This window comes from Ixodes scapularis, unplaced genomic scaffold (genome assembly GCF_016920785.2).
Source record: "Ixodes scapularis isolate PalLabHiFi unplaced genomic scaffold, ASM1692078v2 ptg000712l_1__unscaffolded, whole genome shotgun sequence".
NCBI lineage: Eukaryota > Metazoa > Arthropoda > Arachnida > Ixodida > Ixodidae > Ixodes > Ixodes scapularis.
The window spans coordinates 1-143,808 of NW_024610026.1; the positions used below are offsets into that span (position 1 = coordinate 1).

Genomic DNA, 143,808 nt, shown 5'->3' on the forward strand with positions numbered 1-143,808 from the left:
CCATATTGCAATTACCAGGTCAATGTTTTCGCTACGGGCCGCTGTCGTTTGAACGAGCAGGAACGTTTGGAAGAGCAGACAACGGTTTGAACGATCAGGCAGCCGTCCGAACTTGAAGACACACTAAACATAGTCCGCGGGTGGTCTAAACGACTTGGCCGTTTTTTCACATTCATGTTGGAACAAAACAAATGAATTCGATGGCCATAAGTATCCGCGAATTCAACTCAAAGTGCTTTCTGTACAAGCAATCGGGGTCCAACGCCATCTGGTTTTCCTTTTCACTAGCCCTGTCCATGTTTTTGGATGAACCAAGCAGGCAGAAAACTCATGAATACTGATCTTCAAACCTTTCGCAACTGTTTTGGTACAGCCTCAGTTGCTGCATTTTGACGAGAAGGCAAGGTTTTGCCTGGTTTCTTCTAAAACAACACAGGCATGCACGCCCCGCATGGTGACTTCCATCCACAGCCCCAGACCGGAAGTGTGCCTGACGCACCACCACCGCACCATGACATAACAGAGCTGAATTTGTGTATATATATAGACAAAGTTTTCGGGTTCGAATTGGGTAAATACTAGATAAACCTTTGTCTTATTAATGTGGCCAGCTTACATTATGGACAATCTTAGGAAGGAACGGAGGTGTCCATATTAACGAGGCATCCCTGTATATGCAAACTACACTCTCAGTCCAAATCTAAACATTGTTTACCTTTAGATATACTACATGATCATATCAGTGACTAATGCCCCTAGGTATGTGCAAAGATTTCACAACTTGAAGCCACGAGGAAATCATACAAACACCACTTACTGCAATAGGAGAACACCCGCACAGAGTGGAGGGGCCACTCCTCTTCATTCCCAGGTGGGGCCTGAGATTGGGCCAGTTTTATGACTGATGCCGGTGGCACGTTTCCTGGCCAGGAACACATCGTCTTGTCATCATTGAGCCAGGCCGTCGGAACAGCGGCCACGCTGTCATCCCCGAGAAACTCAACCGCACAAAAAGGGCGGTTTTCCTTTCTGTAATGAATATAACATTTTCGTTACTGCAAGGCAAAACCACAGCTGATTAGCAATGGGTAGTAATTCAAGATTAGGGCCGTGCTGCTGAGAAAGGGAGGATGGGCCTAAGAGGACACGGAATAAGTTGACGAGGGCTTACTCGCGTCGAACTGAAGATGGACGGTTTCTGCGGCCCAGCAGACCCGCCAATAATGAAAGACGTCCTACTCCGTCAAAGGTTTGAGCATGACTGATCTCTGATCACGGGCAAGCGCTTGCAATGCACGGGCTCAAGTGCGAGCCCGTGTAAGTGGCACACCGAGTTCGTGGTGTGCCGCACCATTTATTTTTAAATACTGCACAATGTACCTTGGGTTTAACAAAGCGACTAAGAATGAGATAGAGTTCCTGAGGGCCGGCAATCAGAGCATTTTATTGGGGAAAAAAAATGAGAGAAAAATCAGATTTCTTTTCTTACCTATGCCTGTTAAATGAAATGTCACGAATGTTTTTGTTTTTTTCCTAAATTCACACAAAAAGGTGTGCATACTGACCCAAAAAAAGAGAAGAGTTTCATATTTTTGTTGTAACTTACGATTAAATTAAGTTTGCTGTTTGATATTAAAAAAAAAGCATTAATTTACTGATCTCTATGATAATTGTTAGATCACGCTTCTCCACTCCGCGAATGCGGCCACCAGACGGCCATCATGTACCAACGGGATGTTGACCAGTTAAAGCGTTTTAAAGGGATACTTCAACGAAATTTGAAATATACCCGTCGTGTTCACAAATAGGCTGAATATGATCCACAATATCCGTAAATTACAATAAAACGTCTGTATTTTGAGCCTGATGGCTGTGTTTTTCGTTATAAACGGCCCACTCTGGCAAGTGCTCGGAGAGCAGCCAGCGGAGAGCACATGGCCTCCGCCGCAATCGTGACGTAGTTTGTCTCGAGACGAGCAAAGCTGCGTCAAGGCTGACATCGAGAAGATGTCCTAGACGTTCCAGCCACGGAGGCGGCTGCTTTTATACGAATTTCGAGTGACGGGTTAATCTTCTATAATTTTGTAGAGGAACAATAGCGGCATTTTGGGACACACAAAATATATTCTCGGGGAGGCGTTAGCAGCAGCCACCGGGTGCTCTTTGCTAATCGTTTAACTCATTTTCAAATTCCTTTCGTGTCTTTTTCAACAAGAGATTGGTGCGTCTGATGTGATACTGCTCCCTTGAACACGAATAGACCAAGAAATAAGCGCCGAAATTTCATTGTAGTATCCCTTTAAGAGGCTGGGCGGCAGTGTGCTAAAAGACACGTTTTCGGCTTAATAGCAATCATTCGCTGAATCTTTTCTTTTCCCTTGTGTACTTGGTTATAGGTGCCTTTGAGAACACATAGAAATCTTTATGAAAACATAGCACGGCATAAAAAAGTCGCAACTCATTGAATGCATGTCTTGCGGCGGGATCAAAGAACATGCCTTGGAATGCTGAAGTGCTGCATCTCCACCCTTGCACACTTGGGCATACTGAACAAGCATTGAAATCGTGTAGATGATGCTGAAGGTCTGTCGTGTATGAAGATTTATGTGCCTCTGAAGCAGCGTTTTACTTTACTCTGAAGACTGTATTTGTAACTTGCAGCACTCGTGGGCCAGCAATTAGTTTGGTTTTGTGCCGACAGAACACAGCGGCGGAGGAGATCGTTCTTTGCCTCCGGGACATTTCTAGCAACCAAATCTGTGGAAGGGAATAGAAATTTATCTTTCTCGATTCCCCCATCTCCCACTTCCGACACCCCTGATAGCATAGCTCAAAAGCGTCAATGTGATTTGTAACCCACACATAACTGTGCTGCTCTGTTTTCAGGTGACATGAGTAATTCGGATCCATACGAATACATTTTAAACACTGCCGATAGCGCATGATAGCAACCACTCATAGTGCAACCAAACAGAACTGCTGGACTATCCAGAGATCTGCGAGTGATATGTATGCGGCAAAGACATGTAAAAAGCGACACACCTTCAAAACCTTCCCGAATGCTTAACACATTCACACGACGTCTACTTTTTATCAGTGTCCAAGCGTGCGAAGGCAAGGACGCAGCATTTCGGCGTGCCAAGGCATGTCCTCTGATCATGTCATGAGACTTGCATTTGACGAGTTCTGCCTTTTTCCTGCAATGCTGCACTTTCGTAAAACTGTCCACATGCTCTTGAAGATAACATAGTAACCACAGGGTTTTAGAAAAATATTTGTCGAATGATGGCAAACAAGAATGTGTTCTCCAGCACGGATGCCATCTAGCCTAATGCTCAAAAGGCTGACTTCCTGTGGGCACAAGATGGCAAATACAAAGCTTTCGGTGGCCGCACTCATGTTGCAGCGACCAAGCATTGTCTACTGGTGATAAGTGTACTGATCAGCACTGATCAGAGCACCAAGCACTGAACAGTGCGACCAAGTAGGGCATTACAGAGTCACATCTTCGCGCTAACTTACCACTTCGGAGCATGCAAAACTTATTCTTAATATTTATTTAGGCTGACAACTGTACGGATTACTACCCGTTCGGCCCGCTTCAGACGGGGCAACTTTTCAAGCACTTTCGGGGTTGCTGGCGGGTTGTTTCATAGCTTTCCCTAGATCGACACGAATTGCTAAAATCGGGTTCGGCCCCTGTAACGAGTGGGCTAAAGCGCACACCCAGCTCGATGCGCATGGAGCGAAAGCTTGCACTGCAGAATCCAGGGATCCTGGGTTCGAGCCCTACCCCTGCCCATTTTGATTTGGATGAGCATCGTACCAGCGTGCGGTCGTGTATGACTACTGCGTGGTGCACGTTAAAGACCCCACGCTAGCGGTGTACAGCACTGGCTAAATTGCTCATCTACAGCAAGTGACTTGTCGCAACTTTAAATTGCTGACCAACTACAGGCTGTATTCACCAATGTTTGTTTGCAAACAAGCTCGCTGCCGCCCACTATCCGCGGAACCCCTGCGCGCTTCCGGTTTTCCTCTTCTTTTCCTCTTGCCACAGATCCTTTTGTTATTTGTACTACGTTCTACAAAGCGCAGGTTCTTACAAACCTATTACAGGTACCTCTCCGAAGGAAAATCTTATTTTCTGATCGCTGTGTGTTACTGAAGAAATAAATACTACCGGAAGTCTGCTGGGGCACCAAATACTGTGGCGCCCTTGTGGTAGTAACTCCCACCGAACGCGGTGAATAAATATCCCCGTAACCCAGTTTGCTTTTTTTTTTTTATGATAACTGAAGACTTGGTTCTGGTTTGAAATGGATCGCTTTTGGAAATGAACTGTTTCAGAAAGATGAGTTTGTATTTTCAATGCAATTTAAAGATATAAAAACATGTTTTTAGCATGTAACTGTGCGTCTAAATAGTGCAAGGAAAATAAAATTTCCTGATGATGATGGCAAGTCGTAGCAATTCGGCTGCTGCGTGCGAATGCGGGAGGTCCGTGCTGCTGGTGTTGCGACGTAAAGTTGCTGGGCGAAATTGCACGCGCACTGGGCGAAATTGCACGTGCACTTGATGTCATTGAGTGCGCGTGCAATTGTACCGCATCTTTATACAACCGCGTTCGCAACCGCTTTGCGAACGCGGATCCGCTTTCAGTGTGAATGAGCGATGAAGCGGGCCAGGCCGGTTCAGACACTTGCGTTTGAGTGCGTTTGACTGCGTTGCGTTGAGAACGGAAAGCGAGTCACCGGCACATCTGTGCTTCGTATGAAGCGTGGATTCCAATTCAAGGAATCATCTTAGCACGCGATATAAGCAGCAGGGATGTCCTGGTTTGTCGCTGCCGCAACGCAGTCAAACGCAGTCAAACGCAACTGTCTGAACCAGGCTTTAGGGTGTTTTGGTAGACCGTACGCTTTCAGGTAGCGTGCCCAGAGATAGCGTGCCCAACCTATGCTTCAAAATGACGGCACGAGCTTCCCCTAGCAAAGCGGAGCTCGAGCGTACGGTACTTCACGAGTAATAGCGGGATAACTGAGCTTGCGAGCTTCTCAACGAGCGTCGCTCGAGCAGCAACATCGTTGTGCGCTCAAGAGACGAAGATGCACGGAACGCGGTGACGCACACACTGCGCCGTCTCAATCACACTTCGACAAACTCTTGTGCTCTCTGCTCTGTCAGTACGCCAAATCGCATAGTTCCGCATTAAAACTTCAGCCGTGCTCGAAAGTCAAGTAATAAAGGGGTCACTTACCCGGGCTGCCAGGACATCGTCGACGTTGAGTTTGTTGCGTCGTCGCAGCAAAAAGAGAATTACACCGCACGAAATAATCGATACGAAAAACGAAAGTAAAAAAATAAATCCCTAAATCTAAGAAATCTAAATACAAAAATAAAAACCTGCTCACTACGGAACCTCGTGCTCAGAAGACACGGGGACACAACACGAAATAATCGTTACAAAAATGATAGTCGATAGTACTAAAAAAAAAACCCCTAAATCTACGAAATCTAAATACAAAACAAAGAAAAGCTGCTCAGTGCAAAACCTCGTGCCCGAAAGGAGACACGGGGACACAATACGAAATAATCGATAAGGAAAAAAACAAACAATGAAAGTACAAAAAAAAAAAAAAACCTAGATCTACGAAACTTAAATAATACGAACCAAAGAAAAGTCGCTCAATACGGAACCTCGTACTCGGAAGGAAACACGGGGACACAGATGAAGAATACAATTACACAAAACGAAATAATCTATATAAAAACTAACGTAATCTACGAAATCTAAATAATATGAAACAAAGAAAATGCGCTGCTCGGTGCGGTACGTCGTGCTCGGAAGAAGACTCGGGAGGCACGGGGACAGACCTGTAGAATCACGGAAACCGAGGGAGAAAAGGGACCTAGGGATGTAGGGAAACAATCGTAAATTGCGTTGGGCAATAACTCGCGCCATCTGTCAAAAAAAAAAAAAAAATATTAGGTGTCGTTGATTAGTGGGCGAGCATTGTTTTCTCGCACCGCTCGCACCGTGTGAGCTGCCTAGCATCTGGTGGCCGCGTTAACCAGGGGCGGATCCAGGGGGGGGGGGGGCACCCAGGGGCGGATCCAGGGACGGGGGCGGCCACCCCCCAGACAGTCTACTCCCCCCTCCCCTTTCCCCTCATCTAGGAAGGCAATTTTACATAGTTGAACCCCCCCAGTGTGCACACGAAAGAATGGGAGAATAGTATCCTTACAAATTTTTTGCCCCCCCCCCCAAAAAGGGAGTTCTGGATCCACCCCTGTTGTTAACAAGCACAACGCAACGTTTGAATTGATAAAATTCAAACGCGAACACATCGAGGGGCTTGAAACGAAAATAATGTTTTGCACATTTCACTGTTGAATGCAGGTCTTGCTACTAGTTCAGACATTTGCGTCGGTTGCGGGCATAGCGCAGCGAACGTCGATTGAGGCAACCTGGACAACCATATGACTCGTGATTACTTCACGAAGCTACTTTCTTCTCAACGGCGAACCAACGCCTCTACCATTGCAGTCATTTCAATAGCACTGAACATGACTGTCAAAACTAGGCATAACAGGCAGGGCCTAGGACCATTCGTGAAAAGCCCATAAGAAGCAGGGTCTAGGACCATTCGTCAAAAGCCCATTCGCCGACAGACAACTGGTAGACGGACAATTCGTCGAATAAGACAATTCACACTAGGCGAATTAGTCGAACGGGAAACTTGTTGAAGCGGCCCGTTCACGTAAAAAATATTCGTCGAAAGAACTACAACAATGTTGGAGTGATGAGCCTATAGCCGGTGACAGGTCAAGAACGAAGCGGAAGCTCCTCCCACCCCTTTCCTTTTTAGGGGAGCGAATGGTGGAGGGGAGGTCGCCTCCTCTGCAGCGTTCGATCTACAAAGTAGGAAGAGGTGGGGGGAGCGTCTATCCGGTGAGCTTTTGTGCGGTGAGTTCCTGTCCGGGATTCGAGATCTTCTATGCTCAATGGCACTGCTTTGATGCCATTTTATTGAGAGAAACCGAAGATGTATCACAGCCGAAATTAGAACTGCTGAGGTACCTAGCGGATTGTATTGTCATAGGTTAGCACACTTTAGCACGTGGCAGCCATTCTGTTTAAACAAAGCCCAGGGATCCTGCGCTCAAGCCTCACCCATTTGACATACTCGGGCTTTTGTAACGAGAGACAAATAGCCTTATGTGGAGTTTGGTGGTTCACTAAGTTCACAAAGCTCGCGGTCTCGGGTTTTAAGACGGCTGGGAGCATTTTTGACTACGAACGTGCTATAGTCTATTGTTATTGTGTTTTTATTGAGGCAAAGCTCACTGTTTTGAGGTTTTGCCAGGAGTGGTCACAGGCCCCTGTTTTTGGAACTTGTAAGGGAGTACCCGAGAAACAAGAACAGTGTTTTTCGGCCTGGATAAATTAAATATTCACTGCGAGAAGCTCAAACTTCACGAGAATGTGATGCAAGCGGTTGGGATAGAACGCGGAAGTTTGAAAACGTTACAATATCTGAATAAAAAAAATGACAGAGAAAATAAATTTCTCTACGAGCCGACACGTCCACCTAAGCCTAATATCGTAAAAACAGAATTTGACATTGCGGACGATTTTGGGACTCGTATCAAAGAAAAAAAAACAAAAAACTTGTCAATGAAAGAGAATATTGTTTTCGTCCTTGGTGAGAAGTTTTTTTCCCCCCGCTGGAAATAGATGCCACAGCTGGCGCCCACATATTAGGCTTATGTGATCCGATCCAAGCAATGGTATGTTGTCAAACTTCCGCGTTATATCCCAACCGCTAGCGTACATTCTCGTGGAGTTTGAGCTTTCTGTGATTTATAGTTTATTTACCTGGGCTGAAAAACACGGTCCTTTGGCTTACGTGATAAAGCAAGCAATCATGTCATCGGTGCATCTTTTCAAGCGAAGTGCTCGCGTTCGCTTGTGCCCCACTCACTGATAGTACAGCCATAGGTACAACCTCGGTACAAGACTGATAAAGCTGGTGGCTCAAGCGTGTGGCTCCAACTTGGGGTTCATTCTCACGTCCTCTAACGAAAGTGAGACAATATAAATAAAAAAAAAGTGATTTTCACGTGCTCCCGCTAGCAACTTCTACACCGGCAGGGAGTTCTTTCACGCTCGAGGCTCGCGAAACGCCCGATTGCTATCGAAGGTAGGAAGCTCGCACTGGAGCGACCGCGTAGCCAGGACGGCCACCCACCCCAAGGCCCAAAGTCAGGGTTGAAGGACCCTGCTGCACAGCGATGGAATTACGACCGATTTAATAAACCACTTTTTTAACGTAGACGCTGTAAGCACCCGATAGTGTAGCACCGCTTGCTCGACGTTGAGTTGCTCATGCTCTTGTAAAATTATGTGCAAGACAGAAGCTTTAATTTTACTATAGGAAAGCAACGAAAAATTCTGTAGCTGTTGTGCCCAGATGTCACCGTTCAGGAGGAATCTCAAGAAGGGCATAAGCGGCACAGCTGGTACAGCGGCACAGGCTACTCGTGGCTGGTTGTGGCTCTGTCTTGGCTTTACTCGGTTGGAGGCACCTATACGTGATCAGATGCTCACTACACTGATCAGTGGCTCACTACAATGCCTCGTTGTCAGCCGCTCGCGGCCTAGCCTCTCGAGTACTCTATGTTCTGAACTCTTTCCTTCAGGTGCCTTCCCGCGCCCCCGACCCCTCGTCTTTTCCGCAGGCCCACGCAGGCCCTGCGCTCCTTTTATTTTACGGGTGACCGCTTTTCTTTTTATTTACTTGACTCGTTTGTTCCCCTCACCAAGCTGATCAGCATGAGTTCGAGGTGGAAAAAGCCACGAACACTGCGAAAGGAATTTGATGAAATCGCAAGTAGGATTGCGGCCGCAAACGCTACGGCCGCCGCCGGAAGGTCCGCCGCCGACGCCGCTTCAAGCGACTCTTCAAGGGACGCAACAAGCAGCGCTTCAAGCGATGACGAACCTTGCCCCGGCTCTTGTGGAAGCAGCACAACTGACGGAAGTGGAGCTGACCCTGCGACAGGCTGCGACCCAGCAGACGCGCTGGCATCTGAAGACGAGCCATGCAACGTAAGTTTCGAGGTCAGCCTCGGAAGACTGTCCGCACACGGCCACGGAGGAACTGGCTATCTTAGCGCGTCGTTTCAACTTCACACATGAAGCAGTGAATGAGACCGCTGCTGCGTTAAGGAGACTCGGCCACGATGTCCCTAAAGATGCCCGAACTATTCTCGGCACCGAGAGGAAGGCCCCGCTGGAGCAGGATGGAACTTTTATTCATTTTGGGCTGAAGAAAGGTATCGAGCAAGCCCTGCAAGGGAAAGCAGTGCCACAGGAGCTTCTCCTCCAAGCAAACATTGATGGGCTCCCTCTTTATAAGAGTTCAAACATTGGCTTTGGCCAATCCTTTGTCGCCTGACAAACTGTGGTGAAAGCACCCCTTTTGTTGTCAGTATGTTTTGCGACAGCGGCAAGCCTCCAGACCTCTCAAGTTTTCTTGACCCCTTCATGAAGGAAATTCAAGAGATGACAGCCAACGGCTTCGTTTACAAAGGTTCGTGCCTAACCGTCCATTTAACAGGCGTCATATGCGATGCTCCTGCAAGGAGCTTCGTTAAGAAGGTCAAGGGCCATACTGGGTATCATGGCTGTGAGAGGTACTGCCAGAAGGGTCGGCACATTGAGGGAAGGATGACATTCCCGGAACTTGAAGCACCAAAACGAACTGACAAGTCATTTCGTGACCAAGAGGATCCATTGCACCACGTGGGTGACTCGCCGTTCACTCTGCTGAAGAATGATATCATTTCACTTTTTCCCCTAGACTACATGCATCTAGTGTGTCTAGGTGTGATGCGCCGCCTGCTTCAAACGTGGGTTAGGGGGCGTGGATTGTTGAGGGCCACGCAGAAGGAAAAACTCAACAGAAGACTAAAGTCGTGTGCCAAAGTATTCCCCCGACACTTCCAACGGAAGCCCAGAGGTGTGGACGAGGTCGACCGGTGGAAGGCAACAGAATTCCGGACATTCCTCTTGTATGTTGGACCTTTTGTTCTGAGGGGCCTGTTTCCAGATCACCAGTACAAACATTTTCTCTTTTTGCATGTGGCCATAAGAATTCTTGCATCACCAGCTCACCACGTTGAGCATAACGCCTATGCCAGAGACCTGCTTCGTTTTTTTGTGCAGGAATATGGCACCGTAGGACTTTACGGAGCACGGTTTTTAACCTACAATGTACACACATTGAGCCACCTTGCCGAGGAGTGCCTTGTCCATGGACCACTTGACGCATTTAGTGCATTCCCTTTCGAGAGTTTTCTCGGAAAACTCAAGCCCCTGCTGCGAACACATAGCAACCCTTTGGCGCAAGTTAGCCGCAGGCTTTCTGAACATGCGGGAGCAACATGCTTCTCTGTTGCAAAACGAGTCCCCCACACCATCAACAAAGGAGACTGCTACCTGATCAGGAAATCCCCAGTCATCGTTTTAGAGGTGTCTCAAAGCACGTGCGAAGTCGCTTCATTAACAAATGCTAGGAACTTTTTCGATGTTCCGATGAAATCATCTGCCCTAGACATTTTTAGAACCGATGGCCAGGACACTACAGTCAAGAGATTGCAGATCTCAGATGTTCATGGGTCCCAACAGTGTCTTATTTTGCCCTCCAAGTCCGGCCATGTTGCCTTTCCACTCCTCCATATGCAGTAACTCCTTATCTTTCCCTCGTTTGTTGTTTTCGGCTGGCCAGAACTCTGCCGGACATTTGCTGAAACCTGTCATAGAGGCTGTCGCCGGCTGTCTTAGTGTCTGCTTGGAAGTTCTTTCCCGGCAACACGTGCGTGGTTGTTGATCAGTGTGTGGGGGTGCAAGCTGCTTTCCTGCGGACATGGCTGTCTCCTCTTTTCTCAAGTCCGTACTGGTACGTGGAACTGAGTGCTCGGCCTGTTCTGCTGCGACATTTGGCTGGCCGGAACCTTCTGCCGGACATTTGCTGAAACTTGTCGTAGAGGCTGTCGTCGGCTGTCTTGGTGGCTGCTTGGAAGTTCTTTCCCAGCAACGCGTGCGTGGTTGTTGATCAGTGTGTGGGGGTACAAGCTGCTTTCCTGCGGACATGGCTGTCTCCCCTTTTCTCGAGTCTGTACTGGTGCGTGGAACTGAGTGTTCGGCCTGTTCGGCTGCGACATTTGGCTGGCCAGAACTTTCTGCCGGACATTTGCTGAAACCTGTCGTAGAGGCTGTCGTCGGCTGTCTTGGTGGCTGCTTGGAAGTTCTTTCCCAGCTACGCGTGCGTTGTTGCTGATCAGCGTGTGTGAGTGCAAGCCTCCTCTTTCCTCAAGTCCGTACTGGTGCGTGGAACTGAGTGTTCGGCCTGTTCGGCTGCGACATTTGGCTGGCCGGAACTTTCTGCCGGACATTTCCTGAAACTTGTCGTAGAGGCTGTCGTCGGCTGTCTTGGTGGCTGCTTGGAAGTTCTTTCCCGGCAACGCGTGCGTGGTTGTTGATCAGTGTGTGGGGGTACAAGCTGCTTTTCTGTGGACATGGCTGTCTCCCCTTTTCTCAAGTCTGTACTGGTGCGTGGAACTGAGTGTTCGGCCTGTTCGGCTGCAACATTTCGCTGGCCAGAACTTTCTGCCGGACATTTGCTGAAACTTGTCGTAGAGGCTGTCGTCGGCTGTCTTGGTGGCTGCTTGGAAGTTCTTTCCCAGCAACGCGTGCGTGGTTGTTGATCAGTGTGTGGGGGTGCAAGCTGCTTTCCTGCTGACATGGCTGTCTCCTCTTTTCTCAAGTCCGTACTGGTGCGTGGAACTAAGTGTTCGGCCTGTTCGGCTGCGACATTTGGCTGGCCAGAACTTTCTGCCGGACATTTGCTGAAACCTGTCGTAGAGGCTGTCGTCGGCTGTCTTGGTGGCTGCTTGGAAGTTCTTTCCCAGCAACGCGTGCGTGGTTGTTGATCAGTGTGTGGGGGGTGCAAGCTGCTTTCCTGCTGACATGGCTGTCTCCTCTTTTCTGGAGTCCGTACTGGTGCGTGGAACTGAGTGTTCGGCCTGTTCTGCTGCGACATTTGGCTGGCCGGAACCTTCGTTTTTTCCACGTTTCAGATTTGAAAATGATTTGGAGGCGCTCGAATATTCTACAGAATTATTAAAATGGCACCTTTTAGGGCCCTCCAATTTCTTTTAGTTATGAGAAGTATTTCTTTTATGCGAAGATCACCTAATTTCTCCATTTTCTATTGTCTGGCAACAATGGCAGTGGCCATCCGTCACGAAACTTCTCGGCCTTGAAGCAGCGAGGTGATGACAGTAGTGGACCTTTTTCTGTACTCCTTGCTCTTCCCTTAGGCAGTGGGATTCCTTGTGGCACTTACGACATTATGCGAAAAGTGTGAATGTGATAGCGTGGCGCAGGCACAGGATATATAATTTGGTGCAACATGGCGCACCGGTTTCTTCTGGCTCTTTCATCCGTCCAGCTTTTTGGCCGTGACATAAAGCGAAACGTTGCATGCCTCATCAAATAAAGCGTTCTCCTCAAGACGGACGTGGCTGAACTCTAAAGCGATGACTTGCACTTTTTCGAACATCGTCTTAAAGTGGTGCTGTGTCGAGAGAGGCCCGAGAGACCGCTGATTTCATCGAACTGGTTGCACCATCGCTCGAGGTGTGACATGCATGTCTGATAGAAATTCCTCACAACTTCTGTTACCGACCCCGCACGGGGCACCTGTGAAAGCAGGTGTTTGGAGAGTGGCGTCTCCACGGACCCCGAGCCATGCGGGTTCGCCCGCCCACGCCTGGCTGTGCGTGGCTGTCCCGTGTCTGGGGAAAAGGGCATCCTGGTGGTTGAGCCGAGCCCGGGGTAGGTTTGGACCCTTCGGGGCCCCCCGGGCGAGGCAATACACCACTTCGTCCCCCGCTTCTCATAGACAGGAGTCCTGGTAAGGCCCGGCCAGGATGATTCAGTCTAGTCGCCACATCTTCTACTATCCCCTCCCTTCTTTCACACTTGTCTTCTTTTTCGTTTCACTCTTCTCATTTCTCTTCTTTCCTTCCTCAACTTCCTTGGCGGCAAGGGCTAACCTTGGGTGGCGACAGACCCCTTGTCCAGAACCACACTTGGTTATAGTTCCTGGGCAGTGCTAATAGCGTAACGTCTCCAGGAAAGCCCTTTTTGTTATGGTGCGTTATCTATTCCCATGTTGGGCTCCGTGGTGGGCGGCACACCACAGGTTCCGAACAAACATCGCCTCTTATGGCAACCCCCCAAACCAAAACCCCCAGTTCTGGACGTGCCGCTAAGAGGCATCGTCCTGAATGGACAGTCATAGTAAATGATAAAGATGAAACTTTTTCAAGATTCATGGTGATCCACTCCGAGGTTCCTGACAAACCTCTCTCTAAGATGTCACCGTTTCTTGTAGCAAAGGTTCTCGACAGTCAGATTGGTGCTGATTACAAGGCAAAGAAACTGCATTCTGGTGATCTGCTTGTAGAAGTTGCCAAAAAGTCTCAAAGCATTACGCTTCTAAAATTGACATCCCTAGGTGACATACAGGTAACAGTGAGCACACATCCCAAGTAGCACCCCAATATTGGTCCAATGACGGTCCTATATCGGCTCACGCTGGTACCAATATTGGTCAATATTGGCAAACGCTACCAGGCGCTATATTGGGCCAGCTAGCCTGCCAATATTGGGCCACTCTGTTTGCCAATTTCCAGCCAATATAGGACCATTCTGTATGCCAATTTTCAGCCAATATTGGACCACTCTATTTCCCCATTTTCAGCCAATATTGGACCATTCTGCCCGTTTTCAGCCAATATTGGACCACTCTGTTTGCCTATTTCCAGCCAATATTGGACCATTCTGTTTGCCCATTTTCAGCCAATATTGGACCACTCTGTTTGCCCGTTTTTAGCCAATATTGGACCACTCTATTTGCCCATTTTCAGCCAATATTGGACCATTCTGTTTGCCCATTTTCAGCCAATATTGGACCACTCCGCTTGCCCATTTTCAGCCAATATTGGGCATAACGGCACTGCCCTTTTAGCCTAGATAGGTTTTGCCAACCACATTAAAATTGGCTGCCAATCTCTGTCGGAACGGCAGCCAAATGTCCGAAGGCCTTTTTCGCCAAGCTACTACAAATATTGGGCGTGCCTTTCTCCTGGCACCATGGTTGAGCAGTTTACCACACTTGCACTGGTAACCCTTTGCCGCCAGGCTCTTCCCGATATTTGGCAATATAATGTACAACTGCAACAACAGATAATAGTTTTATCTCTCTTGTATTGATAACACTGAAGATTTTCTTTGCAACATGCAGGCTAAAAATATATAATTTTACCATCAGAAAATATTGCGTGCATTTTAGTTTGCCATGCAAATGAACAAAATAATTTCTTTGCTAATAATTTATTTTGAAAACAACTTTCTGTGCTATTTTTTTTGCACTTCACAGATCGCCAGTTGGCAGTTGAATGGCCTCTGTTTGGCGGCAAAACCTCTGGCGCCTGCCCCCCTCCCGGTCCACAGCACCGGCCAGGTACCTGCCAATGGCCTTTTCAACATCTGGCACATTGGCAGCCTTCGCACTCTTGATGGTCTCTGAAAGTGGAAATTTTAAACGTTCTGCATTAAACATCAAGGCATAACGGTTGCCGCTAATACTTAGAATAGTCTTAGGATCAGGAAATTGGATCCAACCAGGGTTAAATCTCTATCCAGAGCAGTAGTAATTAAAATACAGATGTCAGGTCAAGAGCTAGGTACAGAGAAGCAACATGCTCCTCTCTTTTACTGATTACTATACTAATGACCACACTTCCATTCTAAGAAGAGGTTCCCATCAGCACTGCACAGCCATACTCTGTCTCAGTAGTTGTGTGCAGTGTGGAGCTGCAAGGTGCGACGAGGTGGAGGAGTACCCAATGCGGTTACAAGTTCCGGTACGGCTCAGATTGCACAGAGTCAAATGTCGATGATACAATAACGATTGACCGGAATTTCAGGGTCACGTGAATTTAAAGATGGTCCGGGCAATATTGAATATATTGCCATTCAGGATGATACAAACAGTACTCAAGTCGTCCCGGGTGATATGAGCACGTGAACCATCGGTGCATGCGAAACGAGTGGGTGGGCGCAGCTGGTCTTAGAGGGGAAGAGAGTACGCACAGTTGCCGCTGGCCCCCTCTCCACCTCCAGTCTATGCTGGCCAAGCGGCAGCATGCCTGGCTCACAGCCCAACGAGCCAAGGTTAACTCACATACCCAACAAAGCTGTGTCGTCGATGGTAGAAACACTTAACGCTCTTGATGTTCCATGCTGCACCATAAGTGCAAGCAATATGAGCCGAGAAAGCGCTGCGCGCAGCTTTATGCATTTCGGATGGGGCTTATGAGCAAATACAAGGGCAGAAGAGTGCAAACAAACATCACAGACAAAGTATACACACAAGTTAGCTTGTCTTGGATTAAACAAATTCAGGATTATATGAATATTTTTTCGTGTTCTCAGGTAATCCCTATCATCGAGATTATGCTGTATTTATAGAGTATGAACTATTCAGGCATATGGAATGACTCGGCAGACTGTAAGGAATAACTTAATTGCCTGTAATGGCTTCTACAGAGACCAGACAATGCAGGCGAAGACTGATACGCTGTGCAAGAACACATGTACACTGGTGCATTTATGTTCTTGATTGGCTGACAAGGGCTACAGTTGCAGTACACTGCATGCAACTTGTGAGATAGAGTATATGCTGCATTCAGGCATAGCTAGAATTTTCAGGCACTATAATAGGCCTTTTGAACTAAATATGTTACGCTATAACAGATTAGAAGCATTGTTGAAAACGAACTTACTTTAGAAAAAGGCTGTGTGTATTATTGTAAATGTAAAATATAACACTCAAGACTAAAAATCTTTTTCATACAATGAACCTTCCAAATACTAGCCAATGTGAATATTCTCTAGCACCATATGGTACATAATTAAAGTATAATAAATTTAACACTGAGATTACCCTCCATACCTCACCTGACTGAGATCACTACTGCCTGTAACCTACGTGATGGTAGCCTATTGACTGTTCCTCATAATTTAACTAACCACTGCACACAAATGTTAAAGCATCATCTCCCATCATCACCAAACCAATTATTATGACAAAATGTACAAATAGAACCTGTGACCACCCTTCGATGAGACAAATCATGTTTCAAGCTCTGTAAACTAACCCCCAAATAGTTTATAGTGTTTACTAACATTTATTGGTGCAATTCTTTTTCTCTTATATTTTTCTTTGTATCACATTTGTCACCTTGCTGCTTGCTGAGTGAACAAGTGTGCAAACCTTGTCAAGCCAACAACTGCTGGGTTTTTGTGTGCCTCCCAGTGCCTGTACTATATGCTACATCACAGGCACAAATAAAGGATTTGATTTGAAAGTGACATGCTATAAGAGTCAAGCAGTTGCATGCACTTCAGCAAACTCGAATAACAAGGATCTATCAATGTGTTGATCAATTAAGCAAATATAATCATACCTGTCACAATGCGGCAGAGGAGGGTCCCCCGGAAAGGTAGCTTGCCTTTCCGGCCCAGGAGGCTAAATTTTATTTGGACCTCCTTCTTGAGGGCCCTTTCCAGAAGGCTTCGGCAGGCCTCGGCAACCGTGTCAGTTGCCCTGACCCACGTAGCCACCTCCAGCTGCTGTGAAAAACAAGGGACAACGGAAATATAGAAGCATGACCAAATACCAAATCAAACACAGAAACACGGCTATGACGACACAACCAGTTTTCATTTTTCTTCATACTGAAAAGCTATCATTTATTAACATTGAGTAAAGCAAATGCAGTGTCCACCCGTTTAGTGGCCGAGTATGATAGTTGACATTATGAGCCAGCGACAAGCACTGCAGTGCATGTTGGAAAAATCATCATATGAAAGGAGGAAAGTGCAACATACCAGGGCTGTGGCTCTAGCTTTATCCTTCAGGGCATTTTCCAATTCCCTGAATTCTTCCATAGTCGCCGCGGGCAGCTTTGGAAGGGGCGCCCGCGACGGCTCTGGAGCCATTTCCGGCGAAGGCGGTGCAGCAGACATTGAGGCCTTCATTTGCGATAAATTAAAACTTAAGTTTCTAATGTCCTGCTGCATCGCCCCCAACTGCCGCAAAATCTCCCCATTCTGTAGCCGAAGCTCAAGCACCAGCTTAACTATTGGAGACTGCTCTGGACCTGAAATGGAAGATTAATTAGGGTGATTAATGTATTATCAAGCTCTGGCCCTGGGTCCTATGGAGAAGTAAGCTGTGCAGCACTAGCGGACACCAGTCGTTCCCTTCTTTAAAAGCAAAAGATTAAAATGGCTTGACTGATAAAAGAAATCATCAGGAGCCGTGAACCTAAAAAGATATATGTTTATGACTGCACTCGCTAAGAGACAAGCACTGTTATGTGTGTGCTAAATTTGAGGCTGCCAGCAGATGGAAGTTTTGGAGTACACAACTCACACACCGTGGTTGCACACACTTTGCCCATTGTATAAATGGTGTGAAAAAATTCATAAATAAAATATATATTTTGCAGTGTGCATAGCAGCAGCCTGCAAATACAAAAAAAAAACAATTATATTTAACCTTGATCTTTATTATCTCATATTTGAACCATAAAAGAAAGCACATGGCTGTATGAAAAAGGGCTGCATTAAGCCCTGTCATAAACCAGCCAGGTTGTATCAGCTGTGCATCAATCATGTCAATGCAACAAATGGTAGACAAAAAATTACATCAGTTTTCCACCAATGCAAGGAATATGTTGAGAAATCCCCAGAGTGAAGGAGATAGCATTGGGTAGAGCTGGTCTCATAAGCTGATCAGCAACCTTGTTGCACCATAACTAACATAGGAGGTGCAATCATAGTCAGCAAAGTTATTTCAGCTATTTTGACAGTACAACTCAACGGCTGCTATACTAGGAAATACTATACAAATTAGCTGTAAAAGAAAAGGTAGCTGTGTCGCTGCCAGAGGGAAACACATTACAGCAATTACCTCTTATTCATGCACTATTCAGCTGAAGCATTAAAAAAAGATAAATGATGGTTACGCTATAAGGTCCAAAGCTGACAAGCTAATTACTAGCTAGTAATTCCCACATTTGGCTCCTAGTAGAATCATGCTGAATAAAAGATATGAATGTTCCAACATTCTTAAACTCCTAAGCTTAATTTGGAAACCATATCCCAGCACTGCAGCCGACAGGTTCAAAATGCCAGCCCGGCACACTTAAACTAGGACAGCCAGTGCAAACAAGTCTACTATAACAGTGGTTAAACAGGCCGGCAGGCCCTTGCTTTCGCAAGTTAGATTACAGGTTTCTGAGTATAAAATACCCGGAGAAAAGCTGGAGTGCCCACCACCTTGTGGCCAGTTACTCACCAAATATTCAGACCTTGAGCATAAATACTTCACACTTTCATTTTGCCACTATCAAGATGGCTGACGTCAAAGGATATATATATATATATAAAAAAGACAAAAAACCACATGTCAAAGCTCCTTCGGTTAGGTCGGTGTTAGCAAATAAAACATTAAAAAGGCTAACACAAGGACCACTGACTGGTGTTGTGCTTGGTTGCATTCAGTAAAAATTGGAGGACTTACAATTTGAGGCCCCCAACGTCATCCCAGCTCCTGCCGGGAGTTCCTCAATGGAACCTGAAGGCGCCTCCAGGGCACCGTCCAGTCTGGTCAGGCTTTGCCCAGATGATGTCGATGAGGCTGAACCACAATGTAATGACAAAAATTATTTCGGCCCAGAACAGTTGGCTAACATAGTAGACACATGGTGCAAATTTTGTTAGCCTCTCTCTGACAATTAAAATTAGAAGCAAAGGGAGCATGTTGGTGAAAGGCGCTGCGGTTCGTAGAAAGAATAACACACAGAAGGACAAGACACAAACACTCACATACACAGGGACAGGACACAAACACAGACACACAAACAGACACAGATAAAATCAGAAAGATTGTATGCGTGCCTGTGTTCGTGTCCTGTCCCTGTGTATGTGAGTGTTTGTGTTTGTGTCTCGTCCTTCTGTGTGTTATTCTTTCTACGAACTGGAGTGCAATTAAAATTAGTTTTGAAGTCTCTCTCCCGTCCTGTGTGACCTAACAATCTGATAACTTGCAGTCATGAGCAAAGCAGTTCCACACTTTGAAGTAATATCAGGAAAAAAGGAATTTGCCAACCAAATGTGCAAAAGATCTGGAAAAAGATTGTCCCAACATTTCGAAATTTGTTTCTTCTTCAGGGGATGAATAAAGGATGTCAGTCTCTTCATCTTTTAGGTGTTACATCACTTTGTCTTTGTCGGTGTTGTTGGGTGAGCTTCGTCGTGCCCTATCCGTTATCCCATTGTGGAGGCCGTTCACATATAACGTAAGAAGTGTCCCTAGTGACCTATTGATGATGTTTGAAGTGTGTTGAAAATGCCATGATTCAATGAGCCGCCTCCTACGTAGATTTGGTGCCGTGTCCAGGATGCTTGCGTTCTCAAATGCAATACGGTGGTCGAGGTTATCAGTGTTCAGCGAAAGCACTGCACTCTTTGTCAAAGTTTCTCACATCGTTCTTATGTTGGCGAAGCTGGTCGTGAAAGTTCTTTGTTTCGCCGATGTAAGAGGCAGGGCACTGGGAGCATGGGATCTTATAAATGACACCTTAATTGGGCCTTCGCCTTCGGTGGTCTGTTCTTAGGGCGAGGTAGAAAGCATCCGACAGCCGACACTGGTTTGTGAGCAACCAGGACGTGTTCTTTTGCAAACAGTTGGGATAGCATCTCGCTTATCCCTTTCATGTAAGGGATGCTAATCCGTGCTATCGGTTTGGAAACTGTCGAAGGTTGTTTCATCCAATTACGGTTCTGACGACGGATGACGTGGTGAATGAAGTTACCGGGGGAGCCATTCTTTCTTAGGTCGTCCATGATAATCCGTTCCTCCTTTCTTTTGTGGTCCTCAGATGAGCACAAGGTGTTGGTTCTGTTAAAAAGAGTAGAAATGACAGATACCTTATGGCCGACAGGGTGGTTCGAGTCCTCCAACCATTACCTCCAGTTCGACTCCAACCACCGTCGGCCATAAGGTATCTGTCGTTTCTACTCTTTTTAACAGAACCAACACCTTGTGCTCATCTGAGGACGACAAAAGAAAGGAGGAACGGATTATCATGGACGACCTAAGGAAGAACGGCTCCCCCGGTAACTTCATTCACCACGTCATCCGTCGTCAGAACCGTAATCGGATGAAACAACCTTCGACAGTTTCCAAACCGATAACACGAATTAGCATCCCTTACAAGAAAGGGATAAGCGAAATGCTATCCCGACTGTTTGCAAAAGAACACGTCCTGGTTGCTCACAAACCAGTGTCGGCTGTCGGATGCTTTCTACCTCGCCCTAAGAACAGACCACCGAAGGCGAAGGCCCCATTAAGGTGTCATTTATAAGATCCCATGCTCCCAGTGCCCTGCCTCTTACATCGGCGAAACAAAGGACTTTCACGACCAGCTTCGCGTAGATAAGAACGATGTGAGAAACTTTGACAAAGAGCGCAGTGCTTTCGCTGAACACTGTGATAACCTCGACCACCGTATTGCATTTGAGAACGCAAGCATCCTGGACACGGCACCAAATCTACGTAGGAGGCGGCTCATTGAATCATGGCATATTCAACACACTTCAAACATCATCAATAGGTCACTAGGGACACTTCCTACGTTATATGTGAACGGCCTCCACAATGGGATAACGGATAGGGCACGACAAAGCTAACCCAACAACACCGACAAAGACAAAGTGATGTAACACCTAAAAGATGAAGAGACTGACATCCTTTATTCATCCCCTGAAGAAGAAACAAATAGTTTCGAAATGTTGGGACTATCTTTTTCCAGATCTTTTCCACATTTGGTTGGCAAATTCCTTTTTTCCTGATTTTCTACCCAACCAGACAGAATTCTGTCAAATATGTTCACCTTTGGAGTAATATGCTTACTGTTTTCTTCATTCTACCACTGCAACAGACTTCTTCCAGGCTGACTTTTCAGCTCTTCTACTCCAAGTACAATGCAAGCTGGCAACAATTTTACCTAAAGTTGTTGCCACTTAAAGATCGGGGAAAAGAGGAGGGGGATATTTTGGCAAGTTGCTAGTAACCCCCAGACCAGAGGCTCTCACAATTTGTCATCTCACAAGCCCTAGCAACCAGCAACAAAGTTTGTTGCTAGGGTTTGCGAACTCCCCTGTCTCCGTGAACCATAATGCTGACCACCAGGCATTATACCTGTAAGAATAGAAGAGTTTAAAAACCAACCTGCGTGAGCTCTATTGCAATGATAGCAGAACTGAAAAAGTACAGATATTTGAATGAGCTGCGAAATTGGTCTTTCTCAATCTTAAAACGTTAGGGTGAGAGGGTGATCGATGTGGGTGCTGATGGAACCAAAGAATGATCTGCTCGACCAAGGAGTTTCGAAGTAATCACTTTGAGAGCTGCTGCCCAGCCCGAAGACCTCTCAACTGAAACATTGCGACTTTTATCATTTGCTGATTTGGACTTCAATGCAACCAAGCAATAAGCAAAGTATGACTTCTACAAGAATACGAAAATGTGGCTTACCTTGCTCCGAGGAGCTGGTCCCAGTGAGATCACTCGCTAAAAAGGAAAAGTTTACAATTGGTCACCCCCCTCCAGTTTTGATTAGATCATTCTAGTAAATATTTATTTACTGGAGTAAGACTAAAAGCAGTCGGTGTACATTCTAAATTGGAACAAACTGCTTAGAAGAGAAGAAAGCACATGTGAAGGCAACTACAGTGGAACACTCTGGACACATTGAAGAGGAAAACGTGAAATAAAACGGTACTGTCAAGGAAGACATGTAACCTGACTTAAAACGCAAAGGCATTAAAGAAGACAAACCCCATGGTCACGAGCATATGAGCTCGTCCACCATTTACGTGGTAGAGCCATATCATATCGATATGGCTCTACCACAAATGCTCCCTGATTTCCACTCACAGCTGCCCAAAGCACGCTGCTGGTTTTAAAACATGTGGCGCCGCGATGGAACCACCAACAGCGAGCACATTTGTATTACCGGGATAAACAGAAACGCAAACAACAGAATATGACCTCTTGCACTTGGGAGTTCATGCTGCTTATGTCAGGTGACACAACTTGTAATAAAAACTACCAGTTCCACTGGTCACATCGCAATTCATCCAGGTACTAGTCTGCTGTCGTGTAGGTTCAAGGGTGAACCAAACAGTCATTGTTTTCTGATTGCGTAATACCACAGTACACAAATATAGAAGGATCAAAAGGGGATAAATGCCACGCAAATAATGAGGAGTAGAGTACTCTGTTGGCCTAGTTGGTTATACATGTTTAACCCTTTCAGTACGGAAGACGAGCTGAGCTCGTCCACCATTTACGCACAAATAATCCTGAAGACGAGTACAGCTCGTCCAGAGTCCGCATTATCAATACAACGATCCTGAGGACGAATTCAGCTTGTCTGTATCACGGAGCTTCTTAGAACGACCGACAGATGGCAGGAGAAGTCAAAACCGGTGAAATTAGCTGAATTTAGACGTTTTTTCATGAGGCTGCTGGCTACACTGAACTTTAAAAATGGCGTCGTCCGGGCGGCCGCACGATGTGTGTCCACGCGTTGCGAAACAAGGAAAAAAAAGGAAACAGCGCGCAGTTTCTGAAACTTCTTCGAGTGAAAGCGACTACGAATTGGAAAGTGATTCTGGTGAGTCGTTGATTGATTATTTGACTTCAGATGAGAGCCACACAGAGATTGATGATGATTTCGACACCGCACGTGTGTGGACGAAGATCGACGTGGGCGATATTCCTCGTGCGCCACCTCGTTTCCCTTTTGTGGGATCACCGGGATTCAAGGGCCACCTGGAAGAAGGTGACGGCGTTGTCGAATATTTTGAACAGTTCTTCGATGAAGAGCTGGTCGACCTGATTGTCGCAGAGACCAACCGCTACGCAACCCAGTTTCTTCGGTCGCACCACGCTTCCCACCTCAAAACATGGAGACAGATCGACAAAAAAGAACTGATGACCTTCTTCGCGCTCATCATTCTGCAAGGGGTCATTGAGAAACCAAACGTGAAATCTTACTGGTCAACAAGAGAGGTTCTCCGCACGCCTGCATTGGGAGACGTAATGAGCCGCGACCGCTTCATGCTGATAATGAAATTTCTACACTTCACTGACAACGAGGCGCCAGTCGACGGGCACCCGAACCCGAAGCTTAGAAAACTGTGGCCCGTGCTCACCAGAATGACCGAGATGTTTCAAACTCTCTACACACCAGAGCGAGATGTGTCAGTTGATGAGAGCCTTTTTCGTTTCAAAGGCAGGCTGTCTTGGAAACAGTACATGCCACTGAAACGTGCCCGTTTTGGCGTCAAGTTTTTCGTACTGTGCGAGTCCTCCAGTGGTTACATCTGGAACATGCTTATGTACATGGGAAAGGTGCTGTTGTTGGTGACGCAGATGTGGCCATGGGTACACGTGTGGTATTGTCCCTGATGAGTCCCCTTCTCGATAAGGGCTACTGTGTAACCGTGGATAACTATTACAACTCACCCGAACTAGTTGAAGCACTTCTGGAGCGCAAGACAGATGTCTACGGAACAGCACGATTTGGACGCAAGGGAATGCCGAGCTTCGATACAAGACAACTTGAGAAAGGTCAAACTGAAGCTTACCAAAAAGGCAAGTGCCTCTCACTTCAGTGGAAGGACAAGAAGGTGGTAACCTTCCTCAGCACGGTGCACTCTGTGGCAATGGTGGATGTAACAAACCAGAGAGGTGAAGTTGCGTCCAAGCCACTGATAGTGATGAATTAAAACAACACCATGGGTGGTGTTGACAAGAGTGACCAAAATCTTTCATATTACCCCTGTGCAAGAAATGGACAGAAAATATACTACAAAAAGGTGTTCCGTCATCTGCTAGACATGGCCATCTACAATGCGTTCATTATCTACCAGAAGAGTGGCAACACCACCACACATCTTGAGTTCAGGCTCAAGTTAGTGGAGGGACTCATTCAACTGAACTGTGACCCTCAGAGTCGACCCAAGAAAGGGAGGCTCTCTGACAACACTTTCTCGCGACTGACTGAGCGACACTTCCCAGACTACCTACCTCCAACTGAGAAGAAAGAGAGCCCAACAAGAAGATGCGTTGTCTGCACAAGACAAAAAAAGCTTGCAAGGAAACAAGGACGTGGTGCCCAGACTGTGGTGTCGCCCTGTGTGCGATACAGTGTTTTCGCACATATCACACAAAGGCAAACTTTTGAACGGGATGTCCTGGGACTGACTAAGCCCGTAGTCTCGTGAACAGAGACACTAGGTGCTGATGTTGACAGAATTGCTTTGTAAATTCATGAATAAAATAAAGTGAGTATGTGCAGTGAAGCCCACTTTTTCCACATTACGTGCAGTAAAGCCCCCTTTTTAACATTTATAAAAATATTGTTTGTCCATTTATGCTCTGCTTTTGATAAAATTTTTTATATGATTGTGCTCTACGGACTAGGCTGAACAGGTTGCATGAATAAAATAATTCAGAATTTTGAGGATGTTACATGAAAAATTATTACGGTACTGAAAGGGTTAAGATGGAAAACCGCAAAAAAGACGGGACACAATTGAAAGGAGCGAGCAACACAACACAGGCGCAGACTTACAACTGAATTTTTAATCTTTCACTTCCTTTAACGAAGGAATGCAATGTACATGTGGGCCGCTGAGATGCACTATCACTGGCTCGAATGGGCACGCTGAGGGCAGAAAACCTAAGGACGGTGGTGAACGCGAGCGGGATAGCGAGGAAACTGAGGACGATGGTGAGCGCGAGCGAGAGAAGAGCGATGGAACTGGGAAGTAAACAAAAAACCTAATTCTCTGTCTAATAATGAAATAGATGGTGCGCTAACACACTTGTCACTTCCACTGTAGGAAATCTGGGCCGCCTCAGAAATTTCCCTAGTGAGTTTGTCTTTGTTGCAACCTTTTATCTCAGTGGCACCAAAATTTGGTTTACACCCACAGTCTTTACAGTGTAGGGCAAGGTGCGCTGCGCTTGCTGAATTCAAAAAGGCTCCGTGTTCCCTCAGTCTATCATTTAGACATCTACCCGTCTGTCCGATATATACTTTCCCGCAAGATAACGGGATGTGGTAAACCACTCCCGTTGAGCAAGGTACGAACTGGTTGTAATGCTTGGTGTTGCGACCATCCTTGTGAGCGATCCGCTCTGAGGTTAAGGCGCATACCCGGGAGAGCTTACACGGGGCTGAAAAAACCACATCTACTTGGAACTTAGTAGTGACTCTTTTTAAATTGTGAGAAACCCCGTGTATATATGGGATGACCTCAAATTTTTTTGGTCCCTCCAAGTGACCCATTGTTTCCTTAGCCCGCATACGCAAGGCCTTCAACATAGACTCTGCTACCGCCCTTATGATGGAAGGTGGAAATCCTGCTCTCAACAAACGTTGGGCCTGTGAATCAAAGCTACTCTGAACTGTGTGAGCACAAGATTTCTCAAGTGATGATCTCAGGCATGTCCTCACTATGCCTCTCTTAAGGCGAGACGCGGGTCTTAAAGTGGTAAAAAATCGCGAAATTTGGGGTTTTTCAAAAATCACATGTTTGGATAGAATATAGTCTGAAGTACCTGCCTGCGAAGTTTCAATGTCCTATTCGACGTCTAAGTATAAAAAAAACGATAAATACGATGCCTCCGCGACGCTCAAATCGCGAATCAAACGCAAAAAATAGTCAAACTGCGCGCCCGCGTCGCTTCACGACCGATCGTCGGATCGCGGCCATCTTGGTCTTGTTGGAGAGCTGGTTCTCTTCCCTACGTCCTCATCCCACTCACTATCGCGACAACTTTGGAGAGCGTCCGCATTCCACGTGTTTTCACGACCGGAATAACGATTGCTCATTGGCCCGCGCGCGTACGTCACGGGTACGTCGTGCCGCGCGCGCCTGTCATAGGCTAAGACGCGCCCCTTTCCACTTTTGCTCCTTTCCTCCTCTTGGCGCGCGCGCCTCCAGCAGCGCAAGGGGATCGTGGAGAAGCGTCGTCTGCTTCGTTTTGGCCCGTCGCTTTGTTCGTTCCGCGGCTGAGTGCACGTTGTTTCGAAATCGTTTACTTTCGCGCGTTCGCGTCGGACATCGTTGGTTTCTCGCTACGAAGTTGCGGGAGTTTTATTTCGAGCGATCGAGATGCCGGGGGACTCTCGATTGAAAGAGAGTACGCGGCGGACGTTCGGGAGGAAGACGCGACGTGCGTGGAACAAGCGGAAGACAACACCTGCAAGTGCGCCGCTACGATCTGCGCCACTGCCGAACGCATTGGATCTGCCGGGACCATCGGCTAGCCTTCCCGTTGACGATGCTGCGGCCTCAAGCTCTGGTCCGGATGGCTCAAGTTTTGCCGGCACCACTCGCGTCGACTCTACCTACTACTCCACGGCCGAGCAAGCGCAGCGCGCCGAGCGATCGGAGCAAAGCAAGCGCAGTTTATCGGAGAAGTCGGCGACCCAGCGGAAGTTCGATCTGCTTGAAGTCAACGGATCATGCCAAACAAGCGATGCCGGGACCCAGTTTGTCATCGTCGACATGAAAGTCCTCAACGACCTCTTCGCGCACGCGAGGTGTGGAAGCTGCGGTGTGGGATCTCTCACGCTCAGCAAGGCCGCGGACAAGGAGTACGGCTTGGCCGTCAAGCTTGTGCTCGTCTGCAGCACTTGCGACTTCCAGAAGAAGCAGTTCTCCTCTCCCAGGGTTGCTGGAACAGCGAAGATCACTCCCTTTGAAGTGAACATGAGGGCCATGAAGGGGATCCAATCCATTGGCAAAGGAGTGACAGCCTTGGCAGACTTCTGTGCCTCCATGAACATTTCTCATCGGGGCCTGCACCACAAGACGTACCAGGGACACCTGAAAACGCTTGTGCGGGCATGTGAGAATGCAGCAACCGACAGTGAAGCTGCCAGTGTTGCTGTCGTCAAGGGGCTCTACACAGGCTTTATGAACCCCATTGGCAACATCAATGTCATCTTCGACGGATCATGGATGACCCGAGGACGCAGCTCCCACATTGGTGTAGGCTGCATTGTGGAGTTGTACTCTGGCCTCGTCATCGACCATGTTGTGTACTCCAACTTCTGCCTTGGATGTGCCTTGGGACCGGAGCCTGAGGACGATGGCTACAGCGACTGGTACGCAACCCACGACTACCAGAGGAACATTGACTGCAATGCTGGCCGTATGGAGGTGGAGGCTGCGCTCACAATGTTCCAGAGGTCTCTGACCAAGCATGGTCTCCGCTACACCACCGTCCTTTCGGATGGGGACAGCCGGACATTCCATGCCTTGTCTGAAGCGAAGGTTTACGGCTTCATCAAGATAGAGAAGAAGGATTGCATGAACCACGTCCACAAGCGGATAGGAGCTGCCTTGCGCAACGTTGTTGAGAAGAAGAAGGCACAAGGCGAGTCACTTGGTGGGAGAGGAAAGCTGACACAGGAAAAGATCAAGAAGATCACCAACTATTACGGCTATGCTCTCAGGAGCAACAGCCATGACGTTCCAGGGATGAAGAGGGCGGTGGAGGCCACACTCCTGCACATGACCTCAACAGACAGCGCCCCAGACCACAGCAAGTGCCCCGAGGGAGCGGAGTCCTGGTGCAAGTACAACAGGGCCTTGGCAAACAGTGAGCCTCCGCCGCCGCACAAAAATCCTCTTCCGGATTGCGTTCGGGCTGCACTTGAGCCAGTGTTTGAAAGGTTCAGCAATGAAGACCTGTTGGCACGGTGTAGTGAGGGAAAGACGCAGAATGCCAGTGAGAGCCTGCATTCAGTGATCTGGACGCAGACTTCAAAGAATGCGAATGCCTCCCTGGACAGCGTGAAGAGGGCTGCGGCTGAAGCTGTTGCTGTCTACAACCAGGGAAGGAGAGCGACCAACGAGTCCATTGCTGCAGGCCTGGGCTACGCCACCGGTGACTGCCTTGTCCGCCGAAGCATCGAAAAGGACAGTCTCCGTTTACGTAAAGCAAACGCGGTGCACCAGAGCAGCAGTAGCGTGAAGGAGAGGTTTTCCAAGCGACACCAGGCAGGAGCATCACGAGATTACAGCCCAGGACAGCTGTAATGGCTTTCTCCAGTGCCATGTGGAACAAAGGCCCTTTTCAGGGCCAAACAAAATTACGTTTGGAGCTTGAAACTCTTGCTCGCCTCTCCCGTTGTCCAAAGTTGTCGGCTCATCACTTTAGAAGCAATTTTTAGCCTATATCAGTAATTCTTCACCATTTTTGCAATCTTCTCAAAAACAAATTATTGCAATTTTTAAAATGATTTGTTCAGAATGCACTACACTACATCTTGATAACTATTATTGCATAAGGGTTTTCACATAATTTATTGTAGTCAGCGTCGAAACAGGAAAATGTGATTTTATCAACATTTCACTCGTTCCTTACTTCTTTCATATTTTTTTCCTAATGTTCCCATAAATGGATTACATCATCTTTTATGTCAAGTTGTTCATGAAGACTTACATACACCTTGGTGGCAATTATTATTTATCATTGTTCACACAATTTTCTATGTTCAATGTCAAAACTTTAACTTTGATTTTCTCATCTTCATGTTTTTTGTCAACGTGCTTAGCCTTACGGGGGTTTTCATTAGGTTTTTATCGTAGCATTTTGAAACTTTTTATACCGTTTTATTCAGAAAGGACTGGACTATGGAGTAAAGCTATTTTTTTGCAGTTTATAATGACGAAAATTTTATGATAAATAATGCGACCTCATTAGTGTCATAATTGGTATAATTAGTACATTTTTATATTATAATGTAATTTTGTGAAAATATAAATAGCTTTATAATGCATGGCAGACCTTTAGCTATGCATCTACATCAATAAAAAAATTATTTTGTGTTCGAAATGGCCTTAACGACCCGTAAGAAATTAACCAAATTAGGCAACACTATTTTTTATAACTTGAAAACTAATTGAGATATTTTGAAACTTGTTTCATATTTGAATTGAGGAAGAAGGAACACATATGCACAGTGATTTTCATTAGTATAGCTGCAAAAATAAAATAGTCCATTTTAGAACCAGTGTCTCGCCTTAACTATTTTGGAATGGCTTGAATCAAAAGGCAGGAGGGCTTTTTTTGAGCGGGGTGCGTACTCCCAGCAGAGGTGGTCTAGCTGGAATGACAATGTTATGTCAAGGAATTGCAAAGATTCCCGCAGTGGAAGCTCGGTTGTAAATGTTAAGGTTGTGGAGGTGGCACGAAGTTTCTAAAATCCCGTTGGTGGCATCTTCAAGAACGCCAGTAGTTAACTTTTAATTAAAAGGACTAAAAAGTCATCCACATATCTGAAAACTCGGACCCGTTTGTCGTCAGCGAGTGCTTGCACTAACAAACGGTCAAAAGCAGCCAAAAAGATTTCACATAACACTGGTGCCACATTCGAACCTATGCAGATGCCTTGCCTCTGAACTACAAACTTTACTTCGAAGCCCACAATGGTGGATGTTAGATAAATGGACAAAAGTTCTAAGAATCCATCTACTGACACACCACAGGCATTCTGGAACTGAACCGTTCCGGAGGTTTCGATGCAGTTCCTCACCGCGACAAAGAGTTCATCATGGGGTATCAAATAAAACAGCTCCTCAATATCTACGGCGAATCCACCATTCACACCACACAGGCCTTCTTGTAGGGCTTCGACGAGTCGCTCGCTCGCCATCGTCCTCAGTTTCCTCGCTATCCCTATCCCGCTTGCGCTTGCCACCGTCCTTAGGTTTTCTGCCCTCAGCGTGCCCATTCGAGCCAGTGATAGCGCATCTCAGCGGCCCACGTGCACATTGCATTCCTTCGTTAAAGGAAGTGAAAGATTAATAATTCAGTTGTAAGTCTGCACCTGTGTTGTGTTGCTCGTTCCTTTCTTGTGTCCCGTCTTTTTTGCGCAGTTTTCGATCTTAAACAAATAATGAGGACCGGCATAAGCACAGCAAATATGCAACAAGAAAAATACATACCTGTATGTTTGAGTGCCAACACTGTAAACAAAAGAATCAAAGAAGGCTACCTCATTTTGATACGAGACAATGGAATAGCCACTAGCACATGCAGTATCTTTACTTTTTATATAATGTGCTTCCAAAAGTTTGTGTCATGGTACCTTTGCTTGTGCCAAAGATTCTGAGCTTGTGTAGGAGCGGCTCACATGCACAAGTGAGAAAGTAAAAAGATATGTGCGTGCTTCCTTTATTTTTAATAGACAGCTTAGGTTTCCTCGCACATTGACACAATGGCATCTCTAAAAATTAAAAAAATCTAAGGGCACTTCAAGAGGTTGAATTAACACTGAACATAAGAGACAGATGCCCGAAGCTGTGCCGTGCTTTCACGAGGGTGTGCACAACGTTAAGAAGGTATCGGGTGCTCAAGGAGCTTTCTGTGCTACGAAAACTTGCGGGCATCTGTTCCTCTACACATCGTGCCTCTGACAGGAGCTCTGGCTGCCAGAAAAAATATGCCAGGCCCTCTTGGGGGGGAGGCCTGTAAGGGTCATAGAGGCCATCATGTCAATGAGCGTGGAGACCTAGCTAAGCCATCTATTACAAATAAAAGCATGCACCTGCCTTTTTACTGTCTCACTTGCACACATGAGCCACTCCAACAGAAGGTTAGGATCCTTGGAACAAGCAAAGGTTCCACGACACAAACTTTTGGAAGCAGTTTATATAAAAAGTAAATGTATGCCACATGGTGGAGCCTTTTTCATTGACTCATGTCAAATTGGGATGGCCTCCTTCTATTCTTTTGTCTATGTTGTTGGCACTCTGACGTATGATTCTGTATTTCTCTTGTTGCATGTTGCACTTACACTGCCTACACTGTTTGCCGAATTCTCATGGCAAATAAACCAGATGACTGTGTAGCACTCATCCTGTTGTGGTGTGTCTCTGTATCTGTCCTTTCTAGTGCTGTGATCTGTTCAGGTGACTCTAACCAGCTAGTCCAACAGCAGGTCTCGTTAGTCTTTGTTTCAGACTTGGCTGAAAGAAGTGGCTCGGGGTGAGGCCTGAAGGCAAAGTCACCAAACCGTTGCAACTAAACCCGGTGACTGCCTCATTTGTAACCGAAAGACGAGATCCACAGAGAAGCATGAGAATGTGGAGCAATAGATAAAAACATATGCACATGAAATGAAACTAATATTTCTATGGTGACATGTAATCTACCAAATATATCACACACCTGTGCATATGCCCACATTTCAAATGGTTTTAAATTTTACTATTTCCTGAAGCATATATACATATGCAGAAATTCACCCTAAGCAAGTTTTCAACTGCAAATTGCTTTCAGTTATATCATAGCGTTTAATAAGTAATTCCTCAGCACCTGCATGGCACATATAAGAATTATGTCTTGCACATAAGAGCCTTAGATGTTGGTGAGCCATGAAATTTGCTGCACTTTAACATTGGCTTGCAGTTTGCAACAAGTCACCCACGTCAACCACAGCTCAAGTGTTTAACTGCATCTGAAGTCAATGCGTTAAGACCCTCACTGGCTGGCTTGCTTTATTCCAGCAATTCCTAGCCATATGGCTGGCTGTCTACAAGGCTAGCTCAGAAATGCAATGATGTTTAGATAAGTTTAGATACCTTAAAGGAGACCGAAGTTGGTGTATGCCTACATTACCAATATTTATTGAACTTACGTGGAGAGGGCAAGGCCAGACGGTGCGATGGCGCATCGTCATAGGTTGTGAAGACATCCTCAGGAGTTTCGGCCTCCAGGGCTGGAATTTCAATAAGCAAAGATGCCCTTGCATTAAATATATGTTTCTCTGCTTCAAAACAATTTTCCAAGACATTTTCAAATTAATACACACCTGAAAACTCCGACGTTTCAAGTGTTGATGTTTCTTCGGCTAGCCGAGATTTCTTGAGGGCCTTCTTGTAGGTTTCTAGTAAATGAATTCAAAGAACCTCACCAGAAATACTTTTAGAACACAATAAAGGCATGCCCTACAGAAAAGGCCTGTATTGTTAGCGATTAAGCAAAATAGCACATGTTTTCCCCAAGCTCATTCATAGAAATATTTGATTGTGAGAACTCTTGTTCCGCAGAACTAAAATGAAGCTTTTACAAATTTTCAGCTTATTCACAACAATGCAATGGAAGCTCATGCACTCATTTTGTAAATTTATATCTAGCTTTCTTGTTATAGTTATTCCACAAAAATTTAAGGCAAAGAATTACATTTTTGGAGGGGAAGAAAAAACTATGTACTATCTTGATCCGAGTTAGCGGGAACACGGGAGCGCATGGCATCGTACCCTATCAGAGCGCTCTACCGGTCAAGCGCGCAACTGCTGGGCATGCGTGTTACGCGGGCGGTGAGGAGGAGGAGGAGGAGGAATAAACTTTATTATGCCTGTATATTGGTCTCTGGGTGGTTCCCTTAGTCCAGGGCCCCAACGCTGTCGGCTGTCAGCCTCGCCCGCTCGATCAACTTTAGTTGGTCAGCAGCAGACGAGCTGAGCAGTGCGGCTTCCCAGTTTTCAGGAGTGGGATCATGTCATCGCGGCGCATCATGTCATCGCGGCGCTCGTCTGTCGTCTGCTACGCGCGTAGTCTGCTATGTGTGTCGTCTGACACACGTGTCGCCCGCTACGCGCACGCTACTGGTGATAGCAAGAAATTCAGTCTATCCAACAGGTGGCGAACCCTACATTACAAGCTCCGCCAATGTGCTCATCTGTTCCTAAATATTTGTTAAAACAAATAAAAATTGTGGGTTTTTCTTATATCAATCACGCCAGACTTGCTGAACCCGCTTCCTGTGAAATCTCTGTGACGAGGGCCGGGATCGTAGACTAATTGTCGGCTAGTGTGTCTGCCTATTAATGTAACCCTGACTTTGGTAACAACGCTCATAGCTCCGCGTTGTTGTTTTCCTTACCGTTATTGCCTTTTTGGTCCATTATAGTTCGATCTGCGCCGCTGACTGTTGAGTTCAGACGCCTTAGTTATTTGCCCATAAGACGACAGAAGTGCTTGCTGCAGCCGATTGCAGTAAGGACGAGGTTCCGTCAGGAGTGTGCCTGTCAGAGGTCAGCAGCGGCAAGCTTTATTGCTCAATCAAAACTTAATCTTAACATTTATAAGCTGCTACCTGCCGTTGAAAAAGCTCACATCAATTGAAGCAGCCTCATGAACTGCTTCTATTTCCATTTGGTGGACAACAGCTGCCATCTTTGATGGCAGGCAGTCTTAGAGACTAGACCCAAAAACGCGTCTACTCTCAAGCGTTCCCATTCTGCTAGGAATGTGTTCCATAGCTAGTCTTCCGTGGCCGAATAAATAGAAACCCGTGGCCTAGGCCGCCCTCATTCGGCCCACATGTTCTCAATAATGTTGAGAAAACTAAAAAGGGTGTGACACTGTATTACGCATCAAAATATTTGCAAGCTTATCGCATGGTTATGGGCTGTACGCGTAGTTATGCGCGTATACCCACCTCGGTGAGGTGGGTATACGCGCAGCAGACTGAATGCTGCTGCAGTCAGTTCAGCCTATGCTGGCATCGGGGCCCCAAGCTTGACCTGCGATAGCGAGAGGGCGACCACTGTATGCCCATCACACTACCGCGGCATTCGGGGTTCAGCGCGATTACCTACTTGTCCGAGCCACCGCTTTTGTTTCACCGTAGGCAAGTTCTGAGCGTATAACCGTGCTGTAAGCAATTGCAGTGTTGACGGTCGGCGGGCAACTATGGACGCCGAATATTGCAATCCCACGGCAGTTCAGTTCCGAAAGCCTCGCCAGACGCCGTGGCGAACACTGCTGATTCAAATTCGAAACTATGCGGAAGACGGCGCGGCCATCGCGCCGGACGTATATAAGCACTTCCTGTACCAAATTTGTAAATGGAAGCTTGCAATCGGCTGTAGTCTTTCAATTAAGGGCTAGGCCAACGAGGTAGAGGGGCTTAGAGAGCTCAACAGGCATTGCATTGCGCACCCAGAAATGACCCCCCCTCGGGCGCTGCCATCTTGGCCATTTCCATCGTCAGTCAAGTGACTTTTTCTGCTAAAAAGACGAAGACGCACGAGACTGCTGCGCTTTGAACTATTCAAAGCGTCTTTTTTAGCAAGGAGAACTTCAGCTGAAAGAGATTGAGGCGAAAGTGCCCAAGTCGATTCGCCGAAAGTTAAATAACGATGTACTGCCTTCAAAGTAGAGGGTGCTATAGTCACTTTTGATTAAGTGATTTAGGCGTCTGTTCCTCAGTAGCCCCCTAGTAAACCTTTCTTTGCCTAAAACCGACGCTTTGGGTAACTCGGACAGCAGATATTCTTTCTGTATCGTCACTTTTGCTAAAAAGTCACGTGACTGGCGGCGGACATGGTCAAGATGGTAGCGCCTACGGGGGGGTCATTTTTGGACTTCCGGTTAAGCACTTTAAGCCCCTCACCTCGTTGGGCTAGGCAAGGAAGCGCTATTTATGAGTAAAAACCGATCAGTGGAACGAAACAACCTCCGGAGTTAACAACGATTTGTGCTCGCATGGACTACGCGAATAGTTCGCGTCAAAACGCCTCGTACCACACTTGGTATTCCTTCGTCGGGCGTACCGATATTCGCAGGGGGATGGCACCACGTGATTTTTTTGAAGCCTAGTCATAAAAAGGTCGGCCCGGAAGTGGCGCGGTTGGCGGTATACTATAAAATTATACCTCGTTCGGTAGAATTTACGAACTGATTGGCGGAATTTAGACGGCGAGTTAGGCTAGTTGGTTGTTCGTGCCAAAACAACAGGGGTACAAGGATAGATGCAGACAGGACGAGGCGCCTCGTCCCGTTTGCATCTATCCTCATGTCCCTGTTGTTTTGGCGTTTAACTTTAAGCTGCTTTAAGCATGACGGACGAAACCGACGGAGGAGACGCGCGGCGATGCCCGAGATCGTCGACATGCAGAGTCTGCGAACCAGCAAAGCGTGAAATCCGCGTGATAACGCAGAACACCGCTTGAGCAACAGTTTTGACGACGGAGAACGACATTAAAGGTGTAGTCTCTATCGAAGAATAACCTGGCAGAGTGTTCGCGATCGCGGCGGTCGCGCTTGATTTTGTGGACGCATTGTCTCTGGAATTTCCTAACCACGACCGGAGTGTGTAGTGTAGGAAATTGCAATAATCGGTCCCAGCAGACATTCGCCCACTGGTGTTTCGTTTCCTCGGTGAGTGCGTACACCCTTTGCTGATGAAACTTCAAAGTTGATATATGTCGCTTCCGAATATGCTCCCATTTCCCGATAGACGTCGTGTGTCGCAACCGATGGGTCGAGGCACTGTTGTGTTGCATATATTGTTTTATTTTTCGGAGCGTTTGTCATGTAAATAAAACACGTGAATTAAAGCACTTCGAGACAAGTGGAACTAGGCTTTACTCGTGGTGACAAAATGAAGCCGCCTCCGCAAGGTAAGTTGATTGATACCCCACGAGTGCGTTTTCATTCCTGTTGGATCTTCCGAATTTTCGGCCGGACGCCTCACATCGCTTAAGTCAGTTCTCGTTGTCGAAGGCATCATAATGACAATGTCTGCTGCTCCAGTGTGCTTTCGCAGAATAAAGGTCCTCCTTTGTTTTGGAAACAGCTCGATAGAGTAAACTAAAGCGCGCGGAAAGACCGCTGCCCAGGGCCGACTTGATCGAATACAGTCTCAGCTGAGACAGACTTTAAAAAAGCACTGTCAAGGTTGGAGCGCGTGATGCGCGATTTATTTTTTGAGCGCTACCTTTGACAGCGCTTTCTTAACAGTATTTGATGAGACGCTGCTTCGAGTGAGCCGGCCCGTGTTTTAGCTTAGCCTCCTGGAGATTTACCAACAATGTATGTGCACCGCAAAGAATTGCTTTAGTTCTGAAATTCCACATTTCAAGCTGTATCCGTAGCGGCTGAGGCAATACAAGGCAAAAGAATGATAAGCAGACGCTACAAATCCGACATCCACCGCCTCCGCGCTGGTTGCCAGGCCGCCCCGGAGATTACTGGAGATGCCGCGGGGCTAGGGGCTAGGGGGCGGGGGGGGGGGGGGGGTTTCTCCGATATGAACTAACCGGAGCCCGTCAAGGTTCCTAAAGGAAGCTCGTTTTGTACCTGCTAGAATTAGTTGAACCAAATCGAACAAAACCGGTCCTCTAACCCCGTCCATTGCTCGGACCGACGATTCGAGGTCAATACTACTTGTTCCTCGAAACATGTCTCGGCCGCAGTCCATCTCACCCGGGACAGCACTGATGAAAACAGAAGTGTGTTGTAATGCAAACGCGAAGATTAGAGATTGGTAATCGGTGATGATCCATTAAAAGCAAAAGTCCTATCGGACGAGCCCCGTCGTGTCCGGAACAGCATCTCCGATATCAACGTTGTACACCGCTATTAGGACATTAGAGGACATTATACTTACGCAAACAAGCCGTCTCTTCGCAACCAAATGTTCCAGAAGACTTCGACACAGGTCACAGGTCGAGAGGAAACGCACACCGATGATCGGCCGAGTAGCTTCCAGCACAACACGACACAATGAAACGAGCCACGAGGCCGAGACCGGATGCGCTGTGACCGGATATACTGGGAAGGTGGCTGGGAGAAGCAAAGAACAAGGCATGAATAGACGTAGTTCTATGAAGTCATCAAGCCTAACGTAATCTAAAAGTTTTAGCGCGCCCTCTATGAACTGTTTATACAGTATTTTGCACTCTTTAGTTAGTATTCTAAAACAACGAAGAAAGGGTTAACGCACAGGCGAGCTGGTGAAGTACTTCCATCTTAAACCGGAGACACGGCAAAATAAAAAAAAAAAAAACGGACAACACAACAACTGTTGTTGTGTTGTCCGTTTTTTTATTTTGCCGTGTCTCCGGTTTAAGATGGAAGTTCTAAAACAAGCAGTGCGCTAGTTGTTGTACGAGTAACCAAAATTTTTAACATGTATTTCTTGTGAAGCGAGACCGCTAAATCACGCAAAATTACGTGCTTCCAAATGTACTTTTTTTACATATTTATTTATTTATTTATTTATTTATTATACCCTCAGGGCCGAAGCATTACAGAGGGGGTGGGCAACGGAAGTACAAAAAACGCTGAAAATGGTTAGTCCGGCACAGATCATGAATAGTAACTTGTTAAAGCTTCTTTAAAGAGAACAAAATCGCCAATGGACGCAATGGGTGAGGGAAGGCCGTTCCAATCACGAGATGTTTTTGGGATGAAAGATTTGAAAAAAGAATTTGAAATGGAAGTGGGTATACCAACTTTGCAGCAGTGATCGAGGCGAGAGGATACATAGATGGGAGCACTGATTAGTTGTTCTTTCAAGAGTGAATTGGCATAGTAAATTTTATGGAATAAACAGAGACGGGAGATAGTGCGACGAGTGGAAAGAGGGGGCAGTGAGAGACTAGCTTTCATGGATGTGACGCTTGATGTACGATGGTAGTTTGATAATATAAAACGTGCTGACCGGTTTTGGATGGCTTCAAGCGCTGATATGAGGCTTTCTGTACCGGGATCCCAGACCGAGCATGCATATTCAAGTTTTGGTCGCACCAGTGTTTTATAAAGTAGTAATTTTAATGATGATGGAGCTAGAGAAAAGTTACGTCTTAAATATCCAAGCATGCGGTTACTGTTATTAACGATATATTCGGTGTGAGTTTTCCATGATAGGTCAGGAGAGATATGAACACCTAGATATTTGTAAGTTAAGTTAGGATGTTATTTGATAGGAAGTAGTTAGGACAGAGTGCTGCTTTGCGAGAAATCCTCATTGTCTTACACTTCATAGTGTTTAGTTTCATGTGCCAAGCATCACACCAGGAAGAAATTGCATTTAAATCAGATTGAATTATGTGTACGTCAGAGTCATTAGTAATTTCACGGTAAACAACGCAATCATCCGCAAATACGCTTATGGAGGAGGAAATGCTAGTAGGTAGGTCATTTATATATACTAAGAATAAGAGGGGGCCTAGGACAGAACCCTGTTGTACACCGGACTTAACAAGGGACGATGACGAGTTTTTGTTATTGACAGTTACAAATTGCGATCTGTTAGTGAGGAAACACTCTAACCAAGATAAGATATATGGATCAATACTGAGTAGGCTAAGCTTGTATAGTAGTAGTTTATGTGTTACCTTATCGAAAGCCTTTGCAAAGTCCAGAAAGATGCAGTCAGTCTGAGATCCACGGTCCAGAGCCGAGTGGAGGTTGTGGGTGAAAACTAAAAGCTGAGTATCGCACGAGAAAGATTTGCGGAATCCATGTTGAAAAGGGCTAAAGAAGGAGTTGCACTCCAGGAAACGCGAGAGCTGTGAAGAAATTATGTGCTCCATGATTTTGCAGGGTACGCTAGTAAGAGATATTGGCCTGTAATTGAAAGGGGAGAAACGGTCACCAGCTTTGTGAATTGGAACAACCTTCCCTACCTTCCAGTCCTTGGGTAAGACGCCATGATCAAGTGATTGTTAAAACAAAGATGACAAGATGATTGAGGAGTACATTTTGGTATTTTTTAGAAATTTCGCGTTTATCTCGTCGACACCTGATGCCGACGACAGCTTGAGGTTTTCAATAATTTTAACAATACCGGGTGGATCAAACACAATTGGTAACACGGGCAAAAGATCAGAAGATGGTAGTACGGGATGGTTGGCACCTAAGAAATCACTAAAGACACTGATGAAACTTTCGTTGAAAGTCATAGCGCAATCTTCACCAGAAATCACCTCTCCGCCTGAATTTTTAAGTTCTATTAAATGTTTGTCGGCAGGGTTGACTAAGTTCCAAAACTGTTTTGGATTGTTAGTGAGCATTGAGGGTAATTTTATGCTGAAGAAGTTATATTTAGTTTCATCGACGGCCAATTTGTATACTTCAGCTGCCGAATGGTACGCGGCCCAGCGATCGGGAGACATTGATGATTTAGCTGCTCGAAACAAGCGCTTTTTCTTATTAGACAGCCTTTTTAAAGCCGTATTATACCAAGGTGATTTCGAGTTTGATTTGACAACGCGACAGGGAATGTAGTTGGTGATCAATGAAGTAATTTTATCTTTGAACAGACACCAATTTCCTTCAACCGATCGTTCTGAAAAATTCTGCATATAAGAGCCCATGAATGTACATAGCTCGCGGTTTATGGATTCAAAGTCGGCTCTGGCGTAATCACGGATGTGTTTGACACAATCAGCAGGATTGTTCTTAGGACTTTTCAGGAAAAAATGCAAGGCTAAATGGTCGCTAAGACCTGGAAGATAAGAGATCGGCTCTACGAGGTCCTTAGACATAGTTAAAATAAGATCAAGAACGTTGGATGCTGAGGACGTAATTCTCGTGGGCTCGGTTACTAATTGCGAAAGATTAAAATCTGCACAGAGATTTAGGAAATCGTTGCTTTCAGAAGAATAAGGCACGCAAATAGGAATATCTTGTGACCAGTTAATATTTGGGTAGTTAAAATCGCCAAAAATAAATAGCTGCGAGTTAGGAAACCTTGAAACAATCCCGCTAAGTGTGTCATGTAATAACTCCACAAAATTCTTAGCAAAGGTAGGTGGGCGGTAACATGCACAGACAACAATGTTTCTGTGACTTAGTTGGAAACGTACACACACAATTTCTAAGCTAGATGCTAAGTTAATATGGGATGACTCAATGTAATCAGCAACTGCAACCAGCACGCCTCCGCCCGTCCGCGAATCCCTATCATGCCGATAAACTTTGTACTGCTTATCACAAAAAAAAAGTTCATCGTTACGTATTTTGCTAGAGAGCCATGTCTCGGTCAACACAATGATGTTGGCAGAAGCAGAATCAAGAGCGGAGCACAATTCATCGCGTTTCTTTATTACGCTTCGGATATTTGTAAAGAAAACAGAAACATTTTCCACCGTCGAATCTTTGACTGGAAGAGTGCACGATTGTTATGACGTTGCTGATTGCACGTGTTGCGGTTGGAGTGACTCGGCACCTCTATCAGTAGCACTGGTAGCACTAGAAATTTCATAAACTTCGTCACTCGTACTGCAGTAGGCGTAACACTTCTTGTTTAGGTAAAGCCTGTTGTACCTTATCTTAAATATACTATTGGGACTCTGAGATTTTGCGAAGTCAAACAACTTCTTGCGTGCATAACGTGTGGCTGGTGCGAAGTCTTCATTGACTGAGACGTTCCATGTTTTTAGTTTAGCTTTTGCTGAAAGGATGCTCTCTTTAGTTTTGGTTGACACAAGTTTTACCATTACTGGTCGACACTTGTTTCGAGAAAACGTACCAAGCCGGTGCGCACGAGTGATTCCCTCTTCAGAAATGCTCAGCTCAGGGACGTTAGAAAGCAGCGAGTGTACTTTTTGCTCAGATTGGGCCCAGGTCTCTGAGGGCGAGTCATCTATACCATGAAAGATTAGATTGTCTCGCCGAGACCGATCTTCGAGGTCGTCAAGTCTAGCACGCAAGAATGCATTTTCCTTTTTAACTTCTTCTAGAACCTGATGTGTAGTGCGTACTTCACAATCCAGTCTATCAAGAACATTAGTCTTAGTTTCCACATTCTGGAGCCGGTTAGAGATGTCAGTGATTTTGTCTTCCAACTGCTGTTGATTTGTTTTGATTTCATTTACAACCATTAGTAGTTTAGACTGACCATCTTGAAGCAGTTTGCACATGTTGTCAAGCTGTTTGTTACGCGTTTCAGGACCGGGGTTTACCTCAACGTCGCCGCATAGCATCAGCAATTTTACAACATCTATACTCTGACCGACGATCGAGAACAACTCCCGTGGGCATGGGAACACCAAAAGAAAAACGTCGCTTGATTTTTTAGTGTACAAAGAATCGATATTACTAACCTGGGTACAGAAGCGAAAAACGTTAGCCGTCCGCATCGTATGGCTGTTCCCATGCCCAGTGAAAGCATAGGCGATCAGCCGGTCCCTCTTATCGTGTGGCGCCGCTGATGTCGCTGATGATGAGGCTGGCCTCTCGAACGTTTTTGGCAGGATGGTGGGCGTGTCCGGTGGAAGACGAAGTGGCGTGTTCTTGTTGATGACTGGCAGTTTACCCGCCGCTGTGACAGGTTTTGCGAGTAGAACTGTAGAACTTGAATCCACTGTTGGTAGGAAGCATGTGCTGAACATCAACTGCGTACAGAAGAAGCGAAAAACGTTAGCCGTCCGCATCGTATGGCTGTTCCCATGCCCAGTGAAAGCATAGGCGATCGGCCGGTCCCTCTTATCGTGTGGCGCCGCTGATGTCGCTGATGATGAGGCTGACCTCTCGAACGTTTTTGGCAGGATGGTGGGCGTGTCCGGTGGGAGACGAAGTGGCGTGTTCTTGTTTATGACTGGCAGTTTACCCGCCGCTGTGACAGGTTTTGCGAGTAGAACTGTAGAACTTGAATCCACTGTTGGTAGGAAGCATGTGCTGAACATCAACTGCGTACAGAAGAAGCGAAAAACGTTAGCCGTCCGCATCGTATGGCTGTTCCCATGGGCCAACGAGGTAGAGGGGCTCGTTGACTTCACCGTTATTAGATCTAATAACGGTGGTTGACATGGGACCCGCTTACAATGCCGCATGGACTACATTTAGGCATATGTCTAACAGAGTGAACGCCAATCAGTTTTTGGGCCTTTTGGGATCCGCGTTATGGGGAACAAATTTTGGAAGGGCCGGCTGGGTGTCGAAATCCGGCTTGGCTACGGTACTTACAATTCCTTCTTCAGGAAGAAGCGGTCTTTTTCTGGAAGGGCGAGGGCATGCGTTACGACATTTTCAGTAACTTGTTGCATTCAAAAATATCAGCTCCCTTCCGTACCGCTCCTCGTGACCTCTGATGGCGCGAGTAATTCTTCGAACATAGGGGCAGCAATGAGCATAAATGGGCCCACCTCGGTCACATGGACATTGGCCGCATCCTGCATGTCTTTTCGTTGGGCTGCAACTTGCCTCAATGCGTCACGTCGTTCGCCTTCGGGTAGTTCGTGGGATTACCTTGCTCTTTCTGCCCCATGCGCGGTAATCCCGCATATGAAAAGAGCGCTCTCCTGTGTGTGCTTTTCTGCCCACAGATGCTTCCTGTTCTTTTTACTCAAAATAAACTTGTGGCCATGGCACTGTGGGGCTCTGTCGCCTGGTCCTTCTACGGCATGGTGCACGAAATACGTTATTATGTTCGCAGCACACCTTTCTTGTAGACTCAAATTTGATGGCCTGATCCTCTGCGTACTTAAATGAAAGTCTCCTGGAATCCTCACAATGTGGCTGACGTTCCGCTAAGAGACCTCTTCTTCAGACTTACGATTAAATTGCTATTAAATGCAAAGGTGCAAGCGAGCTGGACAAGAATGACGAAAATAATCCCTGGAGAAGGGGAACAAGAGGGACAAAGGACAAACACATCTCCAAGCACAGCTAGGTGACCGGTGCACGACCGAAAAAATCTGCCTGGTCCGGGTATCGAACCCGGGACCTCTCCATTTCTAGTGGAGCGCTCTACCAACTGAGCTAACCAGGAGTTAGATGTCAGCAGAGCTGACAGGTTTTATCAGCTGCCACCGGTCTAACACCAACAAGGGTGAAAGCTTGCATATTTAAGGTTATGATTAAATTGCTATTAAATGCAAAGGTGCAAGCGAGCTGGACAAGAATGACGAAAATAATCCCTAAAGAAGGGGAACAAGAGGGACAAAGGACAATACCTTTGCGTGGTGGGAACTGTGATGCCTGGAACGCGTCTTCTACTGGCGCGTTTACTGTCCTATAGTTTCCATGTATCAAGTTGCTCGCGATGCGGAAACCCGACCACGTCACGTTTGTCATGCTGTCGGAAAGCCCGATCCTGGCGGTTGGTTAAAAAGTATCGGCAAAACATACTAACAGATGCAAGTGACGCTATCATCGAGATGTCACAATGGACCGATCCCACGACGGCCGCGGTGCATCCTGGAAGTTGTAGTCCTTTGTGGGTGCACCACGCCAGCACACGCCACACAAAGATGGCCGACCAATGTAGCGCTATATCCAGTGTGTGCGTGGCTGCGGCGGCTGCGGGGACTGTTCTGAGCCGACTGAGCGACTGAGCCGAGCATAGAGCGGAACTAGCAGAACCAGCAGAACCGTAGACAGTGGCTGGACTACAACTAAGATGACAGCGACACCCCCATGTCCGCCGCCATGTTAGTTGTAGTTTTCCCGGGAAACCGGAAAACTACAACTAACATGGCGGCGGACATGGGGGCGGCGTTGTAGTCATGCCGTGGTCTATGGTACTGCTAGTTCCGCTGGTTCCGCTCTATGCTCGGCTCGGAGCAGCCCGAGCAGCCGGAGCAGCCCCACAGACACTGGATATAGCGCTACATTGGTCGGCCATCTTTGTGTGGCGTGTGCTGGCGCGGTGCACCCACAAAGGACTACAACTTCCAGGATGCACCGCGGCCGTGGTGGGATCGGTCCATTGCCGGTGACTGATCAACTATACTCTGTCTCACTAATTCCGTGCACTGCAGTCAAAGGTACGGGCGCGAGCGCGGTATTCCCGGCGACGCCTTTTCTGTACGAGCGCTCGCGCAAACGAAGCCTTCTTCGGAGCTACGCTCTCGCGCCTGTACCTTTTCTTGCAGTGCACGAAACTAATGAGACAGAGTATACATCGCAAGATGCAGCAGGACAGCCTCGCTGCTATTTTACCGCCAAGGTAAACCCACCCGGTGGACATCAGACAATCAATAATAACCTCTCGTTAAACATGATGAAAAACCGCGCACAAATAGAAAGAACATACGAGGTAAGAAGAGAACGGAAGAGAAGCGCGTTCTCTTCCGTTCTCTTCTTACCTCGTATGTTCTTTCTATTTGTGCGCGGTTTTTCATCATGTTCAATGCATACCAACTAGCCCAGCTTACAACCTTACCCTCGTTAAACATACCAGTCGAAGACACATTCCAGGCACCCTGGTGAGAATCATAGGAATTATGTTCAAAGAACAGACGCCGGCGCACACAGACCCTTCAAATACCCTATGTTATACTTCACTTCGTAGCAGATGACAGAGCTAGCTGCACTCATCATGGTACCCAGTGTTATGTTGCACCAGTGTGCTCTCGGTGCACGCCTTGTAAAGAGTTTGATATTCAATGTTTTCGCTAGGGCTGTACGCTTTGTATACTTGCATCAAGACATTACTCGGGAATGTATTAAACATTCAGTTCGAGTAAGCGCTATGTCCTGTCCCCTCTTCTTTTCCTTGGTCTTTGCGCTTTTGATTTTTATACAGTGCTAACGCTCGGGACGCGCCTTCGAGCCGTATCCGGGATGTTTTGAGGCTTTGCGATCATTCTTGGTCCTCGGGTTTTCTGCACAACCTGCAACCAACAACGACCGCCAGGCGGATACTTTAAAAGGAGGTACGAAATTGAGGGCAAAAATTTACCACGGAGCGACGTAGGTAGCGCAAGCTGCCGCCCGATACAATGCATGCGTATACGGCGAGCAAGTTCGTCTACTAGGCGCGCATATTCTCAAAGTAGCGCTGAAGCGCATTCCATTGCGTCCGCTGTCCGGAAGCTTTAAAGCGAAACCAGCGGAATAGAGTGAACAAAAACAATAGTAGAAAATTGGTTGGCCAGGTCCAGAGAAAATTGAAAGAATATCACAACGAAAGGAGAAGACAAATTGAATGGTGGAAAAAAAAGTAAGTTTAAAGAAAATAGCCAGGCTAGGTGGCGCAAACCACCGCCAGTTATAAAGGGTACAGCCACTATCCATTTATCCACTCATCCAACCATTCGTTCATGTGTGCCTCTGTGTTCTTTGTGTTGCGTCCAGTGTTGCCAGATTGGGCTATATATAGCCAAATTGGGCTACATTTTTTTTCTAGTTGGCGTCGAAATGTTGTAGTTGGCTATATGGCTATTTTTGGGCTACTTCTAAGGATGCGGCGAACTTTTGTCGAAACCTCAGTTTCGACGTGGAACTTTGAGGTTTGACTAGTTAATTTTTGAACTTCTTATCAGCTTCGAAAAAAATTGTATCTCTTTTGGCCATTCGATAGAAGAGAGAGGAAAGAGAACGGCTTTTAACTTCTACAAACTTCGTCGTTTTGGCAATGCGCACAGAAGCAATGCTTGCACAGTTCAAGCGGTCTCCACAGTGCGCGGTGAAGCAAACCAAACAGTGGTAGGGCGTCCTCTACCCGGACCTAGACTAAACTCTGCAAAGTTCAAGCGTGCTTTGGTGCCCATTGAGAGAATCCTTAGGCACCCAAGTTCGTAAATATAAAGTCCGCAGTTTCACCGCTAAACAATTGACTACCTTCCAGTCTTCGCCCACCCCAAGGAAGGACAACACAATCAGAAATAGCGTGAACCGAAATGGGGAACACTCATATTCTACACAAAGAAAAAGAGACGGGTAGGATATTGGTAAGGACCTTAGATATTGTGATCCCTGTTTGAAACACCAAGTGTTACCGTTCTGCTTCTGTATTCTGTTCGTTTACTGTAATGATCATATCCCGGGCTTCACGATAAAACTGTCTTTGTGTGTTTTGTACTTCTGAAGACCTGCGAAGGAGGTGACAGTTTTGTTTTCTTCCTTCCGAAGTGTTTTTTTTTTAAATTCGCAAGTGACATAATGTACACAAAATGTGGCGCATCTGGGGCTTGAAAAAGATAATGTAACGTGTCTTGTATGTGTGTGAAAAATTGTCAAAAAAGGCTTAAAAACCATTGTTTTTAGTTTTGGCTATATTTGGGCTATACCACCCAGGCGTTTGGCGGTTTTTTGTTGGGACCATCTGGCAACAACTTGCGTCTGCACCACAGTGGTCTGCGCCTCTGCTCTGTTGTGGCTCGTATTTCGCCGTGTTAAACACTGCATTTGGTGCGCTACTTCCTGATAATGAACAAGTATAAGTACCGGAAGCTCAAGAAGGACCATGAGCAGCTTATGGCGGATCTTCAAGCTGCAAGCTGCAAGAAGCCGAGAACGGAAGGCGGTTTGACGGGCAATGCCGTTTCCAGCGATGTTGCCCACTCTGATAAACCTGCAGCCGGAGGCGTTTTCCAGTCCAGTGAAGCTGGCTGTTCGGGTGACTTGGAAGTCCAGGTGCAGTCGGCGAGCTTTGAAGTCTCGAGATCTGACGTGCTGGCGAGTTCTTCAGAAAATGATTCGTCGTAAGACGATACGAGCGATGAGTACCAGTCAGAGGAAAGCGCTGACCATAACTCGGAGCCACCAAACGGCAGCGCGAATCCGAACGCTGCCACTACGTCGTCATCCCAGCCGCATGAACTCTCGGCATGCGACGAGCTCGCAAGTATTGCTGGGAAGCACAACATGAGCCACGTATGTCTGAACGATGTTCTTGCCTTTTGTCGGCGTCGAGGCATTGCCGGACTACCCAAAGACGCGCGGACTGTGTTGTGCACAGAACGGAAGTCCCGACTAGAGCAATGTGACAAGTTTGTGCATTTCGGCTTAGAAGAAGGCATCCGTCAGTCATTGCAAGGCTGCCCCATTCCTAAGGAGATTAAGCTCCAAGGGAACATTGACGGTCTGCCCCTGTTCAAAAGCTCACAGGTGAGCTTCTGGCCCTTATTATGCCGGATAACGAATTTGACTCCTCTGCCGTCATCTTTTATGGTCAGTTTATACTGCGGCACAGGAAAGCCCCCAAATCTGGAGCAGTACCTGTACGCATTCCTTGAAGAAGCCCGCAAGCTCACAGTGCATGGCATGGTCTTCAAGGGGAGCCACATCACTGTCAGCATCACGGCCATGGTGTGCGACGCACCCGCAAGAAGCTTTATCAAGCAAATAGTTGGGCACACTGGCTATCACGCCTGCGAACGGTGCAGTCAGAGGGGCCTGCATCTCGAGGGTCGAATGACATTTCCTGATTTACACTCACCACAACGCACCAACGAGTCGTTCCGGTCTCAGGAAGACGAGCACCATCACACGGGAACGTCGCCATTTGAATCTTTAGATGTCGACATGGTGTCATGGTTTCCTACGGAGTACATGCATCTCGTCTGTCTTGGCGTTATGCGGCGCCTTCTGAGAAACTGGGTTAGCCAAGGGTTCGGGAGACGCCTCAGTCGACAGCAGCGTGAAAATTTGAATGATTTACTTCGAAGTTGCAGTAAGCGTTTCCCCAGCAACTTTCAAAGGAAGCCAAGAGGCACTGAGGAACTTGACCGGTGAAAGGCCACAGAGTTTCGAAGCTTCCTCTTGTATGTGGGACCTGTGGTTTTGAAGCATGTGTTGCCAAACGATCAGTACCGTCACTTTTTAATGCTGCATGTGGCAGTGAGAATTCTTGTATCTCCTGCACATTACGAGGTTTATAACGGATTTGCCAGGGACCTTCTTAGGTACTTTGTGCAGGAGTTTGGCACCTTGTATGGGGCCAAGCAGCTCGTTTACAACGTGCACACGCTCAGCCATCTGGCTGAGCAGTGTTTGGACCATGGCCCTCTTGACAGTTTTAGTGCGTTTCCTTTTGAAAGTTTCCTGGGTAAGGTTAAGAAAATGCTACGTTCAACAAGCAAGCCTTTAGCACAGATCAGCAGACGAATGTCTGAAGTCAGACATTTGTATCAACCTGAGATTTCGGAACCGAAACGCATTGTCAAAGCAGGTCAGTGCTTCATGCTGAACGAGTCTGCAGTTGTCGTCTTGAAGCTCCTTGAAGACAGGTTCAAGGCAAGCATTCTGCCAAACATGAGAGATTTTTTTGAACTGCCGATCAAGTCGTCCGCCATCGGCATCTGGCAGTGCGATTCCCTCGCGCACGTGACTAAAATGTACAACCTTTCCGAACTTGACACTGCTCTTCAATACCTCAGACTGGACTACAAAAGCAGACATGTCATCCTTCCACTTCTACATCTGCTGTAGGCCTTTAACATAGCTTTTGTAGCTTCTTTGAGGCCCTCGTATGATTTCCAACCTCTGCAGGCTGCATTCTGAAAGGCCTCTGGCAATTGAACTGTGCGCTAGTGTCAGCAGTTAAGCTGACAGTTATGTTTTGTGGGCAACAAAATTGCCGGATGTTGATCAGGACTCTTTTGAGCTGACTGAGAGCTTTCCCAAATGCTGTGTGGAAGGCCTCAAGCAGATGAGCTGTGCATTGCTGCTGGCATTCGAGCTGACAGTGCGGTGTTGTGTGCAACAATGCTGCCAGGCGTCCGTCAGAGCTCTTCTGAACTGTGCAAGGAATCTTCCAAGTGCAGCATGCAAGGTGCCAACCCTTCAAACTGTGCGTTTCTGCGAGCATTTGAACTGACAGTGGAGTGTTGTGTGCAGCAGTGCTACCAATCGTCACTCAAGGTCCTTTCAAGCTGTTCATGAAGCCTGCCAAGCCCATTGTACAGGGCCTCAAGCAGGCGACCTGCGAGTGGTTGCCAGTGTTTGAGCTGACGGTGAAGTGTCATGTGCAGCGGCACTGTCAGGCATCAGTCGACTCTTGGAGCATCTCCAGGTGTATTTTGTGCCCTCTGTGAACTTCTATACTCCGTCTCGCCCTAAGCTGGACTAAGCGGTGAAGCTACAGGCCAAGGGGGCCAATCACAAGCCCGTTGGATGGTGCTAATCCTGCATGTGCTGTTAGGCTAGTTTGTTCCTTAGTTTAAGTCCAACTTAAGTCTTGTACTGTGGCTTGGAATTCGATTAGATTTGACATGACACATAGAAAAAGGCACAAAAGCGACCTATTCATATTATTTATGATGAGTACTTTGGAAGCCTATGTACTTACGAGTATAAATACATCCTTAAAATACTTTCCCTGCAGAACCTATAAAAAAGAATTGCTTACAATGCATTATTTTTATGTAGAACCATTCATGGCCTTCTGGATGGTGATTTTGCATAATTTCTTAATTTTCATGCATTGCCTTCTGATTTTAGAGGCCGTTATGTGTTTTACTTTCTACTCATGTGAAATTCTCTCCGGTTGTTCGAATGCAAATTTGTGTTAACAGATTATCCCCTGCTACTGATGTGCTTTCTGATCTCGTTATATTCATGCAAAGTGGTGCGCTATGCTAGTTCGTACAAGTGAAGCATGATTAAACAGGTGTGACGGACAAGGGCAAGGCATGTTTGTGTTCTGTCCTTCGTCATTGTCCGTCACGCCTGTTTGATCACGTTTCATTGTATTCAAACGTGGAATGGACCTGGATCTTTTCATTAATTTATTAATCCTTAAGGGCCCTCTGTTGAGGGCATGGCTGACCAACAGCGTTATGTTGGTCAGCCATCTTAATACATGTCTCATGCTGTAGATGGGCAATTTGGCCAGTGCGGTACAATTGCGATCCTGGGGTCTTTAACGTGCATCACCAGTATGTGATTACACGAGCGCAGCCGGTACGATGCTCAGGTGTGGACATACTCTGTGCAAGTGGACAGGTAGTTTTGATTGTGTTTTTCAATTTTTTCTTTGTGCCTCTACACCAAGACCTATTGGTTGTGTGGGGCATTAGATAATAAAACTAAAATAATAATAATGAGAGAACATGCGTGGAGGAGAAAGATGAGCTTCATGGCACCTATATCGTCTCTGGCCTACCACAGGGTCCGTCGTCTCTGGCCATGGATCATGGTGGCCGAGGCTTGGATGTGTTATCTCAAGGTGAATACCTTCCCATTAAGTGAAAGAATGTACCCTTCTGGGTATTCCCGCTTCTCTTTTCTGTATGCCGCATCCTCACCCAACATCACCTCGCCCCTGAGGTAGCAGTAAACTTCCAACAACCGCAGAAAAGGCAAAGAAGCTGTAATAAAAGACCTGCTGGAGAGCGGACATTGTTTGCCCTATCCTCCCAGGAGCTTGGCCTGACGTCACACGACTGTCTGCTCTGCATAACTAGCAGACAAGCTCACTTCCCGCATATGCTCTTCGAAACTAGCCTTTATTTGGGACAACAGTAGCTTACGTCCAGAGATCTCATGAGAAAATGTGTCGGAGTGTACTGCAGGTGGGTGACTGGTGGATAGATATCTCGGGGATGGATATCACAATCGTTTAGCATTGGAAAAATGTGGACCTTACATGGATCTCTAACAAGTATGAATTCTTTTACATTCTTTGAACTTCTGTGTAAAATGGTTAAATAGCCTAAAACTGCATTTATATAAAGCATGTGGAGTTTTGTATAGCCACTTGCACAGTTCCACTGGTCATGCTATTTTGTGAGACCTGTTACCGTAAAGTAACCCTGCCAGCGCTTCTGTGCAGCAAAACTCCTTCTGAAGACTGAACTTTGATAGTGCTGCCTCAGAGCTTTTATTTTTCTCTCTCTCTCTCTCTTCTGAGCCACACTCACTTGGTTAAACTGAAATTGCGACAGAACTCAGCCTGGTATATTGAGGCCAAAATGCATAATGCCTACACGTGCAGCAAGTGGGCCCATTTTGGTCTGCTGCAGTTGAGCGAGGAAATGTGGAGGCGAGACAGGAGCTTCATAGTGTCTTCGGGTTCCGCGTCTCTCGGCGAAACTCATGGCGGCCGAGACTTGTGCATGTCCTCTCACAGTTAACGGCTTCACGTCAGGGTAAATAACCTACTTTTCGACGTATTTCTGCTCTTTTTGATACACTTTGTCCTCATCCCTAAAACGGCAGTAAATTGCCGACAGGCGCCGAAAAGGGCTGGCCATTGCTACGACCTGCCACAGACCAGACGACAGAAAATCAAGCATACGACATTGGCGTGACGCCACGGCGGCTGTCGCTTGCTGTGCGCGCCTAGCAGACAAGCTTGCTCGCCACGTAAGCAAGGAGTTGTGGACAACGCAATAGTAGTTTCGTTAGATTGAAAATTTTGTAGCATTGAACTTGCTATGTCCACGTTTGACTGTATTCTCATACTCTACACTTCGTCAGGCAACAGGAGCTAGGCTGATTTTCTTCAGTAGCTTGTACTGTCATGTAAAGAGACTGCCCGAGCAACAAAAACAATTGTGGCACAGATTAGCAAGCAAAGGACAGCCCGCTAGGGACGATGTTCCCATGGTCGTGTTTAGCACGTGTGCCAGCTGCTTTTGTCGAATCAGATCAAAAGGAAGCGGCAAGTATACGTGGCAGTCGCGACAGCACCCCGAGGATTAGGCCCAAGCAGATGACACGCTGTGGCGCCACCTACAATGCTGTGCGCTCCGAATTTCGGCAGGTGCCGAAAATTGACGCTGCGTGAAGTGCGAATTAAGGGCGTACCACGCGTACCACTTGTACGAACCATGCACAGAATTAATTTTTTGAATGGTTGTCGTTAACCTTTTTAATGGTCCTATCCCACCAGTGGTTGAACTGTGTCCACGAAGGAGTTGCGATTATCGGTAATACCAGATTTTTGGACAGTTTACTCTGGCAACGGTTGTGTCACGTTCCAGTACCCACTTTAGTCAACAATCCAAATCTAAGACATAGCAGCATAATTACCGCGTACCCTGTGGCAGGTGTTGGCCATGGCCGCCGTGCTCGGCGGTGGCCACAGTGACGGCAGTGGCCGTGGTACCATGGTGCGTTGATGTTTTGTTAGTGGAATCTGGCGATTGGAGCAAGTCAATCGGCATTTTGCATGCAGTTTGTGCACGTCCCGACTAAGTAGTGAAAGAAGAAAACAACTGCACCGGCGGCTACAGCGAGCTTTCCTACAAGAGGGAACTATTTGTGGAATAGAGATAGGGAACCTTGCAACTTCGTCGTTTTGTCGGCATACTTTAACGGAGTGACGGTGTTGTGTGAAATGTGCTCGGCGCGGGCTGACTGTTCTTGGTTGTGGACGCGGACTCGTCGTGGGAGATCTTATCCATTGGATATCGTCTGGTCTGACATAGAGCTCAAATAAACGCTATGCGGATTACCTATGCACCGGCGGTACGTATACATTTCGTTTCTTGATTACGATGTTTTCGTTCATAAGATTCCTGGTCAGCTTTTGTAAAGACGGCTGTGACGCCAAATTCAGTCTCGACGTATCGGGTATGCTCAGTACGAATAGCTTTGATCAGTACGTCTAACGCGACTGCCCATTACTGCAAAACGGCCAGTTCGAGCAGTCGTCTGGGAGTTCCACGACTTCGCGGCGTCCAGCAGCTAGCTAGCCCTCATGAAATCGTCTCGCGAGTTGAGGCGTTCCGACTTCACATATCATTGGTGCAGCGTTCGTGATATAGGGAGAAGCGCGCACATGGGTGGTCTTCGTTGTCCCGGCTTGAAGCCGTAAGGTGAGCGGACGTTCTGCACTTGCCAAGCTGATTTAACATAATCCAGACACCATGTTTCGGCTGTTTTTCTTAGGCTACAAAATATTGGGGTGCTACGTATAGGCGTTATTGTTAAGCACATTTTCTTCCTTATTTGGTCTTCCTTCTTTTTTTTTTTGCTGAATCAAGTTTTTGTAAGTTTAAGTTTTATCTAGATTTTTGGGAGGTTTCGCGAGTGATTTTTTGTAATTCGCGGATATTTGGCGTCCACAAAAATTAAGTCGATGCCAAACTTTTGGGTGCCCATACACAATAGCGACCCAAGTTAGTGGAAGTGAACCTAAAAACTAACCCACATTGGCGTAATGATGGTCAACGTTGGTAATAGCGGCCCAATTTTGCCAAGGTTAACCGATTTTGAGCCAATGTCAGCAGAATATTGGCAATAACGGCCCGATTGAGCCAAGATGACTTGATATTGAGCCAATATTGGAAGAATAATGGTGAAAATTGGCAATAACGGCTCGATTTAGCTGATAGGACCCGATATTGAGCCAATATTGGCAGATTAATGGTTAAAATTGGCTGCGTTACAGACAAACGCTACACGGTTGATGGACTGGTTTAATTCTAACTTTATCAAAGTAAACACACAAAAAACAAAACTTGTGTGTTTCTGTAGTCCCCTTAAACGCAAAGTTCTTGATACACCTTTTCTTCTACACTCATCGAGCTGTGTAGATGTCTACCCATTAACCATGTTAATACAGTCAAGTATTTGGGAGTACTGTTTGATAGTGATCTCTCCTGGTATTCCCATCTTTGTCATATTGCTAAAAAACTACGTAGTGTTTCATGTTTGCTTTATTCAACAAAAGTGTTTTTGCCTTTCACAGTCCGAAAAATGATAGCAAATGCGCTGGCTTATGGTGTGCTGCGCTACGGTATTACTCTGCATGCTAACTGTTCCTTGGGTTGGCAAAACAAAATTGACAGTATTCTAAAAGGAATTTTGAAAGCTGTAGCATACGGTACCAACATCCTATCTGACAATCTCTTCTCTTTTTTACATCTCCCTCGTTTTGCAGCACTCTTTGAGAGATGTGTCATAGAAAAACATTACTGGAATAGTCCTTTTAAAGTTTCACGTACAACTCAGCGTTCACTAAGGGACAGCGAACACTTCGCGATCCCCAGAGTATACACTAAATATGGAAAAAGAAAGCGGTCATTTTATGTTCCTCATATATTTAACAAATTGACAGCACCACTCCGTGATATAAACTCAAAACGACAGTTAAAAAAATTTCTGAGTACAAAGTGTTAGACATCGTTACTGTGCTACCTCATTTTTAATGTATTGGCTCTTTTCTGCTACGTTGTCAGTATTAGAAATGTTGACGTGTTTTTTTTTTCGTGCATTCGATGTGAGTTGTAGTTTTTGTTGTTGTAGTGATGTATGTTTCTATTCCGATTTCCTTTGTTGTTTTTCCTTTACGCCGTTGCCGGGTCACGTCCCACAAGCCATTACAGGCTTTGACGGACCCGCTACCACTGATTGTATCTCAAGACTGTCAATAAAATTATTATTATTATTATTATTTAGCCGATATAACCCGATATTGAGCCAATATTGGAGGAATAATGGTTAAAATTGGCAATAACGGCCCGATTTAGCCGATATGACACAATATTGAGCCAATATTGGCAGAATAATGGTTAAACTGGCAATAACGGCCCTATTTAGACGATATAACCCGAAATTGAGCCATTATTGGCAGAATAATGGCTAAAATTGGAAATAACGGTCCGATTTAGCCGATATAACCCCGTATTGAGTCAACATTGGCAGAATAATGGTTAAAATTGGCAATAATGGCCCGATCTAGCCGATATTGGGCCAATGTAGGAAGAATAATGACGCAAATTGACAATAACGGCTCGATTTATCCGATTTGACCCGCTATTGAGCCAATATTGGCGTAATAATGGTTAAAAGTGGCAATAACGGCCCGATTTAGCCGATATAACTCGATGTTGAGCCAATATTGGAAGAATAATGGTGAAAATGGGCAATAACGGCCCGATTTAGCCGATACGACCCGATATTGAGCCAATATGGGCAGAATAATGGTTAAAATTGTCAATAACGGCCCGATTTAGCCGATATAACCCGACATTGCGCCAATATTGGCAGAATAGTGGTCAAACTTGGCAATAATGGCCGAGCAAACCAAGTTTCACCTAACATTTGCCAATATTGGCCATGAAATGGCAAACCTGGTCCAACATTGGACCAAGCATACCTGGCTTGGCCCAATATTGGACCAGTGTGGTGTGCTACCTGGGATAGAACCCTCAACACCATTCGAGGGGTGATTTCAGGAGATGATCTTCTTTCCAGTAGTGACGATGAAATCTTGGAAGGCCTGCGGGCATCTGGAGTAGTGGCAAACGCATTATGACGAGGCGTGACGGTGCAGAGGTGAAAACTAAACACCTTATCCTGACGTTTGAACGTCACACGCTTCGTGCACTCGTCAAAGCTGGCTACTTGAATTGTCGTGTCAGACGGTACGTCCCGAACCCACAGCGATGCTTCCGTTGCCAACGTTTTGGTCACGGGTCGCACAGCTATCGGGGGAGGGGGACGTGTGCAAGGTGTGGAAGCCACGACCATGTGGCCGATTTCTGTGAAGATTCAGTTGTCTGCGCGAACTGCAAGGGTCCTCACCCTGCTTACTCTCGGTCCTGCCCGCTGTGGCGACAAGAAAAGGAGATCCTTACCTTACGAGCCAAAGAGAACTTATCGTATCCTGAAGCAAAACAAGGGTTTTCCTTCATTTCGAAAGGTACCTACTCCGACGCGGTGCGCGGGGGCCCTGCACCACGTATGGAGTCCAGGGCCACTCAGTTCTCTCTTGAGGACTTGGCAGGCCCCTCTCAGGCCCCGAAACAACTTGCGGGGAAGCAGAGTGCCCCAGGTAACGCTGCGAGCACACCGACTTCCCAGTCGATTCAGGCACGACCTCCGGCTGACCAGCAGCCTCGTGCCAGTAGCTCTTCTCAAGGTGGAGAGCGAGGCCGTCGTTGCAATCCCTCAAAGGCGGCCCGCCTTGTTACGGAGCAACAGAGCCCACCTGCTGCTCCATCAATGTCAAAAGACGTTGAAAGCGCGAATGTGGGAGGGTCCCGGCCTGGTACGTTGAAGACTTCTTCAGCGGGGTCTGGCCGTGGCCGGAAACTCGTCGTCCAGGTCTCCGACCACGTCGGAACTGGAAAACCTGCATCCAACGTTCAGGATGCAATGGGAGCTGTTGACAATGCCGACTCTTCGGCTCCTTCCTCGGATCAGGAGGACATGGAATGGCAAACTGCTAAATCAAAACAGAAAGGAAAAAAAGCCGGTGGTTCCTCCTGAGTGTGTAGCACATGCAGAATTGCTTTAATTCATTTATGAAATATTTTATTCTTTAAAATGGGCTCTGTAATTCTTCAGTGGAACTGCCGTGGCTTATTCACTTGCAGATGTTGAGTTCCTTTTAGAAGAGTATAAGCCTTATGCTTGCAGGAAACACACTTGAGTACATCTCACACCAACTTTCTGAGACGCTACAGTGTGTTTCGCAAAGACCGCCCTAGCACGTCCATTTCTTGTGGCGGCATTGCGGTGGCGCTTCCAAAACATATTCCGTGTGCAGAGGTTCCGCTTCAGACGCCACTCGAAGCTATCGCTGTTCGTCTCTTGTTGCATAAAGCCATAACTGTATGTTCAGTGTATTTTCCACCCTCTCTTTCTCTGAAGCGACAAGATCTCGACTCTCTTTTAAGCCAGCTTCCAGAGCCCTTTCTTTTACTCGGTGATTTTAACGCACATAGTACCCTCTGGGGAAGTGATCATACAGATACACGTGGAAAGATAATCAAATCCATATTATTTTCACAGTCATGCATTTTTAATACTGGCCATCCTACATTTTAGTCCTTCATCCTTGTCATCTACATGCATCGATCTTTCTATTGACAGTGCAAATCTGCTACCCGATTTTTCATGGACTGTTGATCAGAATCCCCATGGAAGTGACCACTTCCCAGTTAAAAATACCCATGGGTTCCAATTGGAAAGTCAGTTGGTGCCAATTGGAATCTGAGAAATCCCAGTTGGAATCACAGAATCCAATTGGTTTTGGCATTACCAATTGGTGACTCCAATTGGAATTGAGATTTCCAATTGGAACCTAATCCACCAACTGGCCATTCCAACTGGGATGCATTTTTTAACTGGTCATCCCAGTTGGGATAGTTGTTTCCAATTGGTATCCAGTGATACCAATTGGGTTACATTTTTCTAATTGGTTATCCCAAATGGAATGTTTCCCTTTAGCATCTCTTTCGTGATCCCAATTGGAATGGCAGTGCCCAATTGGTATGTGATGCACCAATTGGCCATTTCATTGAGTATTCAATTATTCCAATATTAATTGAAATAAACAACTTCTAAATGGTAAATAGTCTTATTGGGATTTAAACCAATCATCAGACATTCCAATTAAGGGAAGACACTATTCAAAAGGGTCAGCCTTGAAAATTTTTATCTGTGTATACATAAATTGTACAAAAGATTAGTCGTATTTATCAGGAACGCACTGGCATTGTTAGGAAAACTATAACTGGGAATTAAACTAATGTAGTACGCAACATTTCTTTTTCAGTGCAACTGAGAAAACAAATTTTTTTTAAAAGTAATTTATTTTATACTAACACCACATTGACAAATCAAATAGATTTTTGTATTTGTAAAAAAAAACGCACCGTTGCGTTGCCCATTAAATTCCAGTTAACAAAAACAATGAGTGAGCCTTTCTTTTTGTGCCATTGCAAAACAGTAGTTTTCCGAAAGTGAAATTTATGCCAAGAAGTGGACTGGAGAAAAATGTGTTCAAAGTGCTTGAACCTCTAGCTTTTCTTTAGCATTGGTGGACCCAAAATAATTTTTAACAAAATAGCTATGCAGTCAAAACAAATTAAACTTTCTGGGGATATTCTCTAGATGTTGGTGAATGTAAAAATGGCCTTTTCTAAAAATATATATATTTTTTTTGTATCGAAGGCATTGAAACAATCTTCTAAAATCTCTATTGAAGAGTTTTAGTTGATCATTTCGATGCCTCCGACTACGATACCCGATACTCTCCACCTCCGTTGCGCATGCATTATATTGGGTATCGCTATCGGGTCTGATCGGATCACCTGCCCATACTTTTTTAAATCTCAATATGAGGACAATTTGTACATGAAAATTGAAAGCGGAGGGATTTTTTTATTTGTTTTGCATTGTGTTGTAATCGGTTTCTTAAATATCGCGGGTAAACTTTTTTTTTCCCCCTAAAATCGGCGGGAACCGTTGGAAGCATCTGTGCACACTGGGCAAACAAAGATGGCGTCCGCGTGTGATCTCTATGCGCACATGGCTCCAATCTTACCGATGGCACGCACAACATCTGTTGCATGGTTACAGTAGAGATTCAACAAGTCATGTTTTATTGCTGCGAGTGCTGAGTAGTGTGGTTATAATTACTTTATTTGGCCTGCCGCCTCGTTGGAGCGCGAAGGATGGATAACAAAGTTTAAGGGCGCAAGGTAAGGAAACTTCTTTGTTTCTTTTCTTGATGCTTGCTGCATTGCAAATAGGCGATTTCTGATTAATAAATATCCTGAGACACTCCTAGCTATATGGTCAGTGCAGGCTAGGAGCCTGAATGAATGAAGCTCTACAAAACAGACTCTTTTGAGCTGTCCACTTGAAAGTCTCTGTTACCCAGTGTAATGAAATGTCAGTGAAAAGAAAAAAGTGTTTTAAGCGCTTCTAAAAAAGAAACTGCATTCCTCCTGAAAGCACTGACTTGCCACAGTTTACCTTAATATCCATAATTTGCTTTTGAGATTATGTCTTAATTTACTTTTTGTATTAGAGTGAACACATTAAGTGTCATGCTTTCAGAAGTTGTAATTGTGGTGTGAGCAGCTACTAGCTAATAATCTCGAATGCATTGTTAATTAATTACAGGTTTCAGTTTTCAGTGGAAAATGGAGTAGGTGTCACTTTTAGTGGGAAAATGGTGGCTAACAGCTCTCGAATTCATGGAGCTGAATGGTGCCAGTTACCAAAAATGGGCCCCGTTTTCGTAATATTTTTTGAAAATCAGTTATAACTTTTAATTGAGATAAATTAGTTCTGAAACTTTGGCATTTGGTTTCAAACCGCTGACGCTACATTTGGGGGGAACGCTGTACTTGAAGGAGCCGTGTAACAATATTATGTCGAATGTTTCTCACTCTACACAAGCTTACTGGCACCAGTGGGACCCGAAATACTCGCACGCAATGCCACTGACCAGGGAGCTTCTTTTTTGGCGCAGAATTTAAAGAGTAAAAGCGAATACCTCTTTTCATTCTCTCCTTTGGTTGCGGGGATAGTGTTGTCGTCATAGTCAACAACATCAATCCTCAGGAGTTTGCCATAAAGCTCTGTGATACCCACGGTGACAATATTCAAGTGTGGCTCTTACAGTGGACATGAGCACAGCGTCAGCATTCTATTTGAGCTTAAGACAATACCTCGACACGCACTCAAGTAGTGGCTGGTGCTCAGTTACTGCGACGACAGGAGTAGCCGAACCTTAGCAATCTGTGGAATTCATTGTGTGCCCTGTGCTTCGCCAACTACAGGGTGTGGATATGATAAACATAGGTGGCATGTAATCAGCTTCAGATCATGTGGTCACTTGCTCTGTCTGCGAGTTTAGGAGGTAAACGCTGGTAGTTTTTTTTTTCTTCTGAAACTGCCATGCGTGGATAGAAAATCTATGTGTTTTATAGGTTGTGAATGTCAATGAATAATCAAAAGTTGTATTTACTGAAAGTACAAGGTTTGTTGTACTGCCCCTTTAATGACGCGTCGAGCATCATACAACTTTGACCTCATGTGAGCCAAGTGTTTACCCATTTGTTGTAGGTCTAGACTTTGCTACATTCTTTCACAATGCATCTTAGATATGCAACTTAACTGGTACACATGTTCGACATGCAGGAGGCAGAGCTGAGCATGAATGAGATGGCTATACTGTCATCAACTGCATCCAAGTTCCGCTGAACATCGGTCTCAACGTTCAATCTGTAATATTTAGGTGTCCTGCTAGTCAAAATAAAGCTTTCATTTGACATATACTCTTCACTGTTGTGCATCCTGTGCATATAATGAATGTCCAGTTAAGCTAAGCTAATTGCTTGTTCTTGCTTCAAGATTTGTGCCAATGAATGGTAGCTAAAAAACAAGCAAGTGGGCCCTTTTTGTAGTTCCGAGTTTGAAAGTCCCAAAACACAACTTGATACACTTCCAATGGGGAAAATACTAATTGGTATTTTTATAACTGGGAGTCAGAAAACATATGGTTATGGTTCCAATTGGAATACAACCAATTGGTTACGGTTCCAAGTGAAAAAAATGCCAATGGGTATTTCTCCAGTTGGGAGTCCGAAAACACAGATGGTTACGATTCCAACTGGAATAGTACCAACTGGTAATGGTTCCAGTTGGTTAAATTCCAATGGGTTTATTTCCAATTGGACAAATACCAATTGGTATTTTTCCAGTTGGGAGTCCGAAAACACAGATGGTTACGCCAGCTGGTACCAATTGGAAAAACCAATTGGACCCAATGGGTATTTTTAACTGGGTTCCCCATTATTTTAAAATGTAACGACACTTCGCAGTCTTCACCTACACGCCATCCACGCTGGAAGTTTGAAAAAGCAGACTGGAGCCTTTTTAAGCAGTCGTCACTCCTGGCCTGTTCTCGCCTCGATCAGCTTTCGATTGATGAGCTCAGCCATCTTTTAACATCTCACATTCTCACTGCAGCGTCACTCTCAATCCCGTGGTCATCTGGACAGCTCCCTAGACGAGCGAAGCCGTGGTGGAATGAAGACTGTAAAGAGAGTCGCATATTTTTGCCAGCTCTCGCGTTTCGCTTTCCAGCGAATGTACCATTCGCTAGAAAGCGAAACGCGAGAGCTGGCAAAAATATGCTACTTCTATCAATAGTAGTACTTCTTCCAAAGAAGTATGGGACAGGATTCATAAAGTAAATGGCTCATATCATGCTTTCACTATTCCACTTCTTTCCAGAAATGGAAAATGCCCAAGCAATCTTGAAGAGCAGGGCAACATCCTTGGCGAGCATTTTGAATTCATTTCCAGCTCGCAGCATTACTCGCCTGCTTTTCTGCAACAAAAGGAAAGCTGAAAGTATGGTACTGAAAACATCCGGTGGTGAATGCGAAGCTTATAATGCCCCCTTTACCTTACACGAACTGAGCATGGTGCTCCAAAACTCCAAGTCATTGGCTCCTGGTCCAGATGGTATTCATTATTATATGCTTCAACATCTCCATCCTTCCACACTTGATATTGTTTTATACCTTTTTAAGGTTCGAGGGCTACTTTCCATTGGGCTGGAGAATGGAAACAATCATACCCATATTCAAGCCCGGTAAGGATCCATCCTGTGCGGGTAGTTATAGGCCTATCGCTTTGACTAGCTGCTTTGGAAAGACTCTTGAACGAATGATTAATCGAAGATTGATGTATTTCCTTGAACTAAATAAACATCTAGATGTGCACCAATGCGGCTATCGTTCGTCTCGGTCCACTCTTGATCATTTAGTACGGTTGGAGAAAGTCGTGCGTGAGGCCTTCGTTCATCGACAACATTGCATATCTGTATTTTTCGACCTCGAAAAAGCCTACGATACAGCCTGGCGTTTTGGTACACTGAGGGAATTGTATGATATGGGTATCCGTGGTCGAATGCTTCGTACCATTGAGAGCTACCTGAGCAGGCGCACCTTTCGTGTTCAGATAGGAAGAGCTCTTTTTAAAGTGTTTGTGCAGGAAAATGGCGTTCCTCAGGGAGGCGTTCTTAGTGTCACTTTGTTTATTGTCAAAATGAACTGCCTTGCATTGGCTATTCCCCCATTGGTGCAATATTCACTCTATGTAGACGACCTTCAGATCTCTATGTCGTCTTGCAATCTGTCACTGTGTGAGCGACGTATTCAGCTAACTATCAATAAGCTATCAACCTGGGTTAATCAAAACGGGTTTAAGTTTTCCTCAGACAAAACAGTTTGTGTGTGCTTTTTTCGGAAACGTGGACTACTTCCAGAACCTGTTCTTGCACTAAACAATTCCACAGTTTCTGTGAAGCCTGAGCAGAAGTTTCTGGGTCTTACATTTGACTGCAAACTAACCTTTGGTGCCCATATTAAGAATATAAGATTAAAAGCTCACAAATCATTTAATATTTATAAAGTCCTGTCCCACCGATCCTGGGGTTCTGACCGGACGTGCCTTTTGAGGATATATCGCTCAATAGTGCGATCACGACTGGACTATGGCAGTATTGTTTACGGTTCAGCTAGGCCTTCCATTCTAAAAATGCTCGATCCTATCCATCATCTTGGGTTGCGACTTGCGACAGGTGCCTTTCGCACGTCTCCTGTGCCAAGTCTGTATGCAGAGGCCAACGAGCTGTCTCTTGAGAAGAGAAGATTTTCACTGGGATTTATGTATTCCCTGAGAGTCAGGTCCATCTCTGATCACCCTGCGCGAATGGCTGTGGAAGACATGCACTCTGAAAGGGTGTTTCAAAACAAAGCCACCATTGGACCTCCCTTCTTTTTGAGATTGAAAAGTGCCAGTGAGAACATGGGACTCGATTGGAGGCCCCCTGTAGTGCAGTCTACTGATGCGGGAGCACCTTGGGAGCACCCTGTCATTAAGTGCGACCTTTCACTCGCGCGATACAAGAAAGCTGATACTCCTAATACTGTGTTTCTTAAGGAATTGTTAGCACTGCAAAATCTATATTCCGAGTATGTAAGCTTCTACACAGATGGTACAAAGACGGAATCTGCTGCTGGGTGTTCTATGATTGGCCCAACAGTTCAACTTGTTAGGCGAATCAACCCCTCTGCTTCTAATTTTACAGCAGAGCTCTATGGTCGGTCTGCTTCTTAACATAGGCTTCATACTTGCTAAAAAGCTTTCTCGCTCCATCATATACACCGACTCCCTCAGTGCATTGCATGCACTGTTTTCACTAACACCCCTCAAGCACTTCCTGCTTCTTGAACTCCGAAATAAGGTTGTTGCTGCCTCAAGACTGGGATACGAAATTATATTTTGCTGGATTCCCAGCCACGTGGGCATTCCGGGCAATGAGGCAGCAGATCGCACAGCAAGTACTTGTGTAAAGCGAACAGTTGACCTCCACAGCATTTCTTATGCAGATTACAAAGGCCTCCTCAGGCGTCACGTTAAGTGCAAATGGCAGGCTGAATGGGACCAAGAAATCGGCAACAAGTTACACATGATCAAACCTCTTTTGAGCAAATGGCAGAGTGCACGCCACCAGGAACGCTTTTTTGAGGTTGTCCTTTGCCGGCTCAGGATTAGTCACACTCATCTGACTCATGGCTACCTCCTTCGTGGAGAAGGTGCCCCCACTTGTGAGCAGTGTGACAATGCCTTAAGCATTCTTCATATTCTAGTTGAATGTCCTGCTTATCATGAAGAACGGCTCTTGTATTTTTCGCAACTCTATCAAGAACAAGTCCCACTACACCCAGCTCTGCTCTTAAATGATGATTCTCTCGTGACACATACTAGTATTTTCAAATTTTTAGATAGTATCGGCCTTCTACACCTATTGTAGCTTTCTTAACCTACAGATAATGCCCATCACCCTTTTACCTTTTGGTACCCCATTACCATCTTTTATCTAATCACTGGCTACTAAAGCCTCTTTTTTCTCCAAACCTTTTCCAGCAATAGTCTCGTTTTTGGCGCTCTATGGCCTTAGTAGCTTTTGCGCCATAAACACCAAATCAACCAACCAACCAACCTTCTGTTACCGATGCTCTTCGAACTTCTCCTTGTTCCTCAAGCGTAGTAATCATGAAGCGCACGCTTGACGGCAGAAATCCCTGCTGAAGTCTGTCCTGGACGTTCGTCTGCAGCTGGTTTAGAACTTTGTGAACTTCGATGGCAGTCTTCGAGTCTCCTTCGATCTGCAGCACAGTCGCTTGAAACATGGCAGCTTGGCTGTGCAGGAAGTAGAGCCCGAGCTCTCCGCATGCATCTTCAAAAAATGTCTTGATCAAAGAGAGGCACTTGTCTGCCGACAAAAAGAATGACTTCAAAGCAGGAAAGAGTTTCAGCACCCTCTCAACAGCTGGCATCAATGCCAACCACCTGGTCTTACTGTAGCCTAGGAGCCGCTGGTACTCCACTGATGCGAAGTCGCAAAACTCCTTGAACGACTCTACCCTGATTGTATAGACGTAAAAGTATGAATATATCTTGACGACTACAGCTTCAATGTAAGCTGGGAGGCAGTCAGCTGCAGTCTGAATGGTGTTGTGGACTATGTACGCTTCACAGCCAATCCCAATGAGCTTGTGAGTTGTAGTGTCTTGCATTCTTGCGGAGACGTTGTTCTTTCCGTTCCGTGCGGCACCACCAAAGTTGCAGTTGGTGTTGACGGCGATGAAAGCATCCAGCTTCGATGTGATGTCGTTGACTTCCAGTGGGGGGGGGGGGGGGGGGGGTGCTCATGATGTACTGGCTCACCATAATCGAAGTCTCACCTGGCAATGTTTCGATCTCAAGCAGCTTCCTTTGCACTCCAACAGCAGAGCTGAAGTCGGGAACCATTATTGGAAGCACTTTCAGATCCTTGTGGTTCGACGCATCACAGAAGACAGAGATGAACTGAGCGTCCTGGAGGTCGGCCTTCAACTCTTCTGATGCAGAAGGAGCGAACACGTTCAAGGCGACCGCTTCGGTTTTCAAGCGCGCACAGGCAAACTTCTTGTCGAAAAGTTTCTGCAGGAGTTTTGAGGTGCAGTCCATTGATCGAAAGCTTTGGTTGTGGGCAATCGTGTGGAATGCGAACACACCCTCAGAAGCGGCGAGTTTTAACTCCTTGTCCCCGGCGTGTTCTGGCCTGAAGAACTTCGTCAGTGCACTGGAAGAGGCAGCAGCTGACAGGTTCCGCTTGTGCCTCTTGGTACTGATATGCTTCACGATGTCAGAGCGTCCACTGTGGGCGATAGAAGAGTCTCCTCCACATTTATCGCAGCAAACATCGCACTCCGACCTTGTCTTTTTTTATGAACGGGAACTCCTTCCCCAGCGCCTCGTTGAACTTGCACTTCCGCTTGAGCATTGTCGTCTATAGCGCGATAACGGGCGTTAAAAAGCAAGACAGTGTGCTGCCATCGAACAACCGTAATCAAACTCGTTGAGCGTGATGAAGTGACGACGTCTGCGCATGGCGTATGCAGCCGTGGGGATGGTGCGGGGTCGAACGGGATTGTGGGGAAAAAGCGATCTGACAAACGTGCTACAAGACTCAAATGTTTTTTTTTTCCTAGTTCAGCGCAGCAGTTATCGCAGCAGTTTGGTTCTTCACTCTGAAAGTGAGACACAGCTGTCGAAATTATCTTCATTCCCCATCGCAAAAACACTCGAAGGTGTTGTCGGAAAAGGATTTAAAGCCAAGAAAATGCCATGGGGGACCTGCTCGTCGAAATCGAATCAAGTGAGCAGAGTGCTGCTCTCCTTGCCTTGAGGGCTGTAGCTGACCACGAAGTAACGGTCACACCTCGCCGCACCCTAAACTCCATCCAAAGAATTATCTCCGAGAATGATCTGCTTGAGACCACTGACACCGAAATAGTTGAGGGCCTTTCTGATGAAGGAGTTATTGCTGCAAGGCGCATCTCTTTGCGTCGTGATGGCCAAGAACGTAAAACCAAGCACATAGTTTTAACTTTCCAATCTACCACACCTCCCGGCGCGGTGAAGGCTGGGTACCTGCACTGGAGGGTTCGGCCCTATGTTCCAATCCCTCGGAGATGTTTCAACTGCCAGAGGTTTGGCCCCGGCTCTCAGAACTGCCGTGGTAAGGCCACTTGTGCCAAGTGTGGGAAAAATGACCACGCTGCAGATACTTGCTATAATGAAGCCCACTGTGTAGACTGTAGCGATCCACACCCCGCATATTCGAGATCTTGCAAGACATGGAAAGAGGAAAAAGAAGTACTTACCTTGAAGGTCAAAGAAAACCTCTCCTACCCGAAAGCGCGCCGTCGCTTTGCGTTCTTGCGCAAGGGTGGCTATGCACAGGTGGTGCAGTGGGGACCTGCACAGTTGGTGCAGCGGAGACCTGCACCACTGAAGGTCGCGGTGGCAACCCAGATGTCCTTTCTGGACTATGGGATGCCACGACAGTCCCTCACGCCCAAGCTGGAGATTCAACTTCCAGGGTGTGCAATTTCGGCTGGTGGGTCTGGTGACCCTCCCAGCCAAAGCGCAAACACTCGTGCTCCTGCGGTAAAATGGCCTCAGCCCTCTCACGTAGAGGGTACGCAGGCTGCTTCCCAAGCTCAGGATGGGCCGGTGGCTGCGGCAACCGTCCCTCCTCCGCGATCTCCTTCCAGGGAGAAGGGTGGACACTCGCCCACACTCCCTGGAGAGAGCATCATCGAGGGAGCGGCATGGCTCTCGTGCCGCTCCTGCAGCACCTAAGGGGCAGGGACGGGTGCACTTGGGTGATTCCCCGCCCAGCACCTACTCCGCCCATTTGACTGGGGCTGGTCGTGGACGAGGCATAGCGCCCCATCCTCCGAGCCTGCCCAAACCAGCAGCAAAGGCCTCGCCTCAAGAAGTAGAGGCAATGGACGGGGGCACGGAAGTCTCCATTCATGCGTCTGACCAAGACGACATGGACTGGCAGACTCCTAAAAGTAAACAGAAGAACAAAGAACCTGTCATCCCCCCAAAGTGATGTGTTGATCTATTGTTGCCATGAGCGGCAGATTTGTAAGTTTTTATGTATTCCCTTCTAGTGTTACAAGTCAACAACGTTTTACCGTTTTAATTTAATTTTGTTTTTATTATTTTGTTTTTAGAGGCATGACTAAATTTCATTTTATGTAGTGGAACTGCCGCGGTCATTTACGTAATATTGACGGTGTTAATTTTTTTATGGACAATTTACGTCCTATTGTTCTCTCTTTACAAGAGACACACCTCAATGATCATGATAAGTCAATATTGCGCCACCATCAAGTTTTTAGAAAAGATTACCCTGCATCTAATTCATCTGGTGGAGTAGCTGTGGTTGTCCAGAATGGAGTCTCGTGCTCTCACGTTCCTCTGGCTACGCCTCTTGAAGCTGTTGCTGTACGACTTCTCTTGGACTGCCTTATTACTGTCGTTTCTATTTATATTCCACCTAACACTTCACTGCATCTTCATGATCTTCAACGGCATGTTATGCAGCTTCCTCATTCATTTTTACTGTTAAGAGGGCGCGGTACCTCTATTTATTCGTCCGTTTCAGCCACCAGATGGCGCGCGGCTCGAAACGTGGTTGAACGCGCAACTTCTAGATGGCGCCAGTATCGAGGTGTGAAAAGGCCCGCGTTATCCGCTGCGTGAAATAGATCCCGAAATCTGCCGTGTTCTCCCGGCGGAGGAAGTTTCTGCATCCCTCGCGCGCGCTTGGTATGTACGCGCGGTGACCGAGTCCGGCCTCTGCGCTGTGTGATGCAGTGGGTGGCGCTCGTTTCTGTTCGGAGGTAGGAATAAAAATGCCGGTCCCCTTTTTTACGACGCTCGTTTCCATAGGCTTGTTTTTCTTTTTCTTTTTTTATCTCAAGTGACCTACAGTACCGCCTGTTCGAAATCGTCCTTTGCGATGAGCGATTGAGAGTCAGGTTAGCATTTTATTTGGGTCAGCACTACACGTTTAATGGAGACTTCGGGCGGCGATGTAAATATGCATTGCTTCCCAAAGTGTGTCCAAGGTGCGCAATGACAATTTGAAAGGGTATTGAAGGCGCGCGACCGTCGGTTGGTAAAATACGTGCGTTAGATTCACTTACTCAGTCTAATCATTTTTGCCAACGTCTTTTATCTGTTTCGACAAATGACATGGTCGAGTCTATTGATAACCTTAGCTAGATTGGACGTACGGAGTGTCCGGGCTTTAAATAAATTTGCTTCGTTTATGTGAATGAATAACTGTTTTCTCTTTTCCGTGCTCGGTGCTATGCAAAAATCGCTGAGATGTTATGGTAGCTCAGTGTGGCGGCGTTTTGCACGCTGACTCGCTATTGCATTCGCTGTGCACAATATGTGTTCAGATGGAATGTGCCAAATCGTATTTCCGATCGATATGATAGATTTACTTTGCTACAGTGTTAATTATATTTTCCTGATTTAAACTGGTTCGTCCCTGATCTGAGCCTAAGTTTAAATTCGAAGGGCAGACAGACTTAGCGTCGTAACAGCCGTAATGCGCAGAAAGAAATTAGTACCATGAAAGAAAAACAAAAGGATACGAGGTGGCTCAGTGTTATAGAAGTAATGAGTGTGCAAAGGATGGGATACGGTCCATTCGTCACATGCACACTCGTCACAGGACGATTGGTCACAGGACGATTCGTCACACAGGAACATTCGTCATAGGATGACTCGTCACGCGGCCAACCGGTCTCACAATAGTTCGTCCCCCCAAAAATGTATTGTTCAATTTGGTTCGGGCGGACAAAGGCGAAGAATTTGTAAGGAACGTTTTAGCTTCTGATTCGGTCCCGAACATTGAATGTTGGTTGGGCCTCAGAAAGTCGGTCACCTCTTATCTTAGCATGTCTTTCGCTTCTCGAGGTCAAAGAATTTGTAAAAGAACTATCTGGGTCCGTCCTGAACGGTGAATGCGGAGGCCATAGAAGAGCGACTATTTTTGAACTACATTCAAAAGGATGGAGGTGATCGCAACAGAGAGAGCCATGATGCTGCACGAGGGGTACTCGTACACATTCGGCAGAAGGAATTCCGATACTTGTTGGTTTTGTCGAATAGGTGTATGCAAGGCAAAACTAAAAACTAATTTGGCTGCCAGTCAGATTATTGCTCGTTCAAGCCTGCAACTGAGATCAACCTGCTGAAGACCCGTAATATAATGAAAGGAAAAGCGGATGAGTATTGTAATATTAGTTTATATAACCATTGGTTTACGTGACAGTGGAAAATTGTGAAACTCCTCATCAGGGTATGTGGGCAGATGTTGAAATTTACAATTTACTATCGTCCCCTGCTCGATCAATGAGACCATTTGCCCGCATGACGAGTCATCCTGTGACAAATGTTCCTATGTGACGAATCATCCTGTGACCAATCGTCCTGTGACGAATGCGCATGTGACGAATCGTCCTCATCCCGCAAAGGATGCCATCGTACGTGTTTTTTTTTTATTTTTTGTTTTTTTAACTCTCCGCATTGCTGGGAAACGCTCAAGGTACCAGCAAAGACAGCGAGCTGGCGTGAAATTTCCATCGAGCGGAAAACGAGTGTGACTTTTATTTCATCATGCGCTTTCATTTTGATATGGCTCAAAATGGGCGCGAAATAGTAACAGGTAAGGCAACAAAATTTAGATGTTAGGTCTGGAGCACCGCCATACTCAGCCGTGTTGGGGGCATCTCTCGCGAGTCAATACGGCAAAGGTACTGCGCGTCGAACTGTACGTGAGAGTTATCCATTTCAGCGAAACCTTGATTTCGCAAAACTATTGTGTCTCGAGTCGTGGCTTCCAGTACTTGAAAGCCACGAGCGAGAAATAAATGACAGTTGATTTTGAAGGACAATCGTGACGTGGAAACCCATAAAAGAGAGTTCCAATAAGACGAGAGCTTCCCCTTCTCTTCAAGTGCGTGGGTTACGCTCTCAATCCTGCACCTGTGGTAACACCGCAGGCTCCTAAAATGGCTTTGAAAACGTTCCTGATCGCAACAACTTTTTTTTTTTTTGTCGAGGCGCTATTTCATTTTTTTTTACTTTTTGTCTACCTTGATACCCCATCAGGGCAAAAACTACCATAAACTAAAAAAAAAAATAGTGGGCATACAACGACAACGCACCCACTGGGACCCGAGTCAAGGCAAGAACAACTAACTACTAAAAGGGGAAAAAAATCATGTTCGCATACACAGACAGAACGCCTCCATCGATAGAAATGAATCATGCGCTTGTTCTGCCAGTCTCGTTGTGCGTCTGTCAAAAGCCACAAAGGAGGAAGACAATCAGCGCCTACACCACTCCCCTCCACTCCCTCCCCCCCCCCCCCCCCACCACCCCTAAAAAGAAGAAAAGAAAGGTTTCTTGGGCGCGCGCGGGGTCGCCCAAGCGATGACCTTGGAAGGGTATGCGATTGTAGCACGTTTGTCCCCCGGTTGTGCCCCTGTCTCAAATGCCACGGTCCGTTTCTCCCAAGTGCCCATCTTATCTTCCCGAGTATCAACTCCGCAGTGATTCTGAATCATTCCGATGCTTTCCAACGTTGCAAAACTGTTAGACGAATATTTGCACAGAAGTATACTCTGTTCGCAGAACTATCTACGGCGCTAAAATTCAAAAGCGCCGAGTTGGATTGGGGAACTCGTGTAGGTTTAGCTCATCGTTGGAACATTCTTATTCGCTCGATGAACTCCACAAAACGTGTAAATATTAGAATGAACTTTCCAGAGAACGAGAGTTGTTGTCGGGGTTCCAGGCGACCGGACAGGTCGCAATTATTGGCTGATTAAAAATTTTATTTCATAATCACAATCGTATCATCAAGGGCACGCCATTTCCTCATCACTTCTTCTACGAAAAGAGTTGCTGTATTCGTAGCACACACAGACGGAAACGGTTGAGACTGCCCAAATAATATCTTCTTTTGGCAGGTACTGCGCAGCGATTACACACAATGCCTCTAACATAAACATGCTGCTCCACATGTCTATTCACAAGATGCAATACATCGTTCTCCCAACTTTGTTGAAATGGGCATGAAAGCGCGTAACCGTCACTTTTTTAAAGTTCTACTTAGAGGTGAAGTACCGTAAAAAGTCGTTAATTATTTATTTTTTTCCGTTTACTACAAAGCTCGATTCCCTTAAATTTTTGTTTTTATATCGTCTCTACAGCGCTTTTACGTCGGTACTTTCGTGTTAGAGGACATCACATAATGTGCGAAAAAAACAACAAACAAACGGTAGGATCGATGCTGCATAGCCTTTTTTTTTTTGTGGACATCAAGAAAAAAAAAAAGATAGTAGTTGTCTTCACTTCGCACTGCATGTTTTGGCACGGAAGTTCCTATTTGGTTATGATGTCTTTACTTTCTTAAAAATTATATACAGTAATTTAAATTACCGAATTACAAAAACGTCGAAATTGTATAATTGCTTTTCGTTGGGACGCCATGACGACAGCGACACTCGTGTTCCCTCGTGGTTTTCGCCAGCATTTCTACGATGAATTGCCAGGATCGCGAGATGCAACAGCGTGACACTCCGTCTTCTGTGACGTCATTTGTTGCACTTCGGGACAACTTTTGATGTATGGCCAGCATAAGACGCTAACCACACCAGTCGGAGACGCGCTGCAGGTGCCATAGTACTGCTCGTAAAAGTAGCTGTCACGTGCTTTGCTCCGCGACTGAGGGTTGCCAAATTACGGTGAAACGGAGTATAGACAAAACAGACTGGACGACATTTACCGGGCATCTTTAGAGCTGCGAAGCTCAAAATCACGCGTACTCATAAGATTTTTTTTTTCTCGCGTGTTTGTGATTTTTATGATGTCCTGCAAGCAAGAAAAAAATATATATGGTGAAGTCACTCCGAGGGGGTAGCGATAACTGCGAGCCACGAACATGAAGGACTCGCTAACATCCGTCAGGAGTGTGAACGGTAAATCGTCACGCAAACATATTCTCACAAGCTGCAAATATTTATTTGGCTTAGCAAGTAGAATACTAGTATACTAACGACATGTGATTATTGTACACAAGATACCATTTCTCGGTTCTTCAAAACCATTTCCCAAGTCTGAACGGTCGCGCTACGGGCCGCGGCTAGCCGTGCCCTCGATAGACTACGGAGCTGCGTTGTGTCGTCTGCTACTGTACCGCCAACAGGAGAGCGATAGCTCTGTGTTCCACAGATGCGTGTTGCGGTATAACTCTGTACGTCTGTCCTAGAGGAAGACAAAGAGATAGGCTCTGTGACCCCCTCCTAAGCTAACAAAAACAAACAGAAGTATACTCGTTTGGACTGAAAGGTTTACAAAATAGTGACCAGACATTGGAAAAGCATATGTCACAGAACTTGGTTTATGAAATGGCATCATTGTTTCGAGCAAGAAATCACCTGCTCACCACTGGGACGATGAAATCGTCACTATTTATTGCATCAGGTATATTTGCGCTCATGAAGAAAAATCTGAACACATCCTTCTCCCAAAGTCCTATGTCGAATAATAAACACTTTTTTAAACATCTATGCACAAATAACTCATTTTTTTCTACACTTGTATATGCACGTTAATTGACGTCAAACCGTATTTTTGATTAGATCTTGATGTCTACACCAACTACATTCATATTTTTTAGGGCTTTATTGAACGATAACTTCAACTATAGTTAATGGAACACGATGGCTCGATCTCGACAAAAACCTCAACGTGCGAAGCTTCCACAGACGGTCGCTAGCGAGTATTCTCAATGTGAGACTTCAGAAGCTTTCGCTTGCCATAGGGAGCTTGCTTTCGACTACAGCACTGCACGGGCCCGGAAAGCGCTGCTGTGTGGAGAGGTTGACTTACAAGATGACGTGTTACGTGGTCACGTAAGATGGCGTCATTTCGTGCAGCGTGATCACGTAAGATGACGTCATTTCGTGTAACGAGATCATGTAAGATGACGTGTTTGTGTCACGTCATCACGTAAGATGACGTCAGTTCGTATGAACTGACGTCATCTTACGACAACGCCAACAACATTAGTGCCGTCCGGAACCATTGACCTTAGAAACGCGCTTCTTCGCTTGAAGAGCTGATATGCGTTGATTGTTATTTGTTTCTTTTGCCTACTACAGACCATTCAAGAACTCGCCTTCTGGGTGCCACCAACTTCGTCTACTGGGCTGTGAAGCGCGTTCGAGCGTGCGCAATACCTCTCTAGGCCGAAAGATTGTACATTGAGTATGCGTTCACAGCTCAATGACTTTGGCATTTTTCGTCAGGATAGATGCTCCCACGAGAAGAGCGTAATGGATATGTGAATAGAATTGGAAATTTGAAATGTTCTTGTCCAATCGCATTTTTCTTTGGTTATCAACGCTTTTTAGCGTCATCACAAGACGTTCAACCCATAATACACTGGTGATTAAAAAATAAGCACCGAAAAACATGCACCGATTTTCGCTCAAAAATAAACAGCGGAAAAAAACATACCGTAATCATTACCCATGTCACCTTTTTGGGTGATATGTGAATTTCCAGAAGAACAGCGAGTTATCACCCTCCCCTAGGAATACCCTGACTACAGAGCAGGCGACCCGTTTTTCCCCGCGTTATATTGTGGTGACCACGAACCGTACGGAGGTCACAGGACGTCCGTGAAAAATAAAAAGGAGGAAAACAACGATCTACTCTGTGCACGCTTCATCCCCAATTTCCACGACCCCAAGGCAGAAGGACGTTTGTGTGAAGGATAACGATAAAATAAAAATATAATAAAACGTCAAAAAAAAAGCCCGTTTTTAAAAGAAAAAAAAAGTAGAAACAAGCACAACGCGTTGACGGACCGCGAGGTTGTGGAACACCTCGCGGCCCGCTTGCCACAGGACGGTTGTCTTCGACCCATACCTCCAAGGTGAATTTACCACTTGCGAAAACACGGAGACCTACCCAGCGAGAACCAGGAAAGCAAGACACGCACACTGACGCCTCGGCGTGCAGAATGAAACATGATACGGGCGCGGAATACGGCCGCGGAAGAACACCTCGCACAGTGCCGATCCGGCCGATCTCCGAACGGACGATTTCGCATTTCGTGGACAGCGAGCGCCACCGCACGGGAGAGAGAGGTACCTTAAAAACGACGAAAACAAGCACCGACACCTTGGTTCTTTATATTTGCTGTAGTTACGGAACAAATCGACTTACATGAATAATTTGAATATTATTCGATTCCGTAATAAATTTAGAAGACATTAAGCGCAATTCTTCTTATGTTTAAATTTAGATAATTTTGTAAATTCGCTCCGAACGCAAGAGTGCCGAATTAGCCGATTTTGACCATTTTCATGATTTTTTAAAGAATATAATTAAATTTATGACGAAACATCTGTTGCGTTTAGTGTCTCGATAATGACTCAATGTCGTTAAAGCCGAAATTTTCAAGAAGATCCGCGCAGCCGTTATTATGTGAGAATTTTTTTAATTTGGTGAAAAACCTCATGTATTCTCTATGGGGCTCTGAGGTGCGCCCCCTCTTAAGAGATTTTAATGCTCACCCCCCCCCCCCCCCCCCTGTGGGGTAGCGTCCGTCAGGACTCGCATGGTGGGGTAATTGAGCGATTTTTATTATCTTCTGGGCTGTGCCTTATGAATACGAGAGAGCCAACCTTTTCTAGTGCTGCTCACAACTGATTTACATCTATTGACCTTTAAATTTCATCCCCTCACTGTTTTTTATGTTTACTTCGAAAGGTTTAAATAACCCCTTTGGGAGCGACCACTTTCCAGTTGTTTTGGAGAGTCAGGTTTCTATTCCAAGCCTCCTGAAACGCAGTCCACGTTGGAAACTGGAAAAGGCAGACTGGGGTCTTTTTAGCCTAAACTCGGAGCTCAAACCTTGCATGTTCTTGCCATTAACACATCATGAAGCCACCACATACATTACAGATCAGATCATAAATGCTGCCTTTCGCTCCATCCCTCAGACTTCATGTAACATTGCAAAAAGATGTAAGCCATGGTGGAATAAAGAATGTTCTGCCACTAAGAAAAAACAGGATAAGGCTTGGGGTATATTTGGGAGATATCCAACATCTGTGAATTCGTTGGAGTTTCAGAGAAATAGAGCTCAAGCTTGTTCAACCGGGAAGCAGGCAAAGAGGAAGTCTTAGAAAGGTTATCTGACCTCTATCAGCAGCTACGTCCCAGCGAAAGAAGCGTAGGAACGACTTCACGAGGTCGAAGGCAAATACCAATGCTTTACAGTTCCCCTTTTTCCTTCAGTGGATTTGTTGCGCGACCGGGCTAATGTGTTGAGCGAACATTTTGCAGCCATTTCCAACTCCTACCATTACCCTTCAGCGTTTTTTAAGTTTAAGACAGATGCAGAAAGAACGAAAGTCAGCTTGGCAGGAGGAGCCTCTACACCCTACAATCAACCGTTTACGATGGTCGAGCTCCAAATGGCACTTAAAGTCCGGAAAAACTCGTCTCCTGGTCCTGACCGAATACATTATGAGATGATCCGGCACTTGTCGAAGGAATCACTCGCTGCCCTTCTCCTTTACTTTAATGGTCTGTGGAAAGACTCACAGTTCCCTTCCGAATGGAAGCGGGCAGAGGTTATCCCACTGTTGAAGCCTGGAAAAGACCCTTTCTTTCCTGCCAGTTACAGGCCAATAGCGCTGACGAGTTGCTTGGGGAAAACGTTTGAAAGGTTAGTTAATAAACGGCTTGTTTATTTCCTCGAACAACACAATATTTTGGACATAAATCAGTGCGGCTGTCGACCTGGACGCTATACGACCGATCATTTAGCTCGGCTGGAGACAATTGTACGCGAGACATTCGTGATTAAGCAGCATTGTGTTTCTGTCTTTTTTGACTTAGAAAATGCTTATGATACCACTTGGAAGCATGAAATCTTGCGTGACCTATTTAACTATGGAGTACGTGGCCGATTGATTCATTGCATAAAGAGCTTCCTGTGTGGACGCACTTTCCGTGTCCGGCTAGGCACTACATTATCTGATTTGTATGTTCAATAAAACGGTGTTCCTCAGGGCGGAGTTCAGAGTGTCACTTTCTTCGCCGTAAAAATTATCTCTGTCAGGTCATACCTTCTTCCGTGTCGTACTCCCTCTATGTGGATGATATTCGGATTTCTGTGGCATCTTGTAATATGTCTAGCTGTGAAAGGCAGCTGCAGCTAACCATAAATAAAATGACTAAATGGGCAAATGAAAATGGTTTTAAGTTCTCTTCAGAAAAAACAATATGTGTCCCCTTTTCTCAGCGGCGTGGGCTTCGGTTAGATCCGATTCTCAGTTTAAATGGAAATAGCATTGCAGTAAGACCAGAGCATAAGTTCCCCGGAGTGATTTTCGACCGTAATCTTAGCTTTGTACCTCACCTCAAGTGGCTGAAGCAAAAGTGTATGCAGACTATGAATATCCTAAAAGTTCTTTCTCACAAGTCTTGGGGCTCCGCTTTATCTTTATTCCTCTCTCGTACGATCACGTCTTGATTATGGCGCTATTGTGTATGTATCTGCTCGGCCATCTGCATTGAAGATGCTTGATCCAGTGCACCATCTTGGGTTGCGTATAGCAAGTGGTGCTTTTCAAACATCCCCTATCCCAAGCTTGTATGTTGACTCTAATGAAATGTCACTTGAGAAAAGGCGGCAGCTCTTTAGTCTAGTCTATGTTTACAAAGTTTTATTTGATTCTAGTCATCCAGCTCACACTTAAATCCGAGAGTCGTACCTTTGCCCACAAGCCAACTGTTGTCGGACCCCTGAGTCTTCATTTTAAGAACCTTCGTCTCTCTCTTGGCCTGCCTCGTGAAAAGGTCTATTTCAGAGAAAGTGCATGTCATATTGCCCCATGGGATATCAAGCCTGTAGCTTGTGATTGGTACTTCACACAATTTAATAAACATAATGTCTCCCCACTCATTATCCCCGCAGGGGGCACCTGTGAAAGCAGGTGTTTGGAGAGTGGCGTCTCCACGGACCCCGAGCCGTGCGGGTTCGCCCGCCCACGTCTGGCTGTGCGTGGCTTTCCCCGGGGAAAAGGGCATCCTGGTGGTTGAGCCGAGTCCGGGGTAGGTTTGGACCCTTCGGGGCCCCCCGGACGAGGCCATACACCACTTCGGCCCCCGCTTCCCGTAGACGGGAGTCCTGGCTTGGCCCGACCAGGATGATTCAGTCAGTCGCCACTTCTACTATCCCCTCCCTTCTTTTGCCCTTATCTTCTCATACTTTTCATTCTCCTCATTTCTCTTCTTTCCTTTTTCAACTCCTTTGGCGGCACGGGCTAACCTTGGGTGGCGACAGACCCCTTGTCCAAAACCACACTTGGTTATAGTACCTGGGCAGTGCTAATAGTCTAATGGTTCCAGCAAAGCCCTTTTTGTTATGGTCCGTTAACTATTCCCTTGTTGGGCTCCGTGGTGGGCGGCACACCACAGGTTTCGAACACTCTCCGCCTCTTATGGCTGCCCCTCCTCCTAAACCCAGCTCACGACAGCCCTGGAAAAGGCGCTGACTTGAGCACAAAACCATCGAAAAAGACCCTCCTGTGGAAAAATTTACCAAGTTCTTTGTTCATTCTTTAGATGAACAAAAACCTGTTGCAAAGATATCTCCTTTTATTGTGTCGAAGGTTCTGGAACACCTTATCGGGTTCTCGTATAAGGCCAAGAAACTACACTCTGGAGACCTCCTTGTTGAGGTGGATACAAAACTTCATAGCGAAGCATTATGTAAGCTCACAAACATTGTAGATGTGAAAGTGTCGGTGAGTCCTCACCGCACACTCAACACCATCCGTGGAGTTCTTTCCGAGGACGACCTTCTGGAAACAAGTGAAGAAGTCCTTGACGGACTTAAAGGCGCCGGTGTTGTCGCTGTAAAACGCATAATGTTCCGAAAAGATGGCAGAGAAACCCCATCAAGACACGTCATCCTGACCTTCGAGAAACATGCTCTTCCCGCAACAATCAAAGCAGGCTACATGAACTGCCGCATTCGTCCCTACATCCCCAACCCGCAACGATGTTTCCGCTGCCAACGATTTGGCCACAGTTCACGGAGTTGCAGAGGAAAAGAGACAAGTGCGGAGGGCAGGACCACGTCGCTGACATCTGCGACGCAGTGGCCCGCTGCAGTAACTGCAGTGGACCCCACCCAGCCTACTCCCGCACCTGTCCTCTGTGGAAACAAGAAAAAGAAATTCTTTCACTGAAAGCCAAGGAAAATATCACATATCCAGAGGCTAAGAAAAGGTTGTCGTTCCTCTCAAAGGGAGGCTATGCCGAGGTGGTGCGCAGGGGCCCTGCACCACGCTCGGAGTCGAGGGCCACCCAGGTCTCGCCAGAGATGCTGGCTGTGGCCCTCAAGGCCCCAACTCCTGAACGCAGGCAGCTGCCCCCTCAGACACCTCGAGGGAGCACGCAAGCTGCCCTCTCACAGAGTGGGACGGCGGCAGCCGTGCCCACTGTCCCTCCTGGACCCTCCCTGAGGGAGCAGGAGCGAAGCCCTCGCTCCAACTCGCTTGGGAGGGGCTTTTCTTCTAGGGAACGGCGCGACTCTCGCACCGCCCCTGGCTCTAATGGAGTGGAACCGATGGAGCAGGACAATTTGCCCAGCTTCTCCTCCACTCCTCCCTGTGGATCGGGCCGAGGGCGGCAACCGCCCTCTCGAACACCCGATCAACCGAAGCCTGCAGGCAAACCTGCCTGCGAAACTAGGGAGATGGAAGTGGCAGCTGAGGCTGCTGATCCATCCACAAACCTGTCTGACTTAAAAGACACGGATTGGCAGACCCCAAAACCCAAGAACAAAGCAAAAACGCCTGTTAAGCCTCCGAAATGAACCCTCTACCCAAGGTGTTTAATTTTGCCCCATGCATTTTTCTTCATGTATATACCCCATATATTTTAATTCTGGAGCTCTCCAATTTCACATTGTCTACTTTTTTATGTGTATTGCATTGTGATAAATATTTTGAGATCAGAATAACCTTGCTTTTTAATATTAATTTTATTATTCATTTTTACCGATTTTAAATTTTGGTCCACATTCCTAACGCCCCTTTTAACTGAACACATTTTTATGGCAGGAGGCTTTTTACAGTGGAATTGCAGAGGACGTTTTCACAACCTGGATGATGTTTACTCCTTGCTTCAGGAGTACACACCCTCTGCAGTATGTCTCTAGGAGACATATTTGGGACCGTCGAATAGTAATTCCCTGTGATCATTTCAAGTCTTTCGCAAAGATCGCATAACAAACGTCTGGCAGTTCCGGAGGAGTTGCCATTGTTGTGGATGGAACGGTACCAGCTGTTGAAATTTCTTTGAACACTTCTCTGGAGGCTGTCGCAGTACGGCTGATGTTAGATCGCCTTATTAGCATATGCTCCCTCTACATACCCCCTTCATCTTCCCTGACGCTGACCGATCTTGAACGCCTTGCAGACCAGCTTCCAGAACCGTATGTTCTCCTAGGAGATTTTAATGCCCACAATCCGCTCTGGGGAAGTCAACGGGTCGACAGCCGAGGATCTGTTATAGAAAGGTTTCTCTCCCAAAGAGCTGCCAGTCTCCTAAATACTGGTGAGGCCACATATTTCAGCTCGACTCACCACTCCTTTTCCTGCATTGACCTATTCATTGTTTCTTCATCCGTGTTCACAAATTTTACCTGGACTGTCCTGAACAACCCACGTGGCAGTGACCACTTCCCTATCCGTCTCATCCCCACAGAGCCCCCACCTATTCTCCCCTGTTGCCCTCCTCGATGGAAACTCTCTATAGCAAACTGGGAACTTTTCCAGGAATATGTAACGTCTTCTGTCCTGCCTGTAGCACACTCTATTGAAGAAGAAAACGAAATCATCACAACTGCCATTGTTGATGCAGCTCTTGCGGCTATTCCACAAACCTCGGGTAAACTACTCAAGCGCCCAAAGCCTTGGTGGGATAGGGAGTGCCGAAAGTCCAGAAATCGCCAGAATTGCGCTTGGGCAAAGTTTCGGCGGTATCCCACCCCCACCAACCTTCTCGCATTCAAACGCCTGCGAGCAGAAGCCCGACGCGTCAGGAGACAAGCGAAACGCCGTTCCTTTCACTCGTATACTTCCTCCATTAATAGTTTTGCTCCAGCCAAAATTGTATGGGACAGGGTAAGGCGAATGGATGGTGACTACACCCACTTTTCAATCCCCCTGCTATCAGCCGACAATGGAGAGGCGTTTTCATCTTTGCAGGAACAGGCTGATGCACTGGGTAGACATTTTGCGGAGGTCTCCAACTCTAAGAATTATACGGAATAGTTTTTACGCTTTAAAACCAAAGCTGAGAAGGTCCCGATCCGCCGATCTGATAGCTGTGCCGAAGAATATGACCGGCCTTTTACTCTTACTGAGCTGCGTCGAGTCATTGCCACAGCAAAAGCAACATCTCCCGGGGTTGATGACATTCATTACACTATGATTTCCCATCTGCCTGAAGCATTCCTCATCATTCTCCTCCAGTTTTTCAATAGAGTGTGGGCAGAGGGGAAGCTGCCGAGCTTGTGGAAAAAGGCTATTGTCATCCCTATCTTCAAACCGGGAAAAGACAGAAGTAAAGCCCCCAGCTATAGGCCTATAGCCCTGACTAGCTGCCTGGGAAAGACATTCGAGCGGCTGGTTAACAATAGGCTTATCTTCATTCTTGAACGGAACTCGCTTTTAAGCAATTTACAGTGTGGCTTTCGTGCCGCCAGGTCCACTGCTGACCACCTCGTACGATTGGAAACGGCCATCCGAGAGGCCTTTATAAACAAGCAGTTTTGCCTTTCAGTATGTTTTGACCTTGAAAAGGCTTACGATACCACTTGGCGGTACGGTATCCTTCAAGGCCTTATCAAGATGAATATTGGCGGGAATATGTTTAATTGCATCGCAGACTTTTTGCAGGATCGCACCTTTCAGGTGCGATTGGGAACAACCCTTTTGTCATGTTTCATCCAGGAGAATGGAGTCCCACAAGGATGTGTCCTGAGCGTTACCCTCTTTCTTATTAAAATCAACTCTCTGTCCCGAGCAATACCACCTTCGGTCTCCTACTCGCTTTATGTTGATGACGTCCAGGTCTGCTTTTCGTCATGTAATTTAGCTATCTGTGAGCGCCAAATCCAAATAACCATTAATAACATGAGTAAATGGGCTGATGAGAATGGTTTCAAGTTTTCTGCTGAGAAGACCGAGGCTGTTTGCTTCTCCCGGAGGAAGGGAATGTTTCCTGAACCATCGCTTCAAATAAATGGCACACCCCTTCCCATCCGGCCGGAACACAGGTTCCTCGGTGTGACGTTTGACAGCAAGCTTACTTTCGGCCCCCATATCAAGGCACTGAAACTGAAATGCCAGCAGAAACTAAACATTTTAAAAGTTCTTTCACATCGCACCTGGGGCGCAGACAGGGTATGTCTTTTACGAATTTACAGGGCTGTGGTGCGCTCTACCCTGGATTATGGAAGCCTTGTTTACGGATCTGCGAAACCATCCACCCTCAAGATGCTTGATCCTATTCACCACCAGGGGATCCGTTTGGCAACGGGGGCATTCCGTACGTCGCCGGTACTTAGCCTGTACGCTGAATCGCATGAGTGCTCGCTCGAGAGACGTAGACTTTTTCTCGCTGTTCAGTACTTTCTAAGACTCCGTTCTTTTCCGCGAAATCCTGCTTATGAAATAATTAGAAACATAAACTATGAGCGCTTATTTCAGCACAAACCATCTGTAACCCCTCCCTTTGCACTACGTGTAAGAATTGCTACAGAACAATACAATTTCGATGCTCTCCCTCCTGTCCTTGAAATTCAACAAAGAACTGCACCCTGGAAAGTTGCCAATACTTGTTGTAATCTTTCTTTGACCAAGCACAAAAAAGATACAGTTGACCCTAGTGTTCTCAGGCAAGAATTCCTAGAGCTGTGTACCTCGTACAATGGCTACAAGCACTTCTTTACTGATGGATCCAAAACCACAGACTACGTTGGCTGTGCTGCTATCGGCGAGGGCTACAGATCTGTAAAAAGGTTAAACGAAAATGCCTCAATTTTTACTGCCGAGCTTTATGGTCTGATAACTGCAGTTGACCACATTGTCAGACATCGATATAGAAAGTCTGTCATTTTCTCCGACTCTCTGAGCTCACTGAAAGCACTCAACTCTCCAACATCTTGGAAGCACCCTCTGCTTGTGCAACTTTGTAATACACTAACACAAGCACTGGCAAAGAAAATACAGATAGAATTCTGCTGGGTCCCTGGCCATATTGGCATTGAAGGCAACGAGCTAGCTGACCGTGCAGCTTCTGCGTGTGTAGATAGGAGAGTTGACCATAACAGCATCCCTGCTACTGATTACCGAGTACCACTAAAAAGGCAAATAAAATATGCCTGGCAGAGGGAATGGGATTCCCAGCTGCAAAACAAACTCCATATGATTAAGCCCATCCTGAGTGAGTGGCGCAGTGCCAGACACCGAGAGCGTTTTTATGAGATAGTTTTATGCCGATTGAGAATAGGACATACCGACCTTACCCATAGCTACCTCTTGCGTAGAGAGAGTGTACCGACCTGTGACTTCTGTTCTGAACCATTAAGTATACTTCACATTTTGATAGTTTTTCCACACTTTGAAGAGAACCGTCGAACCTGTTTTTCTATATTCTATCGGGAGCATGTACCATTTCACTTGGCTCTTTTACTGGGCGACGAGCCTCTTGTCCCAGTCTCACAAGTTTTCAATTTTTTGGAAGAAACTAATATTTTGCGGAAATTATAAGTCTAGTTCCTAGTAAGGTCCGCTTTGAGGCTTTAGTCAGTCCTTAAAGAATGTAGGCTTCCTTTACACAATGTTTCTGGCGCACTATGGCCCCGATGCTGCTGCGCCAAAAAAACCCAAAACCAACCCCACTCATTTTACAACAGGAATTTCTTGCACTGCAAGAAAAGTACAAGAATTATCATCAATTTTACACTGACGGAGCTAAGTCCTCAACGTATGTAGGCTCTGCTGTTCATTCTAATTCGTTTACACATGTGACACGGCTAAGTAATGTTGCTAGCATTTTTACTACTGAGCTATATGGCATGCTGTCAGCACTTGACTATGTTATCCGGAGCAAACTGATGAAAGCAGTTCTTTTTGTGGACGCTCGGAGCGTTGTTACTGCAGCGTGTTCACTTAATCCAACCAAGAGGGGAAGCATATTAGGTTTTGTTGGATCCCGAGCCGTGTGGGCATTGCAGGCAACGAGGCTGCAGATAGGCTAGCCGCCTCGTCGCCGAACCTCTTACCATCACACGCACGCATACCATACCAAGACCTAACAAGGCCCATACGGCTTTCACGTCTAAAACTGTGGCAGTCCGAGTGGGATTTGGCCGATAACAACAAACTTCATATCATCAAGCCATGCATCGGTACCTGGGAAAGCTCCTATAACCAGAGCCGTTTCCGTGAGGTTCTTCTGTGCCGGTTGAGGATCGGCCACACCTTCCTTACCCATGGATACCTACTTGTTGGTGAGGAACCACCAGTGTGCGGCCACTGTGGAGACACCTTGTCCGTTCTACATATTTTTCTTTGCCCTGGTCTTCTACAACACAAGTTCTTTTTTCCTAAGCTTTCCAAGTACCGTATCCCTTTTCATCCTACCCTGTTCCTAGGGGAGCAGCCTCTAATATCAATTGACCGTCTCTTAACTTTTCTAGAAAATATAGCGATTTTACACAAACTATAGCCGAAATACTTTCTTGGTATACATTGTTTCTAGTTAATTTTAGTTTACCTAGTTTGGCGCAGTATGGCCATTGTAGCTCTTGTGCCATAAAACTCACAAACAACAACAACAAAAAACAGCTTGTTTCCCTTAAATGGCTGCTTTCCCTGCCGCCTCACGAACGTGAAATGTGCCTGCACATCTTTTTTGAGGGTTTGTTCTATAATGCAGCGAACTGCGTCCTTCACTTCGGTTCCTCCCATTAGGAGAAACCGAGCTCTCTGCCAATAAGAACAAAGCACATAATTAAAGTCGTGAGTCCTATTTTTTCTATATCAGTTTAGAGAGCTTTACGTGCACAGTATAGCAGTAGCATAATGTAGAATCTGACTAACAGAGTCCTAGACAAATATATAGATAGATTATGTTTTGTTGTTCACACTGACTTCGAGCACATTAATTATCCTGAGCCAGTATACTAAAAGTGTTTTATGAACACTTACATTATATGTGCGTTTTTATGGTCCACAACACCCATGTCTCTACATTACCGTCGAGTTTAAGAATAGACGGTCACTGATGTTTGTGAAGAGAGGCCCACGAATAGCGAGGCACCGGTCGCATATGATATTTCGAAGCTTGAGTGCCATCAGCGCTTCGTCATTTGCTGGTGTCCTTTTATAAACAATAATTATTTTTCTCTGTATTAGCCGGGGCAGTGGTCCTCGAATTTCGGCTATCATGGACCCTAGGACCCTCTCGAATACTATTTGGGGACCTTCAATGCATTCTACATCAGAGGTCTTGTGCACTGCCGTAAGACTTTGTTATATCATTTTTTTTTTATTCGGCACGGACCTTTATGAAAATTTTTGAGGACCCCTGGGGGTCTGCGGACCACAGCTTGAGAACTGCTACCCTGGCTGAAAGTAGACAGACAAGATACCTCATACTATCTGTGGGACTTTGTGTCAATAAAACCGAGAGCATGGCATTACACCAATCCGAGTGGAAACACTCTTACACATCACCGTCTTTTGAAGGCAACTGTGGGCCAAACAATAAATTTTCAGAGGTCAGTCATAGCTAAATTACCCCGCAGGGGGCGCCTGCACCTTAGGTGCTAGGTGCTTGGTGAGTAGCGTCACCACGGACCCCAGCCACATTGCCAACATCACAGACCTTGAGATTTTCATGCCAAGAAAATGTCATCTGGCGACCTCCTCATCCAGATTAACACCAAACGACAAAGTGACGCCCTTTTAGCGCTAAACTCTATCTCAGACTATAGGGTCACTGTCACAGCACACCGCACCCTTAACACCGTTCAAGGCGTCATCTCTGAGGATGACCTCCTTGATACGCCGGAGAAAGAAGTCGTTGAGGGGCTGGCCACGCAGGGAGTGACGGCTGCACGGCGGATCACCCTGCATCGGGACGGTGTAGAATTGAAAACAAAACACATTGTTTTAACTTTCGAATCAACCTCTCTCCCCGAAGTTGTTAGAGCCGGCTACCTCCAGTGCCGCGTCCGCCCATATGTGCCAAATCCGCTGCGCTGCTTTAAGTGCCAGCGGTTCGGGCATGGGTCGCGGAGCTGCCGGGGGACCAACAAGTGTGCCAAGTGCTCTAGTAAAGAGCACGTTGCTGAAGCATGTGAGAGTGAACCTCTGTGTTCAAACTGTGAAGGCCACCACCCTGCCTATTCCAGATCCTGCCCTGTCTGGAAACAAGAAAAAGAAATTCTCTCACTAAAAAATAAAGAAAATATATTCTACATTGATGCAAGAAGCGCTTTGCATTTATCTCTAAAGGGTCTTATGCCCAGGCCGTGCGCAGGGGTCCGGCACGGTCAATGGTGTCGACGGGAACGCAGACGTCTTCGGACGACCTGCGTCTCCCGTTAGGTCCCCTTTCCTCGGGAGCAGTGCCAGTTGCACTGCCTCCAAACCGCAAGGTGGATGCTCCCTCATCAGCGTCCACCTCGGGAGCGGTGCCCATGGCACCGCCTCCAAACCGCAAGGTGGATGCTGCTGCGTCAGCATCCACCTCAGGGCAGGGTATGACCTCCCCTGCCCCACCTGCTGCTTCGGTCCCTCGGGGCCGGGGCCTCCAATCCCGGAACTCTGGTCCTCAGTTGAAGCCTGGGGAGCCCCCCAAGCAGTCGACCTCTGCAGGTCAACCTGAGGCCATTGCCTCCCCAACAGAGGAGCCAATGGATGAGAGCGGACCCAGATCTGACGAGGACGCCCTCCTCTCGGGATCTGAGTCTTCCTCTTGCGCTCCCAGTGGTCCCACTGGGAAACGGAAGGAAGCTACGAAGAAGAAAAATGCCCCGCGTATTAAGATAGATTTTAAGACCTAAAGATCCCTTTTGATCGGTATATTCTCATTTTTTTTCTCTTTCGAGTTTTTTTAACTTTTTAATACTTGCTCTACTGTATTTTAAATAATGAGTTTTATGCAGTGGAACTGCAGAGGTCTTTTTAGTAATTGAGATGATGTGAAGCTCTTGTTGCAGAGGCATGAACCCTCTGCATTTTGCCTGCAAGAGACTTACCTCAAACCACCCAACAACTTTCTTAGATCATATCAAGTCTACAGGAAGGACCGCGTGACTACCTCTAGTGCTGCCGGTGGGGTTGCTATTGTCGTAGACAATGGCACTCCTGCCTATGAGGTCCCCCTAGACTGGCCTCTGGACGCCGTTGCGGTGAGGTTGCTACAGCAACGCCTTATTACAATTTGCTCCATTTACATCCCCCCTTCATTTGCCCTGGAACTCGCCCAACTTGAAACTTTAATCGATCAGCTCCCTGAACCTTTTATTTTAATGGGCGACTTTAATGCACACAACCCCCTCTGGGGCAGTGTCCGAACTGACACTCGAGGTGCCGTTGTGGCGCGGTTTTTATCTCTCAGAGAAGTATGTGTATTAAATACAGGCGAGCCAACATATTTCAGTTCTGCTAATCACTCCTTTTCTTGCATTGACCTCACTATTTGTTCCGCTGCACTTTTTACAGATTTTATTTGGAATATATTGGATAACCCTTATGGAAGCGACCATTTTCCGGTGTATCTTACTCCCTTACAAGTCCTGCCCAGGCTGCCTTGTCGTTCCCCTGTTGGAAGATCTCTTTAGCAGATTGGAACCTTTTTCAGTCAAATATCCCTTCTTTCCTGGATCTTTCGCAAGCGGCCTCCGTGGACGAAAAAAATGCTCTCATAACAACAGCAATTGTTGAGGCAGCCCGTCTGTCCATCCCACAGACATCCGGCAAGCTCCCGAGACGTCCTAAACCGTGGTGGGATAATGAGTGTAAAGAATCTCGAAACCGCCAAAACTGTTCTTGGGCAAAATTTAGGAGGTATCCCACTTCCATAAACCTCCTGGCATTTAAGCAATTACGTGCAAAAGCCCGCTATATTAGGAAACGGGCGAAAAGGAGATCCTTTTGCTCATATGCATCTTCCATTAATAGTTTCACACCAGCGAAGATTGTCTGGGACAGAGTAGGTAGAATGGATGGTGACTACCATTCTTTCTCAATCCCCTTGCTGTTAGACGAGAAGGGAGAAGCATTTTCATCATTATATGAACAAGCCAATGCACTGGGTAGACACTTTGCACAAGTCTCTAGTTCTGAAAACTACACAGCAGAGTTTCTGCAGTTTAAGTCCAAGCGCGAGAGAATTCCAATTCGTAGGTCAGAAGATTGCACTGAAAAATATAATTGTCCTTTCTCCCTCGTCGAGCTTCGTCGAGCCCTTGCTGCTGCAAAGCCTACATCCCCTGGGCTTGATGCAATTCACCCTAGCATGCTTTCTCATCTACCAGAAACATTTCTAGTCATTCTCCTCCAGTTTTTTAACATCATCTGGGCGAAAGGAAAGTTTCCTAGCACCTGGAAACAGGCTATTGTCATCCCCATCTTAAAACAAGGAAAGGACAGAAGTAAAGCCACGAGCTACAGGCCAATTGCCCTTACTAGCTGTTTGGGGAAAACTTTTGAGCGGCTGGTTAACAACAGGCTAATCTACATACTGGAAGAAAAGAACCTACTAAGCAATTTCCAGTGTGGTTTCCGCACTTCCAGGTCTACTGTTGACCACCTTGTACGTCTTGAGACGACGGTCCGCGAGGCTTTCATAAATAGGCAATTTTGTCTGTCTGTATTTTTCGACCTTGAAAAAGCTTACGACACCGCCTGGCGATACGGCATACTCCAGGACCTTATGTCGATGAACATAAAAGGGAGAATGTTCAACTGCATTGCTGACTTTTTGCAGGATCGTAGCTTTCAGGTACGCCTGGGAGCTGCAATCTCCGACCCTTTCCCCCAGGAGAATGGCGTGCCGCAGGGCTGTGTCTTAAGCGTCACTTTGTTTATTATAAAGATAAATTCTCTATCTCAAGTAATTCCGCCCACAATCGCTCATTCTCTTTACGTCGACGATGTCCAGATTTGTTTTTCTTCATGTAACTTAGCCATCTGTGAGCGACAAGTTCAACTTACGGTAAACAGGATGAGTAAGTGGGCTGACCAGAATGGCTTCCGGTTTTCTGCCGAGAAGACTGTGGCTGTTTGCTTTTCTTGAAAACGAGGAATGTCTCCGGAGGCATCATTGTATATTAAAGGTACACCCATTCCGGTTAAATCGGAGCATAAGTTTTTAGGCCTAATATTCGATAGTAAATTAACTTTTGGCTCACATATAAAGGAACTAAGATTAAAATGTCAGCGAAAGTCGAATCTTCTTAAGGTCCTTGCACACCGTTCTTGGGGTTCTGACCGTGTCTGCCTTTTGCGAATCTACAGGGCCTGTGTTCGCTCAGTTTTGGATTATGGAAGTATTGTTTATGGTTCTGCCAAACCCTCTACACTTAAAATGTTAGACCCAATTCATCACCAGGGAATCAGACTGGCAACCGGAGCCTTTCGAACATCCCCCGTGCCCAGCTTGTATGCCGAGTCAAATGAGTGGTCGCTTGACAAACGTAGATTTTATCTTAGCATGCAGTACTATTTAAGACTCCGTACTCTTCCACAGCACCCAAATTTTTCTTTGATTGAAAGCATAAAATATGAGCAGGCCTTTCAAAACAAACCATCCGTAACGCGTCCCTTTGCACTTCGTGTGAAGGATGCTGCAGCGACTTATAGTTTTGACATATCTTGTTCTGTCATGGAAACTGAACAGAGACTTGCTCCTTGGGATGACCTAACTATAACATGCGACCTCTCTTTGACAAAATACAACAAGAAAGTGTCCGCCGCTAGTGTTATAAAACAAGAATTTTTTGAGATTGCTAGTCGTTACGAGACGGACAAAAGTTTTTTTACTGATGGGACGAAAGGTGCCGGGTATGCTGGCTGCGCTGCGGTTGGGCAGTCCTACCAACGTGTTATTCGAATTAATGAAAATGCATCTGTGTTTACAGCTGAGCTTCATGGACTCTTAGTGATTGTAGATGAAATAATCACACAAAAATACAGATTATCTGTGATATTTACAGACTCGCTCAGTTCCCTTCTTGCCTTAACTCTGCAAGATCCTGGAAGCATCCCCTGGTTTGTCTGCTTCGTGTTAAATTAATGAATGCTATAAAGCAAAACATCACTATTCACTTTTGCTGGGTTCCTAGCCATATACGAATACACGGCAATGAGGAAGCCGACCGAGCTGCGGGTGCATGTGTAAACAGGTCCATTGAAATTGGCACCCTCCCTGTGACGGACTATAGAACCACACTACGAAATACAATCAAAAATTTTTGGCAAGTAGAGTGGGACTCTGACCCTCACAATAAGCTATATAACGTTAAACCTTTTTTGAGTGAATGGCGCAGCGCCAGACATCGAGAAAGGTTCTATGAGGTCATCTTATGTCGACTGAGGATAGGCCACACACACCTGACTCACAGCTACCTTCTAAGAAACAACGACCCACCGATGTGTGACTACTGCTCAGAAACTTTAAGTGTACTTCACATCCTTTTAGTATGCCCACAATTTAATAACGAACGCCGCTCTTGCTTTTCGAGCTTTTTCAGAAAACAAATCCCTTTCCACTTGGCACTTTTGCTTGGAGACGAGCCTGTTACTCCGTACAGTCAAGTTTTAACTTTTTAGAAAAGTTTAATATTTTACATCGACTTTAAACTACAGTTTTCTTTAAGTGATATTTATATTTTGATCCGCTGCAATAATAAACATTTAGCCTTGTGATATTTCCTTACCTTGTGTTTGGCGCACTATGGCCTATGTTGCTGCTGCGCCAGAAAACTCCAAATTCATTCATTCATTCATAGCTAAATTACGCATGGCATACAAGAGTTAGGCCTCAGCTGAATGTAATGCACATAGTTGTGTTAACGTAAAAGAAGTTTGGATATAAACTTCATAGTCATAGTCATAGCTCATAGTCTGACATCTCCCAACATTATATGTAAAATTGTGGTGTTAATTTCCGTGCAAAAATGCCACTCATCTCCATGCACAGATAAACTCCAGCGGCCTACACCTCACTTTGAAATATTATATGTTATACTGTTGAAACTGCTAACATACAATCTTCCAAGCTAAATTCATCTTATTCCAACTGCCAGCATTATGCTGGGTAGTCTGGACACTCCAGAATGTAGTTCATTTACGCAGTGCAGAAACTGTTTGGCTCTTCTCAGAAATACCCTGTGGAAATTGGGCAGACATGGCTGTTGCTCTCCTTTTGCCAGATCATTTGCCATGATTTGACAAACTCCCGTAATCTGGGAAAGGGTGGAAGTAGAGGAGTTTTATATCCTAATCAACATTTCACATGTTTTGTGTGGTGTAGGAATGCTCAGGCATTCCTACACCACACCCAATACCACAACCAATATAAAGAATACAATATTTCCGCTAAAAGAATACATTGAATAGGAATTGTCACACTGGTGCACACCGTCAAAATTTCATGTCTTTACTGCACAATACAACACATCCCATGCACCATCCATACCAAAGCTTTCCTTGAGACAGCATCTTGGAGGACCTTCGCCGCAGCCTGGAATTCCTTCAGGGAGAAGAGAGGCAGCTGAATCGGCTCTCCAGCTGGCTCAGCCCTTCTCGCATGTTGGCCCTGCAGCTGGGCCGGTTGCAGACACAGCTCCTCCTGGCCCTCCTTGAGGGCTGCATTCTGTTGTGTCAGCTCACGGAGCTGCTGGCGCTGCTCCAACAGGAGTTTTATTACCCGTGACTCAAAGCCCGATAGAAAAAAGAGAAATATTTAAAAATGTACAAGGAAGGAATGACACTGCATTGCACTTCCCGAGTGTCAGGTTAAACAAGACAGGAACTGGATAATTCAGGTTGCATACAACCAAAGCCATACTGGAACTAGGTATCAATGGCTCAGACACAAAGTATATCCATGCTGAAAAACTTGGTAGAAGTGCAACAATTTTCTTGTGCAAAAGGCCATCCACGACATTAATATGCACATCCATTTATTGCCGAGGACATTACTTGGCGGGAGGTAAAGGGCAACAGAAACTTCATGATACCACTACGTAATATAAGCCTAACTATTCTTACTAGGGCTCTTGGGTGAAAATGAATAAAGTGCTTATTAATGATGCCCAGCAATTTTTAAATTGAAATCATGCCTGTATTTCTTATTGTTATAAAGAAGATTCCATGTTTTCAGTGTATATTTTTTTTAAATCAGTCAGCTTTTTTAATTTTTTTCTTGGTTGGGGTGGGGGGGGGGGGGGGTTACACAGATGCAGTGTTTCTGTGTATATTGGTAACAAATCTACACAAAAATTGAATCTGTGGAAAGAATTTAATTCCCCCAAAAAGAACACCACTGGAATTTGGAAAAAAAAATAAACGTGGAAAGCACCAAACCCTAGTTCTACAGGTTACTAAAAATACGCTCATATAAGCACCATTTGTATCTTTAAAATATATATAGTTATCTACTCAAAACAAATTAATTGCTTAATTATCTTAAACATGACTCACCTTTCTAAAACTTTCAGGCAGTGGTCACCAATATCAGTGTTGGGTAAAGTACATCTAAAGGTACTTCAAGTAAAGTACAAAGTGAATGAGACGTGATGTACTTTAAGTAAAGTATTAAGTACACTTGGTGCAACGTACTTGAAGTCAAGTACTATAAATACAATGCACTTTCGAAGTAAAGTACACATTTTAACACAATCTTTCATGATGCCCTTTCATTCTCCTATATAGTGATTTTTTCACTTGTATGCATTGCCCAGGGCCCACAGGTAATCAGGGGTATATGGCCAATTTTCAAAAAGAGTGGCAAACATTTGATGAAGTCAAGTGGTCACAGAGTAGTTATTTTCAGGAATAGACCCAAATTCGGAAGTTCCTTTTTTCTGAATTTGGTGCCCCCTTGCACTGGATTGTTGCACTCAAGGGGGCTAAATCACTTCAATCGTGAAATATTGTCCTAGCGAGCCACGCGCGCTGTCCCTCGCAAGAAACTCGCCCAAAACAGCATCCAGAATGAACAAGCTCTCTCATTGACCGAGAGGCCTCGGGGAGAAGTATCGCCGCTCGCGCTTCAATTGCAGATTGGCAGTTGGTCGTCAGGAGTCGAGGTGTGTTGCTGTTTGCTAGCTCTCTCGTTTTATTGTCCCAAAGTTTCGGAATGGCCCGTACGAAGCAGACCGCCCGCAAGAGCACGTGAGGAAAAGCACCGCGCAAGCAGCTTGCTACCAAGGCTGCCCGGAAGAGTGCTCCTGCAACCGGTGGAGTCAAGAAGCCGCATCGCTACAGGCCAGGCACGGTCGCGCTGCTTGAGATTTGTCGTTACCAGAAGTTGACTGAGCTGCTCATCCGCAAGCTGCCCTTCCCGAGGCTAGTGCTTGAGATCGTGCAAGATTTCAAGACGGACCTCCGTTTCCAGAGCTCGGCTGTAATGGCCCTGCAGGAGGCCAGCGAGGCCTACTTGGTCAGTCTCTTCAAAGACACCAACCTTTGTGCCATCCACGCCAAGCGAGTAACCATCATGCCTAAGGACATCCAGCTGGCTCGTATTGGGAGAGAGCACAGCGTCAGCCCGTAGCTTCCGCAAGCAATCCTTTCATAGGGGAACCTCTCCTTAATGCAAAAAAAACAGTGAGTGTGCAAGTGCGCTGGTGATAATTCATCATATTGTGACACCTGAGATCGGAGTGCGAAAAAATTAAGGAACTTTCAAGTAGAAGGAAAAAAACAAAAGATAATGTCTCAAAACATTATGACGTTCTCCTCTTTTGCCTTTTACTTCGACTTGAAAATTTAATTGTTCCGCATCACAGACTCAAGTGCTACATTATGGTTAATTTCACTCCTAATATTTTAAACCTCCTCGCTTGTGTTGACCAACCGAGAAGTAGCGAGAGTTCAAAAAGCTATGGGAAAGCCGCTACCAGAACAATAGAAGCGATGCGTCGTCTGCTCAGGTTTCTGACAAGAGCCCAGGTAGCACACAAACGTTGGACCTACATTGGGCCAACAATGACAAACACTGGCTCCAGACGTTGGTCCAACATAGGCATTCTGGCCAAGTGCAACTTCCAATGTTGGCCCAGCCATTTGGCACTTACGTTGGGCCATCGTTCAACCAGTATTTCAACCATCATTGGCACCAACGTTGGGCCATCGTTCAACCAATGTTCCAGCCATCATTGGCACCAACGTTGGGCCATCGTTCATCAAATGTTCCAGCCATCATTGGCACCAACGTTGGGCCATTGTTCAGCCCTCATTCCAGCAACCATTGGCACCAATGTTGGGCCATCGTTCATCCACCATTCCAGCCATCATTGGCACCAATGTTGGGCCATCGTTCAACCAGTATTCCAGCCATTACTGGTTATCTGCACTAATTCAATGGCTATGCCATCATATGTAAACAATTGCTCATTAATTGGCTATGCCATTATTGGCAGCCAAGCAAATTCATTGGCTGTCCCAATATAGGTGCCACATGCTTACTATGCAATGGCAATGTATTTAAATTTTGGCTATTCCTACGTTGGGTTCTAAGAACCCTTGTCCTGTTTAACATTAGCAGCCCACTGCATCGAAAACACTCCGGGCACCAATGACAAGATCCGCCTATGCTTTGTCCATGCACTATTTTATCTGGCGTGCAAATGACTAATTCAGGATCAATTAATATTTTTTTCTGAACGTTTAATTTAAAGGGAGGAGGGGCTTATGCCCAGTCTTGAAGAGGGCCTTAGAGAGGGTGCTGGGGGAGCCTTGGGCCTGGGGAGCCATTGTCGCCTCAAAGCGTCGCTTACGGCCGCCTCCCCGGTCACAAGAGCCGGGCAGCCGCTTGACAACCATTTTCTTTGCAGTTCACTCTTCAATTTTGAGTTTTTCACTGATGGCACCCACAAAAAGATCTAAAGTTCAAAGATCAATGCTTTCAAACCTACATTGGTCTTAGTAAAGCACATTGGTTGCAAGTACCGCATAGTTCTGAAAGATTATGTCCATCTAAATTAGAGGCATAAACTTTTGAGCTTATCGAGCAACCCGAAGTGTTTGAACTGAGAAAAACAGCAAACTCACGAATCTACATGATCCAAATGGTGTCCAATGGAATTGAGTTCGACTGCTCATTGCAACTATGCAGGTAAGCTCATGTAGCCAGCATAAGACCGAAAAACTGCAGGACCATATACTCCGTTCACCCTTAAGCTGACAGGGGACAATGAGCTAGCTCGAGCTCCTTGCTTTGCAGAATGTCTTTCTAGTGCGAGCGCTCGTGCCACAAAAGCCCGTTTCAGAGCTGCGGTCTCGTGCCGTAGCCTTCGCTTCAATGTCAGCTTCAGCGTGAATGGAGTATAGAGAGTGATATTTCAAAATTGCTGCTTTGGTGCCTATTTTGCAGCAAATTTAAGGCACAAAATTTAAAAAAAGGAACTCCAGCAGTCTATCTCGTATCCGAAAGTAAGTGTAAGCATAAAAGAATTTGGAAGGCGGCTGACACTAGTGTAATCTGTGTATTAGCGAGCGTATCCCTCGCTTTGTCAGGAACTAGTTCTCAAAATCCCAGGCGAGCGACTATGGAATATTGGCCATTGAATAGGAATGTATTTCGCCCCGTTCCTCGTCTTTTTTCTCAGGTCCCTCGTCTTGCGATGTTCATATCATCCTAGAACACGCGTTATCCTAACGAGAACAGCATACCACCCTCATAGCGCTATGGCGTCTAAAATCGCATCGGCAAGGAGCCCTGCACACCGGAAAACTCGCGGGTCATAGTCGTGGGCAGGTTCCCCAAATTTAAAAACCTCCGTGAACCATTTGTGGCTCTGCCCACCTCCCACCCTACTGACACGGATTTAGTACCTGTGGTAATAATTTATTGTTACTTTAAAGGCAGTGAACCCAGGATTTCTGAGCAGATTTTGAGATGGCTTCGTATATATTTCAGAAAGGTTTCGGAATAAATTTTGAGATTTCATAGTAGACATCGAGAACAGTTTCCGGTAACATTTGGCGATAACGAGTGCTATAAGCATTTCATGCTTAAAATCTTGCAGTAAAATCTAGCAAATGAGATAGTTCGGTTAGTTCTCGTACACATAAGAACTATTTGGCCCAAACAGCAGCCAAAATTTGGGGGAGGGGGGTTGTGGAAGAGGGTGATGTTTGTTACATTGCGTTAAAATTGGATACAACGCCCAAAAATATGTTTAGGCATCTATTGGGAGTCGAAATACATTCAAAGCTTCACAGTAGCAGCAAATATCAGTTACGCTGGGAATTTCAGTATTACCTAGAGCCAGAGTGCAAAAACCCATCTGAACAAATGGCCTCTTCCCCTTCTTGCCATACAGGCTGTATTGTACTTGGACTGGGAGGGTCATGATGGCCTTCATGATGTTCGCTACCACTTCTGTCGGCTTGTCGCCGCCCATGTTGATGAGCCGCTTCTTTTGCAGAAAAAAAACAAAAATAACCATGAAAAAACTGAAAAAGGACGCAGCATTGCCAAGGCAAATTAAAAATCTCTTCCTATGAGTAAAACTGCACGAAAGCTCAAAGCTTTCGAAATCAGAGGCAATGGTGCCATTCAAGCAATTTGAGCATAGTAATAAGTGCTGTGCTAACTCAAGCATCAAGATTCATTCATGAATTGTAGGTGCAATGAGGACCAAAGTTAAACAAACACAAGGACACATGGCCGGCACTCCCTACAGCATTGGCTGCTGGAGCCCACGTAGGCTGCTCGGCGCAGATGCAGTTAAGTGCAAGAGACGGTGCATGGTTGAGCGTCGTCTGCTACTGCTCTCACTGCGTCTGTTTAGCTGTCTCTGCACAGATGCAGTGAGCACCAGAGGCACTGAATGTGGAGTGTCATCTGCTACTGAAGCGTACTTCGCCTGCATTGGGCAACCCCTTGCCCCAGCAACTCTCATGGCGCGGTGCGCCAGCCATGCGTCTGCCTGGCACATAAAATTTTTGAACGCAAAAACCCAAACCAAGTACTGTATTTATTTGAATATAAGTCAACCCTTTTTCGGAAATGTTGTCAAAAATTAGGGGTTGACTTATAAACATGACCAAAGAATTTCGACCTACATTTGTGACCACCAAACTTTGCGACGAGGGCATGGAGCTATCGAATCACCGAGCCCGCGTCGCCCTAGAGCTGCGGCGCTTCTTGTTTCAAAAAGCTCTTAGTGCACGAAAACAACCAAAACAACAGCCCCAACTGCCACCCCAAACCCCCGGCCGCGGTGGCCGCCACTCTGGCACACATCCCTTGGGCGTCAAGTTTTGCATTCACCTGTAGCGTTACCCTGGCTGGGCTAGGGGGAAGGGGAGGGAGAGGAACGCGATGCACCTTGCTCTTCATTCCTCTCCTTCGCAAATGCGCTCAAAAAAACTTGAGGTTACTTTAGCTCGTTGCTTGCAGCGTCTCGCGTCTTTGAATTTGGTCTTTCCTCGCTTCGCCCGTCTCCACCTTCTCGTCATTTTACAACGGTGTCAGTGAGGTATTGTTGTGAATTTGTGAGGATGTCTACCAAGCTGATGAAGCTTCGGACGACGATGACGTGTTCGGAAGTTCTGACGATGATTAAGTTTTTGGCAACGCCCTGCGATGTAGCCGAGAGTGCTGTAAATAAAGGTTTGCTTCTTTTTTCCCCCTAATTTCCCCTGTCCCTAAAAGAAAATAAAAAAGGTTGACCTATATTCGCGGAAAACAAACAGCGCAAGGACAAGGACAGAGTAGAAGGTGGTAGACACACACAGCGCTGACTTACAACTGAGCTTTATTGGCACTGACAACATGTATAAATACACAATTTGCCCGGCCCAAAAGCTTTTGGGCCGGGCAAATTGTGTATTTATACATGTTGTCAGTGCCAATAAAGCTCAGTTGTAAGTCAGCGCTGTGTGTGTCTACCACCTTCTACTCTGTCCTTGTCCTTGCGCTGTTTGTTTTCCGCTAATATGAATGACCAACTAGCCCAATCGTCAACACTACTGACCTATGTTCGAATTATTTATTGTTCTCGGTGGGTTCAATAAATAGTGGTCGACCTATTTTCGAGTAACTACGGTAGTGTTTCGCCAGCATTTGCCGTGATTTTACCTCCTGCCATTTACCTTGACTACAATTGGTATACATGAGGAGAGCGCATGCAACATTCACTCATTGCATGCTTCTTGGTGCTTGGGAATTTAACAAGGTAGGCGAGGGTGAAACAAGCGTCTGACTTAGTTCCGCACTTCGGCCGCAGGAGGGCAGTACAGCTGCCGCCAAGATCCACTTGGATAACAAAACGAAACTAGAGAGTGCGTCAAAATTAAAGGGTTTTTCCAAATAGAAAAACTTGGGGGACACTATATTAGCCTTATGAGTAAGACTCAATAGCGGTAATGGGTCCCTTCAGCAGCCCTCTTGCGCATTCAGACACTGACACTGTTCCTCTTTCACAATCACAAACGCGTTATTGCACAAGGCCTTCCTTTAACCACCTAATTGCTGATGATGGTATACCTCGTCACGCCAACTTCTGACCGCAACTGGTGATGACAAGACATACCGTCATAACACATTTGTCGAAAAGAAAGTACATTCCGTAATTTTATTTACGGGGTAAAACGACAGTTTTCTCGTTTCTCAATGTCTCAAATATGTTCTAGGGCATTTCTACTTTGTTTTAGTTTGAATCCACCGTGAATTATCGCAATCTTAGCAGACAGAGAGCAATGCTGTGTACTTAAAAAAATGGTGACCGTGGTACAGTCTGCTACAGTTAGAATGAACAAGCTATTGCCAGTTTCTTTTTTTTTTCTCGAATAATTTAAAGGCTGCCACTAAAACTTCTAGTATAATGAATAGCACTCATTTGGAGCTTCAACTAAAGCGGTAAAATTTTGTGCTCCTCAATATTACGTTTGAGTAAAATACCAAAAGGCGCAAATGTTGTTTCTGATAACAGTGTCGCCCTCTGTACCTCATCTACATGTTGCTGCATGCATGGCAATTAAGTGATACACTGCTCCTCCACCCGATTCGGAGTCTAGAGGCGATGAATGGCCTGTCAAATTAGGGGAAGAATATCTGCACTTAACTGTGAGATCCATAGATGAAAACGTAACTAACTATCAGAGCTTCTCCCTTGCATGAGATTGAATTTGCGTCGGCATTGACAACGCACCCCCCGCTCCACCGAGATTGCCGTTTTAAAGCGAGCCCTGGAATACCTACAGATTCGGCTGCCTATAATTAACACCTCATATAATTAACAAACAAATATTTTGTGTAAAAATTAGGCGCTCGTAGGCGAGGTAACCGAACCTTTTAAAATATGGCTCATCAGTACAGTTTCGATCAGAAAAGAATGCCCTGAAACAGTATGTGCTCGAAAAAATTCCACAGTTTTTGGGCATTTTTTGGAAGGCTAATCGGCAGCTAAAGGGTTAACCGAGTAGCAAGAATGTGCCTGAGTGACCTAGAGGTAGCGTGTCTGACTTGTGATCCCCCCGCAGGGGACACTTGTGAAAGCAGGTGTTTGGAGAGTGGCGTCTCCACGGACCCTGAGCCATGCGGGTTCGCCCGCCCACATATGGCTGTGCGTGGCTTTCCCGTGTCTGGGGAAAAGGGCATCCTAGTGGCTGAGCCAAGCCCGGGGTAGGTTTGGACCCTTCGGGGCCCCCCGGGCGAGGCAGTACAGCACTTCGGCACCCGCTTCCCGTCGACTGGAGTCCTGGCTTGGCCCGACCAGGATGATTCAGCCTCGTCGCCACTTCTACTATCCCCTCCTTTCTTTCATCCTTGTCTTCTTTTCACTCTTCTCATTTCCCTTCTTTCCTTTTTCAACTTCTTTGGCGGCAAGGGCTAACCCTGGGTGGTGACAGATACTCTCGTCCAGATCCACACTTGGTTATAGTTTCTGGGTAGCGCTAATAGAGTAATGCTTCCAGCAAAGCCATATTTGTTATGGGGTGTTACCTATTTCCTCGTTGGGCTCCGTGGTAGGTGGCGCGCCACGGATTCCGAACACTCCTTGCCCTCTTATGGCGCCCCTCTCTTCCAAACTCCGTTCGGGGCAAGCCGTTAAAAGGCGCTGCCCTGAACACAAGACTTGAAAAAGAACCAGAGGTAGTAAACTTCACGAAGTTTTTCGTTGTTCATTCCCTCGATGAACAGAAACCTGGGTCAAAGCTTTCACCGTTTGTTTTAGCCAAAGTACTTGAACTCCTTGTAGGGTTTTCCTACAACCCTAAAAAACTCCACTCAGGAGACCTCCTAGTTGAGATGAATAACAAAAAGCAAAGTGAAGCGCTTCTCAAGCTGAACACCATACTTGATTGAAAGTGTCGGTGAGTCCTCACCGCACACTGAAGACCATCCGTGGAGTCCTCTCTGAGGACGACTTCCTTCACACTGGTGAGGAAGAGCTTGAGGGACTCCAAGGTGCCGGTGTTGTCGCCGTAAAATGGATTATGTTCAAAAAAGATGGTGAAGAAATCCCTTCAAAACACGTCATCGTTACATTTGAGAGGCATACGCTACCACAAACAATCAAGGCTGGATACCTGAACTGCCACATCCGCCCTTTTGTCCCCAACCCCCAGCGGTGTTTCCGTTGCCAGCGTTTTGGTCACGGAACCCGCAGCTGTCGAGGGAAGGAGACTTGTGCAAAGTGTGGCAGTCCGGGTCACATCTCTGACAATTGTGAGAATGTGGCCCACTGCATTAATTGCGATGGACCACACTCCACCTACTATCGTGGCTGTCCCATATGAAAGCAAGAGAAGGAAATCATTGCCATTAAAGCCAAAGAGAATATCAGCTATAAGGAAGCAAAGAAAAGGTGTTCCTTCATGTCGAAGGGATCATACGCCGACGTGGCACGGAGGGGCCTTGTGCCACGCTCGGAGTCGAGGGCTATCCAGGTCTCACCTGAGGTTCTGGAGGCAGCCCTCAGAGCCCCAACCCCCCAGCTAGGGCAGCAGTGCCCCCCTCTTCATAAAGGGAATGCACATGCTGCTTCGCTGGTTCTAGACAGGCCGGCCAATTCCGCATCTGTGCGCACATCGCGGTCCTCTCCCGGGGAGAGGGGCCTAAACTCCCGCCCGACCTCCTCAGAGAGGACCTCCTCTTCGAAAGAGCGGCACAACCCTCGTGCCGCTCCCCCAGTACCCAAGGGGCCGGAGGAGGCAGAGTTGAAAGACACTCTGCCCAGCACCTCCGGTGCCTCTTCGGCTGGTCGTGGTCGGGGCAAGCCACCCCGTGCAACGAGCCAGCCAAAACCTTCAGGTAAAGGCTCGCCTCCAGAAATAGAGGCGATGGATGATACCGCTGAGTCACCCACTCTTGCATCCGACGAGGGTGACATGGAGTGGCAGACTTTGAAGTCTAAAGGGAAAAAACCAGTGGTCCCTCCCAAATAACCATTAATTTCATACTCTCAATTTTTTCATTTCCTCTCTCTTTTTAATTTTACACTTCACCTTTTTAGATAAATGAAGAATTTGCATTTTATGCAGTGGAACTGTCGTGGTCTTTTACCCATTATTGATAACGTTAACTATTTTATGAATGATCTTCGGCCTATTGCCCTCGCGTTACAAGAAACTCGTCTCCAAGCTCGTCATACACAGATTTTAAGGCGTCATCAAGTTTTTCGTAAAGATCGTGTTAATTCCACTTCTGGGGGCGTGGCAGTGATTGTGCAGAGCGGGGTTGCCTGCTCCGAGGTCCCACTGTGCACCCCACTGGAAGCCGTAGCGGTACGTCTTCTTTCAGACCGCCTTATAACGGTTGTCTCTATTTATTTGCCTCAGAATGTTCCCCTGCATCTCTCTGAGCTCCAGGGACTCGTGGGACAACTTCCTCAACCCTTTTTAATTTTAGGTGATTTTAATGCCCATCATCCTATGTGGGGCAGTACTCGTCTCTACTCTCGAGGCAGATTAATTGAGCGGTTTTTACTATCATCTAAAATATGTCTTTTTAATAGGAGGGAGCCTACATTCTTTAGTTCAGCTCACAATTCATTTACATCTATTGATTTATCTATTGCATCACCTTCATTACTGCCTTCTTTTTCTTGGCAGGTTCTTAATAACCCTTTTGGGTGTGACCACTTTCCTATTACTTTAAACAGCGACATTTGTCTTCCCACTCTGTTAAAACGAATGCCTCGGTGGAAGTTAGACAAAGCCGATTGGTCTCTTTTTAAGTTAAACTCCACGCTGGATGCATCCTTGTTTTCCTCCATGACTGCGGATGAAGCAACGTTGTATGTGACAGAGCAGATAATTAACGCCGCTTAGCAGTCAATCCTCCAGACTACCGGTAATCTGCCTCGTAAGTGCAAACCTTGGTGGAATAAGGAATGTGCCATGACGTGCACGGAGCAAAATAAGGCATGGGGCAAGTTCAGGCGGTATCCCACCTCAAGAAACCTGGTGTAGTTTAGAAAACGAAAAGCTAAAGCGCAGTGGACCCGTAAGCGATCGAAACGGAAAACCTGGATTAAATATGTGTCATCTCTGAGCAGTTTTGTAACTGCTAAGGAGGTCTGGGATAGATTCAAGAGAATCCAAGGGGACTACAGGGGGTTTACGATTCCCGTTTTCAATCCTCCATCTGCTTCACTGAAAGATACGGCTAACGTCCTTGGGAGTACTTTTATTCTGTGTCCAGCTCCTTTAATTATTCTGATTCCTTCAAGTTGGTTAAATGACGTGCAGAGCAGCATAATATAGTTCCAACGGGATCAAACGCTGCATCTTATAATCAGCCCTTCACACAGTACGAGCTAAAGAGTGCCCTTGATATAAAAAAACTCTCTGCTTCTGGACCCGATGGACTACATTACGAGATGCTGCGTAATCTCTCTCCAGAATCTCTCGAATCCCCTTCTTAATTTCTTCAATTCATTGCGGAAAAGGGCTAGCTTTCCAGCAGCTTGGAAACGGGCACACATTATCCCTCTCCTGAAGCCGGGTAAGGATCCATCTTTGCCCTCTAGTTACCGTCCGATCGCTTTAACCAGCTGCCTGGTGAAAACATATGAAAGATTGATTAACAGGCGGCTGGTGTACATTCTAGAAAATGAAAGCATTTTGGATAACAATCAGTGCGGGTTCCTCCGAGGACGATCCACCTTGGATCATTTGGTGTGCCTAGAAACGGCCATACGTGAAGCATTCGTGAATAGGCAGAACTGTGTGTCAGTCTTTTTTGACTTAGAAAAGGCCTATGATACAGCATGGCGATATGGCATTTTCCAAGACCTTTATGGCTACGGAATTCGTGGGGTATGTTGCAGTGCATAAAAGATTTTTTGACTGACAGGTTATTTCAGGTCAGATTAGGAACTGTTTTGTCAGATCCTTTCGTTCAAGAAAATGGGGTTCCCCAGGGAGGTATCCTGAGTGTTACACTTTTTGTAATCAAAATGAATTCTCTCGCTCAGGTTTTGCCACCGTCCATTACATACTCACTTTATGTTGACGATATCCAAATCTCAGCATCGTCGTGCAATCTATGGAGCTGGGAGCGCCAGCTACAGCTTGCCATAAATAAGCTTGCTAAGTGGGCGGACGAAAATGGTTTCAAGTTTTCTCCCGGGAAAAGTGTTTGTGTCCCATTTTCTTTACGCCATGGTCTATCACTGGATCCATCCCTAAAACTGCAAAGAACCTGCATCCCTGCCAGGAAAGAGCACAAGTTTTTAGGTGTTACCTTTGACAAATAGCTCAATTATATTGCTCACCTCAAGTCACTCAAAGAAAAATGTCTCAAAACTGTGAATATTCTGAATGTCTTATCCCACAAAACTTGAGGATCTGAAAGAAAATGCCTTATACGGCTGTACAACGCTCTTCGATCCCGTCTCGACTATGGGGCTCCAGTTTACGGTTCTGCACGACCGTTCGCGCTCAAGATGTTGGATCCAGTCCGTCACCTTGGACTGCGACTCGCAACAGGTGCTTTTCGGACGTCGCCCGTCCTCAGCCTGTATGCTGAATCGAATGAGATGTCACTCGAGAAAAGACGCCATCATCTAAGCTTATCTTATTACTACAAGGTGCTTGCTAACCGTAATCATCCAACCTACCACTCCCTACAAAAATCTAGATTTTGCCGCCTTTTTGAGAATAGGCCAAGCATTGTGAGGCCCTTGAGTTTCCGAGTAGAGCAGTTATGTTCCTCACTTGATCTGTGTTTGAACGAAGTTTATCTTTTGCAGAATGTAGACTGTGTTGCCCCCTGGGACATAGTGCCAGTTGCTTGTGACTGGGCTCTCGCAAGGTTTAATAAACATAGCGTCTCCGCCCTTATCATGCAACAGGAATTTTCTGAGCTTGAGAAGAAGTATGAAGGTTACACTCATTTTTACACCGATGGCGCCAAGACGTCGTCATTTGTTGGCAGCGCCGTGCATTCTGATTGTTTTATTAAAGTGAAATGCCTAAATGCTTTCTCTACCATTTTTACAGCTGAAGTTTATGCAATATCTATGGCCTTAGATTATATTCTCCGGGCTAAAATAAACAGGCTGTCCTATTTGTAGACTCTCGGAGTGCGGTTACCGCAATATGCTCCTTTAGAGTTACTAAGAATGCGCTGGTGCAGCAACTTCAAAATAAGCTTAGTAAAGCGGTACATGCAGGCCTTCATATAAAATTGTGTCGGGTGCCGAGTCATATGGGAATAAAAGGTAATGAAGAAGCAGACAGACTCGCTACATCCTCAGGTAATCTTCCCCCGTCTCACGCCTGTTTGGCACACCAAGACATTAAACCTATAACAAAGTCACCCCGCAGGGGGCACCTGTGAAAGCAGGTGTTTGGAGAGTGGCGTCTCCACGGACCCCGAGCCCCGCAGGGGGCGCCTGCATTTTAGGTACTAGGTGCTTGGTGAGTTGCGTCACCACGGACCCCAGCTACGTGGGCCACCATACCCGCACGCAGGGGGCACCTACTTTGGTAGGTGCTTGGTGAGTGGCGTCCCTACGAACCCCAAGCCATGTGGGTTCGCCCACCCACGTCTGGCTGTGCGTGGCGTACCCGTGTCCGGGGAAAAGGGGACCCTGGTGGTTGAGCTGAGCCCGGGGTATGTTTGGACCCTTTGGGGCCCCCCGGGCGAGGCAATACACCGTTTCGACCTCTGCTTCTCGTAGACGGGTGTCCTGGCTTGGCCCGACCAGGATGATTCAGTCAGTCGCCTCTTCTACCCTCTTCTTCCTTCTTTCACTTTTCCTCCCACCTCTTTCTCTTTTCTTCTACACTCTCTTCCTTCCTTTTTCACCTTAGGTGGCAAGGGCCAACCTTGAGTGGAAACAGGTCCTCTCCCTGCAACCGCACTAGGGTATACTGCCCGGGCAGCACTGGTGGAGTAATTGTGTCAGCCGAGCCTTTCATGCGATGGCACATTACCTACCCCCTTGTTGGGCTCCGTGGTGGGCGGTGCACCCGGGCACTGAACTTTCCTCCCATCTCATATGGGTCTGCGCAACAAAAACCTTGATCGGCCTCTGAAAAGAGGTCGCACCAAAGCTGAAGTCACTCTTGAAACATCCATTGTACCTGGAAAATTTCCAAAATTTCTTGTCTTGCATTCTGAAGAGGAAAAACCACTTTCTGAACTGTCCCCTTTCCTGGTCGCCAAGGTACTGGAAGGAATCGTTGGAAAGGATTACTTTGCAAAAAAGATGTCGTCCGGTGACCTTCTAGTTGAGATCAACACCAAAAAGCAAAGCGAGGCCCTTCTTTCTCTCAATGCTGTGTTTGACTATAAAGTATGTTACTCCACACCATAAACTTAATACTGTTCAAGGAGTTATTTCAGAAGACGACCTAATGGACTCATCTGACGAGGAACTTGTCGAAGGCCTTTCAGACCAAGGAGTAGTAGCTGCTCGACGCATCACCCTTCTTCGTGAGGGCGTGGAGCAGAAAACAAGACTTGTTATACTGACTTTTGACGCCACTACACTTCCAGAGACCATAAAAGCAGGCTACATCCAGTGCCGTGCTCGCCCCTATGTGCCGAACCCTCGCGGTGCTTTAAGTGCCAAAGGTTCGGCCATGGGTCACGGAGCTGCCGAGGAAGTGATACCTGCGCGAAGTGCTCCAGTAAAGAGCATGTCGCTGACTGTTGCGAGAACGATCCAAGATGTGTCCACTGTGAAGGTCGTCATCCAGCTTACTCACGCTCTTCTCGGAAATGGAAAGAAGAAAAAGAAATATTGACTCTGAAGACCAGAGGAAACATCTCCTACCATGAGGCAAAAAAACTGTTTTTCCTTCTTATCAAAAGCAGGATATGCCGAGGTCGTGTGCAGGGGACCCGCACGGCCTATGATGGCGTCGGCGGGAACACAGACTCCTCCAGAAGGAGTGTGTGTCACGTCAGTGTCCCATCTAAAACCCACGGGAGCGGTGCCAGCTGCACTGCGCCCCAACCGCACGGTGGACGCTGTTCCTTCAATGTCCACCCTGAAGCGGGGGATGGCACCCCCCGCCGCCCCTGCCTCCCTTCCTCCGAAAGCCGGGGGCAACCCCGTGTCTTGAGCCAGCCGGGAGCTAGGGAGCCGTTAAGGCTGCCGACCCCAGCGGGTCTCCCCCCGGCTCTAACTGAGGAGCCTATGAACGAGGGAGGACCCAAGCCCGGCAAGGGAAGTCTCCTCGCGGGGTCTGACTCCTCCCTTTCTGCCACCAGTGACTCCACTGGCCAGCAGAAAGAGGCTGTAAAAAAGAAAAATGCACCGCGCAAAAAGATAGATTTTAACCCATAGTCATCTCATTTAACTTTTTACCGGTTTTTATATTCACTTCGCACTGGGCTAAGCATATAGGTATTATGCAGTGGAACTGTCGCGGCCTTCTACGTTACATAGATGACATCAATTAATTTTTTGATGAGCTCCACCCTGTTGCTATTTGCCTACAGGAGACTTACCTAACTGACTTGCACACGCAGGTTTTGCGTCATCAAGTTTTTAGAAAGGACCGCCATTCCTCAAGCCCTTCGGGTGGTGTAGCAGTGGTGGTTCAGAGTGGAGTGGCATGTGCCAAAGTTCCTTTAGAAACTTGAGGCAGTTGCAGTTCGCATCCTTCTTGACTGCCTCATCACTCTAGTGTCACTCTACTTGCCACCTAATGTTCCGCTTAATCTTCATGAACTCCAAGCACTCATCAACCAACTCCCCAAATCTTTTTTTAATCCTTGGTGAGTTTGACGCCCACCATCGTTTGTGGGGAAGCTCTCGTCAGGACTCCCGAGGTGGAGTTGTTGAATGACTTTTATTATCAACTGGAATCTGCTTACTGAATAAGAAAAAACTTACATTTTTTAGTGCTGCCCACAACACTTTTACATTAATCGACCTATCACTATCATCACCATCTCTACTTCCATGCTTTTCATGGAACGTTTTAGACAACCCTTTTGGCAGCGACCATCTACCCATAATTTTAGAGAGCGTTTTACCAGTTTTATCGATACCAACTCGACTCCCGCGATGGAAGTTGGAAAAGGCCGACTGGTCTATTTTTGGTTTAGAAGCAGCACTTGATCCCTCCTTGTTTCTTCATATGACTCCTGAGGATGCGACGTTTTACGTTACAGAATGTATTATAAATGCTGCTTCCGCTTCACTTCCACAGTCTTCAGGAAATCTTCCCCGGAGGTGCAAGCCCTGGTGGAATGAGGAATGTACGTCCACTCGGAAAAGCCAGAACAAGGCGTGGAGAACTTTTCGGCGGTATCCAACTTTCTGAACTTGATCGAGCTTAGGAAAAAAAGAGCACAAGCTCGGTGGACGCGAAAACGGGCAAAGTGAGCTTTTTGGACAAAGTATGTTTCATCCTTAAATAGTTTTGTCACGACTAAAGAAGTATGGGATCGTCTCAAAAAAGTTCGCGGGCAGTACCATGCTTTCAGGATTCCACTTTTTCCTTCGATCTCAGCATCTCTAACAGGGCAAGCAGACTTCCTCGCAGAACATTTTCAGCGCGTTTGTAGCTCTTCCAATTACACTACGGAGTTTGTAAAGTTCCGGTCTACCGCTGAAAGACAGAAATTCACTATGTCAGGCTTTAACTCTGTTGCATACAACAAACCATTCACAATGTGTGAACTCGAAGTTGCTCTCAGCTTAAAAAAGCAGTCTCCACCTGGGCCAGACAGAGTTCACTACGAGATGCTCAAACACCTCTCTTATGAATCCTTGTGCCACCTGCTATCCTTTTTCAATTACCTTTGGGAAGCTGCTGCTTTTCCGCATACTTGGAGGTGTGCCCACGTTATACCTTTGCTGAAGCCTGGAAAAGATCCCTCTCTGGCTACAAGCTACCGCCCCATAGCACTTACAAGCTGCTTGGGGAAAACTTATGAAAGGCTTATAAATCGCCGCCTTATGTTTTTTTTTTTGGAGGAGAAAAACTTTTTCGATACTAACCAGTGTGGCTTTCGGGCTGGACGGTCGACTATGGACCATCTGGTCCGACTTGAGACCGTCATACGCGAGGCCTTTGTTCACCGGTAGCATTGTGTGTCCGTGTTTTTTATTTAAAGAAGGCATACAATGAGGTATGGTATCCTTCGAGATCTGTACAACTGTGGAGTGCGTGGCCGCATGCTCCGTTGCTTACAGTACTATTTAAGTGAACATACATTTCAAGTTCGATTAGGCTCGACTTTATCCAGTGTCTTCTTTCAAGAAAATGGTGTCCCCCAGGGCGGAGTCTTAAGTGCCACTTTATTTGCAGTTAAGATAAACAGTCTGGCCCAAGTTATACCGTCATCCGTTTCTTACTCTCTTTACGTGGACGATGTGCAAATATCTTTTTCGTCTTGCAACCTCTCTAGTTGTGAACGGCAATTGCAGCTCACGATAAATAGGATGAGCAAGTGGGCAAATGAAAATGGTTTTAAATTTTCCCCAGAGAAAACTGTGTGTGTGCCCTTCTCCCTGCGACGAGGTCTATCTTGGGATCCAATCTTACAATTGAATAACACAGAAATATCAGTGAAGCGCGAATATAAATTTTTAGGCATGATCTTTGATAGAAAGCTTACGTTTATCATTTAAAGGAAATAAAGCAGAAGTGCTTGCAATCCTCTAACATCCTTAAAGGGGTCATGAAACGCTTTTGCAACTTTTTCCTGTTTCGCTTTCCTCCTCAACTCATAAATCGCGCATTCCGCCAAACAGTTCAAGAAGACGAAAAGAAGGGAGGCCCCTCTCGTTCGGAACCTGGTTTGTGTACCCGGAGAGAGCCATTGTCCACCTAGAAGATTAGCCCGTCGCTCAAAATTCAGACAAAAGTTTCTTTCCCTACCCCGTTCACCCCTAAGCTGACAGTGCTTTGGAAGCTACGTGCTCCTTGGGCTAGCCACACTTTTGCCTCGTGAGCGTGGCAAATGTGGCTGCAGAGAAGGAGGTCAGGTGATGAAACGGAGGCGGCTGATTAGTCCGGCAAGCGCGTAGCTTCTACCACAATGTCAGCTTAGGGGTGAAGGGACTAAATGAGGTCCGGTTGCGTGTGACGTCAGTTTGGACCCGATGACGCGCTTTTGGGACCGCGGATGTATCACAGTGAAAAGGCAGAGAGGTTACGAAGGGGAGGAGGTACAAAATAGTCCGCTCTGTTTTCAGATTTTTGCACTGAAGGTTACTCTTTTGACTTTCTATTTTTTTTCTTTTGGCCCACTGAACGATTTGCTATTAGTAAAATCCCAATCTAAAATGATTTATCCCAACCCAAAAATCGTTTCATGGGCCCTTTAAGGTGCTGTCACATGTATCTTGGGGGTCTGACAGGCGATGCCTCCTACGGTTGTACAATGCTTTAGTTCGGTCACGCCTGGATTATGGAGCGATCGTTTATGGTTCAGCACGACTTTCTACACTAAGGATGTTGGATCCGGTTCATCACCTTGGGCTCCGGCTTGCCACTGGGGCATTTCGCACATCACCCGTATTAAGCTTGTATGTGGACACACATCAAATGTCTCTTGGAAAACGGCGACAGTACTTGAGCCTGTGTTATTATTACAAAGTCCTCTCGGATCCCAAAAATCCTGCTTATAGTATTTTACACACCCCTCAGTTCTGTAAATTGTTTGAAAACAAGCCAACAATTGTGCGCCCCCTAGGCTTTCGAGTTCAAAGTATCTGTAACTCTCTCAACCCCCCTGTCCCTTCCACAAGTGGTGTTAACTTGCTAAAATCTATAGAGAGAATTGCCCCTTGGAACGAGCTACCCGTATGTTGTGACTGGTCTCTCACCAAATACAGTAAGAAACCGTTGCTCCACAGTTTCTTCAGAAAGAGTTTATATCTTTACAAGAAAGGATATCTAGAGGTTGCAACGAGTACTATACCGACGGGTTGAAATCTTTAAGTCACGTTGGTTGTGCAGTTTATTCTAGTAACTTTGAAAGAGCTGTAGAGCTTGATTCAGTGGCAAGCATCTTCACCGCAGAGCTCTATGGTATTTTATTAGCCATTGAGCATATTCTGGACAACAATGTATTGAACACAGTCATTTTTGTCGATTCGCAAAGTGTCTTATCTGCAATTTCTTCCAGAGTTTCTACAAAGAATATACTTACACAACATGTTCGTATTAAAGTAAACAGAGCTCTTCGCCTTGGATGCACTATCAAATTTTGCTGGGTACCGAGTCACGTAGGAATTGCAGGAAATGAGAATGCAGATCGCCTGGCTGTATCCGCCACAGACTCAATAGTATATTTTGGCCTGCCCTACCAGGATTTTAAACCACTTCTAAAGAAATCTCTTTTAAACACTTGGCAGCTGGAATGGGACACTGAAACCAACAACAAGCTCCACGTGATTAAACCAATGATAGGCATCTGGGAAAGTTCACTCCACAAGAACCGCCACCTTGAGGTTCTGCTTTGCCGCTTGAGAATTGGCCATTCACGTTTGACACATACATACCTTCTGAGTGGTGAAGATGTTGCAGTTTGTGCCCATTGTAGGGAATTACTTACAGTTTTACACATTCTATGGGAATGTAGGTTTTATCATCAACTGTGCGTATCATGTTTTCCTGAATTCTTTTAGAGACCATCTTCCCTTTCATCCTATGTTTTTACTTGGAGACAATGCCTTAGTACCACTCAGACGAGTTTTTGATTTTATTAACAAAACTGGATATCTACACCAGTTATAAAAAGTTTCTCTAGCCTAGCATCTGTTTCCTTCGATCTTTAAAACACATTTTGTTTGGCGCATTATGGCCACCGTTGCCGCTGCGCCATTAAAATCTTAATCCTACCTATAACAAAGTCATCCCTTCTTCGTTATTGGCAGTCTGAATGGAACATGGAGTGCAATAACAAACTTCATATTGCCGCGCGCAGGGTCACGGACTTGTAGAAAGTTCTCGTTCGGTGCCTTGTACTTGAACTAGTACCGCGCCAAGTCCTGCGTTACTTGCGTCAGTGTGAATCTCGGTGTCCGCATCCTGATCGAAATGTCCAAGAACCGGAGGCGTCTGGAGTCGTCGCTTCAGCTCGTCGAATGCCTGCTGCTGTTCCTCGGCCCATTCGAACCTCTCGGCGTCCTTGGTGAGGTTTGTGAGCGGTGCGGAAATCCGTGCGAAATCCCGAACGAAGCGACGATAGTAGGCGCAAAGTCCAAGGAATCTTCGCACGGCCTTTTTGTCTGTCGGCACTGGAAATGACGCGACGGCGCGAGTCTTCTCAGGGTCTGGGCGCACGCCTTCGTTGCTAACCACGTGACCTAGAAACTTCAGTTCGTCATAGGCGAACCGACACTTTGACGGCTTGAGGGTGAGTCCAGCGGTCCGTATGGCTTGAAGAACAGCTCGGAGTCGTCGCAAGTGCTCGTCGAAGTCGCTGGAAAACACCACGACGTCATCGAGGTAGACCAGACAGCTCTGCCACTTCAGTCCTGCCAGTACGGTGTCCATAACACGCTGGAAAGTTGCTGGCGCCGTACATAGTCCGAAGGGCATTACCTTGAACTCGTACAGCCCATCCGGCGTGACGAAAGCTGTCTTCTTTCGGTCCCGTTCGTCGACTTCGATCTGCCAGTAGCCGCTCTTCAGGTCCATCGATGAGAAGTATCGAGAGTGGCGCAGCCGGTCTAACGTGTCGTCGATTCGGGGGAGTGGGTAGACGTTTTTCTTCGTCACCGCGTTCAGCTGCCGGTAGTCCACGCAGAACCGAAGTGTTCCGTCCTTCTTCTTAACCAGTACGACTGGAGAGGCCCACGGACTGCTTGATGGCTGGATTATGTCGTCGTTCAGCATCTCTTGAACTTGCTCCTGGATCACCTCCCTTTCTTTAACGGAGACTCTGTACGGTGATCGATGCACAGGGCGCGCGTCGTCCTCGGTAATGATGCGGTGCTTCGCAACGGCTGTTTGGCGAACCTTCGACGACGTCGCAAAGCAGTCACGGTATTCGGCGAGGAGGTTCATCAGCTGCCGTCGTTTTGGGTCCGGAAGCTTAGGGTCGATGTCGAGTTGCGCTGGCGACGTACCGTCTTGCTGAGGTGGCGAGGATTCATCAGTAATGGCGGCGATTTCGGCGGAGTTTCGGAGATCCTCGACGTGGCCAACGGCTGCACCTTTCGTGAGGTGTTGCGTTTCATTCCGGAAGTTCGTCACGAGGACCACAGTGCGGCCATCCTGAAGTTCAGCTACTCCTCGTGCGACGCCTATTCCTCTTCCCAGGAGCAAATGGAGGTTACCTTCCAGAAGAACTTCGCTACGGGTAGCTGCATCGGTCACGACAGGTACGACAACACTTGATCGCGGCGGCAGATTCACGTGGTCGGCAGCGACTCGGACGGCGGCTGACGCAGTTTGGAGTTTTTCTGAAGGCGGAACAGGTGTCCGCAGCGTCAATCTGTTTTCTCCAAGGTCGATGACGGCGCCGTATTCACACAAAAAGTCCATGCCGAGAATGACGTCTCTGGAACAGTCTTGTAGAATGACGAATTTCACAGGACACGTCTCGCCGTGAATTTCGACGCGAGCGGTGCACCTTCCGACAGGCGTGACGAGGTGTCCTCCGGCGGTTCGTATCCGCGGTCCATCCCACGGCGTCGTGACTTTTCGAAGGTGGCGAGAGAGCCTCCCACTCAATACTGAGTAGTCTGCCCCGGTGTCAACGAGTGCCGATGCGTTTTGGCCATCGATAACAACGTTTAGGTTGTTGGACACCGTTGCAGGCGCGTCGGTGCAATGCGGGGCGTCGAGAGAGTGGGAGCGCTCCGGCGTTCTTGGAGGCTGTTTGCTTCCGTCGTTTTCGGCAACGTCACCTCCAGGCGTTGCCGCACTCAGTTTTCCCGACGACGCAGGGGAGACAGGCTCTCTCGGCGGGATCGTGGCGCTGGGGAGGCTGAACGTCGTGGCGATGGGGAGCGGGCTTCACGGCGGAGAGACGACACTGGGGAGGGGGAACGTCGGAGGTACTCCTCGATGTCGTGAGGGCGTTCGCCGTACCTCGGGCGTGGGTCGTTCGGGTGGAACCTACGCAGGCCCATTTGCCGGTAGGGACAACGACGGTAGATATGGTCGGCCTCCCCGCAGTGGTAGCACAACGGGCGTCGATCGGCCGTCCTCCACACGTCGGTCTTTCGTGGAGCAGCTTGTTCTGGGCGGACGTACGCCCGATCTTCATGGCGTCGTGAATACTGCGGCGCTAGAGGTTCACGTCGAGGTGGCGCCGTATACGGGTGAGCAGGGGGCGGCGGTCGTCGGGTAGCTGCGGCGTAGCTCAGCTTCGGTGGTTCAGCAGCGGCGCTGGCGAGAACTTCTGGCTGCAGCGCCTGCTGAAGTTCTTCCCGGACAATCTCGGCGACTGAGGGCGTATCCAGGCTTGTGGCAGCAGGTAGCAACTTCTTCAACTCCTCCCGGACGGCTTCACGGATAAGGTCACGGATGTTGGGGAGGGTGGTGCCCAGGTCGGATCCAGATGTCGCTAGAGTAGTTACGCCAGGGTGTCGTTGGTAGTGTCTGGCGCGGGCTAGCAAGGCCCGTTCCATATTTGTCGCCTCCGTGATGAACTCGTCGACTGTTGTTGGGGGATTCCGGATGAGACCGCCGAAAATCTCGCTTTTCACACCCCTCATCAGGTGGTGCAGCTTCTTCTCCTCGGTAGCCTGAGGATCGGCGCGGGCGCTTAGGCGGAGAACATCCTCCACGAAGCCGGTGATGCTCTCGTTGGGGCCTTGAGTCCTGGTACGCAGTAAGTCTTCGGCTCTCTCTCGGCGGTGCTGGTTGACAAATGTCGCCTTCAGCTGGCTCTTGAAAATGTCCCAGGATGTCAATGAAGACTCGTGATTTTCGTACCAGCTTCTGGCAGTCCCCTCGAGCGAGAAATACACGTTTTGCAGCCGTTGCTCGTTGGTCCAGCTATTGTGGCGGGCGACGCGTTCGAATTGGTCGATCCAATCTTCAACGTCTTCGTGGAGTTCGCCGTGGAACGGAGCCGGTGTCCGAGGAGCGACGGGTAGGTAGACGACGGCAGGAGCGGCGGGGGCCTGCGACTGGTTGTCCATCGTCGTCTTCTTCGGCTTGGGTTTATCCAGGAGCAAACCGTACTCCGGATCCTCTCCCCTGGTGCGGCGGCTGGTCCGAGTTTCAGGTTCCGCGCTGAGTGGTCTTCTCAGCGAGCTTGGAGTCGGGCTTGCACTGCGGGTCCTGGGAGGGGAACGCTGCACGGGCATGCGGTACCCCGCACCTCCACCAGAATGTCACGGGTGGTGAGTCGTGACCAATAAACAAGAAATAAACAGAAATAAATAAACGTTTAATGTGGCGAACTCGTGCCAAAAATAAAGAAGGAAACAGAAGAAAGCAGAGCGTCGCGGGCGTCGAAGTCGGCGTGTCAGCAGAATCGAGCGCTGGGGCGAGACTGACTCGACAAGGTCGCGGGCGGCCTCTTATCTAGAGTGAGTCAGTATCTCGAAGATTCGGCGGAGAAGGTTCGAGCGTAGCGCGCTCGGGGCGAGAATGAACAAGCACTTTCTAGAACAACAAAAACAGGGATGAACGATAGTCATGTCCGCAGCAAGAGTGAACGAGAACTTTCTACAAGTCCGTGACCCTGCGCGCGGCAATATTCCAAAGCCGGTTCTTGGGCTCTGGGAGAGCTCTTCTCAGAGGAACCGATTCCATGAAGTACTATTGTGCCGTCTTCGAATCGGTCATTCTTACGTAACGCACAAATATCTTCTTAGTGGAGAGGACCCACCGGTGTGTGAACATTGTGGGGATACGCTTACCATCATGCATATCTTGTGGCTGTGTTCAGCTTTGGACAAGGAACGTCGTATTCACTTTCCTTGTTTCACTTCCAAATCCCATTCCATCCTGCTCTTTTGCTGAAGGCCTTAATAGGCCTGTATCTTCTAAGGTTTTAATCATTCATTTTCCATAGTTTTAATATGGTGCTACCTACTATAGGTCTTTGCAGTATTGCCTTTAACTTACCTTGTGTTTGGCACACTATGGCCTTAGTTGCCGCTGTGCCATTAAACACCTAAGTTTCTTCTTTTTACTGGGAGAATACCCCCTCATCCCATTCGACCGTGTGTTGTCTTTTATCACATGCGCGGGTTTTATTAATAAGATCTAACCCTACATCAGTAATTATTATTCTGTAGCTTGTTAACAACAACGGCTGGTTTGTTAAATTTTGTTTGGTGCAGTAGGGCCTCCGTAACTGTTGCGCCATAAAACCCCCAAGCATCATCATCATCATCATCATCATGACTTGTGATCCTGGGTTTCATTCCCACTTGACCCCACTTTCCTTTTTAATTCCACAACTCTATGTGCGACGTCACGACCTTCGGGTACGCAAGATATCATGTGACTTTCTCTACAAAATAAAACTATAGCTTAAATTAAACAAATAAAAAATTGGTTTCTCAGTAATAATGAAAAACTTATTTTTCCAAAACATTTTTTTATTAAATAGGCCCTTAGGCACACACCAACATGGCATAAACCTTTTTTTCAGCGCAATGCATAGTCTTCACAGGAGCGATTTGGCCCGCATTTGCGAAAACAACCTATATATGCAAAGAACTTATATATGCAAAATGACAGGATAGGCATATGGAGTAATAAAAGAAAGTAAATACCAAGGCTGTGGCCACACGCTCATCCCGAATGGCCTCGTTTGCTGCTTCCAACTCGGCCACAGTCATGGCTGGCAGCCTCGGTATAGGACGTCACAGCAATGGCTGTAGGGGTGGCGCCGCCTCTGCTGCAGAGGCCTCCAGCCGTGCCATCCTGCCGTCAAGCTGCGAAAGCAGCTAGTGAGTGTCTCGGTTCTGGAGGCGTACCTCCAGCAGGAGGCGCAGGATGCTCAGCTCAGACAAAAGCCAGCACTTCCAGCAGACGCGGCCACTTCGTTGTTTTAACTTTTGCTGCACTAAACACTGATGAACAGTTGGGGAAGATATGAAAAAGGCCAAGCGAGTGCGTGGCTTCTAAAGCACCCAACGCTGTATAAGTTAAAAGTGGAATTCTGACAAGATGCTGGCTTCGAAAGCAACTAGCGCTGCCTAAATCAAAAATGGAACTATGGCGAGGCTATGATGCGTGCAAGTGACGTCTCAGCAGCTGTTCGATTTTGCTCTCACCCCCGCCGAGATGCCTTTTTTTGGTGATTGCTGTATCTATAGGTTAGGGGATTGGGTGGTTTTATTTCTTAACATGTAAAACAGTGCTTTCTGGCTTTCCAAAAAGCAAATGCAAAGCCTAAGTTAGCTGAAAAAGCAGCGTAGCCACATTTCATACGACTGAGTGACGGAACAATAAAAATATTAATACTGGAGGAAACACGAAGACAGGATCAGGCTGTCATTTCATTATCTGACACGACCTTAATAACAAATTTCAAAACACAATCCCTTCTGGCATGACTGAATGAGGTGTGCTCTTTCCCTCGCCTGTTGTAGCGTAATGCTGTATGCTTGATCTAAGATCAAAGCAGATATCAGCGTTAGCTCAAGAGTAGTGGGTCGGTCAAGCGGCGAGTATAATGACGAAAATCTAACAGCCGCTGAGATGGCGCTCATGCGCCTTATAATCTTGTCATAGTTCAGCTAGAGTCACTGTATTAAGAGTCGACGGAACTGCTAAATTGTGCCGTCCCAAGGTCACGTGGTATGTGGGCGCCATGTCACGACAGATATTTGGTGTTAATTTATGGGCCGGAAGAGCGTCGTTTTTCCCACGTTTCAGGTTTGAAAATGATTTGGAGGAGCTTGAATATTCTACAGAATAATTAAAATGGCACCTTTCAGGGCCCACCATTTTTGTTTAGTTATGAGAAGTATTTGTTTATGCGAAGATCACCTAATTTCTTCATTTTCTACTGTCTCGCAACGATAGAAAATGACACCTACCGTTTCAAAAGTGCCGTTTGCAACCATTTTTTGTAATCCCTCTGCTGTGTTTATGTTCATGTTTTTTTTTTTTTTTTTGCTTCACCACTCCTCTGTGTGATGCTTCGGCCTTGAGAGTAAATAAATGAAATGAAATGAAATGGCAGTGGCCATCCATCACAAAACTTCTCGGCCTTGAAGCAACGAGGCGATGACAGCATGGGACCTTTGTCTGTACTCCTTGCTCTTCCTTTAGGCTTTGTGAGACTTTGTGGCAGTTACGACATTATGCTAAAAGTGTGAATGCGATAGCGTTGCGCAGGCACAGGATATCATTTGGTGCAACATGGTGCATTTGGCGCAGGAGTGGAAGCACTCCAGTGGTCTTTTACGCCTGTTATTTAAAAAACACATTCATTTATTTATTACATTTATTACATGCACCCTCAGTGCCTTTGGCATTGAAGAGGGGAGTGGTTACAAAAATAAATGATGATGAAGTAAAATAACGAAATTACTAGAAGTACGAAAAATGGCGTCTATTCATACAATATTGGCTAAGGCGTTCTTGAACAGGTGTAGGTCTTCGATTGAAGCTGTTGGTATGGGAAAACGATTCCACTCTTCTGATGTGCGTGGGAGAAATGACTGAAAAAAGCATTAGTCCTGGACGATGGGACACCGACCTTATGGGCGTGATCTAATCGAGATGAAACGTATTGGCGAGGTAAAATGAGTTTGGCGTGGAGATGGGGGTGATAAAACAACTTGTGAAAGAGGCAAAGACGAAAGTTTTTACGGCGAGATGACAAAGACGATAAGTCGAGGCTGGATTTCATGTGGTTATGCTCGCAGTTCTGTTATAGTTGGACCAGATAAAGTGAACAGAGTTATTCTGGACCATTTCAATTGAGTGAATTAGATTTTCATGACAAGGATCCCAGACTGAAACGGCATATTCGAGTTTTGGATGATTGTGCGTTTTGTAAAGTAAAAGTTTTAGAGATGAGGGAACTTTTGCAAAATTACGTCGAAGATATCCCAAGGTACGCCCCGCAGGGGGCACCTGTGAAAGCAGGTGTTTGGAGAGTGGCGTCTCCACGGACCCCGAGCCATGCGGGTTCGCCCGCCCACGTCTGACTGTGCGTGGCTTTCCCGTGTCTGGGGAAAAGGGCATCCTGGTGGTTGAGCCGAGCCCGGGCAGGGTTGGACCCTTCGGGGCCCCCCGGGTGAGGCAATACACCACTTCGGCCCCCGCTTCTCATAGACGGGAGTCCTGGTAAGGCCCGGCCAGGATGATTCAGTCTAGTCGCCTTTTCTTCTACTATCCCCTCCGATCTTTCGCTTTTACCTTTCCTGTTTCTTTCACTTCCTTCGCATTTCTTTTGCTCCTTTTTCACCCCTCTTTGGCGGCAAGGGCTAACCATGGGTGGCAATGGACCTCTGTCTTGACCCACACTTGGGTATAGTTTCCCGGCAGCACTGTTAGTGTAACGTCTCCAGCCAAGCCCTTCTTGTTATGGTGCGTTACCTAACCCCTTGTTGGGCTCGGTGGTGGGCGGTGCACCGCGGATTCCGAACACTCTTTGCCCTTTTATGGCGCCCCACCCCTCCAAACCCCGTTCAGGGCACGCCCTTAAAAGGCGCTGCCCCGAACAAAAAACCATCGATAAAGAATGTGAAGTAGAAACATTTACTAAGTTTTTCATCGTTCATTCGCTGGATGAACAGAAACCTGTTTCAAAGCTCTCACCTTTTATTGTAGCAAAGGTGCTAGAAAACCTTGTAGGGTTTTCCTACAAGGCTAAAAAACAGCACACTGGAGACCTTCTTGTGGAAGTGAACACAAAAAAACAAAGTGACGCACTCCTTAAACTGACTACCATCGTTGACGTGAAGGTGTCGGTGAGCCCTCATCGCACACTAAATACTGTCCATGGAGTCCTCTCCGAGGACGACTTCCTCCACACTAGTGAGGAAGAACTCCTCGAGGGACTCCAAGGTGCCGGTGTCGTTGCCGTAAAACGCATTATGTTTAGGAAAGACGGCGAACAAATCCCTTCGAGACATGTTAATCTGACTTTTGAAAGGCATACTCTTCCTGAGACAATCAAGGCAGGCTATTTGAACTGCCGCATTCGCCCGTACGTCCCCAACCCCCAGCGGTGCTTCCGATGCCAGCGTTATGGTCATGGAACACGCAGTTGTCGAGGGAAGGAGACGTGTGCGAAGTGCGGTAGTCAAGGTCACGTTTCCGATACCTGCGAGGCGGCTCTGGCCCACTGCGCTAATTGCGGTGGACCACATCCTGCTTATTATCGTGCATGTCCCTGTTGGAAGCTAGAAAAGGACATCCTTTCCATCAAAGTAAAAGAAAATATATCGTACCCAGAAGCTAAGAAGCGGTTCTCCTTTTTATCAAAGGGGAGTTTTGCCGAGGTGGTGCGCAGGGGCCCTGCACCACGCTCGGAGTCGAGGGCCACCCAGGTCTCTCCCGAGATCTTGGCGGCTGACTTCAGGGCCCCAGCTGCCCGACAGGGGCAGCAGCTGCTTCCTCCAGTCCCTGGTGGTGGCACGCGTGCTGCCCCTCTTTCCAAGGACAGGTCGGCAGCAGCCGCGCCTGCCCCCTCTCCTAGGTCCACCTCTGGGGAGACGGAGCGAACTTCTCGCTCTTGCTCGCTAGAGAGGACCCCCCTACCAAAGGAGCAGCATGGTGCCCATGCAGCTCCTGTGAAGGGAGGGGACCGGACGAACTCGGACGAGCCGTCGCCCAGTTCGTCTGCAACCCCTCCAGCCGGTCGTGGTCGGGGTTTGCCCCCCCGCACACCTGGCCGGAGAAGTACTGCGCTAAAATCAACGGATACCTCTCAGGAGGTGGAGATGTCGACAGATGCTGACGATCTGTCCACTCCTGGGTCCGACCAGGACAATATGGAGTGGGAAACGCCCTCCAGTAAACATAAAAAGAATAAGAAGCCTGTAGTCCCACCCAAGTGATGATCCCAATGACTTCCATCTAGTTCCTGTCGACTCTACAGTCTTACTTATTTTATTAGGTTTATTTTTCAGTTGCATATTTACATACCTTTTATAGATGACTAAGTTACATTTTATGCAATGGAACTGTCGCGGTATTTTAAGAAATATTGATGATGTCAACTATTTTATGGATCAGCTTCGACCCATCGCTCTCGCCTTGCAAGAAACCCATCTTAACACTAATTCTTTTAACATTTTAAAACGTCATCAGGTTTTTAGAAAAGATCGCCCCTCATCCACCCCTTCTGGTGGTGTTGCAGTGGTCGTACAGAGGGAAGTTGCTTGCTCTCAAGTTCCCCTCTGCACGCAACTAGAAGCTGTTGCAGTACGTCTCCTTCTAGACCGCCTTGTAACAATTGTTTCTTTATACTTACCACCTAACATTCCTTTAAACCTTCAAGAGCTGCAGGGACTTATAGGACAGCTCCCGCAACCTTTTTTAATTTTGGGAGATTTTAACGCTCATCATCCTATGTGGGGTAGTACCCGTCAAGACTCCCGTGGTGGTGTGATTGAACGTCTTTTATTGTCTTCGGGGATATATGCCTTCTTAATGGGAGAGAGCCAACGTTTTTTAGTGCAGCACACAACTCATTTACATTCATCGATCTTTCTATTGCTTCACCTTCATTGCTTCCTTGCTTTTCCTGGAAGGTTCTTCATAACCCTTTTGGAAGTGATCACTATCCAGTTGTTTTAGAGAGTACCGTTCCATTGCCTAATCTTTTAAAGAGGGTCCCTAGGTGGAAATTAGACAAGGCAGACTGGGCGCTTTTTAATCTTCACTCCACTTTGGATCCTTCGCTTCTTTCGTCTATGTCCCCTGAGAACGCTACACTTTATGTTACTGAGCAGATACTAAAGGCTGCTCAGCAGTCCATTCCACAAACATCTGGTAATATACCCAAGAAATGTAAACCTTGGTGGAATAAGGAATGTGCGACAACCCGGGCGGACCAAAATAGGGCGTGGGGCCGATTTCGCAGATACCCCACTCCAAGCAACCTTGTTGAGTTCAAGCGACGAAAAGCCAAGGCTCGTTGGACTAGGAAGCAAGCAAAGCGGAAGTCATGGATGAAGTATCTCTCTTCTTTAAGCAGCTTTGTCCCAGCTAAAGAGGCCTGGGACCGATACCGGAAAGTAAATGGGGATTACAGGTGCTTTGCCATTCCAACATTTAATGCTCCTTCTTCATCACTAAAAGATATTGGTAACATACTCGGGGAACATTTTTATAATTCGTCTAGTTCGGCCAACTACAGTGTCACCTTCGGACAGTTAAAAGCTCGTGCGGAACTGCAAAAGGTTCTCATGTCAGGAGAAAATTCAGCATCCTATAACCAACCATTTACGCGATGCGAGCTTGAGATGGCTCTTAATGTGACAAAGCTCTCGGCCCCTGGTCCCAATGGAATTCATTATGAAATGCTGCGCCGCCTTTCTCCGGAGTCCCTTGAAAATCTTCTCCTGTTTTTTAATCTTTTGTGGGAAAAGGCATGTTTCCCTCAGGCTTGGAAACATGCACACATCATCCCTCTCCTAAAGCCTAACAAAGACCCCTCACAACCATCAAGCTACCGCCCAATTACACTGACAAGCTGCCTTGGGAAAACATATGAAAGGCTTATAAACAGGCGACTGGTCTACATGTTAGAAAGCTAGAGGGTCTTTGATAAAAATCAATGTAGATTCCGCCAAGGTCGATCTACCCTTGACCACTTAGTTCGCTTAGAAACTGTGATACGTGAAGCATTTGTAAACAGGCAGCACTGTGTTGCAGTTTTTTTCGACTTAGAAAGGGCATATGACACAGCATAAAGGTATGGGATTCTCCGAAACCTGTATGCCTGTAATATTCGTGGCCGTATGCTGCGAAGCATAAAGGAATACCTGACAGACAGGACTTTCCAAGTTCGTCTCGGCTCAGCCCTATCTGATTCCTTTGTTCAAGAAAATGGAGTCCCCCAAGGGGGTGTTTTAAGTGTGACTTTGTTTTTGCTAACAATGAATTCACTCGCACAACTGCTGCCACCCTCTATTTCATATTCTCTTTATGCTGATGATATACAGATTTCATCATCGTCCTGTAACCTTTCTAGTTGTGAGCGCCAGTTGCAGTTAGCCATAAACAAATTGTCCAAGTGGGCCGACGAAAATGGGTTCAAGTTCTCTGCTTCAAAAACAGTCTGTGTCCCTTTTTCTCTGCGACGCGGGCTGTCTTTGGATCCATCCCTGGAATTGAATGGAACTCCTATACCTGTTAGACGGGAGCACAAATTTCTTGGTGTAATATTTGATAGAAAGCTTAATTTTATTTCCCACCTTAAAGCGCTGAAGCAAAAATGCCTTCAGTCAATAAACCTTCTGAAAGTTTTATCTCACAAGTCTTTAGGGTCTGATAGAAAATGTATCCTGCAGCTATACAATGCCCTTGTACGATCCCGTCTTGACTATGGTGCAGTAGTGTATGGATCGGCTCGGCCCTCTGCCCTTAAGATGTTGGACTCGGTTCGTCATCTCGGCTTGCGACTGGCAACAGGAGCTTTCCGGACATCCCCCGTCCTTAGTTTGTATGCAGAATCCAGTGAGCTGTCCCTGAACAAACGACGTACATATCTTAGTCTAACATATGCTTACAAGATTCTCTCCGATCCTCAGCATCCGACTTACTCTTCACTCACAAGGTCAAGGTTCTTTCGACTTTTTGAAAATAAATCAAGCATTGTAACACCGTTGAGCTTCCGCATTGAACATCTTCGCTCCTCGCTGCATCTTTCTCTGGACCAGGTCAGCCTCGTTCGGAAAGTGAACGGTATTCCACCTTGGAAAACACAGCGAGTTGAATCCGACTGGTCTCTCGCAAAGTTCAACAAGCACGGCATTTCCCATGCTGTAATTAAGCAAGAGTTTAGAGAACTGCAAAATAAGTACGATGGTTATCTTCATGTTTATACAAATGGTGCCAAGACTTCATCTTTCGTCGGTTGCGCCGTATACTCTGAAAGCTTCTCCAGGGTTCAACGACTTGATTGTATCGCCAGCATTTTTACTGCGGAGCTCTACGCGGTATCAATGGCGATTGAATTTATTATCAATAGTAAAATACTGAGGGCAGTCCTGTTTGTTGACTCTCAAAGTGTGATTCTTGCAGTTTGCTCTCTTAAAGATACTAAACATATGCTTGTACAACAAATTCGATATAAACTTAACTCTGCTTTGCATGGGGGTCAAAATATAAAATTTTGTTGGGTGCCCAGTCACATTGGCATTCATGGCAATGAAGAAGCCGACAAACTTGCAGGGTCTGCCGGGAACCTTCCACAATCGCTCTCCTGCCTACCCGATCAAGATATTAAACCCTTGGTGAAGTCCTCAATTCTTCATTCTTGGCAATTGGAATGGGACATGGAGTGCGATAACAAGCTTCATGTTACCAAATCTTCATTGGGAGTCTGGGAAAGCTCTTCATGCAAGAGCCGACTTCATGAAACGTTGTGCCGCCTGAGAATTGGACACTCATTTATAACTCATAGGTATCTGCTTACGGGAGAAGATCCACCTGTGTGTGATCAGTGTGGTGACAGGCTCACTGTTTTGCATATCTTCTGGCTGTGTCCCGGCCTTCAGCCCAAGCGCCGCATTCATATCCCTGAATTTTTCCAATATCATATCCCATCTCATCCTGCTCTCCTTGTGGGAGAGAATCCTTTAGTCTCTCTTGAACGGGTAATGGAATTTCTTAGCAGTATTGGCCTTTTACACCGACTCTAGCCTTTTGGTCAATCTTTTGTAAAACTTTTCCGTTAATACAATGATCCTTACAATTAGTTTGGCGCAGATGGCCTCGTAGCTTTTGCGCCATTAACCCCCCAAAATCTCTCTCAAATCCCAAGGTACGGTTAGCTTTATTAATTTTATATGTTATATGAACTGTCCAAGTGAGATTTGATGTGATATGAGTACCGAGATATTTATAACTAGTCACAGTGTCTAGGGGCGAGTTATGGAGATGGTAAACAGGTAGATTGTTAATTTTCTTGGACACGCGCATACATTTACATTTGTTAATGTTCAATTTTATGCACCACGTTTTGCACCAAACAGAAATAGCGTTAAGATCGGACTGGAGCGCGTTAATGTCATTTTCACAAGTTATTTCCCTAAATACAACACAATCATCGGCAAACAAATGAACATGGGAAGAGGTAGATCATTAATGTATATAAGAAAAAGAAGAGGTCCGAGCACAAAGCCTTGTGGCACACCAGAGTGAACACCACTTGGCTGAGAGACGATTATTAGCTACAATGAACTGCGAGCAGTTAACCAGAAAACATTCAAGCCAGATGAGAATAGCCTCCCAGACAACACAAGTGCATCCGACGTACATCCCTGGGTGATCCTTTCAAGATATTTGGATATCCCTGGGAAATGCGAGTACATGCAAAGATATTATGATATATATGCAAAGATTTTAGGGACATTCCCAGGATATCAAAATGGCCACTTTGAGTTTATCTCAGGGCGTTACGTGACAAATCTAAAGATGACTGCAGGACATTTTAAGGAGGTCCCAGCATATCCGAAGGAGCTACATGACAAATCTTTACGGTTGACTGGAGGACATTTTAAGGAGGTCCCAGCATATCCTCTGGAGCTACATGAAAAATCTTTACGGATGACTGTAGTACATTTTACGGAAATACCAGGACAGTGCACCAATCTTTCACAAGATGCTTTATTAAACGTATAACTTGTAAATACTCAAATGTCTTAGGCGTAAAAATTCTTCAAAGATGTCGCTGAAAAAAAAAGAAACTCTTAATGACATTTCCTTACACTTGGTTTGATGTCAATATAACCACTTGAAAACACATCTGCCGAAATTGCTGCTTAGATTTTCGTTGAAATGCAAACCATTTAACATCAGTCTGTACAGTTTTAGTACAGTAATTGCAAATTCATGCCATACACTAAGATGATATACTTGTGCCTAAGACCTAGGGCAATGGTATTAGTGCATGCAACTGCTCTGCGGAAGCTGTAGAAATTATTTAGCGCGTCTCTGGTTCTACAAAAAATATACAGTGCCCGTCGTCTGTTCGGCATTCGTACCATAGGTGGCGCGGATCACACGCAAGCTATGTGTTGTGAAATTCTTTGCCCTTTAGATTACGGACTCTTTTTTGCCCGCTGGTTTTAGGAAAATAATTTGCCTAATAACCATAGCCGAATATTTTGCCCGCTACATTGTTTTTATGTGGTATGACCGACCCACTGATCGACATTTAAAGGGGTCGACCAGAAATGCTTTGCATTTACAACTGAACATTAGGAAAACAAGAAACAGCGCAAAAAACACAGGATAAGTGGAAGAAGTAGACGGGACGAGCGTTGGTTGACAATTAAATTTCACTGAAAACACAAAACACACTAGCAAAAGCAACCACCATCCAAAATCGAAAAGCAAACACAAACGAAAAACAAAGAAGCAAAGAGTTAGAATTTTTAAGCTTTCATTGATGCTGGCCTATCGTGCTCGCTTTTATTGCATGCTTTTTTGGTTGTTTGATTGCTTTCGTGTTTTTGAGGGTGGTTTCTTTAGCTCGTGTGTTTTTGTGTTTTCAATAAACTTTTAGTTGTCAATCAGCGCTTGTCCCGTCTACTTCTTGCACTTGTCTTGTGTGTTTTTGTGCTGTTTCTTGTTTTCGCCATGAAGCAACTCGCCTGTATCGCCACCTTAGTAAACATTAGTGTTTGGAGGCTGCAGAGGCATCAGAAGTATCCTCTTTATTAGTATGAGTAGGATACTTCAGCTTTGCTTGTGAATTCTATACTCCGTACAGAACAAATATACAAAATGTAAATTTTTGGCTTGACAATGTTCACATTGTCAAGTTTGACAATATAAACATTGTTTACATTGTCAAAGTTTGACAATGAAGCAACCATCTTATATAGTGGTATATACTTGGGAAATGTGTCTCGCTATTAGCGTTTGCTGAGTTATATTGACTGGGGCTCTCACGTGAGGAAAAAAGCGCCAACAATGTCGAAAGCATGACTTACCTTTGGAGCTGCTTGCTCCTTTATTTGACTAATGGCAGAGAAATAACACCAACTTCTGAAAAGAAAGTAGGCAAAGAAAGGACTTTTAAACGGAACATCGCCGAACACTTAATCTCCATCAATAATAATAATAATACTAATACTTTATTCGCATTGATTGGATAGGGTATCCCAGGCATGCTGGGGGTGCAAAAAGGCATAGCTGCCCATGCCGGGGAGGCTTGCAACCCAACCTGGGGACCCAGGAACTGCGCACACATGCGCAAGGCTATAGAGTTCAAGTTGAAGGCTAGTGCAGGCGCTGGGCAGCCTTTACCAGGGACAAGATATTGTCGTCTTCAGGGGAGAAAAGTCGTGTGAGGTCCGGCGGTAACTGTTGCCACAAAGCAGCAGCACGTGGTAGCCATGAAGACTTGTGACGCTCAGTCCGCGTATGCAGCGGCTGCAGGCGGCCAGTGCGGTGACAGAGGCGCATCAATAAGCAGCTGGTGGCCAGGGCTGAGAAGTCTGCAAAGGAGGCGCATGGAAGCGCCATGCATCCGGGAGGCAAGCGGTTGCCAGGACGCATGGTGAAGAAGAACAGCAGTCCTAATCTGACGATAGGGCAGGCGGCGGGCTCTAGGAGTGCTGCGGCTATAAAATGTGTATGCTGCACGTCGCTGGACACTGGCGAGGCACGACTGTAGGCGTACCGAATGGGGGAACCAGATTTCCGAACAGTACTCGAGTATGGGGAGAACGAGGGCTGTGTAGAGGCTACGAAATGTGTTTGGAGGCATGTTGAGCGAGGTGCGGGTAATGAAGCCCAGCATACGGCGAGACTTGGCGAGAGTGCGTTGGACGTGAGGAGAGAATGACAGGCGCCCATCAAACTCTACACCCAGGATGACACTCGAGGAGACCCTGCGGATCTCCACTTCGCCAACAGTGAGCCGAGGAGGAGGTTGTCGAGGGCGACACAACCCAGTTAGAGTCATAGTCGTTGATTTTTGAGTGTTGATGCGCAGCTGGTGCTGCTGCGTCCACTTGTAGCACTGGTCGAGATCAGACTGGAGGGATGCATAGTCGGAAGGATTGCGGATTGGCTGCAAGAGTGAGATGTCATCTGCGTAGAGTATGGGGGTGCAGTGTAAAGAATCAGTGATGTTGTCTATGAACATGGTGAAGAGTGTGGGCCCAAGCACACTCCCCTGGGGTACACCAGCACGGACAACACTGGAAGCAGATTTGGCGCCACGGTAGACAACACGCTGCATTCTGTTATCCAGGAAAGATGCTAACCAGGCGAGCACAGTGCCTGATATACCCTTGGCGTTAACGCTGGCCAGGACAGAGGGGTGTGGAAGACGATCGAAGGCTCGAGAAAGGTCGAGCTGTACAAGCTTACAAGGTGTGCGGTTATCCAGGTGGGCACTCAGTGTGTGTACTAAGACACCCAGTGCAGTTTCACAGCTGCGGTTTTGGCGAAAGCCGTGTTGAGCAGGCGACAAAAGGTTGTTGTCGTCGAGATGGGAACGGATCTTCTTATTAAGGATACGCTCAAAAGTGCGACAGAGAATGGATGTAGACGCAATAGGACGGTAGGAAGACAGTAGACTCGCTTGGGCGCCATGGCCTTTGTAAACGGGTGTGACGTGGGCAAGCTTCCAGGCATCAGGGGCCGTGCCCGTGTTAATAATGCGCTGAAACATGCGGCACAGAAGAGGAGCCATACTCTGTATTGCGCACTTGAGAATCAGTGGGTGAATGCCATCAGGGCCAGGGCCATCATGGCCGAGCCCGGGGTAGGTTTGGACCCTTCGGGGCCCCCCGGGTGAGGCAATACACCACTTTGGCCCCCGCTTCTCGTAGACGGGAGTCCTGGTAAGGCCCGGCCAGGATGATTCAGTCTAGTCGCCTTTTCTTCTACTATCCCCTCTTTCTCTTTTCTCCCCTTCCCTCTCCCTCACTTTCACCTTCTTTGGTGGCAAGGGCCAACCTTGTGTGGTGGCAGATACCCTTATCCCAACCACACTTGGGTATAGCACCTGGGCAAGTGCTAGAAGAACAGCGGTTCCAGCAAAGCCCATTTTGTTATGGGCTGCTGACTACTCCCTAAGTTGGGCTCGATGGTGGGCGGCACACCGCAGGTGCCGAGATCCTTTTCCCATTGATATGGGTACTAAAGCTAAATCTTTCCTTGATCGGGCCCCGAAAAGTGTCCGGACCGAAGAGACAACATCAACAAGCCTTACCTTGCCAGTCATGAATTTTCCCAAATTTATAGCAATGCACTCAGAGAACGAAGATCAACCACTTGCAAAGCTTTCCCCATTCTTGGTCGCAAAGACCCTAGAAACTGTGATAGGAAAATCCTTTAAAGCCAAAAAACTTCCATCTGGCGACCTGCTTGTGGAGGTCACAAATGCTGAGCAAAGCAAAGCACTTCTTGCACTCAACCAAGTAAGAGATTACAAAGTGTCAGTGTCTCCACATCGCTCACTGAACAGCACGCAGGGTGTCATCTCTGAAGATGATCTCCTTGGAATATCTACCGACGAGATACTCGAGGGACTTCAAGATCAAGAGGTAGTCGCTGTGCGACGTATCACTATCCGTCGCGACGGTGAAGAACGGGACACAAAACAGATTGTGCTAACGTTCAACTCGACAACGCTCCCATCCACTGTTAAAGCCGGGTATCTCAACTGCAAAGTCCGCCCCTACGTCCCCAATCCAAGGCGTTGCTTCCGCTGCCAGCGCTTTGGACATGGGTCACTAACCTGCAGAGGAAAAGCCACCTGTGCAAAATGTGCAAGCACTGACCACCCTTCCGACAACTGTGGCAACAATACCCATCTTTGCGTCAACTGCCGAGGAACACACCCAGCATATTCTCGCAGCTGTCCCCTGTGGAAGAGACAGAAGGAAATTCTCTCACTAAAGGCTAAAGAAAATATTTCTTCCTGAGAAGCACGAAAAAGATATTCTTTTATATCTCAAGGCTCTTATGCCGAGGCCGCGCGCAGGGGACCGGCGCGGTCGACGGCGTCAACGGGAACGCAGACGTCAACGGACGACCTGCGTCCCCCCCCTCAGTCCCCCTCAGCCTCATCTGGAGTGGCACAAACCACTCCAACCCCAAAGCGAAAGGTAGATCCTATCGCTACAGGGTCCATTCAAGCGCAAAGATCTTCAATCCCTGCGCCATCCAAAACGCAGGTGCCTCGAGGTCGGGGACTTCCTTCTCGTCCCTCTGAAGGCGCCCGAAAACCTGGTGAGCCATCGGGGTCACAGGCCCTTAAGGGTCAGCCAGAGGCGGCCCTTGATGAGCCGATGGACGAGAGCGGGCTCAAGTCCAAGGACGATAGGCCATTCTCAAGCTCGGAGTCCTTACCTTCGACTTCCTGTGGTAACACAGATAGGCCGAAGAACACATCTAAAAAGAAAAATGCACCCCGCATCAAAATTGATTTTTAGGTCTCGATGAATGGTCTTTCTTCTAATTCATGCATAATGGCAGCATTCCTGCAGTGGAACTGTCGAGGGTTGCATCGAAACTACGATGATGTGCACTCTCTGTTAGACCAGCATCACCCTATAGCATTTTGTCTTCAGGAAACACACTTAAACAATAGTCACTCTAATATCCTAAGGCGCTTTCAGGTTTTTCGCAAGGACAGACCTCTTTTGTCGCACAGTTCTGGTGGAGTAGCTATAGTTGTCCAGCCGTCTACCCCATGTATTGAGGTTCCTTTGAATACCACTCTGGAAGCCGTGGCAGTTCGTGTTCTGTTGGACCGTTTAATAACCGTATGTTCACTTTACATTCCCCCAAACTATCCTGTATCCAGCGAAGAGCTTGAATCACTTCACGACCAATTACCCCAACCTGCCCTAATTCTCGGTGACTTCAACGCTCATAATCCTCTTTGGGGTAGTAGAAGACGAGATACACGTGGCTGGATGATAGAGCGTTTTCTTTCCTCAACACCTATATGCTTACTGAACAAAGCAGAGTCTACGTATTTCAGTGCCCCAACTCATTCTTTTACATCTATTGATCTGTCTCTTTGCGATCCGACATTATTTCCTTTGTTTTCCTGGGCTGTCGATCCTAACCCCTATGGGAGCGATCACTTTCCTATCATTCTGAACCGACTAAATCCACCTGTTACAGTGCCTACACGAACTCCCCGTTGGAAGTTTGAGGAAGCAAACTGGTCTGTCTTCAGCCAAGCAACCCAGCTCGCTTGTACATCGCTTAACAAACTGTCTATCGATGAACTCACCAATTTGCTTAGCGCCCACATCCTCAATGCTGCAATTTTAGCTATCCCTTTGACTTCATCTCGCTTACCCCGCCGCCCTAAACCATGGTGGAATGCCGACTGTGAAAAATCAAGAAAAAAGCAGAACAGAGCATGGGGCATATTTAGAAGTTACCCGACAGTGACTAAGCTCATCAGTTTCAAGCGGATGAAGGCTCATGCGAGATACATCCGCCGCGTCTCACAGCGTCAAAGTTTCCGAGGTTATGCTTCCTCTATTAACAGCACTGCCACCACCAAGGAAGTATGGGATAGAGTACATAAAGTCAATGGGCATTACCGGGCTTACTCAGTACCGCTTCTTTCCGAAAACGGACTGTGCCCTGAGAGCCTAGAAGAACAGGCAGATCTCCTTGGGAAACACTTTGAACGTGTTTCTAGCTCTGAGAATTGTTCATCTGCTTTTCTGAAACACAAGAGACAAGCAGAACTCCAATCCGTGTGGACATCCGGCGGAGCTCGAGAAGCATACAACTTACCTCTCACACTGAATGAACTGGAACGGGTGCTTCATGAAACTAAACCTACATCTGCTGGACCAGATGGAATTCACTACCATATGCTTACTCACCTTCACCCTTCCACACTCGACATAATTTTGTATTTGTTTAATCGCATTTGGCAGGAAAGTACATTTCCATCATCTTGGAGAGTGGCAACCGTCATTCCTTTACTAAAGGTGCAAAAGAAATTCAAGGTGTGGAATGAAACTAAAGTGATTTTTCTGCTCCTCCTTTTGTTCCTACGCACAGAACATACATAATGTAATTTCGTTCGTTTTTTAGGCACCCTCACAGGGTAACACAATAATATGAAAAAGTTCAGCCATCAAAGGGTGCCAGATGACCATTGACAATGCATTGCTAAATACAAACCCTGTTTTCATGCTGCAATCGTAAATAGTTACTTCGCTCTTCTTGTTGGTTTGCGATTCAGTCAGTCGAGATTAGAACATGGTATGGCTACATTACATCACAGATGTCATGCCAGCCAAGGCTAAAGAAGCAAATATATGAACTAGTTCCTATGCAAAGGGATACAATGAAATTTTCACAAGGGCAATGTAGATCAATTTTTTCATTATATTCTAGCTTCCCCAAGAGACCTGTCGCCGCTGGGAGATCTCAGAAACTGGAGCCTCCAGAGAAACGACCAGTTTTCCGACTGACAATGACGCATCAATGGATGTGTTGGTCTTATCCGTGGATGGTGGACAAGCATGTTCATCTAGCCCCCCTGTGTCATGTTCTGAGAGCGAGACGGGTGAGTTTACCTGTGCCAACTCTGACACTGAGGACAGTGCAGCAGAGGACGGTGGTACAGTTACTTCCGAATACCGCCACTCTGATGAGTGTCCGCTGTATGGAGGCAGCTCTTTCACCAACATCGAGGCTTGTCTCATACTCGTAATGATATTTTTTAAGTTTCGGCTTACGAGGGAATGTTTGGGCCAAATCCTCTCTGGTTTCTCGGCAATGCTACTATCGTCTAACACACTTCCGCACACAGCTTTCAAATTCTTTAAGCTCCTCTCACAATTCCAGAGGGGAAAAGGACTTTGTAACCACTTTTATTGTCTTAACTGTCAGTCATACAAAATACTCAGAAAAGACAGAGGCTCCCGTGGTGGGGGAGTCGCTTTAATTTACAAGAACTACCTTTCGTGTATTTTGATGCCTGAGTGTTCATTTACTGAGAGTTTGTGGTGCCGAGTAAAGTTCGGCGGGCATTCCATTGTAATTGGCGGGGTTTATAGATCACCTGATTCATCGCCGCAGTTTTTTGAGAATATCTATGATTATTTACAAGAAAATGTCACCTGTAGATCTAAAATAATAATTGCTGGTGATTTTAATCTTCCTAGCGTTAAATGGGACCAACTAGATCCTGGTGTGACAGATGTTAAAAGCGGTGAATTATTGCTTGACATTGCTTTTTCTAACAATCTATCACAGGTGGTTCAAGAGTTTACTAGAATTACTGATTCTTCCCGTTCTATACTAGATTTAATTTTTGTGTCAGAATCTTTGAAAAATTATGAGGTGGTTGTTGAAGATGGATTGTCGGATCATAAATTGGTGTTGCTGTCCATCAAATTAACCGCTCAATCACTAAATGCAAACTGCCCGACAACTGAAGTGTATGATTACAGTAGAGCTGATGACGTCAGTATTCTGGATCATTTAGAAATAAGAATTTCTTCTTTCGTAGATATACAAGACGTGAACCAGTTGTGGAATCAATTCAAAAAGATAATACGTTACTGTCTTGATAAGTTCGTTCCAAAAAAAGTGAAACGTGTTGCAAAGCAAAACCCCTGGGTAACGAGAGAGATAATTCATCTCAAGCGTAGAATAGCACGTCAACAAAAGAAAAAGCCGCGTAATAAAACTACAATCCAAGAGATATCTCGTATTCTTAAAGATAAACTAAAATCTGCAAAGGAACGATACTTTACTGAGGTCATGCCTGAATTTATAAGAACATCACCTCGTAGGTTTTGGCGTCACCTCGCGCCGTCGAGAGATAGTGTGCAGTACGTGGCTCATGACAATCATGTCATCACTGATCCAGGTGAAATGGCGAATTCGTTTAATGATTTCTTTCAGTCAGTTTTCTTAGACAATTGTGACCTCGCCGAAAATGCTGGTGAATTTAGTCATGAGTCACACTCGAATATGCCAGAATTGCAAGTTACAGAAGAGGGTATCTTTGCGCTACTATTAGATATGGACACAAAGAAAGCAGTCGGTCCAGACGAAATACCCAATACCTTCCTAAGGCGCTACGCCGAGTGGGTCTCAAAATATCTTTTTGTTATTTTTAGTGCTAGTCTAGTAAATTCCGAAGTACCATTAGATTGGTTATCAGCGAGGGTCGTTCCAGTTTATAAATCTGTAGATAAACATTCAATTGAAAATTATCGTCCCATTTCCCTCACGTGTGCATGTTGCAAACTACTAGAGCACATTGTTTCAAAGGAGTTGTTTAAGTTTTTAGAACATTCGAATATCTTTCTTTCGAACCAGCATGGATTTCGAAAATCCCTCTCCACTGTGACCCAGCTTACAGAAACATTGCATGACTTCGCCACGTCTATGAACAACAGAGGGCAGATCGATGCCTTATGCGACCTATCGAAAGCTTTCGACCGAGTACCCCATCCTGAACTTATAAATAAATTACTGAAACTGGGTATAAACCATAAAGTTATCCTGTGGATCAAGGCCTACCTTACAAATAGAAAACAATTTGTAGAAATAAGTAAAACAAACTCTTGTTATGTCCGCGTTCCCTCGGGCGTTCCGCAGGGATCCGTTTTGGGACCTGTTTTATTCTTGTGCTATATAAACGATATAGTGGAAAATATAGGACCCTCTATTGCGGTGCGCCTGTTTGCAGATGACTGCTTGTTGTATTCAGTTATCTCTTGCCACGATGATCAGGTCCGGCTTAATTCGGCACTGCAGACAGTAGAAAAATGGATTAAGGAGTTAAAAATGAAAATTAACTTAACTAAAACTATACATTGTACTATAACTAACAAAAAACAAAATGTTCTACCATTCGTATACAAGCTTGGAAACGAACCTTTAGTACAGGTGAACGAGTTTAAATATCTTGGCCTTACCATATCATCAAACTTAAGCTGGAAAACTCACGTTCACAATGTGTGCTCAGCTGCTAGGAAAAAACTCTGGTATCTCAAGCGCAATCTCAAGCTCACTCCCCCTGAGACAAGACTAACTGCATATAAAGCACTAATACGGCCTACTCTAGAGTACGCTTCTATAATTTGGGATCCTTTTAGAGCCTATCAGATAAATAAACTAGAAAAAATACAAAGGATGGCAGCCAGATTTATATTGTCGAGATATCAGAGAACAGAATCAGTACAGGAAATGCTTAACTATCTCAACCTTCCAACGCTCTGTGACCGTAGAAAAATAGCACGCCTTAAATTCTTTTATATGCTACAAAATGGCCAATTTAATTTTAATACGGACCCTTACATAGTTGCTCGGCAGATCAGGCCTCTCAGAGGCAACCACTTAAACCACTACCAAATAGATACAGCAAATATTGATGCATATAAATACTCCTTTTTTCCAAGAACGATAACTGATTGGAACAGCCTACCACAAGAATTAACAACAGCAAATACACTAACCTTGTTTGAAAAAAGCATTCTGAACCTTTTTCAATGATATCTATCGAATCCTTAGTATTTCCTATTCACGTATAATCATGAGAAAATTGTGATGTTATTGAGTGATGTCTTTGCTTCGTCGCTGTTTGACGATTTATAAATTCAATGTCAAGCGCTATTTTTGTATGTTTGAATTGTTGTTGATACAGTGTCCTTGTTTCTTTTTGTATTTGGTCATATGTATTCTCGTGCCTTGTGCACCCCTGTAACAACCCTAACGGGTTAACAGTATACCTAAAAAAAAAAAAAAAAATACCTAGCTGAGGAAGCGACAGTCTGTCCAACTTGTGATCAGGCCTGCCGGAGCAAGGGCACTTTTCTGCAAATGAGTTTTGCCGACACACTACGATCATTTCTGGAAGACGACAGAATATACGCCTACTTCCCCGAAACTTCCGGCAAAACAAGTAACAAGCCAGTTAAGGATATTGTCGACAGCTTAATGTATCAAGAACAGCCTGCTAATTCGTCCAAATTCAACTTCTCACTCCTGTGGAACACTGATGGTGTGCAGGTTTTCAAAAGCTCAACTAAATCACTCTGGCCAGTTCATTGCACCATCCCTGATTTACCGCCGCTGCTCCGAAAGAGATTTCAAATTTTGACGCTCCTGTGGTTCGGTGTGAAGCCGACGATAAACACATTTTTGAGGCCTTTTGTCCTGGAAGTGATAGAGCTTGCCACTAACGGACTAACTTGGCGACATCCCGAAACGGTAAAGACCATTGTTTCATACATTATGGCCCCCATCTCGTCTGTCGACGCTGTTGCGCGACCAATGCTCCAAGCCATCAGGCAGTTTAATGGTTTGTATGGGTGTTCCTTTTGTGAGCACCCAGGAAAGTCATACCTACTGCAGAGCAAGGGGCATGTGAGAGTCTACCCTCCTGGAAGAACGTACCTGTCGAGGAACGGTCGGCAGATGAGGCGGCAGGCTTCTCAAGCTGTGACAAGAGGGTATTCAGTGAAAGGTGTCAAAGGTCCAACTGTCCTCTTACCATCGTTTGATATCTGCACTGGGTTTGCAGTCGAACATATGCATTGTGTATTGCTGGGTGTGGTGAAAACTTTTTTGGGCATGTGGTTCGATTCAAAACATCATGAGGAGCCATGCTACTTGGGCCGTCATCTTCAGACAATTGACAACCGCCTTTTGACCATTAGACCGCCGGATTATATTAGCAGGTGCCCGCGCTCCCTTAAGCATCGTTGTTACTGGAAGGCAAGCGAGTTGCGAGCCTGGCTATTGTTTTATTTTCCCGTTTTTTCGTACAGCCTCCCGGATGCCTACCTACAACATTTTGTTCTTTTGATTGGTGCCGTCTACATGTTGCTTTCCGAGTTAATTTCGAAGGACCAAATTGACCTTTCACAGATGCTTTTGTTTCGGTTTGTTGATGGTGTTCATGAGCTGTATGGGGAACGTTTTTGTTCTTTCAACGTACACCAGCTAACACACGTCGCAGAGTCAGGCAGGAACTGGGGACCGCTTTGGGCCACATCGGCATTTTTGTTTGAGGACAGGAATGGGCAATTAGTGCGCCTTGTCAAAGGGACCCAAGCTGTCGACAAACAACTAGGAAGCCTGGTGGGCATCAGCAATGCGTTAAGTGCTATGTATAGGCATGTGAGGCCGCAGTCTCGTGCTAAAATGGTCTTGAGCAAGTTAGACACTGTTCATTTCACAAGACTGTGTGCTCCCAACAGCTTTGTGTGTCATGGCCGGTCATGCAAAGCAACTGCAATACTGAGGACAGCTTTGACATCTTTCTTTTCTAACACAGACAACCTAAATATCTACAAAAAAGCTACAATTGGCTCACAGACATTTTCCTCTAGGCTCTGCACCAACCAGACCCGAAGGAACAATTTCATTGTGATGTATGTTGTTGACGAACAACGAACTTTTGCTCTAATTCGGTGCTTTGTTAAGTACAAAGAACAGTTGTTCTTGGTACAGCAGAAGCTGCATGAATGCAGTGTGCAGTACGTCCATGAGGAAACTAGATTCTCAGTCCCGCACATCATTGCAGTCCGCCAAAGCGTTCGTCTTGATGTGGTCCCAGTTCCATCAACAATGACGAAGTGCATAGCTGTGCTAGATTTCGTGTGCATTTCCCCCAACAACTACGAGATGAATTTGTAGTTTCTTCCTTGAGGTCAGCTTTCATGTTTCGATTGTCTGAAATTATACGAGGCAGCACTGAAAACTTCTCGGCCCAACCCACTTCGCAAGATATGACTGTTCTGTCACTGTAGGTGAAAAGAGTGTTCTTTTATATTCTTAGGTTCCCATTTGCAGGTTTGTAACACAAATCTTATATTTGTCTTAGATCATCGACTGAACCATGTCTACTGCAAGTGTGGAATTTTCAAGTGCTGAACTCCGAGCTTTCCTGAGCTTCCTGTACCTGCAGAAGAAAACTCCAAGGGAAATTCATGTGTGTACAATGGAAACATTGAGTGACAAGTGCCCGTCATACTCAACTGTGCATTAATTATGTGCTAACTTTTTGCATTCTGATTTTGAGTATGAGGATGCCATGAGATCAGGGAGGCTTTAGACAGTGTAAATTCCTGGAATTGTTGATCGCTTTTGTGATCTAATTTTGGCAGATAAGCGAGTCTTGTCTAAAACGGTTGCAGAAACGCTAGATGTATCATGTGAATGGAAGAATTTATAATTCATGTGCACGAGCTCTCAGCCAAGTATGTATCAAAATGTTTGAGTGCTGATGAGTAACAAAAATGTTTGAGTGCTGATGAGAAACAGCGCCGAATAGAAATGCCCAGATTGATTTTGGAGCATTTTGAGCAGTCCAGAGGCTATTTCATTGAACAACTTGTCACGGTTGATGAAACATGGTTGCATCACTATGATCCGAAAACCAATCAACAGACCCAAAGATTTGCAGGAAAAGTCATGGCCACGTTTTTTTTTTTGGAGACAAGGGAGGAGTTTTGATGGCTATCTCGAGAAGGGTCAAACAATTAGTGCATAATACTACCCCAGCTTACTGCCGCTCCCAAAGGAGGTTTTGGAAGAAATTGCGAGGGGAGCTATGCAAAGGCATTCTTTCTATGCAGGACAATGCACTGCTCACAGGGCCGGAATGACCATGCATGTTTTGGAGAGCTTGGGATTTTATTGCATTGATAATCCATCATACACACCAGATCGTGCTGAATGCTTTCGTTTTTTTAGATCTGAAAGGAAGTTCAGCTTAGAGGTGAATATGTCGATAAGTAAAGTTTCATGATACTAGACCGTTCTCTCGGTCGGGTCGAGAGCTTTTCAGAATTTCCTCATATTAGCCATATGATGTCATTTGTACTATGTTCAGTTTATATTGCGAGTTATTGAGTGGGATTGGTCTGCAATATTTGTTTTGTGTGTTAGCTATTTTTACTAATATGTAAGCCACAAAAGCTTATGGTCCACAGGAAACAGCCACTAAAATGAACTGCTGCTCCATCTGGCAGCCAGGCATCCTCTTTGCTTATTCAGAGACCGAGGGGTGAAGTATCACCCACGTGCATATAGCACGTCCACATTACCAGTAACAGCAAATTTTTGTATTGCTCGTCACGCATAAACTTTTGCGGCTAATATTATGTCGTTTAGGTGGAATTCCAGGTGCGTGATATGTTTGCATAGTTTGTTCTCCACGGAGGTTTTGTTTGACTAGTTTGTTCTCCATAGAGATTTTGTTCCACCGTGCTTTAACGGCAATACATTTTTGTTTCCTTGAAGTTTAGCTTCCCTCAATGTTGACAATCTGTGTTGGTTCTTGCTATATAATACTTCGCCACTATAAAATGATTACAGTTAGTTTTGTAAACACATCTTATATCAGAATTTTTGGTGGTGTACATGAATGCGTTGTATGAATGCCAGAGACTTGTGTATACCCTCGTCCTCGGCCTTGTCTTCCCTTCATAGTGACCTTTATAATTTGTATACTTGGATCACTTAACGCTCATCCTGTTTGCAGACACAGCCAAACAACATATGTGCTCTCTATGTAATTACATTTGCGTGATGACTTGTACAAATATGGTGTGAATTGTAACTGCTTTTTTGCTGTCACAATAAACATGCTTGATGTTATTAGGCACAGAATGCACAACTTGGGTAAAGGTCTATTTCTTGAGTTCATCCTTCCAGGAATGTTCCATGGCTGTGTAAGATAATGTTCAGAGGTTCTTAAGAGTGAAAAATACTTCTACTTTATTAGTGATTGATTTTTTTAAGAATCCTGCATCATAGTATTCATTGCAATAAACAAGCCGTTGAGCTACTGTAGCTGAACCACAATTTTGATATTGCATTTTTAAGGATGTTTTGTCTGATTGAAGGATTTGGTAAATGAGCATACAGTCGGTGACAGGTCAAGATTGAAGTGGAAGCTCCTCCCATCTCTTTTCACTTTAGTAGAAAATGGAAAGAGATGGGAAGAGCTTCCCATCTCTTTCCGCTTTGTTCTTGACCTGTAACCGGCTATAGTTGCAAGTCATCTACAATTGAAAATAACTTGATACTAATTTTGTCGCACATACCTATATACTCATCTTGATTTGTCATTTGGGTGTCATGAAAAACTAATGAAATCTGGAAACGGTGCACAAATAAATATATGCAATTGATGTGAAGTGTTTTTGGTGTTTTCTTAGAAATAACACAGTGAGAGCAATTCAGTTTCCCTGAAAAAATATTTATGCCATACAGATAAAAGAACATGTTTCAGAGAAATTTCAGAATTGAGATATGCAATATGTCTTCGTATAACAAATGATTGTACAGAGCGCGACACTGTTAGAGCGAACAACTCGCCTGCATGCCACATTGAGTCATCTGTATATGGCTGGATTGAGCCATATCTAGCACCATATAGTGCCATATATACGAGTATCAGGCATCATATACTGTTACATATGACTTTATCTGGCAATATATATCGTCATATATGGTGTCACCTTGCCATATTTGCCCTGATTTCAGCCCTTGTGTGGCTATATATGACCTTATATGTCTACTTATATGGCCTTATATGTCTACTTATAGGCTCCTTGCACTGACGTCACATCGCATACTTTTGAACACCAAGTAAAAGGAGGAGAGGGAAGCTGCTTTTGTAAGAATTTTGAGTGACAGGTTAATCTTCTATAATCTTCTGGGGGGAGAATAGCGACGCCTGTACAAATCCGGGAGGCACAAAGGAGGATCCTGATAAGAGCGGAGCTCCTTCTTTCCCTTTTCTCTGGAGGGCATCGGAAATGACGTCATCTGCAAGGGGCCTATATGTCCACATACGGCCTTATATAAAATATATCTGGAACATATATGACATTTCTCTAAGGGTTCCCGCATGCTCTTTAATGGCCGGAGGGCGAACACAAAGAGTTGTAAATAAGGACTTAACGGAGAAGGTTGTACTTCTCCAGCGCCTCATAATTTGGCAAAGCTTACACAAAAAACGCGTTTTTTGGCCAACCTGCGTTCTGTTTTTTTTTATCCGTAACATGGGTCTAAAGTATCAAACTGCCGTAAAAAGCGCGTGTACGGCGATTCCGCTAGACTGTATTAGAAACAACGAGTGGAGCCACCGGAGTGCTTTTTCGGTACCTCCGCATGTGGAAAAAAAACAGCTAATTCAAGCCAATTCGCTCGTAGCGCCCTCTCGGGCACTACGAGCGAAGTGGTTTGGATTAGGGTGCCTTCATGTGCGATGTTAACCATGTTCTTCATGTGCACTTTGCTTAGGGTGGAGACATCTGGCCATTTTGTTCCCACTTTTACATTTATTTTTTGTTCAGAAGCGCGTGAAAGAGCGTGTCCCTGCACGCGTCTGTGGCGCTGACTGTGCTATGGTGACATTTTGATTTTCGTCGATTTCTTTGTATTTTCCCCGTGAGCGCGTGCTGTCGGCATCGGGTATTGGCGACGTGCGCGACCGAAAGCGTCGCTGTGGTCGGCCTTCCACAATTGGCCGAACGCCGCCTATGACGTCGGAAATGGGATATATATCTACAAAACGTATTTATTATATCTACAAAGGGGATTCGTCACGTCCCCTTGAGTAGCATCACCTGGAGTGACGTGGAGGGGAAAGGAAAGGGGAAAGGGGTTCATACATGCCTCGCCACCCCTGAAAGACGGAGAAAGTCTAACAGGGAGTCGAGGATCTGCTTCCTGTGCGGGTTTGCGAGGTCCGGAAGGGTCTACTCTTCATATGTTGTGGGTCTTCTTGCCTGTGGGAGAAGCTTCTTCCACGCTGCTTCGCGATACCGCGAACTTTCAGCGCAGTCCCACACGAGGTGGAAACATATTGCCGGGACACCGCAGTATTCGCAGTTGGAGTCAATGCCTGGGTCGTTCGGGTCTGTATGCTTATAAAATCTAGCCTGCCAGATGGGCGTGATGGCCGTATTTGTTTGGAGCCGCCTGATGCTCACCTCCTCCCACCGGTTGTATTCCGGCGGGATCGGATAAGAATCTGGTGGAAGAAGGGAGATGAGCCTGAGTTTTCGGGCAAGCCGCTCCTCTCTATTTATCTCGTCTGGGTCAGGTGGTATGGCAGGCCTTTCGTCTTGTTCTTGAGGTGCGAGGAGAGGATCGTGGCCTTGTGAGGGCAGGGTACATGCGTTTAGCTGCGCCCTCGCGGCCTCGTTCGCTCTCTCGTTTTCCGGTATGCCTTCGTGGCCCGGAATCCAGTCTGTAACGACGGTGACGTAGGGTTTTGATTGCTTAACAACGCTTCGTATTTAAAGCGCGATGTCATTCTGCGAGCGGCATCGTTTGCATTCACGGAGTGCTTCTTGCGAATCTGTGTAAATAATTACATTGGCTCGTTGGGGATTGTCTGTGGCTTCCTTGACGGCTTGCAGTATTGCCAACAGCTCTACAGTCTTGGAGCTGCTCGTCTTGTACGTTTGCCCTCTCCATGTTTTGCTGCGGGTGGGTGCGCTCCATGCGATTGCATGTGCGTCCAGCCTGATTTCTGGCCGCGTCGGTATAGAAGACATCGGTATCGTCTCCGAGTTGTCCAATCTTCTTTAGGTGTTCTTCGCTCTAGTGCTGCCGCCTCTTCTTATGGTTTTTTTCTTGGTTTTGGGGTATTAACCTACTTGTTGAGACATCCTCCGTTTCCCACGGGGGCGGTGGATGTGCTGCAATAGTTGTTGTGTCAAGGTCCGTGGTCTCTTCTAATTTCTGGAAGATGACTCTACCATGGCCCGAGCGAGAGAGCCTTTTGAGCTGTCCCAGCACCATTTCGTCGGCGATTTCTCGGACCTTGCTCACTTGGGCAGCCTTCTCCAGCTTGGGGATAGGAGTTAACTTGGGAAGACCCGTGATGACTCTCATGGCGCTTCTGTTGAGTATATTGCGGGTCTCTTCTTGCACTCTATTAAGTCGGAGGTAGCTGAGGCCGTACACCGCCTTTGAAACGTGGAGTGCTCGATGTAATCTCTAGTAGATCTGCCTGTGCTCCCCAGGCCTTCGTCGTGAGCTTTCGAAGTAGGTTCAGTCCATCCGACTATTGGGTTTTTGTTTGCTTCATCCAGGTCGCAGCTCCTCCATTTTGCTCAAAGGTGACGCCTAAGATCTTGAGGTTGGAAGCCTTTAGGATAGGGGTTCCATCGATTTTAAGTTGAATTTGTTTGTCGAAACGTGTGGTTTTTTGTTTTGTGACGATCATAAAGGAGGTCTTTTGAGGCGAGAGATGGAGGCCTGATTGTCTCGCAAAGGCCTGTGTTACATCCAGGGCTTTTTGCATTGTTTCTTTTTGCTTTCTGACAATCCCTTTGACGGTCCAGAATGTAACGTCGTCCGCGTATAGAGAAAAGTTGATGTTGGGTATGGCATCCAACGCGTTCGCTAGGTCTGTCATAGCCATGTTGAACAGTTTTGGGGATAACACAGCACCCTGGGGGCGCCGGTGTTGTTGTGCCGCCAGGGGCTTCTGTTTGCACCAATAACTATTTGATACGTTCGTTCCTTGAGAAACGACTTAATAAAGTTTAACATGTTGCCTCGGATTCCGCGTCTTTTTGCTGCTTCGATGACCGTCTTGTGAGGAATGCTGGCGAATGCCTTCTTGATGTCTAAGGCAACTATGGTTTTTGGTTGTCTCTTGAACTGAGGCTTCTCGTACACGTCACGATGTATCATTGCCAAGCTGTCCTGGGTGAAGAAGCCAGGTCTGAAACCCGTTTGCATTGGATGCAGGTCACCTCGAGTCTCGGGGATCCATGAAAGCCTCGTTTAAACCATCTTTTCTAGAATTTTGCACAAGTTCGATGTTAGCGAAATAGGCCTGAGATTTTGTTGGGTGTTGAGTTGCTTTTCGGGATTGGGGATCGGGATGACCGTTGATCTCTTCCACTCAGCCGGGATTTCTCCGCCGTCCCAGATGTCGTTGTAACTTTGGAGGAGTTCTTCAAGTTCTTCTTTAGGCAAGTTTCTTAGTGCCGCGACTGTGACTTGATCGGGTCCCGGTGCCGAGTTGGTATTGGCTGCCGTGAGTGCCTCAAGTAGCTCGCCCATGGTGAATGGTGCGTTCTCGGGTGCGTGGTCTTCAACTTGAAGTGACTGATAGATTTCGGCCTCCGGGGGCGGATGCTGCTGCGGAAAGAAGAGAGTTCCTGCCTGATCGGCAAGTTGTTCGTCTGTGATCTTGAGTTTCAAGGCGATGTTGCTGCTTGTGTTTTGTGCTTTAGTTTTGCCCGCAAGGCCGCGGTATATCCGCCAGACCCGGCGCAGTCCCGTCTTCTCGTTAAACGAGTTGCATAGTGCTCTCCTTTTTGTTCGACAGAGCTCGTTGGCGTAGCGTTTTGCCTTAGCCGTCGCCTTGTTTAGGGAAATCTTGTTGCCTAAAGTCTTACGTTTCCTGTACTTCTTGAGAGCTTCGAGTCTAGTGCCCCATAGGTTCACGAGATGTAAGTCTGGAGTCGGCTTGTCTTTTTTCACTTTGTACACCTTTTTGGCTTTCTTAACCGCCTGGACAATCCTTTCTGCCAGGGGAGTTTCTTTGAGATCTTGAACGTGGGTGCGAAAAGCGTCCCACTTGATAAAACATACTTTTTTCTTTGGTGCGACACTAAGTGGAAGCGCAATTTTGATGGGCAAATGATCACTACCCATGGCGTCTGGTAGCACACACCAGCTTGCTCTAAGTTGTCTCGAAGTCCACGTGAGGTCGGGAGTAGTGTCCGTTTGATTGTTAGATTGTGCGAGCCTCGTTGTGATGCCTTTTTCGTTGCGGAGAACGAGCCCCTTTCTTTCACAGGCACGCTTAATGACCTTGCCTCTCTTGTCTCTAGAGTTGTAGCCACATTCTGTGTGCTTGGCGTTGAAATCTCCCGCCAGTATAGTTGGGGTTCGGCCGTCTATAAGTCTTCGTATCCGTGCGTCGTCTAGCTCTGTGGCGCCATGACGAATGTAGGCATTAAAAACATCGACGGTCGTGTCTCCCCATCGAATCCGAGTGCTAATCACCTCACGACGTTCGCTGCATTCATTTTTGGTATCGATCTGAGTTTGCGGTAGGGATTTTTTAACGAGGGTGACTGTTAGTCTGTATAGTTACCATTCTTTCTGACGATTATTGGCTGGAGAAAAGTACTGTACCCTCGAATCTTGAGGTTCTTCACGTTCGCCTCCTGGAGGAGGATAACATCGGGAGCCTTGTCTTTGAGTTTTTCGAGTCTGAGCTTAAGCTCCGAAAGTTTTTGTTGGAGACCCCTGCAATTCCACTGGAGGACCCATACGTTGGTTATTTTCTTTCTTTGGCGTGGCGGTTTGGGTCTGGACGCCGAGGCGCTACTTGCAATGCTGTTTGCTGATTAGTGCGTAGACGAGGTCGCATAGCTTGTCAACCTTGCTTTCGAGGGATCCGACTTTCCCTTCAAGCGTGTCAATTCTGCCATGGGTGGCTTGTACTTCTGCAATCCATCCCAAGGGAGACGACGCGGCCGAGCTGGTGTTGCTTCCTCCGCTCTGATGCAGGGGGTAGTTCCACGCATTGGAGCTAAGGGGCTGCATGG

The 143,808-nt window shown here is 46.3% G+C and overlaps 4 protein-coding genes, 1 long non-coding RNA gene and 3 pseudogenes across 5 annotated transcripts; 4 read left to right on the forward strand and 4 right to left on the reverse strand.

Annotated features, from left to right (window-relative positions):
* Nucleotides 1-9,499: 9,499 nt before the first annotated feature.
* On the forward strand, nucleotides 9,500-10,763 carry LOC115327889. The gene is made up of 2 exons (XM_040210339.1): nucleotides 9,500-9,599; nucleotides 9,870-10,763. The coding sequence occupies exons 1-2, from the start codon at nucleotides 9,500-9,502 to the stop codon at nucleotides 10,754-10,756; spliced, it is 987 nt and encodes a 328-aa protein (XP_040066273.1). The 3' UTR covers nucleotides 10,757-10,763.
* Nucleotides 10,764-14,510: 3,747 nt separating this feature from the next.
* On the reverse strand, nucleotides 14,511-36,740 carry LOC120839939. The gene is made up of 6 exons (XM_040210340.2): nucleotides 36,709-36,740; nucleotides 21,750-21,785; nucleotides 18,732-18,848; nucleotides 17,033-17,304; nucleotides 16,609-16,774; nucleotides 14,511-14,662 (listed from the first exon to the last, which is right to left on the reverse strand). The coding sequence occupies exons 3-6, from the start codon at nucleotides 18,751-18,753 to the stop codon at nucleotides 14,511-14,513; spliced, it is 612 nt and encodes a 203-aa protein (XP_040066274.1). The 5' UTR covers nucleotides 18,754-18,848; nucleotides 21,750-21,785; nucleotides 36,709-36,740.
* A 3,371-nt stretch (nucleotides 36,741-40,111) lies between these two features.
* LOC115327388 lies at nucleotides 40,112-41,786 on the reverse strand. The gene is made up of 2 exons (XM_040210328.2): nucleotides 41,444-41,786; nucleotides 40,112-41,152 (listed from the first exon to the last, which is right to left on the reverse strand). The coding sequence occupies exons 1-2, from the start codon at nucleotides 41,774-41,776 to the stop codon at nucleotides 40,229-40,231; spliced, it is 1,257 nt and encodes a 418-aa protein (XP_040066262.2). The 5' UTR covers nucleotides 41,777-41,786; the 3' UTR covers nucleotides 40,112-40,228.
* A 5,298-nt stretch (nucleotides 41,787-47,084) lies between these two features.
* Nucleotides 47,085-48,206, forward strand: LOC121046544 (annotated as a pseudogene).
* A 9,714-nt stretch (nucleotides 48,207-57,920) lies between these two features.
* On the forward strand, nucleotides 57,921-59,747 carry LOC115318312. Its single transcript, XR_003918215.3, has 2 exons — nucleotides 57,921-58,159; nucleotides 59,610-59,747. It is a non-coding gene; the product is annotated as an uncharacterized LOC115318312 (long non-coding RNA).
* A 4,501-nt stretch (nucleotides 59,748-64,248) lies between these two features.
* LOC120839940 lies at nucleotides 64,249-64,812 on the reverse strand (annotated as a pseudogene).
* A 28,681-nt stretch (nucleotides 64,813-93,493) lies between these two features.
* On the reverse strand, nucleotides 93,494-126,401 carry LOC120839929 (annotated as a pseudogene).
* A 4,103-nt stretch (nucleotides 126,402-130,504) lies between these two features.
* LOC120839930 lies at nucleotides 130,505-135,976 on the forward strand. Its single transcript, XM_040210329.2, has 4 exons — nucleotides 130,505-130,555; nucleotides 130,653-130,814; nucleotides 130,904-131,135; nucleotides 134,022-135,976. Exons 1-4 carry the CDS (start codon nucleotides 130,505-130,507, stop codon nucleotides 135,905-135,907), a joined length of 2,331 nt encoding a protein of 776 aa, XP_040066263.1. The 3' UTR covers nucleotides 135,908-135,976.
* Nucleotides 135,977-143,808: the final 7,832 nt, after the last annotated feature.

Excerpts from the sequence above, each read along its gene's own strand:
- LOC120839930 (XM_040210329.2), top strand. The coding sequence starts at position 130,505 with ATGGTATGGCTACATTACATCACAGATGTCATGCCAGCCAAGGCTAAA. Across the intron at positions 130,556-130,652 it reads TGCCAGCCAAGGCTAAAGAA|AGACCTGTCGCCGCTGGGAG; the intron begins GCAAATATATGA and ends AGCTTCCCCAAG. Across the intron at positions 130,815-130,903 it reads ATGTTCTGAGAGCGAGACGG|TGTCCGCTGTATGGAGGCAG; the intron begins GTGAGTTTACCT and ends CACTCTGATGAG.
- LOC120839939 (XM_040210340.2), bottom strand. The coding sequence starts at position 18,753 with ATGACGTTGGGGGCCTCAAATT. Across the intron at positions 17,305-18,731 it reads GACGTTGGGGGCCTCAAATT|GTCCAGAGCAGTCTCCAATA; the intron begins GTAAGTCCTCCA and ends CTTCCATTTCAG. Across the intron at positions 16,775-17,032 it reads AAGCTAGAGCCACAGCCCTG|CAGCTGGAGGTGGCTACGTG; the intron begins GTATGTTGCACT and ends TGTTTTTCACAG.
- LOC115327388 (XM_040210328.2), bottom strand. The coding sequence starts at position 41,776 with ATGCGGACGGCTAACGTTTTTCGCTTCTTCTGTACGCAGTTGATGTTC. Across the intron at positions 41,153-41,443 it reads TTCGCTTCTTCTGTACGCAG|GTTAGTAATATCGATTCTTT; the intron begins TTGATGTTCAGC and ends TTCTGTACCCAG.
- LOC115327889 (XM_040210339.1), top strand. The coding sequence starts at position 9,500 with ATGTTTTGCGACAGCGGCAAGCCTCCAGACCTCTCAAGTTTTCTTGAC. Across the intron at positions 9,600-9,869 it reads CAACGGCTTCGTTTACAAAG|ACTACATGCATCTAGTGTGT; the intron begins GTTCGTGCCTAA and ends TTTTTCCCCTAG.